Below are 144,179 nucleotides of genomic sequence, written 5' to 3'. Positions count from 1 at the left end.
AAATGAATTAAAAATTTATGTAAAAAATCTTGTGATTCATGATAAAATTTCCACCTTCATATGTAAATTAAATTTTTCTTTTAAGAATCTCTTAAATTTCACATTAATCTTTTAGCTACATGATTTTTTGGATGGTATTTTCTAGACTTGAAATTAGCTTTCTCAAGGATGATTCACCATTAAACATACTATTTATAACAAAATACCATTTAATAAAAGTGTTTCTGTATGTAATCCTATATATTAATTGCAACACCTATATCATAAAAGCATTTTTGTGAATGGAAAATGCTTCTTGTCCTGTTACCTATTGAAGATTTTGTGTGAGTAACAAGAGAGACATTGTGTTAAATAGCAAAGAAATAAATTGTCCACTTCGAAATGTTTGTATAATGGAAGATTCTTTGGGTTGAAGCATCCTAATATCTAAGTGACTTTTGAGGAGGTTAAAAGTGAGAAACTTATATGTTTAACCCTTTAGTGTTCAGATTATTCAATCAAACAATGCCTATTGATTCCCATTGATTTGAATTAATCATGCATTATCTCATATCTTCAAGATCTTGATGGTGTAATTACTTAATGTAGAATAACATTGTAGGGTAGGTGTGAGGGCCTGGATCTGGTCAGTTTGAACATAAAACAGGTTAGCTATTATGGCCGGTTTAAATACTAAAGGGTTAAGGATGTAACAAGATAGATAAGCTTTTAGGGAACAACTTCAGTTGGTTATTATTTGGTTTGTAACACTGATCGAGGTACCGGGTTTGAGAAAATACAGAACTGATCATTTCCATGTCAATAGAAAATATGTGAGTTAGCATTAATATAAACATTTACTTACAACCATGCTGCAATAATTTACTATAATGGTTCCTGTTTCTCTCAACAAGACACACTCTGTACAACTCTCACCTGCTACATCTATATTTGTTCATTTGTACCAAAAGTTGAAGTCTTTACAACCTGCTAGAAGTAGCAGCTAAATCTCTCACACACTCAAAACAGAAATTTTATTCCTATTTGTGTTGATATTTTCTGGTTTTAGCCACTACAATAGTTTCTGTATTTATACACTACTTGAAAAAAAAAGAAACACTTTACAAGCTTACTGTACATAGCTTCCACATTGTGTGACACATATGGTGTCTCACAATATGGATGCTATCTTCCTGGTGAAGCAACTGCAGGAGAAATACTTGGCCAAAAAAAACAAACATGTTTCTGGCTTTTGTTGACATGGAGACACGTCCCTACTCGCTTATCTAGTGAGCAATGTGGAAGCTAGGGATAGATGAGTGGTTTGTGAGAGCTGTACAAGCCATGTACAGATGAGAGTCACCAATGAGTATAGCAAGGAGGTTAGTGTACAAGTAGGAGTCCATCAGGGATTAGTTCTTAGCCCCCTCTTGTTTATCATCATCCTCCAAGCTATAACAGAGCAACTTAAGACTGGCTGCCCTTGAGAGCTCCTCTATGCCAAAGACCTTGTTCTCATTACTGAATCACTATCAGAACTACTATAAGAAATTTCAGGTATGGAGGCAAGGTCTGGAATTAAAGGGCCTTAGAGTTAATTTAGCAAAGACCAAAATATTGATGAATAGGAAAACACACAAATCACAGAACCCTTCAGAGAGATGGCTCTACTTGATATGTAGAAAAATGTTGGGAGAGAAACGCCATAAAATGTACCCAGTGCAAGCTATGGACACAAGAGTTGCAGTGGTATCACTGGACGATTAGCATAGAAAGTGGTGTTTGTGTGTGTGGCAGGTGGGTAGGTACATTAAACACCAAGAATGTACAAAAAATAGACTCCTTCATATATCAGGAGGTACCCCTAGAAGTAGTAGACAGTTTCTGTAACTTAGGTGACCAAGTTAGCAGTGATGAAGGTTGTTCCAAAAGCATAGCTGCTAGAATAAGAATAGGCTGGGCAAAGCTCAAAGAACTTTTACCTCTATAACAAAGGGCCTCTCCCTCAGAATAAAAGGCAGATTGTATGATGCTTGTGTAAGAACAGCTATGCTACATGGCAGTGAGATATGAGTTGCGACTGAGAATATGCGGGGACTTGAAAAAAATGAAGCCAGTATGCTCTGTTGGATGGAAAATGTCAGTGTGTATATATGATAGTGTGATTTCAAAGAGTATATGTAGCATGATATATTGTGTGCAAGAGAGAAAACCACTGGTATGGCCATGTAATGCATTTGAATGAAGACAGTTGCATCAAGAGATGCCAATCTCTAATATGTAGAGGGAACATATGAAAGAAGTAGACCCAGGTAGACTTGGGACGAAGTGAGCAAAGATCTACAGATGTTGTGAGTCACAGAGTGGATAACGGGACTAAGGCTCCGGGTGGTTTGCTGTGCTTGAAAGGACACGTCAAGCTAAGTAAAAGCATGGTCGTCCTTGCATACTGGTTCATTGTCTGCAACCCTCTGCAGCTGAGCATTCCTAATCTCACGAGTTGTAAGTGCTGGTGCCGTGTAAAAAAAATCCTATGCTGGTATTGCATAGAAGTACCCAATACACTCTGTAAAATGGTTGGAGTTTGGAAGGGGATCCAGCCGTAAAAATCATGCCAAAACAGACATGGAGCTTGAACAGCCCTTCAGCTTGTCAGCTCCTGTCAAACTGTCCACCCCATGCCAGCATGGAAAATGGACATTAAATGATGATGATTATGGTGATTAGATTGTTATAATATTTCAGTAACTTCTGCTTTTAAGACGTAGACACATGGCTTCTTGGATTGTCTGGTTCAGGATCTCAGTGTTCCACTGCTTGTTTGACTTTGAACTTACCGTTTTCCATGATCTCCGGAATAATAGATGTCTTTGTTTGAAGTCTTGTTATTCGTTTAGAAGCTGAAATGTAAACCATCTCTATGAGAAGTGCTATATTTATAGTGTAAATGATGAAAGTTGTGTTGATAATGGAAAGATGCTAGAAAGAGAAATTAGCTGAAAGGGAAGAAACTGAAGGATTCTGATAAATGCAGTGGTTAGGATTAACTAAGCAACTTTCTCTGATTGCTTATCCCAAATAGGTGGAAGATGTGTTTTAATGACATCATCATTTAACGTCCACTTTCCATGCTAGCATGGGTTGGACGGTTTTGACTGAGCGCTGGCGAACCAGATGGCTGCACCAGGCTCCAATCTTGATCTGGCAGAGTTTCTACAGCTGGATGCCCTTCCTAACACCAACCACTCTGAGAGTGTAGTGGGTGCTTTTTACATGCTACCGGCACGGGGCCAGTCTGGCAGTACTGGCAATGACCTAGCTTGAATCTTTTTACACATGCCACCAGCACAGGTGCCAGTAAGGCGACATTGGTAATGATCATGCTCGAATGGTGCCCTTTTATGTGCCTACAGCACGGAGCCAGTTAGCTGATCTGGCAACGATCACGTTTAGATGGTGCTCTTGGCACCCTACTAGCACAGGTACAAGTGCCAGTAAGGCGATGCTGGTAATGATCACACTCAAATGGTGCCCTTTTATTTGCTACTGGCATGAAAGCCGGTTAGCTGATGTGAAAGTATAATAGTAATTGTTAAAAGAACAAGATTTATGTTTGTCAGGACTCATCTAAACTGCGGACATCAATTTCATGATTGACATACTGAACAAGTCTCAACTGAGATGAGACTTATTGAAGTTATGTCCCAAAGGTCAAGTACAAGCTGTATCCACTTGCAAGTGCAGTAAAATAAAAAAAAATCTTAAGTGTGAGCAGGCATGGCTGTGTGGTAAGAAGTTTACTTCCCAACTACATAGTTCTGGGTTCAGTTCCACTGTATGGCACCTTGGGCAAGTGTCTACTTTAGCCTCAGGGTTTGGTAGATAATGATAATATAATAATGAAATTATTCAGGTGTACTAGAACTCATCAAAGGTGCGTGTACAGTACATAGAATTATGTACAAAAGTCAAGAAAGTGAATAGTGTATGAGTGTGCATGCGTATGGAGCGGGGGGCAGATATCAGGTGTAGTGTTGGCGAATTTCAGGAAGCATGGAGGTTCTAAGGGATGCAATGTCTCAGCAACTAACAACTGAGGCAGGTAGTTTGTTCCACGCTTCAGTAACTCTGAGTGTGAAAAAAATGTTTCCGAAAGTCATGGGAGCTGTGCTGTTTTCTGACTTTGTAGGCGTGCCCACGTGTGTTAGACACATAGATTTCAAAAAGGTGCTCAAGAAGGTTGATGGCACGATGGTTAATAATTTTGTGGGTGTTTACCAAATTAGTTGCCAGACGTCAGAGCTTCAATACATCTATGCCCAGGGAAGCAAGGCATTTAAAGTATGGTAGATGCCTCATGGAGGGTATTCGCTTCGTTATACATCTCTGAACTATTACCAAGAAGTCAATGTCTTGAACAAGCTGGGGGTTCCAGACTGGTGATGCAAATTCCAAGTGTGGCTGCACCATTGCCATATATGGCCTTAAACAGATAGCTGGAGAGTGGCTGCCAAAGGTCTTGCTGAGGGATGTCAAGACGCCCTCAGCCTTCTTGACAATTTTAGAGATGTGCTTTGTCCAGTGCAAATCGCTGCTGACAGTAATGCCCAGGTCACGTTCCCAAGAAGACTTCTTGATATTAGATATATCTATGTGTGTGCCTTTGAGTTGATGTGTTTACATCCCTTGTAACATGGTGGTTCAGTAAAAGAGAATCAAATATATACCAGGTTTAAGAAAGCATAAGTATTAGGGTTGATTCATTTTAAGGTGGTGCCCCCAGCATGACTGCAATCAAATTACTTATGAATTAAAAGATAAAAGATATAAAAAAAAAAGGGTCCTCTTCTGCCCAGCCAGGCTGTTTTGGAGATACAAAATTTGAAGCCTGACGGATGTAGATTTTCTAGTTTTATAAATTTGAAGTGTTACTGTGTAATAAACATCAGACACAATGGACTTATTTAGTCCCAGGCAATTAAGTTTATTGTACATTGATCCCAATCTCACTCTGAACACAATTCATTACAACTGTCGGTATAATTTCAATTTGAGGGTTTGTTTATGCACATTTGATTTGGCACTTGTGCCGGTGGCATGTAAAAGGGCACCATTCAAGCGTGATCGTTACCAACGTTGCCTTACTGGCACCTGTGCCAGTGACATGTGTAAAAAGATTCAAGCGAGGTCATTGCCAGTACCCACTGACTGGCCCCCATGCCGTGGCACATAAAAGGGCACCATTCAAGCATGATCGTTACCAACGACGCCTTACTGGCACCTGTGCCGGTAGCATGTGTAAAATGATTTGAGCAAGGTCATTGTCAGTACTGCCTGACTGGCCCGCATGCCAGTGGCGCGTAAAAGGCACCCACTACACTCACGGAGCAGTTGGCATTAGGAAGGGCATCCAGCTTGTAGAAACTCTGCCAGATCAAGATTGGAGCCTGGTGCAGCCATCTGGTTTGCCAACCCTCAGTCAAAACCGTCCGACCCCTGCTAGCATGGAAAGCGGACGTTAAACGATGATGATGATTAGCTGTAAAGTTGCAAAAACTAATTGCACAGCACATATGGTCTTCCTCATTGTAAACAGCATCACTATTGTTGTTCATGAATCAGAAACATATTTGCATATACGTGGTGATTATAATTATATTCCTATGACTTGTCACATGCAATTTCCTTCCAATATGGTAACAGCTCTTTACCTGTTAGATAGAATTTACTTTGATAATTTTGATTTTCAAGCAGAGATTTAAAGAGATATTAAAGCATTTAACAAAACGGGGGCAGGAGGAGAGAGAGATATATAAAATAGGGGGAAAGTTGGAACCTATGCAACCTAGACACAACATTGGTTACTTAAATGGAAATCTTGAAACATACTCCAGTGACACCATGCTGGTCTTTTCTGTTTTTAACATAAAAATAATTCAAGCACAACTCATATCTAAAAAGCACTACTGTATTCCAACAGCCCTAATCATGAGGGACAGACAACTAAAGCCCTCGTAGTCACCCCAAATGCTAGCTTCACTACTACTGAAGACAAAGGCACATCTTGATATAGCTAGAACTACAACTGAAAGACCAGTCCTTCCATTTGGGGCTAGAAGATATTTCAGCCCATAACAGATACTAACGATTTTCAAGTGAAACCCATCGTGGGATAGTGCTGCTGCTACCCACACTGACATTCTGGACTGCATCCAGAGAAGGGCTACTTGGCAACTCCATCACTAACAGACATACTCCAGCTTCTAGTTCATAAGCATACGATCTCTATCTCTATCTATTCTACCATTACTATCTTGGCCTCTGTTCTTCAGAGCTGACTGTCTTCATAACTCCATTACTTATAATACATCTGTCCCACTTATCTCTCCTCCTCTTGACACATTTGGTGCACCCAACCACTCTTTCCCCTCATGCTAACCACTCCTTCAACCACAGAACATCATTTCTCTGGAAGCTTCTCTCTGTTCATGTTAATCTGCAGCAGTTTAAACTGAACATTAACAACGTGAATCTTACCTGTCTAGGATGGCTTGTAAGAGCTGCAATAGGCGTTTGGTGAAGGCCGTAATTGTTTTCACGAGTTTGTGCGATGATGTGCGGTGTAACGGATATAGAACATGTAGAATCACATCAGTATGATGTAGCTCACCACCAAATGTAGTGTGTAGATGTAACGCTTGAAGGAACTCAACCAGTTTGTCTCCGTGAGGCCCAACGCTCATTATTATGTTCAAGGTAAACGTGTCTAAGGAATACTCAGCCAATTAAAAGTTCATTCAGGCCACGCAATTCAATGAACCGAACAACTGAATCCTTATCATCGAACGACGGAGAACACCACCACCACCACCACAGATACAATTGAAGGTGTTTCTGGTTGTCTTAAATTATGTCGGGGACTTGTAAGTTATGACGCCGGTATCATTCTCACAAGGGAATCATTTTCGGTAGCACCGCTGGTTCAGATAATAATTAGTCCAGTTCATTAAGGATGCCTCATGTCTAGTAATTATCTCGTGTTAAGGTGAATATTTAATGTTTGTGGATAACATCTTTGAGATCCGCTTTTCTGACATCTGAACACCTGCCAGATTGAATATTTTATTTCGTTACAAACTAAGTCCAACCTCAAATTATTTGCAGGGAACAAAGGAATCCAGAAACCCCTGAAAACACTCACTTGCTCAGCAAAACCAACACCACGGATTATTTTGTGCTGCCATCACACAACATTTTCTCTACTTTTTCACTATTCGCGAATACTGATTTATTGACTCTACACACACACACACACACACACATATACACAAACATCCTTTACTGAACACACACACACCCACGTCAGGTTTTTGCTTTCCTTGTTTAATCAAAAACCGTTCCGTTACAAACTATTGTAGAAAAACATTATTTTCACCATAATCTCTGCTATCACTTCTTAACGGATTCTCGTTCTCTTTTTATTATTATTTTAATTTATTTCCCCCCACTTATTATCCATTAACCCTCTTCACATTTTTTAACATAGAGAAAGAAGTATTTTGTCTACAACAGCAGATGCGTGTCACTTGGAGAGAACTTCTTTTGCCACAAGTATTCAAGTGGTAAGTAGAAAATATATCTGCTTTGCCTATTTTCTTCCAAGCAATCCTGAGATGAGAAACAAGAAGCTGTACCTTATCATATATTGGTTGGCATTTCTCAGTTTTAAAGACTTCTCAAATTCTTTAATATGGAAGACGTTAATCCCTTGGACACTTTAAACCCAACCGTTTTCAATAATATCGATTCAGTAACAGAAACACACAGTGGTGAGACCTCTTTATCTTGTGAGACATTTACTAAACAAACATCACCAGAGAGAAATATTCCTGAATATTGCTGTGAGGTTTGTAAGAAAACATTTTCTTCAGAACGGGAATTTTTCGCACACAAAGAAATACACGATGGGGAAAAACTCTTTAACTGTGAAATCTGTGGGAAGTATTTTGTAAATTGCAATAAGTTAAAACGTCACAAAATAATCCACGCTGGAGAAAAACCGTTTCACTGTGAAGTATGTGGAAGTCTTATGTGTCGAACAGTAAGTTAAGAAGACACAAGAGAATCCACAGTGAAGAAAAATCCTACCATTGTGATGTTTGTGGGAAATGTTTTGTTTCACTCAGTAAAATAACAAGACACAAACGGATTCATACTGGCGAGAAACCTTATCACTGTGACGTGTGTGGGAAATGTTTTGTGGACAATAGCAGTTTGTCAAGGCATAGTCGAATCCACACGGGAGAAAGGCCGTACGGTTGTGAAATCTGTGGGAAATGTTTTATTAATAAATCAAATCTTGTTATCCATATACGCAGTCACACTGGAGAAAAACCTTATCACTGTGATGTGTGTGGGAAATCGTTTTTTGATAATAGTTATTTAACAAGTCACAAAAGGATCCACAGCGGAGAGAAACCATTCCAGTGTGAAACGTGTGGGAAATCTTTTATCTGCAAAAGTGATTTAACAAAACACAAACGAATCCACACTGGCGAGAGACCCTATCACTGTGGGTTGTGTGAGAAATCCTTTATTGATAATAGCAGTTTGGCAAAACACAGAAGGGTCCACACCGGAGAGAAGACCTACCACTGTCAGATATGTGGGAAGTCATTGATGAGTAATTCAAAACTTGTTATACACATCCGTAGTCATACTGGAGAGAAACCATATCATTGTGATATATGTGGAAAGTATTTTGTGGATAATAGCTATTTAACAACACACAAAAGATTACACAGTGGAGAGAAACCTTACCACTGTGAAATCTGTGGAAAATCCTTCATGAATAATTCAAAATTAATTATCCATATCCGAAGTCACACTGGAGAAAAACCATTTCACTGTGACATTTGTGGGAAGTATTTAGTGTCTGACAGTAATTTAGCCAGACACAAAGAAATACATAGTGGAATAAAACCTTTCCACTGTGATATCTGTGGGAAATTTTTCGTTTATAACAGCGATTTAAGGAAACACAAGAGAATCCACACTGGTGAAAAGTCGTTCTATTGTGATATATGTGGCAAATCTTTCATTCAAAATTCAAGTCTTGTTATTCACATACGAAGTCACACTGGAGAGAAACCTTATCACTGTGGCTCATGTGGCAAGTGTTTTGTCTCTAACAGTAAATTGAAAAGACATACACGGATCCACACTGGAGAACAACCCTATCACTGTGATGTGTGTGGTAAATCTTTTGTTGACAATAGCTATTTAACCAGTCACAAAAGGATCCATAGTGGAGAGAAATTGTTTCATTGTGGGATCTGTGGGAAATATTTCATTAATAATTCAAGTCTTGTTATCCACATCCGTAGCCACACGGGAGAGAAACCATTTCACTGTGACATTTGTGGCAAATCTTTCTCTGTCAATTGCAGTCTTTTAGTTCATAAAAGGATCCACACTGGGGAAAGACCTTATTATTGTGATGCGTGTGGGAAATCTTTCATCACCAACAGTCTCTTAAAAGCACACAAACAAACCCACACTGGAGTGAAACTTTTTAAATGTGAAACATAACAAAATTATCGTTTTGCAAATGTAAACTGAAATAACATCAATGAGTAAACAATAGACTTTGTGATTTAGCTTTTATTTTTTACTTGTTTCAGTCATTAGCATGTGGCCATGCTGGGGTACCACCTTGAAGGATTTTTTAGCTAAATGAATCCAACCCAGTACTTCTGTTTTTTTTTTGTTTTTTTTTACTCTGATATTTATTCCATCAGTCTCTTTTCCTGAACTGCTAAGTTATAGGAATGTAAACACCAACATTGGCTGGCACACACACATGACAGGGTTCTTTCAGTTTCTGTCTTCCAAATCCACTCACAAGTCTTTGGTCAGCTCTAGACTATAGTAGAAGACACTTGCTTATGGTACCACACAGTGTAACTGAACCCATGACCATGTGGTTGGGAAACAAATTCTTTGCCCCCTAGCCATGCCTGTGTCTTTATATTCTATGTTTATATCCTGCGATGGTCTGGTAAAATACCAGTCATGTACTTGGATTGATATAATCGCTTATCCCACTTGACCCCATCCACAAATGTGGGGCCTTTTGCTCATCATAGAAACTATTGTGTTTTGAAGCATACGGACTGCTTCATGAAAATTGGATTACTACCAATTTTATTTCATGTAAAAAAATTTTTTTAATATAATTATTGGATTATTTTGTTGAGAAAAGGCTTTGGAACATTTGTATGTCTACCACTTGGGCTGAAAAGAATGTTTTTTTTAATTGAGCATTTTTATATTTTTTTATCATGGCTTCTTCATATAAACGCACAGTAAAAAAGTAGTTGCTAGTGTAGTAGTAACAACAATGTATTTAAAAATTTGAAAATTAAACCGGCAGAATATTTCAGACATCTTACATATGTGTTATTGTACAACACACAAAGAATAGTATGACTAAACACTGACAATCTAGATGCAAATACATGCACAGTGCTGATCGATTCAAATAAAAAGCTTAATGGCAGAAACGTTAGCACACTGGGCGAAATGCTTAGCGGTATTTCGTCTGCCGTTACGTTCTGAGTTCAAATTCCGCTGAGGTCGACTTTGCCTTTCATCCTTTCGGGGTTGATGAATTAAGTACCAGTTACGCACTGGGGTCGATGTAATCGACTTAATACCTATGTCTGTCCTTGTTTGTCCCCTCTGTCTTTAGCCCCTTGTGGGTAATAAAAAAATAGGTATTAATAACAGCAACTATTTTGGTTAATATCATGAACCCAAAAGAACTCCTTGGTTTAGGTTAAATCTTGGAAAGGTATATTGCAAAGTACAATGCTGCCTTACTTTGGAATGCATCAAGGAACTGGGAAAGCGTGTCATACCCCTATCTTGCCAGAAATGGAAGGGGCTGCCATACAGTTACAAAAGAATAGTTGATAGAAGCCCTGGCTTCTGTTTTTGTATTGCTGTTTCCGATGACAAAAGGAGAGTATCTGAAATATGATGTGGTCTTTGAGACAAGGGAGAAGATACAGGCTGAGTTACTGCTCCACATAACTCTAAAATATGTGGAGGCAGAACACAAGGTCCACTGCCGGGGACCTTGGTCTTTGCATTGCAGGTTGTGAGTGCTGAGATGATCTAAATTATCTGCAGAGGAATGTAGAGCCATCCGGAAGCTGTGCCTCACCATCAGTGCAGAAAGCCCAACTGGTCGTGTGTGCCAGTAAGAACCATTAAGTGCTTTCTGTCTTGCAAACTGAAAAACCAAAGGAAAGTGGCTGGCAATAGCAACAGTATGCTTCAGAACCTCCTGTTTTCAAAATACTACCAGTTAGGGTTTCAATGATGGTGAGACTAATTCAGTGTTTATATATATCTGTGTGAGTGTACACACATACATGATGGGCATTTAGTTTCCATCTACATAAGGCTTTGATCAGACTGCACACACACACACACACACACGTATGTATTTCAGTCAAATCCCCAACATTTTTAACACAGGATTTCCTAATGACTTAATAATAATTTCTTATATTGGCACAAAATCACAAATTGTAAGAGAGAAGTGATGATGATAAAGTATAACCAATGTTGATATATGATTGGCTCTTTGTTTTGATCTGAAAAGAATTGAAAAATTCAGTGAGTTATGGGGAGTCAAAATGTGAGCACGTTTTTTGGGGACACCCTGTATAACAAATAGACCGAATCTGAACTTGGTGTGGTGATAAAAATTCGAATTGTGATGGAACTGTGGCTGCAACGTTGTGCCTGGACTCAACCTGCAATTGGAACTATAAATCAGTTTATCATAGAACTTAACCAAGTCTTTTATAGCTTCAGTGCATTTCTGAAGTTGAGAGTAAGGCTTGAAAGTATGTTTGGTCTTGTGAGAAAAACCAGAACCATAGCAAGACTAGCTGAGCCTCATTTAATTTGTTATCTATTGGTTGGTGTTAGGAAGGGCTTCCAGCTGTAGAAACTCTGCCAGATCAGATTGGAGCCTGGTGCAGACATCTGGCTCACCAGTCCTCAGTCAAACCATCCAACCCATGCCAACATGGAAAGCAGACGTTAAATGATGATGATGCATTATCAGTAATAATTTTAAAAAACTGTTTTACAACAAATGCAAAATTATTCAAAACTTCAAACTGAAACTGAGAGGCAGAAAGAATGTGATACAGGAATATGTGAACTACAGAAACCAATACAGAAACAGTTATCATAGATACCAAAACTAACAAGCAAACATGTTCTTTTTCTCTTTCAAATTAGCCACTTCTCTAGTGTTAGTAGCATGGAAAAATTACTTTGTACACACTGTGACGTGGTTGGTATTAAGAAGGGCATCGTATCAAAACTGACACTGGAACACATGCAGTGCTGTGGCTTGCCAGAACCTGTCAAACTCTCCTACCCTTTTCAGCATGGAAAACATGTTAAATGATGATGATATGAATATATATATATATATAAAGTACACAGCATATATAAAACAGTAAAAGCTAGAATCTTTGTAACTCACTTAACAATGGCTTTAAACTAATGAAAAATAAATGTAAAACAGTCAAAATATAGAAATGTTCATGTTATATTTCTCAGCACAACCTTGGTTGTTTTTTTTTTGTTTTATTAATGCAATCTCCGAAAAAATACTTGAAAAGTTTATTTGTCAAAATATTAGAATTCCTTTTGAAGTTTCTGTTTCTTTCCATTTCTTTCTGAGCTTCATCCTTCTAATAGGACAGGTTCGATACTCTGTTTGATATTGAAATAGTCATCTTTTAAGGCTCTCCTAGAATTATATCTCAAGTGCTGTTAACTTTATATTCAAATTAAGACAATTGCACAGAAGTTCAAACATCTTGCTCAGAACATTGACCTCCTGGAATCTGTCCAGAGACGTGCAACCAAACGCATACCCTCCATCAGACACCTACCATATTCTGAGCGCCTTGTTTCCCTGAGCATGGATTCACTGAAGCTCCGGCATCTGGCAACGGACTTGGTAAACACCACAAAGTTATCAACCACCTCACCAACAACAACAACACTGAACACCTTTTTGATCTCCATGTGTCTAACACACGTGGACATGCCTACAAAGTCAGAAAACTACACAGCTCCCATGACTTTCGGAAACATTTTTTCACGCTCAGAGTTGCTGAAGCATGGAATAAACTGCCTGCGTCAGTTGTTGACTGCCATGACACTGCATCCTTTAAGGCCCTCATGCTTTCCGAAATCCACCGAAACTACACCTGATTATATATACACTTTAGATGAGTTGTAGTGCACCTGAGCACTGTACACAATTATTATTATTATTATTATTATTATTATTGTAAAGCAGTGTTATTTCCATCATTATGAACAGGTCATCAGTTGTACTGTCCTCATTGAATGTGACCACCATGGTTGATTAAACATCCTTTTATATAATATGATGCTAAAGTTGTCTCTTTAACTGATTTTTCTCCCTCAATAAAGATATATTAAAAATTTCAGTCAATTGCAGCACCCTTCTTTCTTTATCATAATAATATGCTTTCCAGGCAGAAATTTGTTATTCGATTTATATTTTTGTTATTGCCAATAGCAATTTCCAATATGTATTTGTCCAATAAATACAGAAATTGCTAAATTATTTCATTTTGATATTGATTTATTATTGAGTTTTACATTTATTCTCTACTTTTTTTTTTACTGTTATTCTATAAAATGAAGACATCTGTATATACTGATCTATTTATGTTAACCTCTCGAAACAAGGTAAAGTTTATATTTTAATTATTTAATGTCTGTTCATTGTTCTGTAGTAGATTGCAAGAAAATGTGTCTATTTCTTTGCTTTCTTCACCTTTAACCTTCTATCTTAATTTTTTTTACTGTAATCAAAATGTGTCCTGAGTAAAGTTGGGCATAAGAAGCATCAAATGTGGTGTGCAAGAGAGGTGCTTGTGCTGGTATGGCCATTCATAATGTATGAATGAGGACATCTGTGTGAGGGAGTGCCACTCCCTAACTGTTGAAGGAACCTGTGGAAGAGGCAGACCCAGGAAGACATGGGATGACGTGGTGAAGCATGACCTTCGAACATTGGGCCTCACAGAGGCAATGACAGGAGACCGGAACCTTTGGAGAAATGTTGTGATTGAGAAGACCAGGTAACTAAAGTGAGATTGCAGCCACACATGTCCAGCCCTGTTAAGAATATTCCTGATGCATCAGGTGATATGATATACTTGAGAAGACCTGTTGAGTCAAGTAAAATCAATATCGTAACTGGCGCAGGTGTCTGCTGGCTGGCTCTCATGCTGATGGCATGTAAAAAGCACTATCCAAACGTGGTCGATGCTAGTACTGCCTGACTGGTTCCTGTGCTGGTGGCATGTAAAAAGCACCCACTACACTCTCAGAGTGGTTGGTGTTCGGAAGGGCATTCAGCTGTAGAAACACTGCCAGATCAGACTGGAGCCTGGTGCAGCCTCCTGGCTTCCCAGACCCCGGTCAAACCGTCCAACCTGTGCTAGCACAAAAAAACGGACGTTAAACAATGATGATGATGATGATGACAATGTACTTACAATAGCATGTTCTAGATGCTGCTTGTGGATCGTTATGTTTAATTTGTCCAGCTGGTTACAGCACACATCTGAATTGAAACTTCCTATTTGTGGGGGAAGACAACACCCTTCTAATCCCACAAACCTTTGAGTGAAGTCCTGTCTTGGAGGTTGTTTGTGGTGATTCACCGCTCTTCCCCACGGATTGTTTATTCCCTTGTTTTACACCAGCATATGTATTTTCCACTTGTTTCATGTGGGGACCTTCTTTGGAGTTAATAAACTCAAAGCTGTCAGTCCTTGCTCTATGTTGAAAATTATAACCACCAATTTCAGGAATATGAAAGTAGGCCCTCCACAAGTCATTGAAAATTGTGGTTCCTGGAAGAACAAACTGATGTATGCATTCCTCTCATGTCATGATACTAATATAGCATTGTATAAAGAAAAACATATCTGGTCTTGTGACACACTCCTCCAAAAGCCCATTGTTCTGGTAGCACCCTTCCTCAGTTTTATTTACATCTTGAGAAGACTGTTTTTTCTATCTCAATAGTCTTTCCAGGAACTGGATTGTGGAGCAGGTCCTCCACACACATTTCACAAACGTAGCTGTTGTAATCAACAGCTGTGCAGTGGCCCATCTCCTGTTCTTCAACTCAAAACTGAAGTCAATTCTTTTACCATGAGTAAAGGAAAAGCAGTCCAGTCCTAATAGAAAGCATCTTCCAACCTTGTAGCTTTTCTAACAGACACTTACTTGTTGCATTCTTTTCAGGAGGATTGCCAATAAATTTTCTTGCAAAGCATCTTCTTCACATAGGGTCTCTTTGTACATAATTTTTCACTTTTAGGGAAAACACCCTTCTCTTGCAAGTGAGAAACTACATCCTCCTTGATTTTCAGTTTCGTATTCAAAAAGTTAAATGAGTAGGTTGCAGTCATACTTGTATTTAGGTTGGAAAGATCCAGGAAAACAGTTCAAAATGATGGAAGTGAGGTACTGACAGGACAGCAACCAAAATTATCTTTTTCTCAAAAAGACAGGTGAAAACAATAAAATTGATATTGTACAAACATTCAGAAAATAGACGTTTTAATCACCTTGGCTTTGTTACAATGGAAACAGGCACCAATGTGTCTGGCTTTTGATTGGCTAAAATTACCCAAAATTGGCAAACTTTAAAATCTATTAATTTTTATTTATAAATTTATGACAAAAGTAAATTTCATTTCCATAGTTAGCATACAAAACTACATCAGTACACCAAATTAGAAAACAATTAATATAGAATTTTAAAAAAATTAAAATCAGTTACAGCAACAGAAAAGATCCTTTTCGTACCACTGGCACTAGTGATATTGTTGAGTAATTTACAAGACAGAAACAGAGAACAAAAATAAAAGGGGGGTGGACTCGTCCTACTTAATGAGGAGGAGTGTTAAAGGCAGTGAGGAGGTGGGTTTATGCCAAGACTAAAGTATGATAGAGGGACAAGCATAAGGGAGATATGTGGCTAGCACATTATACAGGAGTGTCAGAGTAGTTGGAAGGGGATAGTGACGCAGTGTCAGAGCAAACTCTGAGGATGCAAGAAGGTGAGTATAAGAAAGGATAGAAACAATAGGTGAGGGGAGAGGAGAAGGTTCTTTCATGTGTGTGGGGTGAGAGTAACGGGTGATTAGAGATGAAGGTAAAAGTTAATGGGAAATATCTGTGTAGTGAGGGGTATAGTGGGAGATAGAAGTGGCTCAGTAGGGATAGAACAGAAGGTTGGGGGGAAGATTGTGATGTGCAAGGTGTAGAAGTGGAATAAGAGATGTAGAGGGGCTATAATGTGTAGGGTGTGGTGACGTATATGCAAGGGTGCTGAGAATGAAAGCAGGTATGAGATGTTGAATGGAATAGAGCAGAGAGAGATAAATGAAGGCAGAGAAAGATGATTAGTGAAATAGCATGGGTGGAGAAGTGTGTGTGAGGGTAATGGGAAGGTATTATGAGTGTCCATACAGCTCTGAAGTGGTTACAGCCTTCAGGTAGTGCCTTAGGTAATGGAGTGATGAAGGGCTGGGTGTGAGGGGAATGATGTGTGAAGAATGCTTGGTGGGGTAAAATGGGTTAGAAACATAATCAGAATGCTCTTAGAATCTTATTTTTGCTGTGTTGGACAGGTTTTCTTGAGTACAGTGAATCAGGAATCATCTTTTTTTGTCATTTCCTTGATGTCTTTCAGTTTCCATTAAACAAATGTAATCACAAGGCTTTGGTTGACCCAGGGATATAGTGGAAGACACTTGCCAGAGATGCCATGCAGCGAGACTGGACCCAGAAACATGGGTTGGGAAGCAAAATGTTTAACCCACGGTCATGCCCTGCACTGTATCAACATCAGTTAGAAGTTGTGCAATAATTAATATTTCACAGTTCTGCCATGTTAATTTCTATAATCTTACAATCTCTTTACATTTCAGCCTGCTTTCTGTTTTACTTCTAAATGTTGAAAAACTGTTTTCTTATTTATAATAATAATCTTTTCTACTATAGGTACAAGACCTGAAATTTTTTTTGCCGAGGGGGGGGACTAATTAGTAACATTAATCCCAGTGATAAGCTGGTTCTTATTTTATCAACTCCAAACTGATGAAAGGCAAGGTCAACCTCAGCAGAATTTGAACTCGCGACAGGTGAAATGTCATGAAGCATTGTGTCCAGGTGCACTAACGATTCTGCCAGCTTGTTAGCTTATTTATAAGTGATAATTATGCTAATAATAAGGTGCAAGTGGATGAAACTCATGGAAAAAGGAGACTCAGGAAGATACGGGATGCAGTATTGAAGGCTGATCTCAAGATGTTGGGTCTTACAAAGGACTGAGATGATTGGCATTTTGCTGTGCTTGAGAGGATCTGCGTATTACAGCAAAAGCAATATCCTAAAGCCTTTCAATTGGGCTTCTATGAGTACTTTTTGTAGTGAGCCAAAACAGATGCTTTTTATATGGCACCAGCACCAGTGGAGTCACCAAATAGCTTGCAAGGCAAAAACCTCTGAGCGGAGAGAAGGAGTGGAACTGAGCCAAGTGATTGTGTGTCAGATGAGAGTTTGGAATATGATAAAGAGACAAAGATAGTTGTCTTATTATAAAGGAGATACTTGACTACCCTGGCAGGACAAGGTGGGAGAGAGAAAGACAGAAAGAGTTCGAGTTAGCAGGTCTACCCATAGGGAAGTGTGTGTGTGTGTGAGGTGGGGTATAAGTAGTAGAAGTGATAGAGGGGGATGTTCTATAAAAGTGTGAAGAGGTCTGGTTTGGCATGATTTCTACAGCTGGATGACCTTCCTAATGCCAACCACTTTACAGAGTGGATTGGATACTTTTTATGTGGCACCAGCAAGACCACCAAAGATATTGAAGGAGGTGGCTTTTTGTCAGGTGATAAGGGGTTGGAGAGAGAGAAACAGATGCCTGACTGTAGAGGGGACACGTGGTTATTCCAGTGAGAGGGAGAGAGAGAGGGAAAGCAAGTGAAAGTGAAAGAGACGAAGAGGGGTGGTGGCAATGTGCTGGAGCATACTCTCAAGGTACAAGGATGAGAATATTGATGGCATTGTAGAGTACTGCTCAGTTGCATGAGTACAGAGTTCACATAAAAGTAGGGAGAAGAGGAGTGGGGTGGGAGAGATACTGGTAATGCATGAAGAAGTGGAGAGGTGAGGAAGAGATGTAATTTAGGTTTATTGGAGTAGGACATGTGAAAAATTTAATGTTGCATGTGGATGGAACACACAGCAGTTCCAGAACTCGGTTTTGCCGAGCTGTGTTGATCCTCTCAAGAACTTCACACCACCAGACATCTTAGACCATTGTCATCTCCTCTGTGAAGCCCAACATCTTCAAATCAGCTCTCATTACGTGTGACTCCATATTTTCCTGGCTTTCCATCTTTCACAGGTACGCTCCACTTTCAGTGATTGACCCTTTATGCACCTGTCTTCATTCATACGCATCACATGTCCAAACCAACCTAGTCTTCTCTCTTGCAAACTGTATCTGATTCTTCTTATGCCCAACTTTTCTCTCAGCACATTTGCGCTTTGTCATACATGCACACTGATATGTGTATATCTATATCTATGTATATACCTATTTCTTTACTACCCACAAGGGGATAAACACAGAGAGGACAGACAAACGGATTAAGTCGATTATATCAACCCCAGTGAGTAACTGATACTTATTTAATCGACCCCAAAAGGATGAAAGACAAAGTCGACCTTGGCGGAATTTGAACTCAGAACGTAGCGGCAGACGAAATACCGCTAAGCATTTCGCCCCGCATGCTAACATTTCTGCCAGCTCGCCGCCTATGTATATACCATCATCATCATCATCATTCAATGTCTGCTCTCCATGCTGGCATGGATTAAATGGTTTTAGAGCTGATGAGCCAGAGAGCTGCACCAGGTTCCGGTCTGATCTGGCAATGTTTCTACAGCTGGATGCCCTTCCTAATGCCAACCACTCCAGGAGTGAAATGAGTGCTTTTACATGCCACTTATATATATATATATATATATATATATGTATAACATGAGGGATCAGTTTCTGACTGAAGAATGAAGGCTTGAATGACCCGTTTGTCTTTTTGTTCGTCCCTTCGTGTATTTCACGTTATTTATTTATATAAAGGTCTATTATATATATGTATATATATATATATATATATGTATATATATATATATATAAGGCACAGGCATATCTGTGTGGTAAGAAGCTTGCTTCCTAACTACATGGTTCCAGGTTCAGTCCCACTGCATGGCACTTTGGGCAAGTGTTCTCTACAATAGCATTGGGCTGACCAAAGCCTTGTGAGTGGATTTGGTTGGCGGAAACTGAAATAAGCCCATCATGTGTGTGTGTGTGTGTGTCTGTGTTTGTCCGTCCCCCCACCGTCGCTTGACAACCGATGTTGATGTGTTTACGTCCCTGTAACTTACTGGTTCGGCAAAAGAGACCGACAGAATAAGTACTAGGCTTACAAAGAATAAGTCCTGGGGTCAATTTCTTTGAATAAAGGCAGTGATCAGTCAAATGACTGAAACAAATAAAAGAATATATATATATATATTATATATATATATATATATATATAGCGTGTGATGGGCAAATTGTTGCCATTTTATATTTTTATTTTGTGCATTGTTTGTTTTTAATTTTGTTAACTATAGTAGGGTCAGATGGGCACCATCTGTGAGAAAAACAGCACCATGACGCAATTCACTCTGCCAGAAATTTGAAAATGATTATTTGGCATTTGCACCATAAGCTCCAATACAAACATTTCAGAGTGTTTGGGTGTCAATTTGAAGACAATGCCATCTGAGGAAATGTACTGAGAGTGATAAAAATCAAACATCCAGTCGACATCATGGTGTTTGGAGTAATCATTAGTGATGGTGACGTTATGTGTCCATTGTTTTCCCACATGGCTTCGGACTCAACACGGAGGTTGTATCAAGTGCTTGGAGGAGGTAGTACTGCCCTGGGTCAAGAGGGTGGCTGCTGGAAGATCCTATGTCTGGCAATTAGACTCTCCACCATGCTACACAAGCTAGAGAACCCAGTTATGACTATCAGACAATTTCTGTGATCCCATCATCCCTAACATCTGGCCACCTAACTCCTAGCAAGGATTATGGCAGCATTCACCATCTTATACAAGAAGACAAGAAGAGTTGCAGGAGATTCAGAAGTCATCTGGATGCTGTGGTTGAAGCCAATGGCAATTTTGTTGAATAAATTTACTCTTTAATTTTTCAAGATATTTTTATGCAATTCTGCTAAATATATCTGTTAAAATGAGATACCAGTGTTGTTTTCATTTTTGTGTAATTAAGGTGACAGTTTATTCACCACACCCTATATATGCGTATGTATGTATCATCATCATCATTTAGCATCATTTTTCTAAGCTGGCTTGGGTTAGATAGTTTGGCTAGAACTGTGAAGCCGGAGAGCTGTACAAGACTCCGGTCTGGTTTGGCTTGGTTTCTATGGCTGGATGCCCTTTCTAACACCAACCACTCCAAGAATGTGATGGGTGCCTTTACTTGTCACTGGCACAAGTGCCTTTTATGGGTTATAAGCACCTGCTATGACTATAATTTCACTTGGCTTGATGTATCTTCTCAAGCACAGCCAATCTCTTATTGCCTCTGTGAGACTCAACATCTGAAGGTCATGCTTCACCACCTCATCCCGTGTCTACCTCTTCACTTCACAGCTCAAGATGGGCACTTCTTTATGCAGCTGTTCTCATCTATATGCATGACATGATTACAGCAACATAGTCTTCTCTCTTGCACACCACATCTGATGCCTCTTATGCCCAATTTTTCTCTCAAGACATTTACACTCAGTCATACATGCACACTGGCATTGCAAATCCAGTGAAGCAGACTGGCTTCATTTCTTTCATACCTTTGCACGTTCTCTGCAGTCACAGCCCATGTTCCACTGCCTGTTTGCATGGCTGTTTGTACTCAGGGATATGATGTGCAACATCACATCCCTGGCAGCTACATGTGGTGCTTAAAATAGGTAAGAACCTCATACATAAATGGAAGCTCTTCCAAAAACCAGGGACTTATATAGATGGGAGAAAACAATGTAAGCTTGGCTTAGCAGCGAGATAGCAAGAATCCTAAAAAACTTGCTCAACCTGGGGACCTTTCTAAAAGTCTTCAAGAAAGAAGTTTTTAGTCAATGTCCTCATCTAAAACGTTTTCTTCTACAGGCTTGGAATTTGCAATTCATTGAATAGGCCTGCTGCAGCTTCTTCGAATATCACCATGAATATAACCAGAGCTGATGCAAGAGAACCGCATCCCACCTGCAGCATCCATGCACAGTCAAATATTTTTTGTTTACAAAACTGACATATTTATTCCTCCAGTTGTAGAGAGGTTATGCACCTTTGGTCAATTGAGCCTGATGAATTACCTGTATTGTTAAGCACTTCATAGGTGCAAAACCAATGGTCACTCTATGGCCGGCCACAACATCTAACTTCCTAAAAAAATATATCACTGCTCTACTGCTTTAGAGTATACTTCTTTTTGGGATATATGAACTACTGACGATATATGTGTGTATATATATATATATATAACCAAGAAAAAAGCAACAAGAAATGATCGGTAGTTTAGTACAATTGTTTCATACTAAGAACATTTTATTTAAAGCTGCAAATATTACAGCAAATATAATGTCAAGTATTCATCAGCTAAATCACATATATGTGATTTAGCTGATTTAGCCTGTTTCTTTGCTCTGATGGCTTTGTCTACCATATTAGTCCACCACCACGTTACTCTAGGTCAGGGACTTTATATATATTATATATATATATTATATATATTATATATAATATATATTATATATATATAATATATATTATATATATATGATATAATATATATATATATATATATATATATATATATATATATGTTGCCAGCACCGCCCCGACTGGCCTCCATGTCGGTGTCACGTAAAAAGCACCATCCGTCTGTGGCCGTTTGCCAGCCCCGTCTGGCACCTGTGCGGGTGGCACGTAAAAAGCACCATCCGTCCGTGGCCAGTCGGGGCGGCGCTGGCAACGGCCACGAACGGATGGTGCCTTTTACGTGCCACCGGCACGGGGGCCAAGCAAGGCTGGCAAACGCCACAGACGGATGGTGCTTTGTACGTGCCACTGGCACGAGGCCAGTCTGGGCGGCGCTGGCAACGGCCATGAACGGATGGTGCTTTTTATGTGCCACCGGCACGAGGCCAGTCAGGGCGGCACTGGCAACGGCCACATTCGGATGGTTCTCTTACGTGCCACCGGCACTGGTAACTCAGCTGCAATTTCCATTGATCGATTTCGATTCTCACTTGCCTCAACAGGTCTTCACATGTAGAGTTTTGTGTCCCAAGAAGGAAAGGTATGCATAAGTGGGCTGTCTACATCCCATGTAGAAGGCCACGGGTTATGGTTTCACTTGTCCTGCCGGGTCTTCTCGCGCACAGCATACTTCCAGAGGTCTCGGTCTCTAGTCATTTCCTCAGTGAGACCTAAAGTTCGAAGGTCGTGCTTCACCACCTCATACCAGGTTTTCCTGGGTCTGCCTCTTCCACAGGTTCCCTCAACTGCTAGGGTGTGGCACTTTTTCACACAACTATCTACATCCATTCTCGCCACATGACCATACCAGCGCAAACATCTCTCTTGCACACCACAACTGATGCTTCTTAGGTCCAGCTTTTCTCTCAAGGTACTTACACTCTGTCGAGTATGAGTACTGACATTACACATCCATCGGAGCATACTGGCTTCATTTCTTGTGAGCTTATGCATATCCTCAGCAGTCACAGCCCATGTTTCACTGCCATGTAGCATGGCTGTTCGTACACACGTGTCATACAGTCTGCCTTTTACTCTGAGCAAGAGGCCTTTTGTCACCAGCAGAGGTAAGAGCTCTCTGAACTTTGCCCAAGCTATTCTTACTCTAGCAGTTACACTTTCAGCACACCCGCCCCCGCTACTGACTTGGTCACCTAGGTAACGGAAGCTATCAACTATTTCTAGTTTTTCTTCCTGGAAAGTAACAGAAGTTGGTCTCAGAGCATTTTCAGTGTTTATTGTTCCTGAGCATCTGCCACATACAAAAACCATCTTCCTAGTTAGCCTTCCTTCAACATTGCTGCACCTCTTATGTGTCCATAGCTTACACTTGGTGCATCTTATAGAGTTTCTACCTACACCTTTTCTACAGATCGAGCAGGGCCATCTACCTGAAGGCGTTTGTGATTTGTCTACCTTCCTACTTATTATGACTTTGGTTTTAGCTAGATTGACTCTAAGGCCCTTCGATTCTATATTTGTTCCACGTCCTCGTGTTGTTGTTTTTTTGTGCTTTCATGTTTGGATTAACTTTATATATATATATATGGCCTAGTGGTTAGGGCAGCGGACTTGCGGTCGCAGGATTGCGGTTTCGATTCCCAGACCGGGCATTGTGTGTGTTTATTGAGCGAAAACACCTAAAATCCCCACGAGGCTCCGGCAGGGGGTGGTGATCCCTGCTGTACTCTTTCACCACTCTTTCTTCTGTTAGCCTGCTCGCTTAGCCAGCGGGGTGGCGTCATTCGAAGGCTAAAACAATGCGAACGCATTGTGACCAGCGATGTGTAACATCTGATGGTCTGGTCGGTCATGTGATATATACAAATATATATATATATATATACAAATATATATGTATATATATATATATGTATATATATATATATATATATATATATACAAATATATATATATATATATATATTATTTTTTTTCTTGCTTATAATCACCTCACATTATCTTATGGTTAATACCATATAGATTTCTGGTGCATCTAAGTTAAGTACCTCATTCATGTGAATTCAACAGAACTCACTGAATCTTAATTACTTTTACTATATATATATACATATACAAATATATATATATATATATATATATATTATATATATATATACATACAAATATATATATATATATATATATATATATATACACACACACATACACAAATATGTATGTATTATTTAATAAACACAGTATATGCTTTTATGTGTTACTTACTATTAGTTTCATATGCTGAGAACATGGCAAACATTTTTATAACATGTCTGGTATCCTAGCACAATCATCAGAAACTGACCCCATGGCATAACGAAAGAAAAAGGGAGAAAAGGCAAGAAGGAAGTAGATATAAAAAGTACCAAGAAATGAAAAAGCAATCAGAAACAAAAGAGTTATTTCCCTTCGACCGTAAAATATAAGGCTGAAAAGCCAGTGGCTTAGAGCTTCTACTACAATTATTTAATCTAGTGGGGGAGGTACTTCCCAATTCTCCAACAGGGACTTAAGGCATATGCTTACAGCTGTTGAACATTTTGACTCTAAAGTTCAGAAGTGACTCAGCAGTTCTCGGATCTGAAAAGGATCTGAGTTCTTTCAGCTACACATAGCTTACGTTTTTTGATCAGTTACTCTCTTTTACTCTTTTACTTGTTTCAGTCATTTGACTGCGGCCATGCTGGAGCACCGCCTTTAGTCGAGCAACTCGACCCCGGGACTTATTCTTTGTAAGCCCAGTACTTATTCTATCGGTCTCTTTTTGCCGAACCGCTAAGTGACGGGGATATAAACACACCAGCATCGGTTGTCAAGCAATGCTAGGGAGACAAACACACACACATATATATATACATATATACGACAGGCTTCTTTCAGTTTCCGTCTACCAAATCCACTCACAAGGCATTGGTCGGTCCGGGGCTATAGCAGAAGACACTTGCCCAAGATGCCACGCAGTGGGACTGAACCCGGAACCATGTGGTTGGTTAGCAAGCTACTTACCACACGGCCACTCTGATTTCTTTCACATTCATTTTTTTTTTTACGATGATAGATTTAGATGTAATACATTAGTTTCTATCCAGTGATTAAAATTATTAGCTAAATGAGATTGTAGCCTAAAATTTATTTTAAAGAATACATCAGCATAAAGAAGTGTGTTTCCTTAACAAATGTAAAATCAAAGGTGAATGCTGTCAGCTGTATTCTTGAAGAAATGTTTAGAAATTCCTTGTTTAGATTTAAAATGAATTCAAGAAGACAAAGTTTAGATGTGAGCAAGAGTTTACTTCCAAGTTAAAAAATGACAGTTTGTAGCCCAAACAGTTGCTAAGGCTTCACTGAACTGAGATTGAGTACTAGCTAGAATCTGTGGTCAAAATGATATTGTTGCTGGTATCAAAAAATATGATATACAACACATTTCTCAGCAAGAACATTTTCTAAAATTATGAAATATAATAAGATTTTTTTTTTTGGTCAAATTTGCAAATAGTTCAATAATTTGTGAATATTTTGGCAAATAGCAAATTATGAAACTTCAACTAATTCTAAGAAAGGACCAACTGCCAATGGGCCATAAGACTGCTGCTGGATCAGAGCTGACTTAAAGCTAATCAATAACAACTGGTTTAGATAATTAAGTATCGAAACAGCTGGTTATTTTATTGTTACCATTTTACATCAAAAGTGAAAAATATATACATCAATTCCAGAAACTCTAGAAATCCAAATCCATTTAAAACCATTGTGAAAAGACCGGGAGTAATCTTAATGTAACTAAATTTGGACACAAGAACTGAGCCATGGTTTACCTTTTGTGTGTGTGTGAGTAAATATATCTGATGGAAGCACTCCGTCGGTTACGACGACGAGGGTTCCGGTTGATCCGAATCAACGGAACAGCCTGCTTGTGAAATTAACGTGTAAGTGGCTGAGCACTCCACAGACACATGTACCCTTAACGTAGTTCTCGGGGATATTCAGCGTGACACAGAGAGTGACAAGGCCGGCCCTTTGAAATACAGGTACAACAGAAACAGGAAGTAAGAGTGAGAGAAAGTTGTGGTGAAAGAGTACAGCAGGGATCACCACCATCCCCTGCCGGAGCCTCATGGAGCTTTAGGTGTTTTCGCTCAATAAACACTCACAACGCCCGGTCTGGGAATCGAAAATGCGATCCTATGACCGCGAGTCCGCTGCCATTGGGCCATTGCGCCTCTACAGAATATATCTGATAATACTTAGATAATAGGTTAATAAGACAATGTTTTAGCACAAATATTACAAGTAATAATAATAATAATGAAATTATTGTATAGTGCTCAGGTGCACCACAACTTGTCAGAAAGTGCGTATAGAGTATATGCAGTAATGTACAAATGTCTGGAAAGTGAACAGTGTATGAGTCAGATACATGCTTGTGTGTGTATGGAGGGGAGAAAGATCAGGTGTAGTGTTGGCGAATCTCAGGAAGCATGGAAGTTTTGAAGGATGCAATGCTCCGACAACTAACAACTGCGATAGTTGACAGGTGATGTGCGTTCGCCTTTTTTGAGCAGAGGGATAACACTGGCAGTTTTCCACTGTTCTGGAGTAACACCATTGTCAAGACAGAATTGGAAGAATAGAGAAAGTTGGCTTAGAAGAAAGTACCCACCGCATTTGAGAAGTAGGTATGTAACACCATCGAGACCAGGAGAGGCATAGTTGCGTTTATTCTTAAGGTGTTGTTGTAGCATTGCTGGTGTAAATTGCATAGTAGATATGTATGGTTCTGTTAATTATAAATGCTTACAGGTTAATAAATTACGGAGATGTACTTGCATAGCGAGTGACTTGATCTGAGATCGTGTGCTGGAACGAAAACAATTGCAGCGTGGAAGGTGTTTATAAGCCATTTAAGAAACACACAAAACCGTTAGATTCACTTCAACATTTAAATTTAAGTGTTTTCCTGTTATTTTTAGTCTCTCTGGTTGTTATCACGACAAGGAAACAATATTGAAGGAAGGGGTAATATCTATTAGTGTTGTCCAGTTGGTGTAAGAGTTCCTCCATCCACCAGTAAAACACACAAGACTGGAACTGTAACTGAATTTGTGTGGATTAATTTATGTTGGATTAAATATCTTAAAAGACTTCCCACAGATGTCACACAGGTATATCTTCCCTGTATGACCCTTATCAGGCTCCCTTTCATTATGAATGCAACCCTCATGATATGGTTTCTCTCCTGTGTAAATACGTCGATGGGTTAGAAAATTAATATTCTGAGAGAATGATTTACTGAGATGCAGTACGAAGTTTTGTCAGTGAACAGGTCTTGGACTCAAAGCGCCGAAAATATTTTGACAAATTAAATTTAAATGTTGAAGTGAATCTAACGGTTTTGTGTGTTTCTTAAATGGCTTATAAACACCTTCCACGCTGCAATGGTTAATAAATTACCTTGTTGAAAGTATTATCTGGCATGTATATCACAGTGGAATGTCTCCTAACCTGTATGAATACGTTTGTGATTAGATAAATGGCAATTTAGAGAGAATGCTTTGCCACAGATATCACAATGATATGGTTTCTCTCCCGTGTGAATACGTCGATGGGTTAGTAAATTAATATTCTGAGAGAATGATTTACCACAGATATCACAGTGATGTGGTTTCTCGCCTGTGTGAATACGTTTGTGTTTAGATAAATGGCTACCATCAGAAAATGATTTACCACAGATATCACAGTGATATGGTTTCTCACCTGTATGAATACGTCTATGAGTCAATAAGTGACTATTCCCAGAGAATGCTTTACCACAAATGTCACAGCGGTATGGTTTCTCTCCCGTGTGAATACGTTTGTGGTTAGATAAATATTCATTAGTAGAGAACTTTTTGCTACATATATCACAGTGGTATGGTTTTTCTCCTGTATGAATACGTTTATGAGATATTAAACGACCTTTCTGTGATAGTGATTTACCACAGATATCACAGTGATATTGTTTCTTCCCTGTATGAATACGCTTGTGGTTAGATAAATTGCCATTAGCATTGAAAGTTTTACCACAGATATCACAATGATATGGCTTTTCTCCTGTATGAATACGTTTATGGGTTAATAAATTAGAACTTTGAGAGAATGTCATACCACAGATAGCACACAGGTATGGTTTCTCACCTGTGTGAATACGTTTGTGCTTAGACACATGACTGTTTACGGAGAATGCTTTGCCACAGATATCACAATGATATGGTTTCTCACCTGTATGCATGCGCTTATGTTTCAATAAATTACTATTTTCAGAGAATGATTTACCACAAATATCACAGTGATATGGTTTTTCTCCTGTGTGAATACGTTTGTGATTCAGTAAATTGCCGTTTTCAGAAAATGCTTTACCACAAATATCACAGTGGAATGGCTTTTCTCCTGTATGAGTATGTTTGTGTTTCAATAAGCTACATTTTACAGAGAATGCTTTGCCACAGATATCACAATGATATGGTTTCTCACCTGTATGCATACGTACATGTTTCAGTAAATTACTATTTATAGAAAATGATTTACCACAAATATCACAGTGATATGGCTTTTCCCCTGTATGAATACGTTTGTGGTTTAACAAGTTGCTATTTTGAGAGAATGTTTTGCCACAAATATCACAATGATATGGTTTTTCTCCTGTATGAATGCGTTTGTGGTTAGACAAACATTGATTTGTAGAGAACCTTTTACCACATGTATCACAATTATAGAGTTTTGAATTTGTGTGGATTAATTTATGTTGGATTAAATATCTTCCTATCTTAAAAGACTTCCCACAGATGTCACACAGGTATATCTTCCCTGTATGACCCTTATCAGGCTCCCTTTCATTATGAATGCAACTCTCATTCAATTTCTTCTCCATAATTTCAAATCTTCTTTGCAAAAGTACTTTTCTTCTGTAATTTTCATCAGAGAAATATTTTTCTAAATATTTTCAATGAAGACTTTTCTCAGTCATAAGGGAACTGGGTAAGATGGAATCTTGAACTTAGACATCAGTCATTTAAAGTTATGAAAGACATTTCGCAAGAGGAAAGCCTCAATAAATGTTGTTGATACATCACCAGAAAAATATTATGGGATCTCTATAATTATGTGCTGCCAATGAAGGAAATATATTGGAATCCATGAGAAATGTTTCACAGAGACAGAACTGAAGAGATACAAATAAAGTCTCTTGTTTCCTTGATAACATCTTTAGTTTTCAAATACCCTGAAATATAGAAAAATAACTAATGATATTTCAATGCTGACATATTAGAAAGTGTGATAACAACCAGAGAGACTGAAAATAACAGGAAAACAAACATCAGAAATACATAGATGAAGGAGAGAGACAGTTGTGTGGCTGTGGAGGTTGAAGTAGATGATGTTGACTGGATTGGCAGCAATAGTTGGGGCAACTTGTGAGACAAGATGGAGGTGGTAATGACAAGGAAACAATATTGGAAGGGGTGATATCTATTAGTGTTGTCCAGTTGGCGTAAGAGTTCCTCCATCCACCTATAAAACACACAAGACTGGAACTGAAACCAGTCACTAAATTAGAGGGGAAAGTAGTGACTTTGCTGAGAGGAGGCGCACAGCAATCCTTTTCTTGAATGCTATCATAGATATAATAATCATCATTATCATCGTTTAGTGTCTGCTTTCCATGCTAGCATGGGTTGGACGGTTCAACTGGGGTCTGGGAAGCCAGATTGGCTGCACCAGGCCCAGTCTGATCTGGCAATGTTTCTACGGCTGGATGCCTTTCCTAACACCAACCACTCCGTGAGTATAGTGGGTGCTTTTTACATGCCAGGCGAGGCTGGCAATGGCCACGATTGAATGGTGCTTTTTATGTGCCACCGGTATGGAGGCCAGTCGGGGCAGCGCTGGCAACAGCCACGTTCGGATGGTTCTCTTACGTGCCACCGGTGCTGGTATCACAGCTACAATTTCCATTGATGTTGATCGATTTCGATTCTGATTCTCACTTGCCTCAACAGGTCTTCACAAGTAGAGTTTTGTCTCCCAAGAAGGAAAGGTATGCATAAGTGGACTGGCTACATCCCAGGTAAAGGCCACGGGTTATAGTCTCACTTGTCCTGCCGGGTCTTCTCACGCACAGCATACTTCCAAAGGTCTCGGTCTCTAGTCATTTCCTCAGTGAGACCTAAAGTTCGAAGGTCGTGCTTCACCACCTCGTCCCAGGTTTTCCTGGGTCTACCTCTTCCACAGGTGCCCTCAATCGCTAGGGTGTGGCACTTTTTCATACAACTATCTTCATCTATTCTCACCACATGACCATACCAGTGCAAACGTCTCTCTTGCACACAACATCTGATGCTTCTTAGGTCCAGCTTTTCTCTCAAGGTATTTACACTCTGTTGAGTATGTACACTGACATTACACATCCATCGGAACATACTGGTTTCCTTTCTTGCGAGCTTACGCATATCCTCAGCAGTCACAGCCCATGTTTCACTACCATGTAGCATGGCTGTTCGTACACATGCATCATACAGTCTGCCTTTTACTCTGAGCGAGTGGCCCTTTGTCACCAGCAGAGGTAAGAGCTGTCTGAACTTTGCCCAGGCTATTCTTATAGCCTCCCCCACTACTGACTTGGTCACCTAGGTAACGGAAGCTATTAACTACTTCTAGTTTTTCTCCCTGGAATGTGGCGGATGTTGGTCTCTGCGCATTTTCAGTGTTTATTGCTCCTGAGCATCTGCCACATACAAAAACTATTTTCCTAGTTAGCCTTCCTTTGACATTGCTGCATCTCTTATGTGTCCATAGCTTACACTTGGTGCATTTTATAGAGTTTCTACCTACACCTTTTCTACAGATCGAGCAGGGCCATCTACCTGAAGGCATTTGTGATTTGTCTACCTTCCTACTTACAATAATAATAATGAAATTATTGTATACAGTGCTCAGGTGCACCACAACTTGTCAAAAGTGCGTATAGAGTATATGCAGTAATGTACAAATGTCTGGAAAGCGAACAGTGTATGAGTTAGATACATGCTTGCATGTGTATGGAGGGGAGAAAATCAGGTGTAGTGTTGGCGAATCTCAGGAAGCATGGAAGTTTTGAAGGATGCAGTGCTCCGACAACTAACAACTGATGCCGGCAGTTTGTTCCATGCTTCAGCAACTCTTAGCATGAAAAAATGTTTCTGAAAGTCATGGAAGGAGCTGTGCTGTTTTCTGACTTTGTAAACATGTCCACGGGTGTTAGACAGGTGGAGTTTGAAAAGGTGCCCAGAGTTATTGTTTGTAAAGGAAATAATATACAGGAAATAAGGGCTCAAATATTGTTGCTTTATTTGCAGGTATTGTAGTAGCCCTTGTATTCAAACAGATTTTTTTAATGATTATTTTAAATGTTTTTATAAACCCGGAGTGTTCTCAATGTATTTTTTTTAGGATAGAGCAAACAAACAGAAGTGATGACTCGGAAAAAACTTTTCAAAATTCCACAACAATCTAATAAAAACAAACAAATGTTCATTTGTTTTATTGAGATCTGTGAATGATGTCCAGGTTGATAATGTTTCCATGTCATGAAAGGAAAACCTTAGACGAAGTTGTCATGCCAGTGTATCCTCAAAGATTGTGTGCAATCCTTTAAAAAAGGATTTTTTTATGGATGCTAGCAGTGATGGTAATGTATAAATGGTGAGCGAGCAGAGGTTGGTGTTAGTGAAGTGTTGAAATTGGGTTTGTTTGATATTGGTGGAAAGTGGGGAGTGCAGGTGACGGTTATAGAGGAACAACATCAGAAAAGCGTGTGTGTGACGGGAGAGACAGAATATCGATTCCAAGGTGTGGAGGGGAGGGAGGTACAGAACAAGCATTGGCACAAGAACTGACACTGACACATGCATATATATACATATACATATTTATGTATACACACACACATAGGAAAATACATCCACTTGAGTTGAATGAAAAGAAAAATGAATCTGTGAAGCAAGCTAAAGCAGAAGAAGAATGATATAGAGAGAAAGAGATGGAAAGAAAGAAGAGAAAGAAAAAGAAATGAAGATAATCGTGGCTGACATTGAAGGGACCTTGGGTAAGGTTTCCTGCTGTGTAGTCTATCGTAAAACTGGGTGCAGATGAATAACTGTGAGAACCATGCAAGCAAGATACGGAGATGCTGTCAGTTCAATGAAGAATTTAGGTTGCAGGGAGATGCGCTCATTGGGTAAAAAAATAAAGCCAAGGGATAAAAGTGAAAGGAAATTGAGGAAGTGAAAGATTAGGGAGCAGAAGAATCTGGGTGCATAGCTTGGAAACCAGGGAGCCTCTCCAGGTTAAACCACTACTTCTCCACTTTGAGATTTCACAGCTCAGACATATGATCAGGATGTGGCAAGAATCACAAGATTCTTCAAGCTGAGCCAATCAGTACTAGACTTATAGGTAGACGAAGAACGAGATGGTTTGATAATGTCCATAGTTTCAGTTGATTATGCTTGGAAATCCAGCCAGAAAGTCTAATGACAGATGCTTCCAATAGGACTCTATGGAGATACCAGGACTCTACCCCCGTGTCCCTCCCAGTAATAGTGGGTGGATGAACAAAAGTTGTGAAAGACAATTTCAGAATTTTGGGCCTTACAAAAGGTGGTTGGTGAATAGGGACAACTGGAAAGATAGTGTTGGTGAAGATCCATGTAACCCATGGAAGAACATGTAATGTTGATGATGATTGTGATGGTAGTACTATCATATCAGGTATATCATCATCATCATTTGACAAGCATTTTTCACGCTAGCATAGATTGAACAGATCACAATCTAAGTCCATACTCAGAGTTACTGTCCTCCAAGACAGATCAGAGGACATTAGATTTGTGACTTGGTCTTGACTACTCTTACAGAGAAACAGAGCCATTAGGGCAGGATTGGGGAGTGAGAGATAGGCATAGTACATAGAAATGTGAGGAAGAGAAGAGATGTCGGGGTAAGGTGCATGAGAAGTTTTCTTGTTACGTGTGGGTGGAACACACAGATCAAGGGCTTGTGGATAGCAGCGAGACATGTTCTCTAGGTTTAGAACCCAAATAATAATAAGTAAAAGAGTGGAGGCTGAGAATTGCGACGTTAAAAAAATAAAAGAGGATGGAATTTTGTTTTGTAAACACTGTGGTTTACTTGAAATGCCGAAACGAAAAAAGAATAACAAATATTTTCTTTTTAAAAACGCATTACAAGGAGACAGAAAAAAAATCTTTTAACTTATAAGTATTTATTAATTTAATACTTATAAGGTATCTAATTAGAATGGACTCCTTGTTTTGCAACCAGTACAGTGCCACCTCAGCAACCAATATTTCGTTTTCCATTTATTTCGATCATGTTTTTACATATTCCCCAAACCTTCGAAATTACTCTGCAAAATAAATAAAAATAAAAGAGAGGAGGAACAAGATGCAAAAAATCTGCCAATTCTCGAATCTTATTTCTGTTTTACAAATGAATTTTATATTTTCTGTTAAATATACCATTATATTCTTTGTTCATTTTCTCTTTACGGTTTAAAGTTGCAATTTTTGTATTTCCAGTTTTTTTACTTTCATTTCTTTCCCATTCAAATTTTATTATTATTTTAATGCATTAAAATAGGATTCAACTTTTATGCCTTGTAATTTATGAAAATCAACAATCCATGCAAAACTCTTTACCTCCAGTATTTTCTAATGATGGTCTTTGTTTTTAGTATTTGCCCGTCTCTAATCCAAGATGTACCGTGAGCAGCAACTAATATCTGTAAATATATAAACATCCAAAGACAGTGGATGAGTGTCAGTAGGTTCGGTCGCTGTAAGGAGTGAAAATGTTTGATGTGTTCACCAAAATATTCGGTCGGAGTTATTAACGAAGAGGAGAGGAAGCAGATGAAGAGGAGACCGCAGTGAATGAGAGACTGAAGAAGGTGCGAGGTGGTGAGATGGGGAGCTAAGGACGGGAATGGGATCGCTTCGGATAAGGTCAGGACAGGGAATTCGAGATACCAGGAACGTTATTAGAGCACATAGTAGGTGCATATAGAAACGATCGTCCGAACGTTGGGAGGTCTGAGCTATGTGGTACTATAGTGCCAGTATGCAATGTAAAACAATCAAATTAAAAGATTAGAATTCGCTTAGAGTTGTATTGGGGATGAAAAACCAAAGTTTGCATCAGGTTGTTGCTTCTCTTGGGTCCAAATGTTTCGTCGTTACTAAGGATCTGGCACTGTATTGTATGACTGCTATATCAACAAGTGTCTAACTGATCTCATCAGAAACAAAACTCGCCTTAATCGCATTCGGGAACGTTTTCCAATCCCCTCTGGAATTCAGTTTCAACATTTCTAATAATTTCTTGCATATCCATTTCTAGCAGTTATGAAGGAGTAAATAGTAGTGGCCTTGTTATAGGTGTGAGTGACGGCAAGGGTGACAAAAGGAAGGTCAATAATCAAGGAACCCTATTAGCACACATATTGGAGTGATCTTATAGGAATCTTCTAAATGCAGACGGGGATTCCATAGGCAGAGTGCTTGGCAAGGTGATTCTCATTCCAGACTTGCGGCAATAGATCTGTTTCTCTGGAAGCTATAGTATTGGCCTCTGACGGGTAGGGAAATGGATAGGGTGTGCTGTTAATTATCGTATCCAGCATTTGGGGTTGCATTTCTCACCTGATATGTGTTAAGTGTGGTGGTGAGTCTGGTGATGTGATAATGAAGGAAGATTTTGAGTTTTGCTGAATGTGTACAATATGAAGTTGGCCGCAAATGAATAGAAAGGCAGAAGTTTTCTCCTGTTTATGGAGCCATCATGATTGAAAAGTGTTGATTTGAAGAATTCTTTTATAGTTCAGGGGAAATTGACTGGCAAACGACAAAAGAATTGCCAACCATTAGGTTAGTGGAAGAACTTTGCAGGATGTTCAACTGCACAATGGCATATTTTGCTTTGCCATTCTGAATTGTGTACAGCAGTCAGTACCATTATATTCTTACATCTCTGATTAGCACACAGTCACTCCAAAAGCCCAAGATCGTACACCAAATTATCACAGCAGATATCAAAGCGACTGACCACTTACCATGTCTACAATATCTGGTAAATTCATTACAAAGGAATTTCATCATGAATCAACATATTGTTGGTAAATTTATTATCTTAAATGGGGTAGACATTGTTAGCAGAGTCAGGGTATGCATTTTGGCAATTCAGTTTAGACTTGTCTTGGACACACAACAGCAACAAGTATGAGATCATCAGCATGTAGGTGTCCATAGGAGCTCCTATAAGCTAATGATCTAGTACTTATAACCGAATCTCTAATGGAATTAGAAGGACTCCAGACATAGGAGCTAAACCTAGAGTTGAGGGGCTTCAAGGTAAACTTAGCAAAGACTAAGGTGTAAGTAAGTAGGAAAGAAACTTCACTCTGGTGTCAAAGCTTTGTTTGATATGCAGAAAAAGGGGTGGGGATAAACTCTATATGGTGTATCCAATGTAAGCTGTGGTCACACAGGTGTAGTGGAATGATAGACAGGGAAGATAAGCTTTGTATGTAGCAGATGCATTGGAGCAGTAGGAACTATGAGCACACTGGAAATAGTTGCTCTTAAATGTGCAGATGGCCCATTAGAATAGTTCATAGCTTCTCTTTCCTTGGAAATATAAGAAAGCAGGGTAGATAGTTGCTCTGAAAGTATAGTAGCTGAGGTAAGAAGGGGTTGGAAAAAGTTCAAGGAAGTGTAAAGACTAGCAAGAAATGAAGTTTGCATGCTCTGATGGATGTGTATTGTTAGCATGCGTGAATACCAGAGTGCAAATGAGTTAAGAGAAAAAGTGTATACAAGAGGAATCAGGTGGAGTGTGCAAGAGAGGTAGTTACACAGCACAGACAGATACATATGGAGGATGGCTGCTGGTCAGTGGAAGAGGGATGGCAAAGAACAATACTGACTGGTGATATGCTATGCTATGGACACACACACACACACGAATTTAGAGTACAGGTAGGTGTTCACCTGGTTTATATATAGAAAGTGTGTTGGCAGAAATTCCATTTCGTGTACCATGGATATAAGAGGTGCAGTGGGATAGTAAGAAGGTTAACAGAAAATAGTGTTTGTGTGTGCAAGATGTACAGGTGTCACAAAGACCACAGACAGATGCATGAGAAACTGATTTCTTCAAATATCGCAGAGCCTCTGCTACCTGGGTGAGCTAATTAGCAGTGAAGGAGGTTGTACAGAAAGTGTCATTACTGGAAGAAAAATAGGATGGAGAAAGTTGAGAGAGTTTTTACTTCTGTTGGTAACCAAAGATCTCCCACCAAGTGAAAGGATGGTTGTATGATGCATGTGTATGAACTACAATGCTACATGGTAGTGAGACATGGACCCTAGATGTAGAGGACATACAAAGATTAGAGAGGAATGGAACTGGCATGCTCTGCTAGATGTGCATTGTCAGTGTACAGGTGCAATGGAGCACTAGTGTATTAAGAAAAAAGTTAGGCATGAGAGGAATTATATGCAAGAGAGGAGATGGCATTGGTTTGGCTGTGATGTGGATGGATGAGGACAGTTGCATGAAGAAGGGCTGATCACTGAAAGTAGAAGGATGTTGTGGAAGAGGGAGAAACAGGAAGACATGAAATACTGAAGGCGAATCTCAAAATGCTGAAACTTATGAAATATGTGGCATATCACTGTACTCAGAAAGACTTGCCTACCACAACAGAATTCATCATCATCATCATCGAATATTCACTTTTCATGCTGGCATAGGTTGGACAGTTTGACTGAAAAATGATAAGCCAGGGGACTGCACCAGGATCCAATCTGATTTGGCAAGGTTTCTATGGTTGGATGCCCTTCTTAATGTCAACCACTCCAAGAGTAAAGTGGGTGTTTTTACATGCCACCGACATGGGTGCCATTGACCTGACACTGACATCAGCCACAACTATGGTCTCACTTGGTTTGGGAGGTCTACACGAGTATGGTATATCACCAAGTGTCTTAGTCGTCTGTCACTGCCGCCATGAGGCCCAACATTCAAACAGCGCGTTTTATGTGCCACCGGCATGGGTGTCTGTTAGACAGCACTGGCATCAGCCACAACTACAAGTTCACTCGGTTCGATAGGTCTTCACAAGCATGGCATATTGCCCAACGATTGAAGGGTGCTTTTAAGGGGCCAGTTACACAACACTAGCATCAGCCATGACTATGGTCTCACTTGGCTTCTCAAGCACAGCATATCTCCATAGGTCCCAGTTGCTTGTCATTGTCTCTGTGAGGCCCAACATTCGAAGAGTGTGCTTCACCACCATCCAAAAACCAAAATGCCATTAAGTCAAATGTGGTTCCAGTGAATTACAATTAAAGGAAATTGCAAATGACAGCTAAAATTAGCGAAGTTTGTCACACTTTCACACATAATCTTAGCAATCAAAGAAAAATTTGTGATAGAATTCCTTCAGTGATTAACTAGCCCCGACATTTCACTGGCATTTCAATAGTGTTACATGAAAGTTACCAGCATATTGAAAGTAAACTTCCTCATTTGAAACAAATATTCCCTCAGTTGCCTATTGTAGCTTTTAGACACCAGAAAGATATAAGAGAAGTATTAACCCCTACCTCTAACTCCAAGAAAACTACCAATGGAGTTTCTGAATGCTGCACCTTGGAAAACAGCTGAAGAGAGGTAAACCTTGTTCATTGTGCAACAACATGAGTCAAGTGAATTCTATCTCAACTCATAACAGAAATGTTATGATTCGTACAGAAGGTGGGAGGTGTAGAGATTCCCATTTGGTGTATGCAGCAGAATGGATGAAACACGATTTATGTACAACAGAACAATTAGGCAAAAGATTCAGTGGGTGCCAGGTATGACATGAGGCACAATAGCAATAGTTTGACAGGACTTGCTGAACATTTTACATGAAACACCTGCAATTTTGAGGAACACCTGAAAGTGTACTTTCTCAGAAAATATTCTGAATCTACTACACTCTCAGCCCTTAAATTACACGAGGACAAATATATTTGTGAATTGCTGACAACATGCTCTGGAGGAATGAATAGAATGACTGGTGAATTTCATTGCATCTTCACAAAACAGTTCAACTAAATATAAACAAAACCGAAAACATAATAAATAAAATACACAGATAAATAAACAAATAGAAATAAATAACTATATAAGTTTTTTTTTTGTTTAATTTAAAAGATTTTGTTTTTATTTATTATTATTATTATTATTATTATTATTATTATTACTAGTATTGTTATTATACATACATACATATATGCATACAAGCATACATAATGATAATAATAATATGCGGATGTAAACACATGAACAAAATAAGAATAAATAAAAACAACAACAACAAAAACAAATTACAGAAGATACAAATATTACAGGCATCCCCCCCACACACACACACTAAATATACATAGACGCAAATGAAGACATACAATAGAAATACAAAATGGCTGACGGTTAGTAAAGAGAGACACAAATAAGAAAGAAGAAAACAAAGGACCACTGATGCGGTCACAGGAGTGTGATGAAAAAACTCTGGGCGAAATAAGATTAAGATTAATGTAAAAAATAAATAACAATGAAGCAAAATAACACCAAATATATAGTGCGTGTGTTTTTATTGGCTAAACTGGCAATATGACTATTCCGAAATATAACAATATCTGTTTCAACACACGACTTCACATAAAAAATCTTGCACAACAAATATATAAACGTACCAACTAAATGTTCTTTTTCCTTTCATCAATTTGACCTTTAATGCTGTCACCTTTTGCATTAATTCTTCATGTACTGTTTGTTTTTCCTTTCTTCTAACCTCTACTGTTCATTCAATTTCCTGATTACTACCTTACATCTTGAGCTCTCCTCTCATTATCCTACATGTCTTCTCCAGCTTCATTCTTATTCTCTTCTTCCAGTTTGGTTCTTTCTCTTTTCATTTGCTTTTATATCTTCAGTTTTTCGCTTGTACCCTACTATGTTAGCAGCACCTATGATTACCTGCTTTGTTTCACTGATGTCTTTTTTGTGGTTCTAATCAAGCTTAAAACGTCTTTTACTTTGCCTGTGGCTTTCCTCACTTGTTTTCTGTCCACATATCTTTCATTCCACGATACTTCATTGTTTCCATCAGACATATTTTACCTCGCAACATTTCTAAAATCTCCTTCTCTTCACCATTCAAGTCTTGTGCACTACTTACTGTCACTTGTCCCTCTTGATCATCTTTATTAGTTGATTTAATTATTTATTCTCTGGTACTCTTAACAGTTCCAGTTCTGTTCGCGCGGCTGTGGTTATTATTTAATTTTAAGGTTGTGCAATCACCAGTATTTTTATCGTGACACCATCACCAGGTGGGTTGCTAGCCAAGGCTCTGAGAGTCCACACCTACCCTCATTTGCTTTTAGTGCCAGTCTTGTTCAATCCTTTGTTTTATATCTTTGTATTTGACATTTTCACTTCTGAGAATTTTGGTGTTGAGGTGGCACAACCATTGGTGTTTTTATTGAGTCATCTGCTCTAGAGTGGCTGCCGACCAAGGCTGAAGGAACCCCTCCTCCCACAAGAAAGGCTTAACCCTGCCACATGCCAACCTGGTATTTCTAGGTTTTGGGGTGGGCTTACAGGTACTACACTTTGCTCAATGGTGACCTAAAGGTAGTTGTGCTTTAGTGTAACCTTGTTCTTCCCGCATTCTGACACTGCAACTGGATGCAGTTTCATGCCATACCCAGGGTATGTCAACATTAGTATTATTATCATTTGCTTGTATTGTTGTTGGTGGTGGTGGTAGCACTGTTGTAAGCTCTTGTTCTCTTTGACTATATGTTGTAGTCACAGTGACTTTGTTGTCATCATTGCTCTTCTATCTCTGATCGTTTCCATTGCTTTTGTTTTGGTCTCCATTCTTTATTATTATTATTTATTGTCTTTGCCCAGCTTCTAACACTGGAGATGTACTACTGTGCCAGTTGGTCACAACCAGTGAACTAAGGTAACACCCCTTGTTTTTCGAGCACCTTCCAGAGTATTTGAGCAGTTCCAAGCAGTGCTTCTTTCTGCAAATGCTCCACCCTTATTGCAGCCCCTATTTGTTCCATGTACTTCTCAAGATTTTTACTCAGTTTCTAAGGCTCCAACAATTATTGGTACTACTACCACCTTTTTAAGCAACCACACCTGCTTAACCTCCCAAGCTAACCTGTCTATCTACTTTTCTTTCTTCCTTATCACATACCTTGTTGTTAGCAGGGCATGCTGTATCTATGATCCATCATCGTTTGCTTTCCTTCTCAATTAACACAATGTCTGCTTTCCTATTCCATATCTCATGGTCACACTGAATCATAAAATCCTACAGGATCTTTGCATTATCATTGCCGATAATGTCTTTGGGTTTATGTTCGTACCACTTGTTTGCTCTGTCAAGTCCATACTTGCTGCAAAGACTCCAATGGACAATCCTTGCTATATTGCCATGACAGCTCTTAAATTCTTTCTGAGCTAGTGGCTTACATTGGCTGGTAATATGTCATACGGTTTCACTGTTTTGTCCACAAATTCTGCACTTATCACTTTCTGATGTGCTGACGTGCTATAATTTATGCAGTTTGTTCTTAGTGCTTGCTCTTGGGCAGCACAGTTTAGAGCCTCAGTTTCTGGTTTTAAATCACTTTTAGTCATCCACAGCCATCTTTTTCCTCTGTCTGTCGTATCTTCAACATCCCTATGAATTTGTCCATGCATTCTTTTCTTTACCCACCTATTTTCAGTTTCATTCGTTTTCAATTTCTTGTACAGTGCTTTATCTTTGCCATCTTTCATCCTACACAAGCCTGACCTTCTTACTTCTAATAATAGTGGTTCTGTGGCATTTTTCACATACCATGCTATGTTGTTTTCTTCTGCTCTAATGCTGTGTTCACATCCAGTCATTCCTTTTCCCCCTCTTTTTCTTGGTACATACAGTCTGTCTGTGTCATTTTATGGGTAGAGTATCCTATATCAAAGGCGGCGAGCTGGCAGAAACGTTAGCATGTCGGGCGAAATGTGTAGCCGTATTTCGTCTGCCGTTACGTTCTGAGTTCAAATTCTGCCGAGGTCGACTTTGCCTTTCATCCTTTCGGGGTCGATAAATTAAGTACCAGTTACGCACTAGGGTCGATGTAATCGACTTAATCCGTTTTTCTGTCCTTGTTTATCCCCTCTATGTTTAGCCCCTTGTGGGTAGTAAAGAAATATATATCTAATCAGCAACTTCTTTGTCTTTCTCTCTAAGCTGTTTAGTTCATTTACTGTCTGCTCTGTATCTAAGGAGTGAAACTACCCAGATGTTGATAGCTTCAATCTTATTCTGTCCATTTAATTTCGACTTAAGGATCAGTCTCAGTCTGCACAAGTAATTCACCTTAATCTTTTCTGTCATTTTTTTCTTCATCAATTTATCCATTTTCAATATCACTAAATGCTTATAACCCGTCTCTTCTATTTGCTTCATAACCTCCCCCGATGGTATCACTAGCCCATCCATACATTTGATTTTGCCTATCTTCAAGAATAATATATTACATTTTCTCAGTCTGAATTCCATTCTGATATCAGCACTGAAAGTATTCACCATATAAAAGAGGGAACTGACTTGAGATCCATCTTTACCAAAAAGTTTGAGGTCATCCATGAATAACAAATGGTTGACTTTTTGCTGGCAGCTCTTGAACACATACCCAGCCTTTGCTTTCCTCAGAATCAGTGTTAGTGGTATCAATCACAGTACAAAGATCAGTGGGGACAGGCAGTCCCCTTAGAAGATGCCTTTCCTTATTTCTATTGTCCCTAATCTTCTTCCATATGCTGTCAGTTCTATTCCTCCACTTTGCCATATTTTTTCCAAGCACTCATTCGACATTCGAGGCAATAACAAATAGGTTCATTCATTCCATAATCCAAGAATGTGGGATCATATCATACACCTTACGATAATCAATCCATGTCATGGCTAAGTTAGTTTTCCTCCTCTTGCAGTCTCTAAGTACAGTTTTGTCTACCAGGAGTTGATCCTTGGTACCTCTGCACTTATGCTTGCAACCCTTCTGCTCATGTGGCAGGAGTCTATTTTTCCCCAGATGTCCATATATGGACTCTGCAACTATTCCAGTCAATAATTTCCACATAAGTGGCAAGCAGGATATCAGCCTGTAATTGTGTACTGTATTTTCTGTCATTTCTTTCTCCATCAATTTATCCATTTCCCAAATCCCCAAGTACATATAGCCTGTTTCTTCTATCTGCTTCATAACCTCCCCTGACAGTATCACTAACCCATCCATATATTTGATGTTTTCCAAGCACAGCACTGTCCTACCCAGTCAGAGTATACGACAGAATACTTAAGATTAGATTAGTGCTTCACCATGGGTTAGCAACCATTATATCAGCCTATGGACAGAAAGACCGATTCTATGACACCCTCTTGCAGACTACCTCATTGACAAATGACAGGGACCTTCTCTTTGTGGCTGGTGACTTCAATGGATGTGTTGGACAACATACAGGGGGCTTCCATGTAGGCTACGGGTCGACATACCAGCCAAATTGACTACATCTTTGCCAGAAAAAGGGAAACATGGCTGCTTATAAATGCCAAAACCTTTCCAGGCGAAGAATGTACCCCACAACATAGACTGGTAGTTAGTGACTTCAGGATCAGGGCCAAGTGGATGCTGAGAAGACAATCAACATGGAGAAGAAGGGTCTGGAAGCTTAAAGATCCTGCGAATGGATAGAGATTTAGAGACATATTACTCGAAGCCTTTGATGAAATAGAAGGGGATATAGCTTCACATGGTGTAGAATACAACTGGAGGTTTCTAAAGGACAACCTGCTGAGAGCCACTGACCAGATCTGTGGCTGGTACAAAGTCCTCTCTCGACCCAAAATAACATGGTGGTTGAACAATGTTGTAAATAGGGCTATTAGAGAAAAGAAACAGGCTTGGAAGGACTGAAAGAACGGTGGTAGCAGGGAATTGTATCAGACTGCCAGAAGGGAAGCTAGGAGACAGGTTTATTTAGCCAGAGGAGAAGCAGATAAGAAAAAATTTGCCAATGTTCTGTGCCGTGAGGACCAAAGACTTGAGGTATTTCGTGTTGCAAGACAGTGTGTGAGAGAGAATCGTGATGTGATAGGAGAGAAATGTGTCTGCATGGATGATGGTTCACTTGTGCTAAATGAGGATGCAAAGAGAGAGGTTTGGAGATGCCACTATGAAAGGTTGCTGAATAAAGACAATGAATGGGAGAAAGAGAGTCTGACAAATGTCAACCCAACAGAGGGACCAGCTATCCGAGTTGACAGTTCATTGGTAATTAAGGGAATTAGAAGCATGAAGACAGGGAAAGCCCCAGGCTCATCAGGAATTACTGCAGAGATGCTCAAAATATCTGGCAGTGTCAACATTAGCCTTGTCACCCGTATAGTTAACCAGGTGATACACGAAGGAGTCATACCCAATAACTGGTGTAGCAGCATACTAGTCAACTGCTACAAAGGTAAAGGTGACGCGTTAGATACAAATAATTACAGAGGTATCAAGCTGTTGGATCAGGTAATGAAGGTCATGGAGAGGGTCATAGCCCAATTAATTAGGGAGACAGTCAGTTGGATGAGATGCAGTTTGGTTTCGTGCCAGGGAAAAGCATCACCAATGCCATATTTCTGGTAAGACAGCTCCAGGAGAAATACCTAGCCAAAGATAAGCCACTGTACTTGGCTTTCATTAACATGGAGAAAGCCTTTGACAGGGTCCCCTGATCCCTTAGCTGGTGGTCAAAGAGGAAACGAGGGATAGATAAATGGTTAGTGAGAGAGCCATGCAAGCCATGTATAGGGACGCTGTCAGTAAGGTGAGGGTTGGCAATGAGTACAGTGAAAAATTCCGGGTAGAGGTAGGGGTCCACCAAGGTTCAGTCCTCAGCCCCTTCCTATTTATCATAGTCCTCCAGGCAATAAGGGAGGAATTCAAGACAGGATGCCCCTGAGAGCTCCTCTATGCTAATGACCTTGCTCTAATTGCTGAGTCACTGTCAGAACTAGAGAAGTTTCAAGTATGGAAACAAGGATTAGAATTGAAGGGCCTTAGAGTCAACCTAGCTAAAACCAAAGTCCTAATAAGTAGGAAGGCAGGCAAACCACAAATCCCTTCAGCTAGATGGCCCTGCTCGATCTGTAGAAAAGGTGTAGGTAGAAACTCTATAAGATGTACCCAATGTAAGCTATGGACACATAAGAGGTGCAGCAATATCAAAGGAAGGCTAACTGGGAAGATAGGTTTTGTATGTGGCAGATGCTCAGGAGCAATAAATAACACTGAAAATGTGCAGAGAACAACTTCCGCCATAATCCAGGGAGAAAAACTAGAAGTAGTTGATAGCTTCCGTTACCTAGGTGACCAAGTCAGTAGTGAGGGAGGGTGCACTGAAAGTGTAGCTGCTAGAATAAGAATAGCCTGCGTTAAGTTCAGAGAGCTCCTATGTCTGCTGGTGACAAAGGGCCTCTCGCGCAGAGTAAAAGGCAGACTGTACGCTGCATGTGTATGAACAGCCATACTACATGGCAGTGAAACATGGGCTGTAACTGCTGAGGACATGCATAAGCTCGCAAGGAATGAAGCCAGCATACTTCGATAGATGTGTAATGTCAGTGTTCATACTCGACAGAGTGTAAGTACCTTGAGAGAAAAGCTGTAAGAAGCATCAGATGTGGTGTGCAAGAGACGACTGTGCTGGTATGGTCATGTAGTGAGAATGAATGTGGATAGCTGTGTGAAAAAGTACCACATCCTAGCAGTTGAGGGAACCTGTGGAAGAGGTAGACCCAGGAAGACCTGGGATGAGGTGGTGAAGCACGACCTTCGAACATCGGGCCTCACCAAGGCAATGACTAGAGACCGAGACCTTTGGAAATATGCTCTGCACGAGAAGACTCGGCAAGCGCAATTGAGACCATAACGTTGTGGCCTATGCCAGGGGTGTAACCAGCCCACTTATGTGTGCCTTTCCTTCATTGGACACTAAACTCTGCTTGCGAAGACCTGTTGAGGCAAGTGAAATTGAAATCAAATTCGATGACTGGTATCCGTGCCGATGGCATGTTGAAAACACCATTCTAGCATGATCGTTACCTGCGTCGCCTTACTAGCCCTTGTGCTGGTTGCTTGTGAAAAAACATTCGAGCAAGGTTGTTGCCAGTGCCGCTGGACTTGCTTGATCACATAATTTAAGAAATTAGGGGGTGGTGAAGAGTGGGGGAAATTAAAAGTTTGAAATGCAGATTCGGAATCTCCGCACTCGATATACTAGGTTCCTGTAAAAAAAAAAAGGAGTACCGAAGTGAGTGCACTCCATTGTCGGTACTACTTAAGAACAGTGGTCTCTGTGTGCGCACTCGCGTACACGCGCTAGCTAGTCGTGACTAGTCGAACCTACAACGACTGCCTAGCAAAATAAATACAAACACAATAATAATTTTTGTTAAACAAAGTAAATAAAACACAAGGTTAAACTAAAGCGTTTGACCCGGTCATAAAAACAAAAAATAAAATAGTGTAAAACAACTTGCTCTCAACGAATATGACAAGAAAAATGCGCGCTCGCGAAAGGGCAGGAGGCCTCGGAAAATTCACATCTTCAGTCCATGGCCTTTAAACTATACTGTTTGGCCCGGGCCGGAAAAAAAAAATAGTGTAATTGGTGTATAACTACTTGTTCTAAATGATTATCAAGAACATACACACATAACTCCATAATAATAATAATAACAACAACAGAAACTAAACATGGTTCTATGGCCTTTTCTTTCTTGCTTATTTAATTTCAGTTCAATGCACACTTGCCTTGATCCAACCATTTGGTTCATAAGTTTCTGTGGTCTGACATTTCCACCTACTTTTTGAGCAATTTTCTTGTAGCATGTCATCTTTGTTAGACCTACCTCGTTATTTTTTGTCTCTCTGCTACCTTTGCATAACTTTCTCTTCTTTCCAGTTCCTCACCCATCCTTCCAACCGCTCTAACAAGCTCTCCCTCCGACCAAGACAATTCCGACCCGCTGAGGTCGGAATAAAACTTATTTTTAGCCATAGCTGATTCTCCTATACTTGGAGAAACAGCACCACCATCAACAGCCGCTGCGAACAGCAAAAATCCAAACGATTCCCAAATACAACCTTGAACGCAAAAATTCAACTCCCCGCAAGATGGGGAAAGATTTAACGATTGTCGTGCAATTCTAGGACAATCTGTCTTTAACTCGGCCCAGCTCGGCATCATGGGAAGAAGGAGTTTTAAAAACTCGACGGGAAGAGATTGGTGTCGTTCCATAATGAGTGCGAGTTCAATTTCTGGGTCAGTCACATTGAATACAAAAATAGTGGGACTAAACTCTGTGAGAAAAAGTTAGGTTTATGACTCTTAATTTTCACTTACCATTGTCGTACGGGTCACTACCTGGCTCAATCACGAAAAAATAGTGATTGGGCAGGCGATTGAGCCCCCCCCCTGTACCCCCAACAACGTTTCTATTCTAGGAGGAGGAAGCACTCCGTCGGTTACGACGACGAGGGTTCCGGTTGATCCGATCAACAGAACAGCCTGCTCGTGAAATTAACGTGTAAGTGGCTGAGCACTCCACAGACACGTGTACCCTTAACGTAGTTCTCGGGGATATTCAGCGTGACACAGAGAGTGACAAGGCCGGCTCATTGAAATACAGATACAACAGAAACAGGAAGTAAGAGTGAGAGAAAGTTGTGGTGAAAGAGTACAGCAGGGATCACCACCATCCCCTGCCGGAGCCTCGTAGAACTTTAAGTGTTTTCGCTCAATAAACACTCACAACGCCCGGTCTGGGAATCGAAACCGCGATCCTACGACCGCGAGTCCGCTGCCCTAACCACTTGGCCATTGCGCCTCCACTACGTTTCTATTCACCCATCCATTAACACGTATGAAAATAAAGACTTAAATCTAACTTTTCTCATTTACTTAATTAATTCAATTTGTTAAAACTTATTCCTTCCCGTCGTGCAATCGTTCAATCTCTGTCGTCCATCTCTTCTGGCAACACTTAATTAGCCACGATATAATATATCACAGCTGGTTTACTGACTCTAATAGCACCGAAAACGGTGTCTTTAGCACCACAGCGAAATGTCACCACTTTTGATTCTCATTAAAACATTCCGTTGCCTTTGTTTAACTTTAGCTAGCGCGAGTGCGCGCACCGGGACCACTGTTCTTAAGTAGTACCTCATTGTCTTTACCTCCGCCACGGACGACAAAATTGTTGATAAACCGGTGCATCGAAAAGGCATAATTACAGGTACTTGTCTGCGCGAGTTAGAGCGACACTCCCTTTTCACCATTTATCTCAAGAACAGTGAATCTTTTGGATAATTCATTAGAAACTCGTAACCAAGAACAACATTGCACATAGACTACATGTTCTAAAATTATAGACACCGCCTACCCGGGCGATTATTCGGAGCGGTCGCATTTTCCTCTGACACCATTGTTTATCTCTGCAGGTCATTTGCCTTCGTTACACATTGATTGCGCACCTGCCTGGAGCTTCTTAGATTCGAAATGTTTTACTTACTGCCGAATATTCTGTCTAATTGCAATTTAAAAAATTGTTTTAATTTAACGATAGAAACGAACCATCACACGCGTATTTTTATATGAAGATGTGAGTATATGTTTTATGTCCAGTTTATATAATTGTTTTTGATATTGACGCCAGAGTAAAAGGTAAGAGTTGTTTCGTTCGATCTTGAGCACAGGTGTGAAAGACAGAGGCGACTTTCAGTGCGATATGAACTCATTACGTAAAGGGGAACAACACACACGCACACACAACATAATACAGGGCCAATATGAGGTGTTCTTATTGCATTTTTAACTTTGAGACAAAATATATTTGTTTTACAAATGTTCACGACCTTGCAAAGGTACTTGTAATAATTTACGGCAAAAACTATATCAGCTAAGCGAATGGCCATCCCTAAATGCATTAAAAGCATTGTAACATAATCTGAATATCTGTTTAAAAAAAAAACTATCGCTGTTCTCTTTGGGTATATCAAAGACTAATTTGGCTGGGGCAAAATGAGTAAGCCAGGATGATGTAAATTTACAGCTTCATTCCTTCAGGAATGAAAGATTCGTAGATACACATCAATATCCACCTCGAGACACCAGAAAGATTAAAAATAGAAAACAAGAAAATTTAAATATATCAAATGAAAGAGGGTCAGGGGAAAATGGCACGTGATATGAAATTAACAAAAGTCGACTAAATGATAAAAAAAACTCAACATAAATATTCTCTATAGCTTCTTTATGATTTGCCGGAGTGTCTCTATTGGCAATATATTTACATACTATGCAATTAAAGAGGAAAAATTGTAGAAATTATACATTACTCATTTTACCCCATTTTGGACACCATTTTTTAAAAAACTTATATAAAACTAGACATTAAGTGTAGGAAAAAAATTGACTTGGAATACCACAGAGAAACGAATATTGATTGTTTAGCATGAAAAATTATCCAGATGTTTTATTAGCAACCTCAATTGCAATTGGATCAAAGTTGAGGAAAAGTTTCTTGAAAAAGGAGGACTTGTCTCCTGACTATATTTCAGACTCTCTCAACAACTTGGCTGACCAATTTTTGCTCCTAAAGATGATTCAATATTTGTAAATGTAATGATTTCAAACAGGTAGGGAGAAAATAACAGGAAATCAGAAATTACTAATTTTGCCCCACCTCCTATGTATATTCATTACAGTCATTAGACTGTGGCCATACTGGGGTACCACCTTGAAGAATATGAATGAATCAACCCCAGTACTTATTCTAGTAGTTTCTTAAGTTACAGGGATCAAGGTGCCATGCAGTGGAGCTGAACCCAGAACTATGTGGTTGGGGTGCAAACTTCTTACCAAAAGCCATGCTTATATAATTTTAGTATCGAACTGTATGGCCATGTACATGTTATCATCTGCTTAATTTTTGCATGTTTTTGGTTCATTTTTAAAGGCAGTATTCTGGTTTAAGGGCCCCATATAACCCCTCTTAGCTTCTTTCACTTTTTGGAATTTTCAGAAAAGTTTTGCAAATTTGAGTTCTGCTCATGGGAATTCATATGAAAAAGTTTTTATTTTTAATTTTAAACCCCTCCCCACCATAAATCCTAGAAGTTCCACTCTTTTCCAAATTTTTTTATTTTAAATCAAGTGTTTAATAAACGGACAGTCCAAATTTTAGCTTAAATCCCAGCAATGAATCACTCCTGGGTTCATCATTATTCCGTTAAACGCGTTTATGAGGAGAAAACTATTGGTTTCAAATTTTGGGAAAGGAGTTAAATTGGATACATTGACCTCTGTCCTTATCTGGTACTTACGTTATTGACCTTGAAAGGATGAAAGGCAAAGTTGACCTTGGCTGAATTTGAACTCAGAACATAAAGACAGACGAAATGCTACTAACATTTTGCCTGGCATGCTAACGATTCTGCCAGCTTAACCCCTTCATTGGAAATGAAATGTTGACCAGCTAAATAACTATGGCATATCAACTGGAGAGCCAAGTACCTGGCAGGTCAGGGATTCTGCCAGTTTGCTACCTGTGGAGAGAAAAATATTGAAAAACAGCAATATATGTCTGAGTGACAAAGAAATGAGGAAGGCATAAGGTGGTTGTGAGACGAACTAAAAATAACAGGTAAATCACCCTTAAATTGCACGATTTTTTTGCATAATCGTATGAATTTGTGTAGAACACAAATTTGTAAAGATTTTCTGAAAAAAAAAAAAATAAATAAAATCGACCCCGGGACTTATTCTTTGAAGCCCAGTACTTATTCTATCGGTCTCTTTTGCCGAACCGCTAAGTGACGGGGACGTAAACACACCAGCATCGGTTGTCAAGCAATGCTAGGAGGGCAAACACAGACACACAAACATATACACACACACTTATATATATATACATATATACGACAGGCTTCTATCAGTTTCCGTCTACCAAATCCACTCACAAGGCATTGGTCGGCCCGGGGCTATAGCAGAAGACACTTGCCCAAGATGCCACACAGTGGGACTTAACCCGGAACCATGTGGTTGGTTAGCAAGCTACTTACCACACAGCCACTCCTGCACCTATTTAGTTGAGTTTCATTAATTTTATGTGCCATTTCTCCCTGATCCTCTCATATTTGACTGAGATGGTTAAATTTTTTCACCATCCGTTCGTGTCCGTTGCCAGCCTCGCCTGGCCCCGTGCCGTTGGCACGTAAAAGCACCATCCGCTCGTGTCCGTTGCCAGCCTCGCCTGGCCCCCGTGCCGGTAGCACGTAAAAGCACCATCCGTTCGTGTCTGTTGCCAGCCTCGCCTGGCCCCCGTGCCGGTGGCACGTAAGAACACCATCCGTTCGTGGCCGTTTGCCAGCTCTGTCTGGCACCTGTGCAGATGGCACGTAAAAAGCACCCACTACACTCACGGAGTGGTTGGTGTTAGGAAGGGCATCCAGCCGTAGAAACACTGCCAGATCTGACTGGGCCTGATGAAGCCTTCCGGCTTCACAGACCCCAGTTAAACCGTCCAACCCATGCTAGCATGGAAAACGGACGCTAAATGATGATAATGATGATGATGTCAAGGGATGGATATTGATATGCATGCTTCAGTTCTGGAGATCTGAAGCTACAAGTTGACCTTATCTTGGTTTACTCATTTTGCCCCAACCAAATTTGTCTTTTATTTACTCAAAGAGAATGGTGAGAATTTTCTGAAGTAGCGATCAGGTCATGTTATAATGCTTTTAATGCATTTAGAGAAGGTACTTTTCTGAGCTGATTTAGTTTTTGTAAGGTAGAGAAGAACATTTGTAAAAAAATATATTGTGTCTCAAAGTCAAAAATGCAGTAAAACCTCCTCACTGTGCCCCGGCCCTCTATATATTTATGACAGGTTTTAGTTCAGTGTTTAAGGTGCTGCATTATGAGATTGAACTATGCCCGTTAGCTTTATTTACTTGACAAAATGAGAACAAAGGCTTTTGCAGTGGATATCAAATCAAATGTACAAACGTTATCAAATCTACGAAGCAAGTCCGGTTTTGTTGTACTTTTATAATTACCTTTTTGTGTTACTTAGTAACGTTATTTAACATGCTGAAGATTAATGGTGTTATGAGATATAAAAATAACATGTAAAATTAATATATATGCTTCGTATCTGATTCAAGTTTATCTTAAAATTAGTCTTTCAAATTGGCATTGTGACTCACTCAACCTAAATTAAAATTTCCCCGTCATCTTATCATAAAAGCTTGTAATAAAGTGTTTCAGAAAATTAACACAAGTTTCCTCATAACTTTCAGAAAAATGGGTATTATCAAATGAAATTTTCTAAAAATACATTTCAGAGTGTGTAAATTAACAATATCAGAATTTTATGTAAAAAGGAAAATGGTGAACATGCACACCTACATACTGACACACATCCAATATTTTGTTGAAATTTCAAGTTTCGTTTTGTAGTAGATATGTGGTGCATGTCTGCATGTGCATGCGAGCCCACCAGTTTGTTTTCATATTCTGATATGATCTCCACACACTGAAAGGTATTTATAGAAAATTGCATTAAAATATATTCATTTTTCTGAAAGTTATAAAGAAACAAAACCAACTTGTGTTAATTTTTTGAAATTCCATTCTTTCACCAATGAAAACTTTTTTTCACAGCAAATTTCTATATAATAAGAATCTACCACCATCTGAAGTGTATTTGTAGAAAATTTCATTAAAAAAATATCCATTTTCCAGGAAGTTATCAAGCAACAAAGTCGGTGTGTACACATGCATAGGTATGCCATAAGTGTTAACATATTTTTATTTACAAAATTCTTTTTAGGCCCATCTTGGAATGGACACACTATGCCTAGAAGTGAAAGAATTCACAATAGAATAGAATGAACGTAACCTGTAAAACAAGAAGTGGGATCTCATAATACTGTTGGAAAAAAAGCACTTCGTTCATCACCTGTATGATGGAATGCTAAATAGCAACCAAACAGTAATTAAGATTCCTCCCCACCCATTACATAAAGGTGCAATCAACCAAGCACTAGTTTAAGGTAGTACATAACTAAAATAGGCCTTCCTAACACGTCTGAATATGATCTCTCTCAGAAAGATCTGACATGCAGAGTTTTGTTGTTTACTTCTGATTGAACAAAGCCAAGATCACAGGCTTTTCAACCATGGCCACCTCACCTTGTTTCCAAGAATAATGGATCTAAAACTTCATTATTCAATGTGTTCATTTTTTAGTATATTTAGGTGTGATTTATATTAAATTTGGTTGCTATTTTTAGCAAGTTGAGCATCCACATAAAGCAGTGTTTTGTAACTTGGGGTAATTGCATCACCAGGAAATGCTAACATTAATTTCAGCAGGAATTGCAATTAAACTTCAACCAATTTAAGGAGGGAAGCTGTCTGATTCAACGGGTCATCAAAAAGGGATTAGCAAAAAATTAGGAAACATTGGTACAGAAGCTTCTTCTTTGGTACCCACCAAAAATAGGGGCTTGAAGGCTAGTGCATTCTTAGAAGCAAATGGAATCACAATAGAAAAAAAGCAAGCCATTGTCCTTGAAGTGTTTGGAATACTTCATCTTTTCTTGAAAACAAATTAGGAATTATTAGCATTTGTAAATTTACTGTTGTTTTTTAAGATATGTTTAATAATAATAATAATAATAATGAAATTATTGTATACAGTGCTCAGGTGCACCACAACTTGTCAGAAAGTGCATATAAAGTACATGCAGTAATGTAGAAATGTCTGGAAAGTGAACATGCTTGTGTGTGTATGGAGGGGAGAAAATCAAGTGTAGTGTTGGCGAATCTCAGGAAGCATGGAAGTCTTGAAGGATGCAGTGCTCCGACAACTAACAACCGATGCCGGCAACCGATGCTTCAGCAACTCTCAACGTGAAAAAATGTTTCCTGAAGTCATGGGAGCTGTGCTGTTTTCTTACTTTGTAAATATGTCCACGGGTGTTAGATGGGTGGAGTTTGAAGAGGTGCTCAGAGTTATTGTTTGTGCGATGGTTGATAATTTTATGGGTGTCTGCCAAGTCAGCTGCCAGACGTCAGAGTTTCAATGTGTCCATGCCCAGGGAAGTAAGGCGTTCAGGATATGGCAAATGCCTGATGGAGGGTATTCTTTTGGTTGCACGTCGCTGAACAGCTTCCAGACGATTGATGTCCTGGGCAAGATAGGGGTTCCGGACCGGTGATGCAAATTCCAGGTGAGGTCTTACCATAGCTATATAAAGCCGCAGATAGATAGCCGGTGAGTGATGCCAAGACACCCTCAGCCTTCTTGACAATTTTAGCGATGTGTTTTGTCCAACGCAAATCACTGTCGACAATAACACCCAGGTCACATTCACTTGAAGACTTTTTGAGACTAGTGTTGTGGAGGGAGTAGGTGGACGCTGGGTTTCTCCTCCCAAAATGCATGGTGGTACATTTGTCCACAGCCAGCTTGAGTTGCCAGTCCATGATCCACTGCTGCATTGTGTCCAGGTCTGCTTGCAATAGAGATCCATAGTGTACAGGATTTGACCTCTTTATTTCGAGGTACAGCTTGATGTCATCTGCATATTTCAGCACTGTGGCATTCTTTAAGTTGGCATCTATGTCATTAACATATGCAACAAATAAAAGGGGGCCAAGAACAGATCCCTGTGGCACACCAGATGTCATCTCATAGGGCGAAGAGTGCTGTCCTAGAACTGTGACAACCTCTTTTCGGCCAAAAATGAAGGACTTTAATCAGTTATAGAGTTCGTCTCTTACACCCAACGCAGAGAGCTTCACCATAAGTCTTTTGTGTGGCACAAAGTTAAAAGCCTTAGCAAAGTCCAGGTAAACAACATCCACCCAGGATCCGCGATCAGTGATTTGGGTAACGTTCTCAAGAAACTCGATGAGTTGATTACAGCAGCTGGAGTTAGGAATAAATCCGAATTGTGACGGCTGGATGAGGCTGTGAGACTTCCAGAAGTTCCAGAGGGTTTCTCTGATACAGGATTCCATCAGTTTGGCGATGCAGCTGGTAAGACTGACGGGGCGATAGTTTAACTCCACTTGATCAGAAAACCTGTAATTAAAGATACCCCAGCAGTGAACAACCCATATTTATAGGACTATGTTAAATCATGTTCTTCCTACTTACTTTTAAGATGTGGAGAATGTGATCTGTGGGAGATGTGGCTATTATTTCTATCTGGTAGATCCACTTCTTCCTCATTGACTCATGTGACCAGATATAAAATGTAGGAAATTGAACGATGATTATTCTTATGTGTAATATTTTGGAGGATAAGAGATTTACAATTAAAAAAATCAAACTCTCTTCAAATGTTGAAAAGTGCGAAGGGTATTAAAAAGTACTACAGAGTGGTGGTGGTGGTGGTAGTGGCTGATAGACAGTAGGATAGAGTACATTTTTGAGAGTGTATTTGTTGTAGTTGTTGGTAAATGTTAATTAACACTTTAGTCGTATTATTTTGTGCTGTTTTTATGTAGTTAATTTCTGGATTGTTGAATTGAAATTTGGTTATGAGTAGAATTACTCTATAATTTACGAATGTTGTTAGAAGATGAGGGTTTGTGGCCATTTTGTTGTCCCTTACAAACACTCAAGTTCCCTCTATCTATGAATATAAAATCTACTTATCAGATAAATAGCAGATAATACTCAACAAAGTTATTATCTGCTGTTATAAGGATTTCTGAAGAATTAAGAAACCATTATTCTGGGTGGGAGAATGAGACACACCAGCATATTTCAAAAGATTGAAATAAATACTTAGAGAGAGAGAGAAATTGCAAATTGAAGTTGAGAGCTCTGGGACATATTGTTTGAGGGTAATTGGAGGGCCAGTTATATTATTGATTTAAATTGGCCAAAGCTTCTTTAGTACTTGGTACGTGTGTACACATTAATGAGCCCAGTGAAGAGAAAGAGTTTCTGGAGAAGTTTTACTTGTGTGTGCTGAGTTAGATGCAAAAGGAGGCAGCAAATGTGCAGGCTTTCTTCACTGGAGTCCTGCTTGTGGTTTCACGTTAATTAGGGAGGAGATAGTCCGAAGTTGGTAGAGATTCTTTAGACAAGGAAGTCAAGGATCAGTTGCATTTTGTGAAGCAGAATGTGCAAGCTCTCCATTATATGAAGGCATCTTTAGTGTTTTGAATGAAAATGTTATGGAAGTTGGGGTGGTGGATATAAAGGTTTTCATTTTGTAGAGGTGGGTGATATGTTTTTTATTCCCAAGTAATGTGGGCCATTGTGTTAGCTTGTGCTGTTGCAGAGCAGATACAATTGAGTTATTCGGGGAATTTCATTTTGTTTTTTGTTTTGTATAGAATGTGTTTGAACATGCCTCAGAGGATTATTTCTGCCACTTCCTCAACTACTTCTGATGAGGTTGAGTTGAACTGCATGTTTTGTCATACATAGCAGAAACTATGGATCGTCAGCTACTAAAGTCAGAGAACAAGGAGTTATGTCTGAGTTAAAAACTACTTCAATTTCAGTATGCAAACCAGCAAGAAGTCTCACTGGAGCTATGATTGCTAATGAAGATTAGTATTCAGTTACCCAAATACCTGCTTTATAATCAATGGGAAGAAATGTACGTTGATGGAGACAAAAAGTACAACCGATTCCAAAGTAAAGGAATAATTTTGAGATACTGGAATCCTACTGTTTTCTTGTAAATGGAGAGAAGTTCCTTGCATTTGATTCTAGCATCTATGATGAGAACAGAATACTAATATTTGGATGGAAGATGTCTTAAAAGATATGAATTTTCCTCACTGGGCAGCTGATGGTACTTTTAAAATCAGCCCATCAATATATTATCAGCTGTATTGTATCCATTTAGCATTCCCAGAGTTTTTGCCCTTCTTCCAAGTAAGACAAAGGAACACATGTTTGTCTATTCACATATTTGATGCAACTTAATGCAAAATCTTTGTTGACAGACTTTGAAATACACATACATCTCTCCCTTACATTTCCGCTTCATGCACTATGTTACCTCCCACAAAGCGGCGAGCTGGCAGAAACGTTAGCACGCCGGGCGAAATGCGTAGTCGTATTTCGTCTGTCGTTACTTTCCGAGTTCAAATTCCGCCGAGGTCGACTTTGCCTTTCATCCTTTCGGGGTCGATAAATTAAGTACCAGTTACGTACTGGGGTCGATATAATCGACTTAATCCCTTCGTCTGTCCTTGTTTGTCCCTTCTGTGTTTAGCCCCTTGTGGGTAGTAAATAAATATATGTTACCTCCCACTCCCCAATCCTGTTCTCTTGGCCCCGTCTCACTCTACCATTGCTCTCTGCTACTTCCCAACTTGTGTTCCACCCACACACCCTACCCCAACAAACCAGTCTACATCTCTACATCTCACATTCACATTTCCTCCTTCATACAGTATGCCTACCTCTCACTCCCCAATCCTGTTTCTCTGTATCATCTGGTAGCCCCCCCCCACTCTATATATACTCAGGTTTTTGCCACTCATTTCCCCTCCTGCACTCTCTAATCACGCTTCTTTGGCAATATCCTGCTACATATGACATTTGAACCTCAGGGGTATGCCTTTGCACTGATGTCATTTATATCCCACTTCCTTTACTCAACCATCCTATTCATATTCTGGTCCCCGTCCCTTGCGAGTATTCCTGGCACTTTGCCACCATCTCTACACTGCTGTCTCCTGCTCTCCCTCTCCTCCTGCACTTCCCTCAAGTTGGGTAACCATGCATCTCCTTTGTGGAGATTTTGTCTTCATTCCTGATCTCTCCCTCCGGCTGAGTAACCTTATACTTCCTCCACAGCAAGACACCTGTTTCTGCCGCATAACTTCCCTCATCTGACACAAGATCCCCTCCTCCACTGCCTACTCCCCTCTCAAATTTTTTTTCATCTTGCAAGTACTTGGTGACCCTGTCAGTGCAGGTGGCACTTAAAAAGCACCCAGTCCACACTGTAAAGTGGTTGGTAAAACTTGTAAAAAACTGACCTTACCTGTGCTTGTGCTGTGTAAAAAGCACTCAGTCCATTCTGCTGAGTGGTTGGTTTAGGAAGGGCATCCAGCTGTAAAGATCCTGCCAGTACAGACACAGAAGTCTGGTACAGGCTTCTGCTTGGCTGGCTCCATCTATGCCAGCATGGAAGTCAGACATTAAACGATGATGATGATATATATATATAATATGTAAATATGAGGGGGTACCCAAAAGAAACTGGAATTTTGCAATATTATTTTATTCACTTAGTTTTACATGTTCTCACTTTTATCATCATCAAAGTATTCTTTATTTGAAGCAATGCATTGGTCCAGACGTGTTTTCCACTGTTTGAAGCAGTGCTGGAGCTCTGCCAGTTGGCAGACTGATGTCTGAGGGTTGCATCAAGTGGCTTCTACCACTAGAAGCCTGAACTACAATGGGCTTGTCCCATAGAAAACATTTCCAGTTACTTTTGGGTACCCCCTCCTACATATAATATGTAGCTGAAAAAGAGGTCATTTCTACTCTTCTCCTCTGGAAGCCATCTACTCACAATACCAGAGGGCGCACACTCTCCTACGCTGATGTAATCTCCAGGGATACAGGCATCCAGCAACAGGACCTCCGTAATGCCATGATGGACCGTGAAGTCTGGCGTAGCATGGTAAATTCCATTGTCTCGACCACGATCGAACAATGATGATGATGATGATGATGACATATAATATATAAGTGTCTGTATGTATACAAGGGGGTATCAAAAAGTTCCCAGACTAGTAATGTTTAATAAAAATAACTTATTTACCTAAGTTTTAACATCATCTCCTTTGAAATAGTCACCTGTACAACAGTACACTGGTTCCAGCATTCCAGCAACTTTTGGAATCTGGCCTGGAAGAAGTTTTCCAGAATTGAGTTGAAAACCTTCTGCAATTCACTCTTGACCTTTGAACTGTATTTTCATTTTGAGGCAGAGATAGAAGTCTGCGGGTGCTAAATCTGGCGAATAAGATGGGTGCGAAGAGGTTGGTGATGGTACATTGTTGTTGTGAAGAATCCAGTTTTTCACACGTCACATAACTGGTCACTTTTGGCAAATGTCTCCCTCAAATGCTTAGAAGCATTGTTGCCTGTTCTCCAACAATCTTCATGTGTAAGCTGATGAATTTCCCCCACATTTTCAATGGTCATGCTTTTGGCAGGTCTGCTGGATTGCTTGTTGTCATCTGAAGATGTTCTTCAGCCTTTGAAGTGCCTGTGCCACTCACAACATTGCATACAACCCATTGCCTCATCACTGTAAGCTGCCAAAGAAATGCTCAATGTCTTTGTAGCAGACTTCCTAAGTTTAAAGCAAAATTTCACGTTGACTCTTTGTTCCAACTTCCTGACCATGGCAAAAATTGCACACTACAGCACACACACATGATCACAAATTTCACAACTTATAAAGTATATCTATATAGGGAAATATATACACAGACAAAAACTAAATATATTTCGACTATAAACACATGTACGTTTGTGTTTATCGTCTAAATAAATTTAGTTTTTGTCTCTACTTATATCCCTTTATATGTATCTGTTTGTATGTGTGAGTGTGTGTGTATATAAATATATATATATATCATCATCATCATCATCATGCGTCCGCTTTCCATGCTAGCATGGGCTGGACGGTTCAACTGGGATCTGTGAAGCCAGAAGGCTGCATCAGGCCCAGTCTGATCTGGCAGTGTTTCTACGGCTGGATGCCCTTCCTAACGCCAACCACTCTGTGAGTGTAGTGGGTGCTTTTTACGTGCCACCCGCACAGGTGCCAGACGGAGCTGGAAAATGGCCACGGATGGATGATGCTTTTTACGTGCCACCGGCACAGGGCCAGGCGAGGCTGCCAACGGCCACGAATGGGTGGTGCTTTTTACATGCCACCGGCATGAGGCCCGTCGGGGCGGCGCTGGCAACGGTCACGAACGGATGGTGGTGCCAGACGAGTCTGGCAAACGGCCACGAACGGATGGTGTTTTTTTTACGTGCCACCAGCACGGGGGCCAGGCGAGGCTGGAAACGGCCACGAACGGATGGTGATTTTTATGTGCCACCGGCATGAGGCCAGTCTGGGCGGCGCTGGCAACGGCCACATTCGGATGGTTCTCTTACGTGCCACCGGCACTGGTAACTCAGCTGCAATTTCCATTGATCGATTTCGATTCTATGTATGTATAAAGTAAATTTCCAAACATGGTTAAGAGAGATATATAATCCTAGTGGGTATCATGCTTACTCTTATCCGTTAACGATGCTGGCTAACCTCAGTGAATGTACATGAACTCCAGTTAGTTGAATTTACTATACTTGCTAAATCCTCACTTTGGTGAATCCAAATAACTTTATAAAGACTGCATTGTGTCGGTAGAGAAGAAATGATAAACTAATAAATATCAGGAGAACAAAGATTTACATCTCCAGGCTTTATTATACAGTTAATTACAGTTTTGTAAGTAACTACATGTGTTTTGGATGCAAGCCAATGCACACTGCAGAATATGCATTTCGGTGTTAATTACTAATGTTGTTTCATCAGGATAAAATTTAACTGTATTTCAGATAGCATCTGAACAGAGTATTAGCCCAACCAGAATTATTCATGTACATGGTGTGAGTGTTACTAAAAACAGCCCCATATTTTGGACTTTCGACCTGCCTGGTGAGGAATAAAGTCACTTGCTGTCTGAAATTAGGTCAATACTCGCTAATGTGTTTATGTTTCTATACCTATACTATCTTACCATTCCTTCAGTGGTCTTGCTAGCACCAATATAGTAGTATACCTATCCATTTGAAATTACCTTACACCTGTACACTGTTTCTTTAATTTTACACTTAAATTGTAATGGGCATAATTTATTTGTTACACAATCACATTTCTTATATCTAACTCTACTTTCTTTATCTACCTGATTATTTATATTGCTGTTTGTTCCTTTTATTTTCTAATTTATATACTCCATTTTGATTTTTAAAATTTTGAGTATCACGTTCTATTATAGTGTTTGAGTTAGTACTCACTATATCTCTATTACTAATTTCTCTGTATTTACTGTTCTCTCTGTCTAGTCCCTCATTGAGAGCTGCATGACATAGAAGGCAATCAGCTCTATAATGTCCTGACAATGGATGGAAGCCAAAAGAATCCACAGTGAATCTGTAGCAGCATTTGTGAGGTTCACAGATCTGAAGGCCCAGTGCCAGGGAAACACCTATGCACAAACAGTCACTATCCCTCTGAGTGACAGTCAAGGGTTATGGCGCTGCATTGAGCCAGGCAGGTTGAGCGGAAACATGCCAGACTGTGCTGGTTAAGATGGTGCATTATCCCAACTGAGATCACACGGTGCTGAATGGTATCCCATTTTTTTCTTTGGTGGTGGGGGACTTGTCCACAAAAGGGAGAGGTAGATGGACATCTACAGAGTGGAGGCCAAGTTGGCTCCATATCAAGTAGGCCACCTCACAATCCCTGATCACTATAAGTTTGGTTGCATTGTGGAGAACCCTGTTGATGAGGACATGGCCAGAGGTGACTAATGAGAGAAATGTTGGCAAGCCCTGTGAGACCAGAGACTGGAGGCTGCCATATCTGATGGGTAAGGTGGTCTGTTACCACCCAGTGTTGTCAAATCAGACAGTGCGTATCTTCTCAGTGGCCCATTGGATACAGGCATTAAGATCTGTGAGGAATGATGTGTGACTAGCAAGGGGCACTACAGAAGATATATAGAAGCTCCAGCATGGCAGAACAGTTTAAGAGGAAGAATGCCGGATGGGCGTTGATCCAGTTCAGTCTGTTGGTCAGGGTTTTGAACTGGTGAAGACTGGAACCGAAGGTGAAGTGAATGGTAGGCAGGAGGATTGATGAACCAAGGATAAGGATATCCTCTCTTGCGGTCACCTGCACTTGGTGGAGCAATGATTGTACATGTGAGGTGGAGGCTGAGAAGCCCTCTGCATTGTAATTGATGTTCATGGCCTCTGACTTGGACGAGTTATTCTTGCCAGAGTGGGAACCCCTGATCAGAGATCATGGCAGACACTCTCTGCAGGTTCACCTATCATCACGCCATCCAGGTACTCTGAGAGTAAAGAGGAGGCATGATGGATCACCCTGTTGGACACCAGTCATAGATGGTATTATAAGCAATGAGGAGCATGCTCAGGGACCCATATAACAGGTAAGCCAATGGGTAGTCAGATGGGGTACTGTGGGTGCAGACCTTGAGAATGTGGTCATGGTGCAGACAATTGAAAGCGTTTTTCATGTCAGCCTTAACACTGAGGGGCCTGGGATCACTCAGTGCTGACTTGGGAGCATAGTCATTGAAGAATTGTCTGGCAGCATAGGTAACCCCTAGCTGCATTGGGCTGAGTTCCTTGCCTTTTTCAGATGTGACAGACCTGCAGATAACCTTGGCCATGAGCCTGTAGGAGATATTACCCCACAGCAATGGGGCATATGCCACAGTCCTTCTTCCCAAGAGTGATTAAGCAGGCCAAAAAGAAGAGATGTTGGGAATAAGAGTCCAGGGCACCATGAATGAACTTGTTGGTGAGAGTTGTAATTGCACTCAGCAGGTGGTACCTGGCTTCAGCAGTAAGAGGATATAGTAAGTCTTTGAGGTTAGGGTTAGGTTAGAGACCATTGACACCTTCACTGCTGACAGGGAAATACTTCAGAACAGAGAGGATATCTGTTTTGGAAGCCATGTATAGCAGGTGGGGATATTGGTCTGAGGTCTGCTGGTGATTCAGCTTGTCTGAGTTGGAGGGTGGCCAAGACCCCCTCGGTAGGGTAGAAGATGATGTCATTAGGGGCGATTACCCTGACAGTCAGTGAGACCCTTGATAAGTTTAGCAACATTGTCAAGCAACAATCATAGCTGATGTTGAATATATTAGGAAATTACTTCAGGTATTGGGATACAAAGACACAATAAAGAAATAATGCAGGTAGTTTCTTACGATAAAGAAGGGAGACTTGGCTGAAATGTCCATCAGCAGAGGAAGAACAGTTAATGGCTTTTTAAGAGACTAAAGATAGCCATGGATTTTTTGTTAGTGGGAGCAATAGCAGCAGCACTAGAGTCATGAGTGGTGGTTTTGGTAGTGTAGTAATAGTGGTAGCTGTGCTGAGCAGTGGTGAAGGTTTGTACTTGCCTCAGCAGTCCCAATAATGATAATAATAAAAGCATTGTTAGTGGCCGTGGGGTGCCACCAGGACTTGCTGCTAGTACTCCCACACACTCACTTCTCCTATCACTCTTTCCCATGCCAATTCAGGTGCTCCTACTTTCTGCTTGCTGGTCTGGTTTCTAATCACTGTTTTTCCTTTATATGTTGAACCCAAAATACATCAGGAATTAATAAATAAATAAATTAATAAATCAAAGGCGAGCTGGCAGAAACGTTAGCATGCCGGGCGAAATGCTTAGTGGTATTTTGTCTGCCGTTACGTTCTGAGTTCAAATTCCGCCGAGGTCGACTTTGCCTTTCATCCTTTCAGGGTCGATTAAATAAGTACCAGTTATGCACTGGGGTCGATATAATCGACTTAATCCATTTGTCTGTCCTTGTTTGTCCCCTCTATGATTAGCCCCTTGTGGTTAGTAGAGAAATAGGAATTACTAAATCATCCCTTCGCATTGTATGAACCTCTCTACATTATTTCTTTATCAGGAATGCCAAGATAATATTGATAAGCTAAATAAATGACGGGGCAATTTGCTGATTTGTTCTGTGCTGTTAATTTGTCATTCCTCATCATGAAAGTCCTAAGTGACTTCATGTTTATACATGTCATGTTAAATGGTGAACAGTTCTGAATAACTTGACAATACGGATGCAATTGTTTTAGATAACATTACATATTTACATACAAAATTGGAGAAAATATTCTGCTCTGTCACTCTTTCTTCCTCCCACACTCTTTTACCCTTAACATATTTTGATATAGTTTGATTTTTCTATACTTTTTGAACTTTACTGGTTCTTGTTTTGTTTTCATGGGATTGTTTTATAGGCTTTGACACTCGTGACTTACATCAAAGAACAACAGAGTTGTCTGCTAAATATTAAACAGGCATTTATCATTGTGTTAACGCACTTAAAATTGTTGTCTAACAAACCTCATGGTTGTCTCTATCGTTCAACGTTGCTGACTACAAACTGCATACATTTTCCAATACGCAGACAAGGAGCAGGTAGGAACTCTGTACTATGTAAACCTAATCTAAATTATAAGTGCACAAGAGATGCAATAACATCAACGGTAGACTGACAGTGAAGAAAAGCTTTTTTTGTAGCAGATGTACTGGAGTAGTTAGCCATATGTGGACCCATGAAATGAATTCTTTCAAATACTCTCTAGATGTAATTGACAGCTTCTTTTACCAAAGTAACACAATAACAGTGTTGGTGTTCTGAAAACAGTAGCCTAAGACTGGTTCAAAAAATTACATGGAGTAAATACTGGCAAAAAAAGGAGTCTCTCTGTAAGTGAAACACATTGTATGATGTTTGTCTATGAAATGTAGTGTTGGTTAGGAGTGAAACTTGGGCATTGAATGCAGTTGATGTGTGCAGTGAAGAAAGAAATGAGACACAGCCACTCGATTGGATGTGTATTGTTTATGTATATGAACAACAGAACACAAATGAACTGAGAACAAAACTGGTTGTAAAAGAAATCTATATATATAAAACTGTAGTTGTGTGAGTGTCTGTCCCCTTCGATTTAGATTCCTAACTCCTCCCACATTTTGCGGTGCAGTTTAACCAAATTCGGGTATCTTATAGTCGTGATTCATATCGAGCCCATCTGAGTATTAGCGCGCGTCTACGATGAGTCTACGATTTTAAAAATAATTTAACATCATTTTTTATTCCATTTTAATGCATAGTTTTTCGTGTGTCGATGGCGGCGGAGTTGGTGTCCACGCTCACAGCTGCACCTGTTTGCTTCTCCCCCTTCTTCCCTCTCTCGTGAAGCTGTGGGGAAGGGAGTTTAAGGAAATCAACGTCGTAATGCGTTGTGAAGGAAACCAGCGTTCTTTTAGAACAATGACTTCATGGCTTGAAGACACCAAAACAGAAATGGCTAAGAAAGCCCGAATTTATAAGGGAAGTAACTCTCTAAAAATGCTTATATAGTTATTTCCCTTACAAACCCGAGCAACGCCGGGCGATACTGCTAGTAGGATATATATTATGCACTGGTGTGAGTGATGCGTATGGAGAATGAGAGATGTTTAAAGAAGAGCCCAGCATGGAACATGTGAAGAGGAAAACTAAGGAAGAAACGGTGGGAGCTAATCTCATGGGACTGAACCTTACAAAGGAAATGACAAAGTATTGCGACAAGGGGTGATCCCCTTTCTCATTTAACTTATACATGCCTGGAAAAGAGATGAGGGCGATTATGAAATCAGTTAAAATGGTTTAGGAAATGTCCAACAAACAATACTCTTACACATACTCAGTGAATGTTATTTTTAATTCTATTTTCTCCCAGTGCTTCTGTTAAAGTTATTTATTCTTTATTCTAATTTTAGGTAATCTTCAGATCCAGTGATACTGAGGCAAACAGCAATACTTACCAAGAATACCATCAAAAGCTGGAATCAAAATGAAATTTACTTGTGAAAAAAATTCTGTGATTGTCCATTCCTTACTTTGTGTCTTTGGAATTGGCTCTTGGATTGCCATTAATGGTATTTGGGTTGAGTTACCAATTCTTGTACAGAATTTACCTGAGAAATGGGATCTTCCTTCATACCTGTCTGTTGTCATCCAACTTGCAAATATTGGTCCAATAACCTACACCCTTATCAGTGTGTTTCTGCCAAATATCCTGAATGAAAAGAAAGTCATATTGACTCTTCTTATTATTGGCTCTTCAGCATGTATGCTGTTATCATTCTTTTGGGATAAGGTTACGCTCATTGCTGGAAGACAACACAGCTCTGCTTTGCTCATCCTAGAATTTTTTCTTGCCCTCGTTGACTGTACTTCATCAGTTGCTTTTTTCCCATTTGTTGCCAACTTTCAAGAAAAATATTTGATTAGTTATTTCATTGGCGAAGGCTTAAGTGGCCTTTTACCCAGCTTTGTTGCTTTGGGGCAGGGTGCTAAAAATGTAGAATGTATGAACATTTCCATAACTGATGTCGAGAACATTACAACATACAAATTATATCCTCAATTGATGCCACCTCACTTTCCTGTTCGGGATTTCTTTCTCTTTCTCTTCACCATGATGCTGTTGTCTGGAATCTCGTTCACATTACTAAATACTCTTTCAATTTGTAAGAACGAAATGGTAATTAACGAGAAGACCTTCATACGCAAAGACACTACAATGACCCCATCTCAAAGTCAACAGACCACAACTGTAGAGCTGAATGACAGGGATGCCTTTGTTTCCCCTTGTGACTGCAGTGAAGTTGGTGCTTCTGGGGAATCAGTGGACCATCTTTATAGAGGCTCCAATGACAGAAGTGAAAATTCTGATGATGGAAATAATGACTTAGTTTATGGCCGCACCAGGCATATTTCTCTGTCACTCTTCATCTATCTTATATTTCTAACAACATTACTGAATGCCCTATCAAATGGTGTTCTTCCTGCCATACAGTCGTATGCTTGCCTGCCCTATGGTAACTATCCCTATTTTTTGTCTGTGTTACTGAACATTATGGCAAACCCAGTTACTTGTTTTGTGGCATTTTTCTTACCCAGCACCAACGTAATTGCTTTCTCCATTACGACCTTATTGGGTTTGATCTTTGCTTCATATGAACTAACTTTGGCTGTTTTAAGTCCAAATCCATTTTTTAAGAATGAAAGCTCTGGACCTGTTATATTGGTAAGTTTCAACTATTTTTCTTGCTGAATTCCATTTCTGTTGAATAACCATCTTGTACTATTTACCTGTGCAGCATTCAATGCTTATTTATTTACATTGTTTTGATTAATCATGCATTATCTTGTAGTGTTGAGATTTCGTTGATGTCATCATTATCATCATTTAACGTCTGTTTTCCATGCTAGCATGGGTTGGACGGTTCAACTGGGGTCTGGGAAGCCAGGAGGCTGCGCTAGGCCTCAATCTGATCTGGCAGTGTTTCTACAGCTCTATGCCCTTCCTAACGCCAACCACTCCATGAGTGTAGTGGGTGCTTTTTACGTGCCACCTACACAGGTGCCAGACGAGGCTGGCAAACGACCACGATCGGATGGTGGTTTTTACGTGCCACCGGCACGGGGGCCAAATGAGGCTGGCAACTTCCACAATTGGATGGTGCTTTTTACGTGCCACCGGGGTGGATGTGATTGCTTATTTCTAAAATGACATTCTAGGGTGTGTATGAAAGACCAATTCTAGCAGGTTTGAACATAAAATGGGTAGAATATTTAGGCTGGGTTATGGACAGTTTAACTGCTAAAGGGTTAAGTCATATCAAGTTAATTCTAGTGCAGTGTATTTGTGTGTGTGCAGGTTTAAGTGTATTTTCTTCAAATCTATAAAATGTAAATGCTAATGAAATACTTCTAAATACATCTCGTCAGCATCATTGTCATCACTATTCAATGTCTGTTTTCCATGCTGGCAGAGGACCTGGCAAGCCAGAAAGCTGCACCAGGATCCAGTTGTTACTCTTGGCATGGTTTCTACAGTTGGTCCAGCTTTCTAATGCCAGCCATTTTACAGACTGTACTGGGTGCCTTTTGTGGGACACCAACATGGGTGCTTTTATGTGGCACAAGCACGGGGGCCTTTTACCTGGTTACAGTAATAATAATAGTAAAAATAACATAATGACAACTGAATGCTTATGGCATGAGACAGGGAACAATGTTACCATTGGAGTGTGAATGTTTGTGGACAGAACAGTCTGCAACATCTCGTTTCACCTATCTGGACTCGGTATTAGATGATCAGAGAATATTACCTATAATAGACTACGGAGAGATTTCTCTCAATCATGGCACCAACCTATCGTGGCCGCTGCCAGTCTCTCCTGGCACATAAAAAGCACTCACTACACTCACGGAGTGGTTGGCATTAGGAAGGGCATCCAGCTGTAGAAACACTGCCAGATTAGACTGGAGCCTGGTGCAGCTTCCTGACTTCCCAGACCCCGGTTGAACTGTCCAACCTGTGCTAGCATGGAAAACGGACGTTAAATGATGATGATTTCATGTGATAAAGCCAAAGCTAATGTTAATCTAGCAGTCATTATACAATGTTCAAAATGACCTCCACTTTTAATGCATCCCTCTTCTCATTTTGATGCTTCTTTTCTCCTTACTCTTACCATTCATTCAGGTTTCTGCGACTAACATTTGTTTTGTTAGACTTTTCAGAAAGCCTTTTATGGATGATTAGAATTTTCCCTCTGACATCTGATTGTCCTGGATATGTTATTGACTCTGCCATTGGTACGATAACATAATTAAATGTTTCTACTCTGAGTTTAGAAATGAAGTCTCCTTGTTCAAATACCTCCTGGTGCTGTATATGCATCAAGGAATAAATCACCTGATAGTGATCAAAGACTAAATTGATGGAAACTATTGATGTAAATGTAAAAATGTGTGACAAGGTTAATTCATTTGAAACATATTTAGATGGTTGTGTTCTCAAGTTGTGAAGCCATCTGCTGATGACTCTGTTCTGAAAGCTGTAATATCATTTGATAAAGGAACATGGTGCAATGAATTCAAAGAAGAAAGATGTAACTTTAAGTACTTTTACTCTTGCTCTCAAATATATACAAGTTCAATGATAATGGAAAGAGTTTGATGAACATAGCCCTTCACTTATGAACCCTTCTGTGTATTACCTCATGTTTGCATGTGTACAAGAGGTTGCTAGGTCATGTCTTTGCTCTCTGACGTCTCGATGCAAAAAGGGGGAGCGCCAGGGTTTCGTGTCAGAACCTAAACGCTACTTGCACCATCTAGTTGTGAGCTTATTTAAACAGCCGCGGTCAAAGGAGGTAACTGTACCTATACATAATTTAATTAAGAATAAATCATTTCAAATGTTGTGTTGTTAAGTATTTTATGTCGATCTTGGTTCTTTCAGCTAATGACCTTCATCTAAGATTTTCTTGTATTTGTAGTAATTGTTAATTTCCTTTGAACACTATTACTGCTTCTACCATTTTCGTTGGTCTATTTCCATATAAAACATCACAAAGCCTGTTGTCGAATCATTCTATAAATCTGCAATCACTCTGACTGATGCTTAGCATTGCCCAGCATCTCAGCATTATTTGTTCGTATGGACGGTGAAGGGGGTGGACATAATTAGTACAAATTGAAGCAGAAGTCTTACAGTGTCATGAGATAATTTGTCTTTTATCTAGCTGCCATCATTATCATTTGATAGCTGCTTTCCATGCTGGCATGGGTTTCAACAGGAAACTGGTAAGTCAGAGAACTGCACTAGGCTTCAGCCGTCTGTTTTAGCATGGTTTCTATGGCCTTCCTAATGCCTACCCCTTAGCAGAGTGTGCCGGGTGCTTTTTACATGGCAATAGCACAGGTCTTTTTATGTTGCACCATCACCAACTGTTCACTAGGTAAGTGTGTGGTTAGTTGAGTCTATAGGATACTACACAGCCATTATTGGGGACCACTGGTTCATATCTTATTACTTGCACTGACAAGAGCTGGGGTTATATTTCTATATGTAGGTACCAAAAGTCTATAATTCACTCTTGTGTAAGTAGTGACTGTGCAACAGGATTATTTCATTGGTTTGCAAAGGTAAGATCACTCCCTGCCACAGAAAGTTAGTGAGAGATGAATGCCCTGTCCAGTGAGCGATCAATTCCCATTCATTTAATAACACAGAGATCAGAGAAAACTGTCAAAAGGCCCCTAAGCTAAATATATCGAATGAGGTCACTTTGCTGTTGCCCTTTTTCCTTAATCAATCATTTTTGTTTCTGCAAAAGTGACTATTATTATTATTGGTTTTTTACATTGTATCTATCTTTGACATTTAACATTATGAATCTTATGGAAAATCTTGTCTGCTGTAATACCTGCATTTATGGCATTGCATATATAATGGTTATTCTCTATTCCACAGCAGCAGTCATTTCTTTACTTTAAAGGATTCATTGCCTTTATAACATTTGAAATAATTATAAAGGTATCAAGCTGTTAGATCAGGTGATGAAAGTTATGGAGAGGGTCATAGCCCGACTAACTAGGAAGAGAGTTAAGCTAGATGAGATGCAGTTATGTGCCAGGGAAAGGCACCACTGATGCTATATTCCTGGTAAGACACTTGCAGAAGCACCTAGCCAAAAGTAAACCTCTGTACTTGGCTTATGTTGACACAGAGAAAGCCTTTGACATGGTTCTCTGCTCCCTTATCTGGTGGTCATTGCAAAAACTGGGGATAGAGGAGTGGCTGGTGAGAGCTGTACAAGCCAAGTAGGGGTCCACCAAGGATCAGTCCTCAGTCCCCTTCTTGTTCATCATAAACCTCCAAGCAATAGCAGAGGAATTTAAGATAGGCTGCCCCTGGGAGCTCCTTTATGCTGATGACCTATAATGGTCAAATCACTACCTGAACTAGAGAAGAAATTTCAGGAGTGGAGGCAAAGCCTGGCATGCAAGGGCCTCAGAGTTAATTTAGCAAAAACTAAAGTGTTAGTAGGCAAGCTAACAAATTACAAATCCCTTCAGGTAGATGGCTCTGCTCAGTATGTAGAAACTCTATAATGTGTACCCAGTGCAAGCTACGGATACATAAGAGGTGCTGCAATATCAGAGGAAAGTTAACAGTCTTTGTCTGCAGCAGATGCACAGGTGCAGTAAACATTTGAAATATACAGAAAATAGACTATTAAATGCCAGTGGGGACTCCTAGAAGCAGTAAATAGCTTTCATTTTCTTGGTGACCAAGTCAGCAGTGGAGGGGGATGCTGTGAAAGCATAGCTACTAGAATAAGAATGGCTGGGCAAAGTTTAGAGAGCTTCTTACCTTTGTTGGCAACAAAGGGTCTCTTCCTCAGAATGAAAAGAAGAATGTATGATGCCTGTGTGCAATCAGCCATGCTACATGGCAGTGAAACATAGGCTGCAACCATAGGGGACATGTGAAAGCTTGAAAGAAATGAAGCTAGTATGCCCCATTGGATGTGCAATGTCTGTGTGCATGTATGACTTAGTGTAAGCATCTTGAGAGAAAAATTGGGCAAAAGAGGCATCAGATGTGGTGTGCAAGAGAGGTGTCTGTGCTGGTATGGTCATGTGATGCAGATAGATGAGGACAGCTGCATAAAGAAGTGCCGATCTCTAACTCTTGGAGTGGTTGGCATTAGGAAGGTCATCCGATTGTAGAAGTTAAGCTAGATTCAAACTGGAACCAGAAGCAGCTCTCCAGTCTACGAGTTCCAGCTGAGCAATCTAATCCATGCCGGCATGGAAAGTGGATGTTACATGGTGATGATTATGGTGAAGTTTTTTTATGAAAAGTAATAAAAATTGACCATAGTATTTCACGCCAAACTGGTTTATATCATATCAGTATGGATTTGTTTGGGCAAGACACTGTGCCTCAGATTTGTCTGGTAAGGGATATGGATGTTGTGATGGTCCCATGTTTGCAATGGTATGAGTAAAGAAAATATAGTTTTAACTGCCTGTTGAAAGAGGAGGTTCTGTAGCTTACCTCTTCTCTATGTCACTTGTCATAACAAGTTGTAAATACTGTGAGAACTGTGTGACTGGGGATTATTATCATGCAGTGATGAGTTTTAAGTACTGTTATGAGCCGACAAGAACTGTTCACCTCTAGATGAGAGTTTATAATTCTCTTGTTTAAAACTGCCATTAGATTCTGCACGTCCTTTGATTGTAGCTCAATGTCACAAGAGTGTGATGTGTGGTGTATGACAGTGTAGACTGTGAAGTTTAGTGTGTAGCACAGTGATGTGTGGAGTACAACTGTGTGTATTTGGATGTGGTGTATAGCAGTGTATAACTGATTAACAACAGTGCATACTCTGATCTGTGCTGTACAACAGTGTGAAGTATGGTGTACAACATTGCACACCGTGATATGTGGTGCACAACAATGTGTGGTTTGTCACAGTGTATGCTGTGTTGTGTGTACAATGCTGTATACAGCAGTATGTGTTGTGATGTGGAGTGTATGATAATTTTTGCTGTGAATTGAGGTGTACAACTGTACACACCATAATTGTTTGGTGTATGACATTGTATATTTTGATGTGTGCTATAAACCAGTTTACACTGTGATGTGTAAGTGTATAAGTGTAGAGTGAGAGGTCTGATGATTAATGGTGTGGACAGTGAATGCAATATACTGAGCACTTGGCTGTTATGGTTTGTGTATTGTTGTTGTTTTTAAAGCCTGATTTAAAAAAAGCTTTTGGTCAGATGCAATCAAACTCTTGATTATTCCATCTATTGATTTTCAGGAATAGTGTACCAAGGACCAATTTATTTAATGTGTCCTTCATCATCATCGTTTAACGTCTGCTTCCCGTGCTAGCATGGGTTGGACGGTTCAACCAGGGTCTGGGAAGCCAGAAGGCTGCACCAGGCTCCAGTCTGATCTAGCAGTGTTTCTATTGCTGAATGCCCTTCCTAACGCCAACCACTCCGTGAGTGTAGTGGGTGCTTTTTACGTGCCAGGGGAGGCTGGCAGTGACCACGATCGGTTGGTGGTTTTTATGTGCCACCGGCACAGAAGCCAGTCAAGGCAGCGCTGGCATCGGCCATGTCCGGATGGTGCTTTTTACGTGCCACCGGCACAGGTATCACAACTGCAATTTCCATTTGATATTCATTTTGATGTTTATGTACTTGACTCAGTAGGTCTCCTCAAGCAAAGCACAGCAGGTCATGTGCCACTGGCACATGGCTAATGTGATTTGAGAGAGATTAGGTTGCTGTTTCTTGTACATTGTGTGATTATGCAGTTGCTCCTTTGTAGGTTTGTTTGTGTTGCTGTTATGCTGAGTGTTGAAATATCAGATGGGCTGCATGTTATGGTAGTGTCCCAGCATCAACGATTATTTATGCAGTTTAAACTGAGTCAAAATGCTGAAGAATTATATAGAGCATGAGGTTTTCAAACCACGTGTTTCTCTCCCTCACACACACACACACACACACACACGTGTATACACATCACAGTTCAAGAACTAACAATTAAAGATTGGTAAAATACTATTGAACTTTTTTGTTACCATATTTCTGTTGAAAAATGCTATTGTTTCCAGTAATTTTTAAAATAATGAATTTAGCAAAATAACTTCAATGAATTTGTTATTTACCGTATAGAACACAGATTAAAATGAAATTTTGTTGGAAGTTTCAATTCAGATCACTTTGAAACAGGAATCGTAAAACTAGGATCAATCTGGGGAGGGTTCAGCTTCCAAAGTTGGTTAAATATTCTTAAAAAATCTGAACATCCACAATAGAACTTTATGTCTGGCTAAAATGGGTGAAATTGGTAAAGGAGCAAAAATGGTAAGATGCTGAGTTTTGCTGTGGTATGTAGTTATGTCTTGGTCTAGAGTTCAAATACTACTGAGGTTAATTTCGTTTTCTAGTTGTATGTGGTTGTAGAAATAAAAATACCAGTAATATATGAGGGAGTGATTCAATCATCTTATAACCTTTCGTATATGGACAAGATGGATTTGTAAATTCATTATTTTCTAACATTTTTGGGGTGGATTTTAAAGCTATATATTATTGTCAGTGCCTACCCCTAAGGGCATTGAACAAAATGCCTTACCTGGTGATCCTGTTGGTTCTGGTGCCATGATAAAGCACCCAGTGCACTCTGTCAACTAGTTGGTGTTAGGAAGGGCATTCAGTTGTAGAAATGATACCAAAACAGATTGGAAATTGGTGGTAGCTCCTGTCCAACTCATGCCAGCATGGAAAATGGATGTTAAATGATGATGATATATTTGTTCTACCTGTTTGCATTTTGAGTTTATTTCCTGACAACATCAACTTTACCTTTCAGCTTTCCAAAGTTGATTTAACAAAGTACCTGTCATATACTAGGCTCAATACAATCGACTCTTTCTCCTAAATTTCTGGTCAATTCTATGAAATCACTCCAAATTCTTGATTATTTTGAAAATTAAGTGAAACACATGATGAGTGTATTGTTTGGAGTAGGATCAGGGAAAGTTGACTGCAATTTGATATTGGTTTCAACTTTTGGCACAAGGCCAGCAACTTCAAGGAAGAGTTAAATCAATTATATCGACCCCAGTGCTCAACTGGGACCTATTTATTGACCCCAAAAGGATGAAAGGCAAAGTCTGCCTTTGTTGAATTTGAACTCTGAACATAAAGATGAACGGAATGCTGCGAACAATTCTGCCAACTTGGATGCGAATTTCCTATTAGGATTGATACTGTTTCTAAAATAATCCACACTGTAAGGTGATATTGAGTGCAATATTCTTGTTTGATGGTACTCTCATCGAATCATTTCCACATCTGATGAGATGGCAGTTTTGAACATCAATATAAACATTATCTCATATCAGCTGATATTTGCTTTAAAGTTCACCAAAGTGGTGCTTCAGCATAACGTTGGCCTTGTTCACTACTGTGACAAATTGGTGGGTTGAAAAGTGTAGCTAGATGTGCCATTGAAATCACCATCATCATCATTTAGCGTCCGTTTTCCATGCTAGCATGGGTTGGATGGTTCAACTGGGGTCTGGGAAGCCAGAAGGCTGCATCAGGCCCAGTCTGATCTGGCAGTGTTTCTACGGCTGGATGCCCTTCCTAACGCCAACCACTCCGCGAGTGTAATGGGTGCTTTTTACGTGCCAGACGGTGCTGGCAAACGTCCACGAACGGATGGTGCTTTTACGTGCCACCGGCACGGGGGCCAGGCGAGGCTGGCAACAGCCACGAACGGATGGTGCTTTTACATGCCACCGGCATGGAGGCCAGTCGGGGCAGCGCTAGCAACGGCCACGAACGAATAATAGAATATAATGACAAACAGCTTAATCTAACTAAACCTCTGAGTAGGAGATGAAGGAGTTACCTCGGAAGTAGCAGATGTAAGAGGATTTACCTTCAGAGGAGTATGTGAAGGAGTTAGCATTGTTAAATACTTTTAATTAGATGTTGGCAAAAAATCCTTCAAGCTGTTTCTCATCAATAATGCTTTGTTTCTACAACAACAAAATTTCCTCAACTTTAAATTATATTTATAGGTGAAAATATATTTCTTTAATACATTTTAAAGTGCACCTAAACATTTTTATTTCTCCTAAAATGTGAGCCACAGCTCTCTGCAATCTAACTACTATGCTAGAAAGAGGAGCTAAATCTCCCTCAGTTCACAATTTACTGCCTTAAAAAAATCTCATTGGATTGTTGTCCAAGGCATGTTATTTCTTCAAAATAGATTAATAATCAAGGCTTGAGCCTCCTTTGATCATAGGTCTGTCTCATCTAGCTTGTCCCATGGAGAACATGGTATTGTTCCTTTCCTCATAATATTAAAATATGTTTTTACTTTCTGTTACAGGTTATATCATGGTGCCTTGTTGCAATATTTATAACCTACTCCAAACTCTCCATTGCAACAATCTTCCGCAGACAAGGCAGGAAAGGTATGTATTGGTATGGTGCTGTGTCCCAAGCAGGTTCAGCCGTAGGTTCCATAATAATGTTTATTTTAGTGAATGTCTTACATCTGTTTACCTCTGCTGATGCTTGTGCTAATAACTAGTTCAATGTTTTCTGTGAAATTAGTCATGCTCCATTCACACTCTTATATAAATATATACTGAAGTATTTTTCCAACAATCAGTTGAAATTGTTAATACTATTTTTTTTTAATTTGGTGAAAATGTTTTCTGAATCAGCCTTCTAAATATAAAGATTAAAAAGAATTAAGGACTGTGCACCAATTTTATAAAAATTGGAATCACAGACATGAAGCTAATGATTGTTATATTTTTACCAATTGCAACTGGTATTTTTTTAGTATTTTTCCATCAATTCATATCATATTTATTTTTTTTCATTTTTAAAAATAATACTTCATTGTTTCAGAAAACATTTTTAAAGCCCTGAACAGCAAAAAACATATCTTATATTGAAGAACAGCTTTCCTATAGTATCGTATAGACATAAATTACCATTTTATCATGCAACAACCCATAATAGAATATTTACAGCTGTGATTGTGTCATACTTTGTTTTGTTTCTCCTCCATATAGACAATAACATAATTAAGACTGGCCATAATGAAATTGTAGCTGAGGTTGAAAATGATAAATTTGATTGGGGGGGGGGACTATACATTCAAGTCCATTGAGGGGCTGTTGTGTCCAGTGTTTTATTATGGTTTTAGTCTAGAAAAGTGGTTCTCAACTAGGGTCCATGTAAATTTTACTAAACTTTATCTGCAATAAATTGGTTTTACTTAAAGAAATATTTCAATGAATTTTTTTTTTATACATTTCATTCTAAAAATATAATAGGATTTTTAAAGGATCGAATGGCTTTGAGGGTCCACCCAAGTAAAATAGAAATCAAAGAGGTCCATGGTAAAAAAAAAAATTGGATGAGAACCACTGGTCTAGAAGGTGGGGATGGGTTGTCCTTGACTTTCACCAGTCAAATTGGTACTTGGAGGGGGTGATGACATTATGGGTGGATAGGACTAAGATATGGTTGGAGTTGAATATTGACGATATGAATTGAATTGCTGTAGTAAGAACAATAGAAGCAGAGTGAGGATGGTGTATGCCTGTGACACAGCAGTTGGAGTTTGTTATCAATCAGGCATGTGATAATATAGAATTTGTGTCTAGAAGCTGTGTCATCTCAAATATGGAAAGTTTATTCTATTGTAGCTTCTGCTTGTGCTTTGTAGAGAATCAGCAGCTGTTTTAGGGCTGAAATATTTTCCAATAGAGAGGAAGGTTATTTTTTGGGGGCTATGAATATGAGACCAATAATTGCAAGATGCATAGATGACATTTGTATATTACGGATTAAGGAGAAGTGAAGAGTTTTATGCTTTACATGAACTTTGAGGTACCAAGTAGGTTACAGGTGGAAAGGAGAAAGAATATGGTTGATATAACTGGAATATATCACAGTTGATGGTGTGTGGATGAGAGAGAGCTCTGCCTACAAAGAAAACTGCCATTTCCTCAAATATCTCAACGTCCCAATTCCTTTTAAAAGCAGATTTAATGAAAAAAAATCTTTTGCTCATATAATTTTAGTTGACTATATTTTAAATATATTAACAAAGTGGACAACAAACTAAACTGACTCTACAAATGGAGATGGTATCATAAATCTTCAGTTATTGGTTAAATTGTAGAATCTTTTTTTTTTTGTTTTTTTTTTCAAAGAAGAATATATTTTTAGGTTTGCTGTTAAATTTGTTCTCATTTTATTTCATTTGATCATTTTTATTGCTGTTATATATTTTAGGGTTGAATGTTGTTTTTAAAAAATTGTGGTTATTTTTTGAAAAACTACAAGATCTGATGAATGAATGACTTGAAATTATTTTTGTAATTAATTTTATCAATTTTGTTTTAATTTAATTTTTTCATTTGACTAATAAATAAGTATGGAAAATTAAAAGTTTTCATAAGTTAATTTATTTGTCTAAATTTTACAATGACTAGGAGGCAAAAATAACATCATACATTCTGTTAATATACAGTGTCCTGTAAATAAATTATTTTTAATAAAAATGGTCCAAAACTAATTTTCCTCTTTTTCACCAGTGTTTTTTTTTTCTTTCAAATATATCACAATTAATCAAGAAATATTCTTAATTTTGTGATTATTGAAGAAGGATTAAAGAATAAGATCTAATGAAGGATTAGCTCACAGGACTATGTTCCTCAAGGATGTAATTTGTCCAGTGGATGAGATGAAGAGAATCGGAAATACTTGGAATTTGTTCAAGGTCAATTCAAAGAATTTTTACAAAGGTAAATCTTAAATTGTTTTTTAACAATAATTAAAACTGGAAAGAAAATGCAAAGAAACAGACTATTCATCTTTGAATATCTTCATTCTTTGATACCATCAACCATTCCACCTCTTGAAAAAATGTTAATGTGGAGAGGCTCAGAGATGACTTGACCTGTTAGAAATAACAGTCAAATCTCTGTTAAACTTCTGCCACTGGCTTGAAAAAAAATTACACCTGGAATATTTAAAATTCCAAAATAAAAAACAAAAGGACAAACGTGTGTAGTCTGAAACTAGGATCAAAGATCTGTTCATTTATTAGTTTACAATGTTCAATATGGTTGAAAAAAAACCCCCACTGATTACTATTTTACTGAGATATTTTAATTAATGTATTTATTCAATGAATAATTTGTTGAGCAACTGTAGGACACAAATGAAAATATGACCCCTCCCATCAAGAAAAATTAAATAAATAGATAAAAGATTTCTAATTACCTCATTGCATGAAATAACCAAAAGAAGCTGGAGCAGAATTACCAAAATTATTGTGCTGCAGGAAATGTTAACACTTTAAAACTGCAAACAATTCAATATGACCGGAAATACATTCTAAAATTTATTTTTTTATTCTCTAATTATAATAGTGGCAGCAGGAGGAGGAGGAGGAATTGATTAGATCCTCACCACCATAACCTGCTACTTATTTTATTGGCCCCTATTCCCCCCCCCCCTCCTCACTTCTGGAAGTCAATTAACTTTGGTAGGATCTGAATTTAAAAATATAATTAAATACTGCAATGTGCTATACGTCACCATTTTTTATACAGTAATAATGGATTCGTATTTTAGCACAAGGCCGGCAATTTTGGGAAGTGGGTAGCTGATTACATTGACCCCGAAAAGGATGAAAGTCAACCATGTTGGGATCTGATCTCAATGCAAAGATGGACGAAACGGCTGCTAAGCACAAAAAACAATTCTGCCACCTTCATAATTATCCTTTCTACTAATAAGCAGAAGGCCTGGAACATTGTGGGAGGGGGGCTAGTCGATTACAACCCCAGTGTGTAACTGGTACTTCTTTCATCCACCCTAAAAAAAAAAAAAAAAAAGGGGGGAAAGGCAAAGTTGACCTTGGTGGAATTTGAATTCAGAACATGAGGGACAAAATGCCGCTAAGGATTCTGCCATCTTAAAAATAATAAAACGACCAATAACTGGAGTTGGACGTGAAAGTACAACAGCGTGTGGTTTGTGGGTTGGCTACTCACATGCTACAGTAAACCATAAGCTATTGGTGTTTTGTTTGTGTGGTGTCAGTACATATGTTAAAGTTTGGAATCCGATGTACAGCACCAATAGAACAGGAATCTGTTGCCTCACAATGAGGTAAATACAAAACACTGATTGTACTGAAACCCAAAAAAAAACCAACTGCAATTCATATAAACCATAAATTGATTCATAAAAGTATGAAAAAAAACAGAAGCTTTAGAATCTGATAAAAAGAGGAGTTCATGTGATTTAGCTTTGTATTTTCAAAGTAAATGATTTTATTTTCCAGCAAAATGTGAAAGCAGGTAGCACAGTATTTTGACTTGGTCTGATAAACAATAAATGGAACAAACTGTTGCATGTGTGACTAAACTTGTTCCACTTTCACCACTGAAATGAATGTGATCTGAAAGAAGACAAAAATAGCAATTTGTTAATTGAAAGCTAATTACATTTACTGTTTGCCAAAAAAGGATTTCAAATTGGAATATTTTCAGTGTTGCTTTAAAAAAAAAAAATTTCTCAATGAAGTACACCAATAAAGTCTATAAACTCTTGAAAATTGGAAACTGAAAGAAATCAATGAAATAAGATGAAGCTTATTAAAAATACTGACAAACTTCAGCAGAATTTTAAAAAAAATTTTGTATTTTCTATTTTAGCTTTGAGTAATAATTAGAAGAAATTTGCCTTTCAAGTTTGTAAAATAAATCAATTTACCTTTTGATTTATAACACAAATAAGGGCAGCTTCATTCATGGCCTTCAACACACTTAAAAGGGCCTTGTTTGAAATATCAAAACTCCCTTCTTATAGTAAGGCTTAATACCAGATACCATAATTAGGGGCCAGATATTGCCAGCTTAAATGCTAAAGGGATATTAGGAGCATCTGGTATTAAGCCTTAATACCAGATGCACCTAATATCCCATTAACCCTTTAGCATTTAAGCTGGCAATATCTGGCCCCAAATTTTCTGTTCAAACCAGGCAGATCTAGACTCACATCTACCTAAGAACACCATTGTACTATTACATCTTTGAAGTCTCAGAGCTACAAGATAATGCATGATTAATTTAAATCAATATGCAAATATATAAGCATTGTATTTGACAAAACAATGTGAATTCTAAAGGGTTTCCATCACTACACCTTTCAAAATTAATTTTGGCAAAGACTAGAAATTTCAGGAGAATGTGGACTAAGCCAATTATGTTTGATCCCAAAGCTTAACTGATACTTATGAAAGGTAAAGTTGAACTCAAAGAGAAAGTTTGTCTGTCTTTATGTTCTGAACTCAAATTCCACCAAGTGTTTTGCTAGCTCACTGCCTTCCTTTCAAAAGCAACACTCAGCTTTAGTCAATTGCCTGAAGAAACTCTGGAGACTACAGAATCAGTTCTTTATTGATGCAGTCAAACTTCCATTCTTACAATGCCCTGGCTTTCTTCCACCACATGTATAGATATCTACTTTCTGTTTACCGTCACCAGCTCCTTTGCCTGCATTGCTTACACTCCACATCCTAACTAAACACGACACACAAACTTAGTGGATGAAGGTTTTTAACATCCTTTTGAATATATTCTAACAATTGGCAGATACCAGTGTGTCTGCCATTTAATATGGCAGACACTGATGTCATACAAATTGGCTCCTGTGCCAGTAGTACACATAAAAAAAAAACCTGGTGTCATGCAAATGGCATGTATAAACACCCATTACACTCTTGGAGTGGTTGGTGGATAAGATGAAAGGCAAAGGTGACCTCAGCAAGATTTGAATTCAGTATTTAAAGAACCACTAGAAATATGTCAATGTTTAATTTCATGCTCAGATACCTACTACACACTTCCAAATTGGAACAGAAGAGGTCATGAGATTTGCAGAAGTCATAGCTTACATTGCTGGACTTAATCTTCCATGTAATGTTGAATAAGCACCAGATAAACACCATTCTTAATATTATTCAGAGTTGTTTATAAACGCAGCCACCCGTAGAAAACCATGTCAAATCAGAGTGGAGTCTGGTGCAGCCTTCCAAATCATGCAATCCATGCCAGCATGGACATTAAATGATGATGAATTGAAATATACTTACATGAAATATATATATATAAATAGGGAGATTTTTCTATTTGCTTTTATTTAGAGGCACGAAGTTCTGATAAAAACCTTTGGTTACATCAAACATCATTTCAAGTGTACACTCTGGTAGTTCTCCGCAAAATCGACCTGTAAATAAAATGATCAAAATAAAGTTAAATGGAAATTACATGAAATATCAATTATGGATGTGAAAGGAATTTAAAGGTTTCTAATGTACCACGGTGTGGAGATGGAATCATTTAGTGAAATAATATTTCTTTGCTTTCTCTTAAAAACATTAAATTTTGGTAATTTTATTGCTCTCAATCTTCTGAAGGCATTCTTTTGCTTCATATATTTTTTTAACATCACCAGCACAAACAAGAATATCTGCTCGTGCAACCAGCATCACTTAGTGTCCCCTTTTTTTTCCAAGCTGGTAGGGGTCAGATGGATTTGTTGAGGTAGATTGTCTACATTTAACAATGAATGGCATTGCTTATTATGATGGGGATCTTGTTTACAACCATCACATGATATGAAGACAAGAATGCATGTACACACACACAACAGGCTTCTTTCAGTTTCTGCCTACCACATCCACTTGCAAGGCGTTGGTCAGCTCAAGACACTTGCCTAAAGTACTGCTGCACAGTGGGACTGAACCCAAGACCACACAGATGAGAAGTAAGCTTCTTAATCACACAATCACACCTGCATCTTGTTTCAAATGAAATATATTCTTGAAACAGAAATAAATAACATAAGAAACCTGTGGAGTACTCAGCCAAAAGATTAGAGTTATTTAAAAAGTATTTATGGGTAAAATAATATCGAGGAATTAGTGGAGCATAAAGCACATACCAGGTGAACCGGAAAATAGAGTAAAGGGGGGCACAACTGTTTCTGGAGGCAAGACAGTATTGTCAGCAATAGCACAACAGTCTTTCAAGATGCATCGGCGTCCCTGATGGATGAGAGGCAAAAGGGAAGATAGAAAACATTTATAGTGAATGATTGTTACATTTTATAAAAATGATTTTTCAATTAACACATACAAGAAAGAAGTACATAAAAATAGAACAGTTGGGTAGAAATATAGACTGAAAGCTATAAATTTAGGAAATAAAATGTCACACTGTTATATTTTATTATCTGTAACAGAGAAAATGATTTCTCTGTCAATGTAATACATAAGGGGAAGTAAGGAGTTTGATTAAATGTTTTCTGATTTAGTTGAATGACAAGGTCAGTTAAATAGCTTGACACCCATTACTTGACTGGGGCATTATTTTATTGACCCTGGATAAGATGAAAGGCAAAGGTGATCTCAGCAAGATTGGAATTCAGTATTTAAAGAACCACTAGAAATATGTCAACGTTTAGTTTAATGCTCAGATACCTACTACACACTTCCAAGTTGGAACAGAAGAGGTCATGAGATTTGCAGAAGTCATAGCTTACAGTGGTGGACTTAATCTTCCATGTAATATTGTATAAGCACCAGATAAACACCATTCTTAATATTATTCAGAGTTGTAAGGAGGCAAGCTCGCAGAATCATCAGCTGGTTGGGCAAAATGCTTAGCAACAGCATTTCATCCATCTCTGTGTTCTGAGTTCAAATGCAACCAGAGTTGACTTTGCCTTTCACCCTTTTGGGATTGTTGAAATAAGTACCAGTTGAGTACTGGGGGTTGATGTAATCGATTTCCTTCCTCCTCAAAATTTGAAAGCAATATTATTTGGTGTTGTACAACTGACCAGCTGCCATCTTTTACAGGTATTTCCTGTTCCAGCTCAATTAGCGTGTGGAGACGGGTGTTTTGGCACGAGGGGTATTCAAGATCTACTGTGGAGTTCTCAAAATAGAGAAAATCAATGAACTAGGCCATGGCCGGATGCTCACAACCTTCAGCTTGTTAAGGCAGCTGGTAGATCACTGATGCTTGTGTTATACTGACGATATGAGAGATGACACTCTGAGCTGGACAATCCTTATAGACTGGGAGTCTAACTCTGTTGTGAGCCTCACGCAACTCTTCTCAATGTGGTGCTGGGATGTGTATATGACATTTAAGACCAGTTTTACTTTTTTTTAGGATGGTCAAATTACAATTTAGTGCCTCTTTATCTTTCATTTCTTACAACTCAAAGAAATAAGGAATATGGTATACGAGTATTGAGGAATTATGTCTTACCCATGCACAGCAAATGATCTCAAACAGATGTATATCAATCTAACATTCACACCAATGTATGTATACGGACTTATAAGAAATCTATATACTACCAGAACTAGAGATGAAGTTTCAGGTATGGAAGCAAAGTCTAGAATCAAAGGGCCTTAAGAGTTAACCTAGCAAAAACCAAAGTCTTAGTAAGTAGGAAGGCAGACAAATCTCAAATCCCTTCAGGTAGATGACCCTGCTCGATCTGTAGAAAAGGCATAGGTAGAAACTCTATAAAATGAACCCAGTGTAAGCTATGGACACATAAGAGGTGCAGCAATATCAGAGGAAGGTTAAAAGGGAAAATAGCTTTTGTGTGTGGAAGATGCATAGGTAGAATAAACACAGAAAATAGACTCCAACTGGCAGTGGGGGTAAGCTAGAAGTAGATAGCTTCAGTTATTTAGGTGACTAAGTCAGTAGCAGAAGTGAAGGCTTTGAGAGTATAGCTCCAAGAATAAGATTAGGCTGGGCAAAGTTCAGAGAGCTCCCACCTCTGCTGGCAACAAAGGGCCTCTCTCTCTCTCAGAGTGAAAGGCAGATTGTACGACGCCTGAGTGCGAACAGCTAGGCTACACGGAAGTGAAACATGGGCAGTGACAGCTGAGGACATGCATACACTTGAAAGAAATGAAGCTAGTATGCTTCACTGGATGTGCAATGTCAGTGTGCATGCTCAACAGTGTAAGCATCTTGAGAGAAAGGTTTGGCATTAGAGGCATTGGATGTGGTGTGCAAGAGAGATGACTGTGGTTGAGAATGGATGTGGATGGCTGTGTGAAAAAGTGTCACACCCTAGCCAGCATGGACATTAAATGATGATGGCCGTTGCCAGCCTTGCCTGGCACCTGTGCAGGTGGCACGTAAAAAGCACCCACTACACTCACGGAGTGGTTGGCGTTAGGAAGGGCATCCAGCCGTAGAAACACTGCCAGATAAGACTGGAGTCTGGTGCAGCCTTCTGGCTTCCCAGATCCCCGGTCGAACCGTCCAACCCATGCTAGCATGGAGAACGGACGCTAGATGATGATGATGATGATGATACAGAAATAAATGTTTACAACTCATACCTTTCACAAAATCTACACCATACACAAACAGATGTTCTCTCCCACATACTTAAAGAATCGACTATGTCACACAAATGTGCATCCACACATTCAAAGATGTGCACTTACACACACACACACTCTTTCTTTTGCTCTCCCGCAAACATTCTCACTGACGTCCATATAAATAAAGAAAGTGCAAACTAGAAGACAGACCCAGAGTAGAGAAAGAGTTGCAAATAGCAATGGAACAACTTCGACAAATTGGTTAAATATTAACAAAGCCGGAAGTGAAACACGGGCTGTGACTGCAAAGGACATGAAAGCTTGAAAGAAATGAAGCCAGCATGTGTGACAGAGTGTAAACATCTTGAGAAAAAATTGGGTATGGTCATATGATACATATGGATGAGCATGACTGCATAAAGAAGTGTGAACCTCTAGGATGAAGTGGTGAGATATAATTAACAAATAACAATAAAAGAAATGAAATAGAACCAGTGTGTGTAGTTATTATTGGCATAATGACCCATCCCAAGATACAACAGAAGGTGTTTCAACACATGGTTTAACATCTTGCAAAACAAACAAATAAATAAAGTGATGACTTGTTGCCAACTTAATGTGACAGTCCCAGGAAAGGGAAGAATGTTACTGTTATTTAGCCCCAAGAAACACCATTTGAAAATTTAAGGACACAGAATGCTTGTGTCACATAACCAACTAGAAACGGTGTTTCCTGGGGCTAAATAACAGTAACATTCTTCCCTTTCATGGGACTGTCACATTAAGTTGGCAACAAGCCATCACTCTATCGTGCATAACTCTCTCTCTTAGAAATAAGATGTACCCAGTGTAAGCTAGAAACTCTATAAGATGTACCCAGTGTAAGCTATGGACACATAAGAGGTGCAGCAATGTCAAAGGTAGGCTAACTGGGAAGATAGTTTTTGTATGTGGCAGATGCTCGGGAGCATTAACCTCCGAAAATCTGCAGAAAACAACTTCCGTCACTTTCCAGGGGGAAAAACTAGAAGTAGTTGATAGCTTCCGTTATCTAGGTGACCAAGTCAGTAGTGGGGGTGGGTGCGCTGAAAGTGTAACTGCTAGAATAAGAATAGCCTGGGCAAAGTTTAGGGAGCTCTTACCTCTGCTGGTGACTAAAGGCCTCTCGCTCAGAGTAAAAGGCAGACTGTATGATGCATGTGTACGAACAGCCATGCTACATGGCAGCGAAACATGGGCTGTGACTGCTGAGGACATGCGTAAGCTCGTGAGGAATGAAGCCAGTATGCTCCGATGGATGTGTAATGTCAGTGTACATACTCGACAGAGCGTTAGCACCTTGAGAGAAATGTTGTACCTAAGAAGCATCAGTTGTGGTGTGCAAGAGAGACGATTGCGCTGGTATGGTCATGTGGCGAGAATGGATGAAGATAGGTGTGTGAGAAAGTGCCAATCCCTAGCAGTTGAGGGAACCCGTGGAAGAGGTAGACCCAGGAAAACCTGGGACGAGGTGGTGAAGCACGACCTTCGAACTTTAGGCCTCACTGAGGAAATGACCAGAGACCGAGACCTTTGGAAATATTCTGTACGTGAGAAGACCAGGCAGGACAAGTGAGCCCAGCCCACTTATGAATGCCTTTCCTCCCTTGGACACAAAGACCGGTTGAGGCAAGCGAAGTCGATATAGAACCTCATCCGACGACAGACACCCATCCCAACCCCCCATGCTTGCGAAGACATGTTGGGGCAAGCGAAATCGAAACCGAATTGAACCAGCCAGGATCCCTGGCCTGGTGTTACGTAAAAAGCACTATCCGACTCGGGGCCGTGGCACGTAAAATACTCCAATGCGACCGTACGACAGGCACCCATGCCAACCCCCTTTGCTTGTGAAGACATGTTGGGGCAAGCGAAATCGAAATCGAATTGAACCAGCCAGGATCCCTGGTCTGGTGGTACGTAAAAAGCACTATCCGACTCGTGGCTGTGGCACGTAAAATACTCCAATGCGACCGTACGACAGGCACCCTTGCCAACCCCCTTTGCTTGTGAAGACATGTTGGGGCAAGCGAAATCGAAATCGAATTGAACCAGCCAGGATCCCTGGTCTGGTGGTACGTAAAAAGCACTATCCGACTCGTGGCCGATGCCAGCACCGCCTCGACTGGCTTCCGTGCCGGTGGCACATAAAATACACCAATCTGACCGTGGCCGTTGCCAGCCCCGCCTGGCACCTGTGCAGGTGGCACGTAAAAAGCACCCACTACACTCACGGAGTGGTTGGCGTTAGGAAGGGCATCCAGCTGTAGAAACATTGCCAAATTAGACTGGAGCCTGGTGCAGCCTTCTGGCTTCCCAGAACCCCGGTCGAACCGTCCAACCCATGCTAGCATGGAGAACGGACGTTAAACGACGATGATGATGATGATGAATATTTCTATTTTTGTAAACAAACAAAGAAATCATTATTGAAAATAATATCCAAAATGGCAATTCCTTGATTCTTCTAAGAATATTCCTTTTCTGAAAGCATCTGAAGTTTTACTCACGATGACACAGTTTTTGCCGACTTGAACGAAAGATCCAACTTGTGCTGCGTTGATAACAGAATCTTCACCTATGAAGACATGGTCCCCTATATGGAGAGGGAAAAATGCTACACTGGAAAGAGAAAAAATATTTAACACATATTTAGAACTTGATAAATAATAATCTATAATATCAGGTCAAAGTCATAAATTTATAGGGGAGGAGGAGGAGATTCGGCTCAGCTCAGTGTTTCCTACCCCAGGATATGACTGGTGTATTTGTTCTCTCAGCCAGAGTGAAAGGTAGACTGTATGGCCATGCTACACAACAGTGAAACATGGCTGTTGAGGACATGCGTAGGCTTGAAAGAAATGAAACTAGTATGATCTGCTGGATGTGTAATGTCAGTGTGCACACACAACAGAGTGTAAGCGCCCTGAGAGACGATTGTGCTGGTATGATCATGTGCTGCGTATGGATGAGGAGAACTGTGTGAAGAAGTGTCACTCCCTAACAGTGGAAGAGGGAGACCCAGGAAGACATGGGATGAGGTGATGAAGCATGACCTTCACAGAGGCAATGTCAAGAGACTGAGACCTCTGGAGATATGTGGTGATTGAGAAGACCCGGCAAGCAAAGTGGGATCACAGCTGTAGCCTATACCAGTGTTGTTTAAGCAGCCCATTTAAAAAGTGCCTTTGAATCGTTGGGCAACATGCAGTGCTTGAGAAGACTTATTGAGTCAAGTAAAATGAAAATCTCAATCAAAATCAAAATGGAAATTGTAGTTGTGGCTGATGCCAGTGCTGCTTGACTGGCACCCGTGCTGGTGGCATGCAATAAGCACCATTCATGCGCGGGTCAATGCCAGTGTTGCCTGACTGGCACCCGTGCTGGTGGCATGCAATAAGCACCATTCATGCGCGGGTCAATGCCCAGTGTTGCCTGACTGGCACCCGTGCTGGTGGCATGCAATAAGCACCATTCATGCGCGGGTCAATGCCAGTGTTGCCTGACTGGCACCCGTGCTGGTGGCATGCAATAAGCACCATTCATGCGCGGGTCAATGCCAGTGTTGCCTGACTGGCACCCGTGCTGGTGGCATGCAATAAGCACCATTCATGCGCGGGTCAATGCCAGTGTTGCCTGACTGGCACCCGTGCTGGTGGTATGCAATAAGCACCATTCATGCGCGGGTCAATGCCAGTGTTGCCTGACTGGCACCCGTGCTGGTGGTATGCAATAAGCACCATTCATGCGCGGGTCAATGCCAGTGTTGCCTGACTGGCACCCGTGCTGGTGGTATGCAATAAGCACCATTCATGCACGGGTCAATGCCCAGTGTTGCCTGACTGGCTTCCTGTGCCAGTGGCATGTAAAAAATACTCACAACACTCTTGGAGTGGTTGGCGTTAGGAAGGGCATCCAGCTGTAGAAACTCTGCCAGATCAAATTGGAGCCTGGTGCAGCCCCGTCTCCCCAGTCAAACCATTAAACCCATGCCAGCCTGGAGAACGGATGATGATGATGATGGTAGGTGCAGGTATGGTCGTGTGGTAAGGGGTTTGCTTCCCAACTGCGTGGTTCTGGGTTCATTCTCACTGCATAGCACCTTGGGCAAGTGTCTTCTACTGTAGGCTCAGGCCAACCAAAGCCTTATGAGTGGATTTGGTTGATAGAAACTGAAAGAAGCCCCTAATGTGTGTGTGTCTCAGTTTGTATCCCCACCACCACTTGATAACCATTGTTGGTGTGTTTATGTCCCCATAACTTAGTGGTTCAGTAAAAGAGACTGATAGAATACCCGGATTAAAAAAGTACTGGGGTTGATTTGCTTGACTAAAACACTTGGGGGCAGTGCCCCAGCATGGCCACAGTAAAAAATATCGATGCTGGGGATGAATGAAAGTGTTTCCCAAAAGGATCCCACCTCGGAACACCCGAATGGAATGCGATGCTGCAAGCCTAACTGGACGCTAGCATGTCTTCCACTGAACAATTATTATTGGAAAATATTGTTTCATTTAACACAGCTTTAGGTCTTCAAGAAACAGACAAATCCAAATTCTAGGACAAATAACTGAGTTTTATAAAGATTATGAATGCTTGGCTAACATTTATTAGGTGCCACGTAAAGAGCAGCCAATACATTCTATAAAGTGATTGGTGTTAGGAAAGGCATCCAGCCCTAGAAACTATGCCAAAATAGACAATTGGAGCCTGGTGCAGCTCTCCAGCTCCTGACAAACCGTCCAACCCATGCCAGCATGGAAAATGGACTTCACCTGGTATCAAAAAGTTCCTGGACTAGATATGTTAATTAATAAAAAGTAACTTATTTACCCAAGTTTTAACCTCATCTCCTTTGAAATAGTCACCTTGTGCAGCAATAGACTGGCCCCAGCATTCCTGCCTGGAAGTCGTTTTTGGTAAGCGAGTCGAGGACCTTCTGCAATTTGTTCTGGATCGGGACAATGGTGTTAAAATGGTTACCTTTTTCTCCTAGGGAAGAGATGGAAGTCTGCAGGTACTAAATCTGGGGAATAGGGTGGGTGCAGAAGCATGTTGTTTTTAGTGAGAAGAGCTTGGTGACAGGGTGGATTTCTTGTTGTGAAGAATCCAGTTTTCTGTGCTCCATAGATCTGGTTACTTTCGTTGAATGTCCTCCCTCAAATGCTTTGCAGTAGAGCTCTAGATTGGTGATCTGGGTCTGGAGTATAAATTCTCGATACCATGGACGTTGAATAATCTACATCATGCATGCTGCAATGAAATGATGTGCATGCTCTCGATTGAGCTGTGGGTCTGTTGTACCTTCTTCGGTTGTGGAGACGAAGAGCTCTTCCATGGTGACAACTGCTGCTGCATCTCTGGGTTGCACCCACAGACCCAACTCTTGTCACTGGTGGTGATTAGCGACACGATGAAGGAGTCATCAGTGGCATGTCGATGGAGATCCTGACTGACTTTGATGCTATGTTCTTTCTGCTCAGAGGTAACGGGACAAACTTGGCAGAGACATGCCGTATGTTCAATTCAGATGTTAGGATTACCTGCATGGACCCACAGGACAGGCAAACTACATCAGCAATGTCGTTGACTGTCCTCCAATGATCCTCATCCACATGATGATGAACATTCTCCACATTTTCGGGGGTGGGCACTCATGGCAGGTCTTCCAAGGACATTCTTCCACTTTTGAAGCGCCTGTGCCACTCAAAATATTGCGCATGGCCCATTGTCTTGTTGCCAAAGAAATGCTCAATGTCTCTGTAGCAGACTTCCCAAGTTTAGTGCAAAATTTCATGTTGGCTCATTGTTCCAACTTCCTGTCAATGTCACAACTTGTGAAATAAACACAGCAATGTCAATCAATACACTGCCCCAGGAAGGTCACTGCACACACAACCATGTGCTGCTCGCATGCTATAGACTAGTCAAAATGATTCCCAACAAATATTTCAACCAAATTTTGGATTAGATCACTGAGAATAACTTAACTATGGAATTTGTGAAACAGGTTAAGAAAATAAGGATTTTTAGAGGGGAGTTGTTCAGGTTATCATTTCTCAAATATTATTGTATACAAATATATCTACAATATAGCTGGCTGTGCAGGTGGCACGTAAAAAGCACTCACTACACTCACGGAGTGGTTGGCGTTAGGAAGGGCATCCAGCCGTAGAAACACTGCCAGATTTGACTGGGCCTGATGAAGCCTTCTGGCTTTACAGACCCCAGTAGAACCGTCCAAGCCATGCTAGCATGGAAAACGGACGCTAAACGATGATGATGATGATGATTTACACTATGTTGCCACCAGGTAGATATACACACACAACCAAATTAGCACTTGATATATATATGTGCTAAAGGTTTAGTGGATAATGACATGGCTAGAAGTTTAGAGATAATTGTTTCTAGTTTAAATCTTGTCCAGGCCTTGTACACATTCAAATATCAGACATCTGATGACAACTGGAGATTCAATCAATGAGAATATAGAATAAGTATAAATGCTAAATAGCTTGGAGTAATAATAGTTGAGAACAGAGAAATTTCTCTTACCCTTTGCTAAACTTCTTAAAAGGTGGTCTAATCACAGCTTTGGCACTGATTATACAATGTCTGCCGATTCTGACATTGGCCAGATCCCCACGAATGATACAATCCGACATGATGATGGTCTGTAAGACAAGAAAGAAGACTCAATGACATGGAGTAATTTTAAATGTGCTCTCAACTTTATACAAAAAAGAAAGAAAATCTTAGAAAGAAGATGTCCCCACCTTTAAATAAGACAGCCATTTAAGTTTATTTCATAAATGGAAAATCTAATTATAGAAAATCATTTTAAGGAAAGGGATAAAATAGTTCAGGAGTGGAAGGCTATTTCAGTTCCAGCTGTTCACTTAATAAATGCATAAATATTAATTCATTAATTAATGTGGTTTTCTAAGGAAAATTCAAAAACAAAATGAGTTTACAAGTTTTACTTATATAAAAAAAATGGATCACAATTTAATTACAAAGAAAAAAAATGGCATGTTCAGATGTGCCCCGCAGACATGATTGCAATGGCATTGCTGTGGAGAATAGCCAGCAACCACCTCACCTTGTGGGGCTCATTTCCAAGAGAGGCCACAGTTGTCCCAATTTTGCAGAGGAAACGAAACGAAAGTGTTTATCAGCAGATTTACAGATGCAATGCTTGGCTGCATTGTCCAAACAAACGTGTTTGAGAATATCAAAATAAAGCAATTTAAAATCAGTGAAATTGTTGAAGAGTCTTCCTTATAATAGAAATAATGAAATGATTTAGTGATTGGTTATTGATCTAATGAAGTAATATCAGTCTTTAGACCGTCCTAAATATACTTTTATGCATTGGCTGACATCCTCTATTCCATATGACAACACTGAAGTAACAGGAGAGCTGACTAAAATGTGGAATCCTGTTAAGAGATCCTTATTTTTCTAATCAAGCGTATGTTGTAGGGTTCGGGTGGAATCAATCTTACAGTGAAACCACTTCCCTTTCAAGTGTAGTATCTTGAAAGAGGACTGATTCCTTAACTGGCTTTCACTAAATTAAGTTTCATTCTAGTAGTAGTACTCAAAATACCAAGTTAGCAAGTATGTAGTACATTAACAGAATATCTCAATAAATCAATATAAACATATAACAAAAGATATATATATTATATATATATATATATATATATATATATATATGAATCGGTATATATACTACAGAGGTATCAAACAACTGGACCAGGTCGTGAAAGTTATAGGGAGGATCATGGCTCAACTGATTAGAAATAGAATTAAACTAGATGAGATGCAGTTTGTTTTTGTACCTGGGAAGAGTACCAAAGATGCCATCTTCCTAGGGAGACAGCCACAGGAAAAGTATTTGGCCAATATACTGAGCTTTCAGTGACTTGGAGAAAGCTTTTGACAGAGTTGCATGTTCTGTTATATGGTGGTCTCTAAGGAAGTTAGGAGTAGAGGAGTGGCTTGTTAGAGCTGTACAAGTCATGTACAGTGGGGCTGTCACTAAGGTGAGAGTCAGCCATGAATATAGTGATGAATTTAGTGCTTAGGTAGGGGTTCATCATGGCTCAGTTGTTAGTCCACTCTTGTTCATCATAGTCCTGCAGGCCATGACAGAGCAATTCAAGACTGAATGCTCATGGGAATTATTATATGTTGATGACCTTGTTCTTATTGCAGAATCTATAACAGAATTGGAGAAGGAACTTCAGGTATGGAAGCAAAGCCTGGAATTGAAGGGCCTTGAAGTTAACCTAGCTAAGACCAAAGTTGTTAATAAGAAAGCAGGTAAGACTCTAGTTCCATCAGGTAAATGGCCCCTGCTCAATCTGTAGGAAAGGAGTTGGAAGTAATTCCATTCACTGCACATAAGAGATGCATTGGAATCACAGGAAGATTAACAGATAAGGTCACCTTTGTGTGTGGCAGTAATTCCATTCACTGCACATAAGAGATGCATTGGAATCACAGGAAGATTAACAGATAAGGTCACCTTTGTGTGTGGCAGAAGTGCAGGAACAATAAGCACTAAGAGCATATGGGAATTAGATACTCTCAAATGCCCAGGAGGCTCTCTTGAGGTTGTAGACAGTTTCTGTTACCTAGGTGACCAAATAACAATGAGGGTGGATGCTCTGAAAGTATTGTTTCTAGAAAAGGATGGAGAAAATTCAGAGACCTACTATCTCTGTTGGCAACTAAAGGACTCTCTCTCAGAGTGAAAGGTAGATTGTATGACGCTTGTGTATGAACAGCCATACTCCATGGTAGTAAAACTTGAGCTCTGAATGCAGAGGACATGTGTAGACTAGAGAGAAATGCTCTGCTGGATGTGTGGCATGAATGACAAAGCACAAATGTGCTGAGAAAAAAGTTGGACATAAGAGGAATCAAATGCAGTGTGCAAGAGAGAAGACTTTGTTGGTTTGGACATGTGATGTGTATGAATGAAGACAGGTGCATAAAGAAGAGCCTGTCACTGAAAGTGGATGGCACCTGTGTAAAAGGAAGACCCAGGAAGACAAGGGATGAAGTGGTGAGGACTGATCTTAGGATGTTGGAACTCACACAAGAAATGACACTGGACTGAGATGCCTGGCAATATGAAGTTCTTGAGAAGACCCACCCCCCACACTAGTGAACCTGAGTTGTGTCTCATAATAAAACTAGCACACACCCTACCCCCCCCCAACAAACCAAACACCACCCCCACTTCCCTTTCCTTTCTCTTCCTCACATTTCCTCTTCATACACTACAATTATCTTACACTCCCCAATCTAGTCCTTGCTACTCTGCTCACTGCATCTCCCCCACACCCAGATTCTCACCACTTACAGTATTCCCCACTCCCAGTCCTCACTACATTGCTGCTTCCCCCTTTTCTCTCCCCACTCTATACACCTAGATTCTCTTATATGGGTGAATTTCATTTTTTGTAGAGAAATCATCATCATCATCATCGTTTAACGTCCGTTCTCCATGCTAGCATGGGTTGGACGGTTCGACCGGGGATCTGGGAAGCCAAAAGGCTGCACCAGGCTCCGGTCTTATCTGGCAGTGTTTCTACAGCTGGATGCCCTTCCTAATGCCAACCACTCCGTGAGTGTAGTGGGTGCTTTTTACGTGCCACCTGCACAGGTGCCAGGCGAGGCTGGCAATGGCCACGGTCGGATTGGTGCATTTTACATGCCACTGGCACTGAAGCCAGTCGCGGCGGCACTGGCATCGGCCTGGTCTATTTTCATCAATAAAAATTATATTATGCAATGAATATTATTTTGTGGGCTATTGAAGTCTGATGTGATGTTTTTTTAATTTTCCTCTACATGAGTGTATGATTTTCATTACATCTAACACTCAAGCTCACTGAACTAGGTTCAGGGCTACCATTCAGCAGTCACCAAAAAATATGAGATAAACTTTGTGAATGGGTGGGAATACCAGGGTGTTTGAGGGACCCTGACATCTTAGGCAAGTGTCAGATTGTGGTTAAAACTATGAGAACAAAGTTCACATCCAGAACTTTCAAATGATCATTTTCCAAGGAAAATAAGTAATTTGTCATGAAAATGATGTACCAAAAAATGGGTTTTCGTATGGCCAAATTGTGTCATCCCTTCCCCAGAGCTCCCCAAGGTTACTTATTGAATTTATTGTAATGCTCCAAACTTAGAGAAGATTCAGTTTTTATATCCCATAGTAGTGTATCAAAACTGAGACCCCTAAATATAAAGGATCACAATATAATCATGTCTGAATATACATGTTTGTGATGACTGTAGTTTCATTTAATTATTTGTAGGGCTGAGTTTTGGATGAGGATATCCCCATCAGTTGGATCTTCATTTTGACAGAATTTTTTCCCATTTTTGTTTTTCATTGCAGCCTTGGAAATGAAGAGAAGAAGCTTTTTATGAAATAAATTTTTTTTAAATTCACAATCCCCCAACCCCTGAACCAATTTAGGCCAATTTTTTTTTGCACTAGGCACTTAAAAAGCAACAGAAGATTTATGGTAGGAAAAAATATTTATGAAAATATATGTGATTTAAAAGAGATTTAGCAGCTGTTTCTAGTACATTGAACTAGAATTGAACTATACACATAGGATAATGTAGAGTTCAATCCACTTTTTTTCTCCATTGGAATAAACCAATTTATCTCTTTACTCTTTTCTCTCTCTTTTACTTTGTAAGCCCAGTACTTATTCTATCAGTCTCTTTTGCCGAACCGCTAAGTGACGGGGACGTAAACACACCAGCATCGATTGTCAAACAATGCTAGGGGGACAAACACAGACACACAAATACACACACATACACATATATATATACATATATACGACGGGCTTCTTTCAGTTTCCGTCTACCAAATCCACTCACAAGGCATTGCTCGGCCCGGGGCTATAGCAGAAGACAGTTGCCCAAGATGCCACGCAGTGGGACTGAACCCGGGACCATGTTGCTGGTTAGCAAGCTACTTACCACACAGCCACTCCTGTATGTTATACTGAAATTCTTTGTTTATTTCTCTCTTTTTCTCAATAAGTCAGTGTGTGTGTGTGTGTGGGGGGGGATAATGATCTCTGATGAGGAGGAGGTAACATGGCTTTGACCGTTGCAGGATTTCTTAAATTAGTGAGCCAAATAGTAATCAGAATGTTTGTCAGAGCTGCATTGAGTAAAGAAATCATTGGAAATGACTTACCTTTCCATTAAGGACAATATTTTGACTGCCGCACAGAACGGATTGACGACTGACTTTATTCCCAGAAGCCTGAAGATGCAAGAAATATCATTACTGGAAAGAACAACACACACATATACACACACACACACACATACATATATATATACACTTATTAATCCAAGGGGAGGCAATGTGAGCAGCAACTAAAGGAACATTACAAAATCCACAGAAAGATCAAACGCATACATATATTCATTTATATCTACAGAACAGATATTAAGTTCGACGTTTAAAAATATAGTAATATATAAATATATAAACATCATATAAAATATATAAATATATAAACATCATATAAAATATATAAATATATAAACATCATATAAAATATATAAATATATAAACATCATATAAAATATATAAATATATAACAATCAGTGTTGCAATTATAACACATTGAATTTACGTTTAAAATCATAAAACATTTGGTAAAAATTTGTTAAATTAAAAATTTGGGGTAATAAAACATACAATGACATATTAAAATTTCAGAGAAAATACAGAAAAGGTAAAGACACAATTTAAAAAAATACATAAATGTTCATCTACGGGACGTTTCGGAGACACGCTAATTAATATGAAACATATCATATATTTGAAACTGACACTCCCGTCGACCAGTCTGTTATATATTTTGAGTGTTGTTGTCACTAGCGATCTCAAGATATAACTTTGTATTTTGTAATTTATATATATAAAAAACACCCACTACACTCGTGGAGTGGTTGGCGTTAGGAAGGGCATCCAGCCGTAGAAACACTGCCAAATCTGACTGGGCCTGATGAAGCCTTCCGGCTTCACAGACCCCAGTTAAACCGTCCAACCCATGCTAGCATGGAAAACGGATGATGATGATGATGATGATACATAAATATAATTGTTGACAGATAAAGTAATTAAGAAAGTCCCTGGTAAATCAGGAATTACTACTGAGATGCTTAAAATACCTGGCAGAGTAGGATATGATCTAGTCACCTGTATAGTTAATCAGATTATTCAGGAAGGTGTTATCTCCAGTGGGGTAGCATCATTATAGTCAGCTGTTATAAGAGTAAAGGAGACACCCTAGACAGAAGTATCAAACAAATCATGAAACTAATTAGAGTCCCATTAATTAGAGACACTATCTTCTTAAGACTACTGCAGGAAGGATTTAGCTAAGAGTAAAACCATTATACTTGGGCCTCACTGAGGCAATGACTAGTGACCGAGACCTTTGGAAATATGCTGTGCTTGAGAAGACTCGGCAAGCTCAAGTGAGATCATAACCTTGTGGCCTATGCCAGGGGTGTAACCAGTCCACTTAAGTATACCTTCCCGTCATTGGACACTAAACTCTGCTTGCGAAGACTTGTTGAGGTAAGTGAAATCGAAATCAAACTCAGTGGCTGGCATCCGTTGCTAGTGGAGCGCTAAAAGTACCATCTGAGCATGATAATTGCCAGAGCAACAAGCTGGCCTCCATGCCAGTGGCACATAAAAAACACCATCCGAGTGTGATCATTACCTGTGTTGCCTTACTGGCACATGAAAAAACATTCGAGTGAGGTCGTTGCCAGTGCCGCTGGACTGGCTCCTGTGCAGGTGGCACATAAAAAGTACCATTTGAGTGTGGCTGTTGCCAGTACTGCCTGACTGGCCCTTGTGCCGGTGGTACATAAAAGCACCCACTACTCTCTTGGAGTCGTTGGTGTTAGGAAGGGCATCCAGCAGTAGAAACTCTGCCTGATCAGATTGGAGCCTGGTGCAGCCATCTGGTTCGCCAGACCTCAGTCAAATTGTCCAACCCATGCTAAAATGGAAAGCTGACGTTAAACAATGATGATAATATGCAAATGAGCTGCTGACCATGAACTACTTGATCCATGTAAACTGATACATATTATATCATCGTCATCATCATCCTTTAACACCTGTCTTCAATGCTGGCATGGGTTGGACAGTTTGACAGGAACTAGCCAGGTAGAAGACTACACCAGGCACAGCATTATCATTCCAAGCTGAGCCCATGGAAATTCCACAGTTGTTGTTAAGGGTGATATTCCATTTACACCAAAAACGCAGCAGTAATTTTATTCCTCATTTGAAAGTTCTACTTTTTTGAATAGGACCAGCATCTGAGGTTGCATGTGCTTCTTCTAACTCTGCTGAACATAAGAACAATGGCCATTGGTGTCTGTTTAGATACAACTGGCCATATTGTGACTTTTTGATTTTCAGGGGGGACAGTACAGGGGGGACAGTAAAAGGAACTCTGAAACAATGAGGTCCCCGTTCTTCAAATGTAATTACTTTCACTCCAAATGAAGTAAAAGAAAATACACAATTGTAGCTTCTAAAATTTCAATGGAGAAAGATTGATTCTACATTTGCCATCATTTTGTGTCCACTTTCCATGCAGGCAAGGATTAAACAATTTGACAGGATCCGATACTGGTCAGTGGACAATGTCTTGCCTTCTTATCCTTTACAAAGAGGACTGGGTGCTTTTTCTCTTGCCACCAGCACTAGTGAGGTCACCTTGTTAGTCACAAGAAGAGCCTCCACCACTGAAATAGAATATAGCAGAGTGATGACTGTAGGCAAGATGTAAGAGGGGGTGGGGAGAAAAATTCAGTTGTTTTGGACAAAGCTATAATTGAGGAATTATAACTATTCTGTTAGAAAATCTCTGTAAGAGACGAAAGCAGGATTTATACTGAGAAGTAATGTTCATTACATCTATTGGACCCTAATTGATTTCATTCTGCTTTTTATCTCACTGCATGAGGTGATTCTAGTTTTCTTCTAGCAGACATTAGACCGACATCTTCACAGCATCCTAACCACCATTCTTTCAGTGTCGACTAATTGCTTGTCACCACTGGGCCAGAATCTACATATTCTCTTTTACTTGTTTCAGTCATTTGACTGTGGCCATGCTGGAGCACCGCCTTTAGTTGAGCAAATTGATCCCAGGACTTATTCTTTGTAAACCTAGTACTTATTCTATTGGTCTCTTTTGCTGAACCACTAAGTTACGGGGATGTAAACACACCAGCATTGGTTGTCAAGTGATGTTGGGGGGACAAACACAGACACACAAATATATATATATACATATATGCGATGGGCTTCTTTCAGTTTCTGTCTACCAAATTCACTCACAAGGCTTTGGTTGGCCTGAGGCTATAGTAGAAGACACTTGCCCAAGGCGCCATGCAGTGGAACATAAGTATGGTATGCACAGTTTTTATCGCCAATGTTCTCAAAATAGGTTGATACAACCATTATTAATTCTCCAATACACAAGATACCATCTTCAACTGTTTTTCAATTACTTGAATAATCTTTCAACAACCAAACAACTGTTTCAATTACTATCAAAAATAATTAAGATATCAATTAAATTATAGTCACTGGCTGTTTTCAACACCAGTTTCTACAAGATGGGTAAAACTATTACCGTTGCCACTAAAATTATCACCATTACCGCCACCGCCACTATTATGTTCAATCAAACCAACATCATTAAATAGAGATTCCACTTATACAGCATCATCATCATCGTTTAACGTCCGCTTTCCATGCTAGCATGGGTTGGACGATTTTGACTGAGGGCTGGCAAACCAGATGGCTGCACCAGGCTCCAATCTTGATTTGGCAGAGTTTCTACAGCTGGATGCCCTTCCTAATGCCAACCACTCCGAGAGTGTAGTGGGTGCTTTTTACGTACCACCGGCACGGGGGCCAGTCAGGCAGTACTGGCAATGACCTCGCTTGAATCTTTTTACACATGCCACTGGCACAGGTGCCAGTAAGGCGACGTTGGTAACGATCATACAGTAAAATTCCTTTATATATCAGTTACATTTGTAAAGTCTGTCTTAAATCATATGCAAATCTTATACTAACCCTAACCCAATTTTTGTTAAAAGTAAATTCTAGCAGCCTGTAAATTCTGCCAGCACCGCCCCGACTGGCCTCCGTGCCGGTGGCACGTAAAAAGCACCGTCCGTTTGTGGCCGTTGCCAGCTTCGCCTGGCCCCCGTGCCGGTGGCACATAGCACCATCCGTTCGTGGCCGTTGCCAGCCTCGCCTGGCCCCCGTGCCGGTGGCACGTAAAAAGCACCCACTACACTCACGGAGTGGTTGGTTTTAGGAAGGGCATCCAGCCGTAGAAACACTGCCAGATCAGTTGTACCGTCCAACCCATGCTAGCATGGAAAACGGACGCTAAATGATGATGATGGTGTGATGACGAAGGCTTCTCTTTCAATATTTACCTTGCATCATTTGTTATTAATGTTCTTGATGAATAGAAGAGAGTTGTGCTGTGAAAATATTCTACAACTGGCATTCTTTTTAACAAAACAATCATCTGGGGATAAATCTTCCTTTGTCAGGGGTGGGCATGGCTGTGTAGTTAAGCAATCTGCTCCCTAACTACATGGGTTTGGGTTCAGTCCCCCTGTGTGACACGTTGGGCAAACATCTTCTAACAGAGTCCAGGGTTGACCAAAGTCTTGTGAGTGGATTTGGTAGAAAGAAACAGGATGAAGCCTGTATCATCATCATCATCATCATCAAATGCCCATTTTCCATGCTGCTATGGGTTGGACAGTTTGTCAGAGACTGGCAAGCTGGAGGGCACTACCAGGCTCCAGTTGACTATTTTGGCATAGTTTCTATGAGTGGGCACCCTTCCTAATAGCAATCACTTTACAGAGTGTACTGGGTGCCTTCTATGTGGCACCAGCACTGGTTTGTTTTAATTCTATGTGACACCAGCACAGGTGCTTTTTATGTGGCACCAGCACAGGAAGTGTAGGCTTGTAAGAAATGAAGCTAGTATGCTTTGCTGGATGTGTAATGTCAGTGTGCATGCACAACAGAGTTTAAGCCTCCTGAGAGATAAGTTGGGCATAAGAAGTATCAGATGTGGTGTGCAAGAGAGATGACTGTGCTGGTATGGTCATGTGATGCAGATGGATGAGGACAGCTGTGTGAAGGAGGACCAATCTCTAACTGTGGAGGAACCTGTGGGAGAGGTTGACCCAGGGAGACCTGGGATGAGGTGGTGAAACATAATCTTCGAATGTTGGGCTTCACTGAGGTAATGATAAGTGACCGAGACATTTAGCGGTATGCTGTGCTTGAGAAGATCTGTCAAGCCAAGTGAGGTTGTAGTTGTGGCCAAAATCAGTGTCACGTAAGTGGCATGTAAAAAGCTTCCTTCAAACGCTGGAGGATATGCTGTGCTTGAGAAGATTTATCAAGCCAAGTGAGATTGTACATGTGGCTGATGCCAGTGTCATGTCAATGGCACCTGTGCTGGTGGCACATAAAAAAACCACTCTTGGATTGGTTGGTGTTAGGAAGGGCATCCAGCCATAGAAATCTTGCCAAATCAGATTGGAACCTGGTGCAGCCCCCAGATTACCAGTTTCCAGTCAAAACATTCAACCCATGCCAGCATGGAAACAGATGTTAAATGATGATGATGATATATATCACAACAAGAAAGAGAGAAGTTTCAGGTGTGGAAGCAAAGTCTAGAATTGAAGGGCCTAAAATCGAGCTAACCTAGCAAAAATTGAAGTCTTAGTAAGTAGGAAAACAGAAAATCACAAATCCCTTCAGGTAGATGGCCCTGCTTGATCTGTAGAAAGGAGTAGGAAGAAATTTCATAAGATGTACTCGGTGTAAGCTATGGACACATAAGAGGTGCAGCAATATCGGAAGAAGGTTAACAGGGAAAATAGCTTTTTGTGTGTGGTAGGTACAATCAACACTATAAATGTACAGAAAATAGATTCCATCAAATGCCAGTGGGTAAAAACTAGAAGTAGTTGATAGCTTCCGTTACCTAGGCGACCAAGTCAGTAGCAGGGATGGATGTTATCAGCTGCTAGAATAAGAATAGGTTGGACAAAGTTCAGAGATCTCCCACCTCTGTTGGTAACAAAGGGCCTCTTCCTCAGAGTGAAAGGCAGACTGTATGATGCCTGTATGTGCACAGCTGTGCTTCATGGCATTGAAACATGAGCTGTGACTGTGAGGACATGCGTAGGCTTGAAAGAAATGAAACTGGTATGCTTCGCTGGATGTGTAATGTCAGTGTGCATGTAAGACTGAGTGTAAGCGTCTTGAGAGAAAAGTTGGGCATAAGAGGCATCGGATGTGGTGTGCAAGAGAGATGAATGCACTGGTATGGTCATGTTATGCATATGGATGAGGACAGCTGTGTAAAGAAGTGCTGATCTCTAACTGTGGTAGAGGTAGACCCAAGAAGATATGGGATGAAGTGGTGAAGCCTGATCTTCAAATGTTGGGCCTCACAGAGGCGATGACAAGTGACAGACCTTGCCAATATGCCGTGCTTGAGAAAACCTGTTGAGCCAAATGAAATCATAGCTGTGGCTGTTGTTGTTGGTGCCATGGAATTGGCACCTGTGCTGGTGGCATGTAAACAGCACCTTTCAAGTGTTGGGCCTGACGGAGGCTATGTGGCTGATGCTGGTCTCATGTAACTAGCACCCATGCTGGTGGCACATAAAAAGCACCTTCTGCATGCTGAGCTTCACAGAGGCAATGACAAATGATGTGCTGGAGAAGGAGACCCATCATGCCAAGTGAAATCATGGTCATGGCAGATATTGGTGCCATGCAAACTGACACCCATTACATTCTTGGGGTGGTTGGTGTCAGAAAAGGTATCCAGTTGTAGAAACCATACCAAATCAAACTAGAGTCTGGTGCTGCCCCTCAGCTTACCAGCCCTGGTCAAACTGTTCAACCCATGCTGGCATGGACATCATCGTTTAACATCCGTTCTCCATGCTAGCACGGGTTGGATGGTTCGACCGGGGATCTGGGAAGCCAGAAGGCTGCACCAGGCTCCGGTCTTATCTGGCAATGTTTCTACAGCTGGATGCCCTTCCTATGCCAACCACTCCGTGAGTGTAGTGGGTGCTTTTTACGTGCCACCTGCACTGGTGCCAGGCGAGGCTGGCATTGGCCACGGTCGGATTGGTGCATTTTACGTGCCACCTGCACGGAAGCCAGTCGAGGCGGCACTGGCTTCGGCCACGATTCGGATGGTGCTTTTTATGTGCCACCGGCACAGAAGCCAGTCGAGGCGGCACTGGCTTCGGCCACGATTCGGATGGTGCTTTTTACGTGCCACTGATACGGAAGCCAGTCGAGGCGGCGCTGGCATTGGCCACAATTCGGATACAATGGACGTTAAACAATGATGGTGATGATATATACACACACACATATATATATCCCAATAATATTAAAAGTTTGGAATGTGTTTGTAAGTTCAAATCAAAAACAGGAAGAGAGGAAAAAAAGAAAAAAAAAAGAAAAGTGGGGAGAGAGATAATAAAGAAATGAAGAGCGGGAAAGTGTACTGGCCAGTGGTCAGTCAGGATAAATTGATAGAAGGAATGGGCAGGTTATTCTCTAGAATAACCATTTTCTCGCACCGTCTCTGATGAAGGGATATATAAAATATCCCCGAAACAGCTGTAAGACCTTCTCTTTATAAATGTTCTGAAATCTTTCACAGCCTTGGATTTTTATCTCATTCTGTTAATTTATATATATGTTGAGACCCACTTTATGGAGTGCACCTACAAAGTTACCCACCCAGGCACAAGTCCGGGCAGGGTTGTTTATGGAAGACCAGCAGTCGCCCATGCATACCAGCTTCCCCTCTCCACGCCACCAGTGTTATCCAAGGGAAAGGCAAAGGGGCCGATACAGCTTGGCACCCGTGATGTCGCAACTCATTTCTACAGTTGAGTGAACTGGAGCAATGTGAAATAAAGTGCCTTGCTCAAGAACACAACATGCAGCCCAGTCCGGAATTCGAACTCACAACCTCACAATCGTAAGCTCAATGCTCTAACCACTGAGCCATGCACCTTCACATTTATATATATATATATATATATAACCTCTCGAAAGAGCTGTTCTTCACTCCTGCTCCAGAGCGTCGGCTGCGGGGTCATTCCGAAAAGCTCTACCTGCGACGATTTCATCTCAATCGAAGGAGAGGAGCTTTCTCCGTCCAGGTTGCGGATCCGTGGAACAAGCTGCCAGACGAGATGGTGAAGATGCCGACGACCGCTTTGTTCAAAGCCTTCCTGGACCTCAAGTGGCCTAAACTCTTTACATGAACACCACCCTGTACTTAACTCCATGTCCCCCTACATAGCCTTGCTATTTGCTTTTGAGCCAAATTAACTAACTAACTAACATATAGATAGATATATATATTTATCACCGTGACCGACCAGGCTATCAGATGTTGTTACACATTGCTGGTCACAATGCACTTCGCAGTGTTTTAGCTTTCAAATGACACCACCCCGCTGGCTAAGCAAGCAGGCCAACCGAAGAAAGAGTGAGAGAAAGTTGTGGCGAAAGAGTACAGCAGGGATCACCACCATCCCTTGCCAGAGTCACGTGGAGTTTTAGGTGTTTTTGCTCAATGAACACTCACAATGCTCGGTCTGGGAATCATAACCGCGAGTCCGCTGCTCTAACCACTGGGCCATTGCGCCTCCACATATATATATATATGATAAATTATGAAAAACACAAGCCATTTGTTCCTGCATACAATTCACCATTGTGGTTATTTGAACACCTAAATTGGATATTTAACCACAGCAGATTATCATGGGAACACTTTATCGCATTACGTTACAGAGACCTAATATATATTTACATAATCCTCATTTAGCATCTGTATTCCATCTGGCTTGAATGTTGTGGCAGGTCAGAGGACTGCACTGAGCTTCAATGTCTGTTTCAGCATGGTTTCCATGGTTGGATGCCCATCCTTTCACCAACTGTCACCTGCTTCTAGGCAAAGTAACATTGCCCCGTGACCAGACATGCTTTTCACAGAAGACTGGAAGCAAGCAGTATGCTTGTTTACAACCACCAAGTAATGTCGAGACAAGGGTACACACACACGTGTGTGTGTGTGTGTGTGTGTGTATGACAAAGTGCAGATTTATTGAACGCAAAAAAATAAGACATAAAAGGAATCTGAAGTTATATGCGAGAGAGAGAGAGAGGAGTGTGTTGGTTTAGTTGAGGGATGAGTATGGAAAAAGAACAGTTGCATAAAGAAAGTGGATGGAACATATGGAAACCCCCGGAAGACAAGAGATGAAGTATTGGAGCCTGATCATCATCATCATCGTTTAACGTCTGTTTTCCATGCTAGCATGGGTTGGACGGTTCGACCAGGGGATCTGGGAAGCCAGGAGGCTGCACCAGGCTCCAGTCTTATCTGGCAATGTTTCTACAGCTGGATGCCCTTCCTAACGCCAACCACTCTGTGAGTGTAGTGGGTGCTTTTTACGTGCCACCTGCACAGGTGCCAGGCGAGGCTGGCAACGGCCACGGTCGGATTGGTGCATTTTACGTGCCACCGGCACTGGCATCGACCACGATTCGGATGGTGCTTTTTACGTGCCACCGGCACAGAAGCCAGTCGAGGCTGCACTGGCATCGGCCACGATTCGGATGGTGCTTTTTACGTGCCACCGGCACAGAAGCCAGTCGAGGCGGCGCTGGCATCGGCCACGATTCGGATAGTGCTTTTTACGTACCACCAGCACAGAAGCCAGTCGAGGCGGCACTGGCATCGGCCACGATTCGGATGGTGCTTTTTACGTGCCACCAGCACAGAAGCCAGTCGAGGCGGCACTGGCATCGGCCACGATTCGGATGGTGCTTTTTACGTGCCACCAGCACAGAAGCCAGTCGAGGCGGCGCTGGCATCGGCCACGATTCGGATAGTGCTTTTTACGTACCACCAGCACAGAAGCCAGTCGAGGCGGCACTGGCATCGGCCACGATTCGGATGGTGCTTTTTACGTGCCACCGGCACAGAAGCCAGTCGAGGCGGCACTGGCATCGGCCACGATTCGGATGGTGCTTTTTACGTGCCACCAGCACAGAAGCCAGTCGAGGCGGCGCTGGCATCGGCCACGATTCGGATAGTGCTTTTTACGTACCACCAGTCCAGGGATAAGGACCGAGAAGATTCATGACTTGCTATGCTCAAGAAGACCCACCCATTACAGTAAAAAGGAAACCCTATAACCATTTAGATATGCCTGTTCATGTGTGGCAATATCTGCATCCACCCGTCCTTCCACCCTGTCACATCTAGCATTTGCTGTACTCACCTATAATATATTGCATATATTACATACCATATCCTTCCAAAAGGTGCCCCTCCCCAGACTACTTCCTTAACTCATCCACTCTACCAATACCATTTCAACCAATCACCTTGTTGTGCTTTCAGCCACTGTCCCCTTTTTTGACTTCTGCTATACTTCCATTCTAAACACCTTCTTTTATCTGCTTCTCAATATCCTCCCAATTCTACCACCATAATCCACCTCCTATAACAACTCCTTATCCATTCCTCTGTCTCTCCCCTCCGCAACTCCTACACATTACACACCATTCACTACTTTCTGTAATATTTTCCCCCCTAAGCTACTCCTGTCTCCTATTTCACCCTTCTGCAAACTTGTATTCCCTCTACTCAAGAGGACTCGTCAACCACGACAGAGTTGACATCTTAAAACCATGCTGGTAATGTTTATCTCCATCCTGTCTACCCCATCAACCTTCTCCCCCCAACCTCATTTCATCCCCCAATACCCATCACTTCCTCTATCACCTGTGAACGGAATAGGCTCATATTACATACTTGCCATCTTCTCCCCACCACCCACTGCCTCCAACAATCACCCCTTTTCTGCACCTTCTCTCTCCTCCCACTGCTACTCTCCGCCATCAGCTTCTCACTCTCAATGCCTTCACATATCTACTGCAACCCTGAGTCTCTCCTATATTTCTCCCCATCATTTGCTACAGTTACTTCAACCTGTTCACTCACCCATATACCACCTAATCTATTTTCATCACCCCCAATGTCCTGACACGTCGTCACCATCACCTCTCTTTATTTTACTCTTTAACACTCTTTCCTTTTCCAAATGGAGTATTCATGTATCTCTTCTTCAGCGAGACATCTATATCTATCCCTTCCATTTCTTGAACCTCTAAACTGGCACAAATTCACACCCCCACCTCCCGGTTGAGGTGGGATTTTGTCTTGAAAAGTACTTGGTGACCCTGTCAGTGTTGGTACCACATAAAAAGCACTGGTGATGGTACCATGTAAAAGGCACACAGTACACTCTGTAAAGTGGTTGGTGTTCGGAAGGGCATCCAGTTGTAGAAACCATGCCCAAACAGACAACTGAACTTGATGTGACTGAGAAAACCTGGCAAATAAATTGAGTCCACAGCTGTAACCTACACCAGTGTCACATAACCAGCCCACTCAAAAGTACCTTGGATCGTAGGGCGACATCTCGTGCTTGAGGAGACCTATGGAGTCAAGTACATCAACAATATCAAAATCAAATCAAACGCAAGTTGTAGTTGTGAGCTCTGTGCCGGTTGCACATAAAAAGTACCACTCGAACGTGGCCAATGCCAGTGCCACTTTGACTGGCTTCTGTGCCGGTGACATATAAAAAGCACCATCCAATCATGGTTGATGCCAGCTCCTCTGGCCCCTGTGCCAGTAGCACTTAAAAAGCACCCACTACACTCTTGGAGTGGTTGGCGTTAGAAAGGGCACCCAGCTGTAGAAACATTGCCAGATCAGAGTGGGGACTGGTGCAGCCTCCTAGCTTTCTAGACCCCAGTCGAACCGTCCAACCCATGCCAGCATGGAAAATGGAGTTAGACGATGATGATGATTCAGAAACAATTATATTCAAACTTTCAATTTTTTAAACAGTTTCTATTAATGTGTCAAACTTTTGATCGAGTGATCCATTAAATTGTTTTACTTTGAAACCACATTTTCTTATATTTAGTTTTATTTAAATCTGTCCAGAAGTTCTGAGATATCATAGTCATTAGAGTGCATTGGATTTCATATTGATCATTCAAGTAGTTTTCTGCCAACTTCATAAATACAGATTCTTCCTTTTTGATTTCGATTTTTCCTGACTGACTTCGGTTGCAGTGAAGAAGGGCATCCAGCCGTAGAAACCATGCGAAAAACAAGACAATGGAGTGTGGTGCAACTCCTGTCAAACCATCCGACCCATGCCAGCATGGAAAACGGATGCTAAATGATGATGATGCCAAATGCAGGACATCTCGATGGTGCACCCTTAACACCTTCTTTCGGGAGTTTATAGGGCTCAATCACTTAGTGTGTCCTTTCCTTATTTATGACGAGCAACGAAATAGAGAACCACACGTTCGCTTTATGTGTTACATATAAAACGAATATAATGGTACTACATTAGAGTATTCTAACGATAAGTGACAACGAAGACTCTATATATAATATTTTTGGACTAATGGGTATTTGTTGAAGTGTGTGTGTGCGTGCGCGCACGTGTGTGTGTGTGTATATATATATATACACACACACACAAAACAGTTGACAGTTATCATTGTACAGAATACTAATTCAAATTAAGTGTAGGTGGCAGCAATGGAAATTCTGAAGAAGGAAATCTAAAAGAAACAATCGATCCTCTTTATATAAAAACACAATATATACCTTAATTAACGTCAATATTTACACGTTAGTCACATTATCATTAAAGTTTGCTAACGAAAAAAAAAAGCTAAATTAAATGCTGGCGTTGTTTAGCCTTTGCCAGGATTAGTAAAGAAAATCTACAGGTGAAGCCTTGCCATCCGTGACCATCTCATCTTTCCTCACTCATACATTCTGCCCTTAAATTATATTTCCATCTCATCTCCACACCCCCACTACAGGGGAATGTTCCCCTTACTTTAAAGGACGGTTGGGTGTGGTTTAAGATACATTTCACTGCTATTTCGAGTAAGTCTAACAACCATGCAGCACCTTCCTCGCTGGTTAGAAAATAAAGAAATCCCGAAAAGGGGCCGAGATAAAGAACCTAATGTTTCGAGCAGTTCCTTAGACAAAAACCTTAAGAAGTCTCTTTGGATTTCAATTTTTACCCAGACAAAATCCTGATGTCAACTGTGACATGTCATGCGTCGTCGACATTTGCCGCAGAATTTAGCGAAACCCTCGTCGTCAATTCCAAAACCAATTTGCTTACCGTTTCGATGTATTCCGTCACGTCATATTTCACTTCGGGAAGTTCCATGGTTCCCAGATTTCACAGCAAAGGGTCAACGTCACCAGGTTGTCTGCCCTTGGTCAGACGGTGTCAACTGAGAATATGTTCCGTTCAAGGATTTGGGTTTAAAGGGAAAAAAAACAAAAAAACACTCAGAATTAACAGAAATACTTTTTAATTGTATAAACTTAATACAACTTCTTCAACAGCATTTATAGCATCTATATTACTTTATTTAACATCTATATTACTTTATTTAACATCTATATTACTTTATTTAACATCTATATTACTTTATTTAAATATATTTATTGATTTTCTTAACGGTAATATTTTCTCTATGTTTACTACGTATGTTATTTTTCAATAACTTATTATTATTATTATTATTATTACGTGATGAAAACTCACAGCTTATTTTGCTAGGTACGATGCAAAGTGTCAGCTGTCCACAGCTAAGTGTCACCTTAGCCAGCAGGGATCAGGCTAAGGTCACACTTGTTTACTTGTCATCCTTCAAGAACCCTGCGAACAATTCTAGGGGTTCTTAAAGTATGACAAGTAAACAAGTATCTGTTTCTTTACTACCCACAAGAGGCTAAACATGGAGGGGACAAACAAGGACAGACAAATGGATTAAGTCGATTACATCGACCCCAGTGCGTAACTGGTACTAAATTTATTGACCCCGAAAGGATGAAAGGCAAAGTCGACCTCGGCGGAATTTGAACTCACAACGTAACGGGAGACGAAATACCGCAAAGCATTTCGCCCGGCGTGCTAACTGTTCTGCTAGCTCCACCCTAGCCTGCTGCCTGTCGACAGCTGACACTTTCCGCCATACCCAGCAAAATAAGCTTTGAGTTAGTTTTCAATAATTTATCATCATCATCATTAGTTTACTTTTAATGTGAATGTTTAATGCAATCACTTCTAGGGACACACCCAGCACCTCAGGGCAAGTGGAGGGTAACAGATGCTGAAGTATAATTGAAAATTTGGCGAGGGCAGAAGAGAAACACATCAAGGGTTTTTCTAGTGACGTGGACAGTACTTATTATTATTATTATTATTATTATTATTATTATTATTACTACTTTTTTTTTCTTCTTTCAAATTTGCTTCCATTTCTTGCCGAGTATCTTCCCGACTCCTAGGGCAAAGAAACTCATAGTATACATTGGTAGGCCATTAAACCAAACTCAATAGTTCGTTCATTTATTATTATTATTATTATTATTATTATTATTATTATTATTATTATTATTATTTTTATTATTATTATTAGTATTATTTTTATTATTATTATTCAGACCCGTCTTACGGTATTTCTTATGGTTCTTTATATTCTGAGTTCATATATCGCCAGAACCAACTTTGCCTTTCCTCTCTCTGGGGTCAATATAATAAAGTATTAGTCAAGCACTGGAGTCGATGTAATCACCTAGTTCCCTACCTCAAATTGCAAGTTTTGTGCATATAGCACACAAAAATTCATTATTATTTTTCATTTATTTGCGTTGTGGTGCACCTGAGCACTGTATACAATAATTTCATTATTATCATTATTTAGAAGGGATAAGTGGAAGTTATGAGATAAATATAGAAGGAGCTCTCTGATTGGACTTGTATATTGCAGTCAAATATCAAAATGCGAAAGTGGAAATAAAAACGTTATGACAGTAATTCTCTTTTAAAGAATATAAACTTATATCAACCATTTAATTTTTGCCAATTCTTCACTAAAAAAGAAAAATTGTTAATGATATAAGGGAGATTACTCTTTATAATGTTTTAACAATTACTTCCCTTGAAAAGCCTCTCCACCTTCCTTTCACTCTAACCCTCCCTGTTTCTCTCTCTCTCTCTCTCTGTCCTTGTTTCTTTCTCTCTCTCTCCTTTTTCTTTTATCCTTTACTTATTTCAGTCATTAGACTGTGGCCAAGATGGGGAATTCTAGTCGAACGAATCGATCCCACTGTTTTGGTATTTGGTTTGCAAGATTCTTTATGTGAGTTCGTGTGTTGAAGCATATTCTGTTGTGTCTGGGGAGAGAGTCATTTTCTTTCTGTGCCTTATAATATAACACACTCACCGGTAAAGTCAAGACTATTGAATAAGAAATAAGTGGAAATTTTACCAGTGAGTGTGTTACATTGTAAGACACAAAAAGAAAATGACTCTCCCCAGACACTACTTATTCTATCGGTTTCCTTCTATCGGTCTACTAAGTTACAAACCAGCCATGCTTAAACCTCTCTGTCTGTCTCTCTCTCTCTCTCTCATACTCTTGCTTTCTCTGTCTCTCCCTCATTTTCTCTCATCCTCTCTCTTTTTTTCACACTCCTTTTCTCTCTCTCCATCTCTTTCTACTCCCTGGGCATGGATTCACTGAAACTCCGGCGTCTGGCGACGGACTTGGTAAACACCCACAAAGTTATCAACCACCTCACCAACAACAACACTGAACACCTTTTTGATCTCCATGTGTCTAACACACGTGGACATGCCTACAAAGTCAGAAAACAACACAGCTCCCATGACTTTCGGAAACATTTTTTCACGCTCAGAGTTGCTAAAGCATGGAATAAACTGCCTGCGTCAGTTGTTGACTGCCATGACACTGCATCCTTTAAGGCCCTCATGCTTTCTGAAATCCGCCGAAACTACACCTGATTATATATACACTTTAGATGAGTTGTAGTGCACCTGAGCACTGTACACAATTATTATTATTATTATTATTATTATTATTATTAATCATAACTATAAACTTATGTTTCGGTCAGTATTTTCCCGGACCATGTCAACCTAAAAGATCAACTGATAAATTGTTCTAAGTTATTTCAGCACAATCGAACGCGGATCTGTTTTGATAGATATATGACCTAGATTGGTTTCAGCCAATCTAAGTTATGACGAGCTTAAAACACCAGCTGCAGAGATCTTTTAAGCCATGTTTTCGGACATCATCGACCATTCAAGCAAAGAGTTGTTGGCTGAGATGAATCCACGTTTTGGTGGTTTGTCTGGTACTTCTTGGAGAAGTTTATCTGGGTACCATTTGAAGGTTGTGGGGGTCTTTTTCTACTTTAATTTCTTTTGGGATAACATTGAATAAAATAGGATCATAAGAGGTTAAAAAAAAAGTTCTCATGTGATGTGAACTTGACTTTTGTTGGAGCGTAAGGCACAGGGGCTTAGTCTTGGGCAACTCGTAAACTCCTTACTCTTTTACTCTTTTACTTGTTTCAGTCATTTGACTGTGGCCATGCTGGAGCACCGCCTTTAGTCGAGCAAATCGACCCCGGGACTTATTCTTTGTAAGCCCAGTACTTATTCTATCGGTCTCTTTTGCCGAACTGCTAAGTGACGGGGACGTAAACACACCAGCATTGGTTGTCAAGCAATGCTAGGGGGACAAACACAGACACACAAACCCACAAACACACACACTTATATATATATACATATATACGACAGGCTTCTTTCAGTTTCCGTCTACCAAATCCACTCACAAGGCATTGGTCGGCCCGGGGCTATAGCAGAAGACACTTGCTCAAGATGCCACGCAGTGGGACTGAACCCGGAACCATGTGGTTGGTTAGCAAGCTACTTACCACACAGCCACTCCTGCGCCAATTGATATTATTTAGATAAAGTTGGTATAAATACCATAGTGCTCATGGCGGCATCGGACTGAACAGAGTTTCAGGTTTTTGAGGTGACCCAATAATCAAGTACCATCATACCACTTGCTCATTTATTTCTTTTGTGTGTGTGATTGATCTCTGCAGTGCTTCAATCCTCATTATATCTCGTTTTGTGTAGGGGGACCACAAATGTCTGGCAAACATGGAGAAGAAAAGAATGATGATTTCATGACCTCTAGACTGAAAAGTTCTGAAGATCCATGAGCACATTCCGCCGGCCATATCAGCCATTTTGTTGATATGTGTACTCCAGCTAAGGCTGTCGACAGTTACACCAAAGTCTCTGATATTATTCAATAGCACCAGTTGATATTCCAATGGTAGTGAACACAGTTTTTCAGAATATGTTCCCTTTTTTTGAGGCTCAGTTTATTCTCGTTCCGTTGCAATACCTTTTTGGCATCCACTGAGAATAGATCCCATTAAAATTTTGCTGGATCATGCACTACTTGATGACTTTCTGAAGCCTAGAGTTCTCTGCAAAGATTTTTATGGTGCTATGTTTAATGAAATCTGCAAGGTCATTTATAGAATAAAAAGAAATTCTAAACACAGCAGTCAATAGGATTCCACTGATGACTTGGTCATGACTGGACTCCATCAGACACAATGTATTAGGTTTTGCTTCTCAGGAAACACTCAATCCATTGTAACAGCTTTCCACAGACTCCAGTGCTAGATTTTCTCGAGGTACTCTGGGAAACAGTGTAAGGGTGTTTGTGGTAGTCTGCAAAGCCTGGTGACAGACAGGACATTACTCTTATTGTTCACTGAAACTGATTTGCAGCAGCCACTGGAGAAAAGGTCCTTGGTATCTGCAGTGAATGAATCATCATCATCATTTAGCATCCGTTTTCCATGCTAGCATGGGTTGGACGGTTCAACTGGGGTCTGTGAAGCCGGAAGGCTTCATCAGGCCCAGTCAGATTTGGCAGTGTTTCTACGGCTGGATGCCCTTCCTAACGCCAACCACTCCGTGAGTGTAGTGGGTGCTTTTTACGTGCCACCTGCACAGGTGCCAGACGGAGCTGGCAAACGGCCATGAACAGATGGTGCTTTTACGTGCCACCGGCACGGGGGCCAGGTGAGGCTGGCAACAGACACGAACGGATGGTGCGTGTCCATTGCCATGTGTGTGTATATATATATGGATATGTGTGTGTATTTGTAGAAAACAAACCCAATGAAGAATCACACTCTAAGATGTAGAGCAGTATATATCAAATATAGGGAGGATTTTCCCCCTCCATATTTTGAAGAGGTCATACGCCAACAGGTTTTGGGGTCTGATGATACACCATAAAGCTAAAACCTTTATGGACAGAGAACCTAAGGCAATCTCATGAACTGGCCTTCCCCATTTTTAATATATATATATAGGATAGGATAGGACAGGACCACTCCGTCAGTTATGACGACAAGGGTCCCAGCTGATACAATCAACAGAACAGCATGCTCTTGAAATTAACATACAAGTGGTTGAGCACTCCACAGACACATGTACCCTTAATGTAGTTCTCAGGGAGATTCAGCTTGACACAGAATGTGACAAGTCTGGTCCTTTGAAATACAGTACAACTCATTTTTGCCAGGTGAGTGGACTGGAGTGGCAAGAAATAAAGTGTCTTGCTCAAGGACACAAAGCATCACCAGAATTGAACTCATGACCTTACGATTGTGATCCAAATGCCCAAACCACTAAGCCATGTGCTTTCGTTTGACTCTGTTTATTTCAGCCTCACGCCTCGTTTTTAATATATATAATTCTATAGTTCCTTCATGGCTGCTAGTTTTCGCAGTGCAACCACCCTCCCACCCCCTCCACCTCTACAGGAAGTCTCAAATTTTCTCATCCTTGGTTGTCTCCCATGTACACTTCAAAAGTCTTACGCCACCCCCACCCCTGCTATATAAGGTAGTGATCATACATTGCAAAATATGATAGTGTAGTGTACGCGGTTTGAACTTAAGTCTATTGTTTGTCTATGAATCGTGCCAAATGCGAGTTTTCTTTTCAGGTACATGAAGCTACTGTCCCCCATCCCAAGGTGCCTAGGTCCTATACCTCCAACACTCTCAGGGTTGGCACCCTCAACGTTGGTACACTGAAAGGTAGGTTTGGCAGGATTGTTGAGTTGCTTGAACGGAGGTGTGTTGATATATGCTGCATTCAAGAAGTGAGGTGGAGAGGAGGTTCTGCTAGGTTCCTCACAGGCAAGGAACACAGGTACAAGATTTTCTGGGCAGGGAACACTGACGGGGTTGGAGGCGTGGGTATACTTATCGCTAAAAAATGGGTAGATAAGGTAATCGAGGTAGTCAGAGTATGTGATAGAGTACTTAAGATTAGATTAGTGCTTCATCATGGATTAGCAACCATTATATCGGCCTATGCCCCTCAGCCAGGGCTACCTGATGGACAGAAAGACCGATTCTATGGCACCCTACTGCAGACTACCTCATCGACGAATGACAGGGACCTTCTCTTTGTGGTTGGTGACTTCAATGGATATGTTGGACAACATGTTGGGGGCTTCCATGGTGTACACGGAGGCTACGGCTATGGTTCCCGCAACAAGGAGGGAACCAGGCTGCTGGAGTTCTGTGATGCGAATGATCTTATGGTCTGCAACACTAACTTCAGGAAACCTACCAGTCACCTAGTCACCTATCGATCGGGCTGACATACCAGCCAAATTGACTACATCCTTGCCAGGAAAAGGGAAAGATGGCTGCGTATAAATGCCAAAACCTTCCCAGGCAAAGAATGTACCCTGCAACATAGACTGGTAGTTAGTGACTTTAGGATCAGGACTAAGAGGACGACCAGAAGACGACCAATATGGAGAAGAAGGGTCTGGAAGTTTAAAGATCCTGAGAGTGGACAGAGATTTAAGGACATATTACTCGAAGCCTTTGACAAAATAGAAAGGGATATAGCTTCACATGAGGTAGAAGACAACTGGAGGTTTCTAAGGGACAACCTGCTGAGAGCCACTGACCAGATCTGTGGCTGGTGCAAAGTCCCCTCTCGACCTAGAATAACATGGTGGTGGAACAATGTAGTTGACAGGGCTATTAGACAAAAGAAACAGGCTTGGAAGGACTGGAAGAATGGTGGTAGCAGGGAAGTGTATCAGACTGCCAGAAGGGATGCTAGGAGGCAGGTTTATTTAGACAGAGGGGAAGCAGATAAGAAAAAATTTGCCAATGTTCTGCCCCGTGAGGATGAAAGACTTGAGGTATTTCGTGTTGCAAGACAGTGTGTGAGAGAGAATTGTGATGTGGTAGGAGAGAAATGTGTTCGCATGGATGATGGTTCACTTGCGCTAAATGAGGATGCAAAGAGAGAGGTTTGGAGACTCCACTATGAAAGGTTGCTGGATAAAGAAAATGAATGGGATAAAGAGAGTCTGCCGAATGTTGACCCCACAGAGGGACCAGCTATCCGAATTGACAGTTCATTGGTATTTAAGGTAATTAGAAACATGAAGACAGGGAAAGCCCCAGGCACATCAGGAATTACTGCAGAGATGCTCAGAATATCTGGTAGTGTCGGCTATAGCCTAGTCACCCGTATAGTTAACCAGGTAATACATAAATGAGTCATACCCAATGACTGGTGTAGCAGCATAATAGTCAACTGCTACAAAGGTAAAGGTGACGCCCTAGATACAAATAACTACAGGGGTATCAAGCTGTTGGATCAGGTAATGAAGGTTATGGAGAGGGTCATAGCCCAACTAATTAGAGAGAGATTTAGTTTAGATGAGATGCAGTTTGGGTTCGTGCCAGGGAAAAGTACCACTGATGCTATATTCCTGGTAAGGCAGCTGCAGGAGAAATACCTAGCCAAAGATAAGCCCCTGTACCTGGCTTTTGTTGACATGGAGAAAGCCTTCGACAGATTCCCCTGATCCCTTATCTGGTGGTCAATGAGGAAACTAGGGATAGATGAATGGTTAGTGAGAGTTGTACGAGCCATGTACAGGGACGCTGCTAGTAAGGTGAGGGTTGGCAATGAGTACAGTGAAGAATTCTGGGTAGAGGTCAGGGTCCACCAAGGTTCAGTCTTCAGCCCCCTCCTATTTATCATAGTCCTCCAGGCAATAACGGAGGATTTCAAGACAGGATGCCCTTGGGAGCTCCTCTATGCTGATGACCTTGCTCTAATTGTTGAGTCACTATCAGAACTGGAGGAGAAGTTTCAGGTGTGGAAGCAAGGATTAGAATCGAAGGGCCTTAGAGTCAACCTTCTAAAACCAAAGTCCTAATAAGTAGGAAGGTTGACAAATCACAAACGTCTTCAGGTAGATGGGCCTGCTCAATCTGTAGGAAAGGCGTAGGTAGAAACTCTATAAGATGCACCAAGTGTAAGCTATGGACACATAAGAGGTACAGCAATGTCAAAGGAAGGCTAACTAGGAAAATAGCAATAAATAACACTGAAAATGCGCAGAGACCAACCTCCGTCACATTTTAGGGAGAAAAACTAGAAATAGTTGATAGCTTCCATTACCTAGGTGACTAAGTCAGTAGCAGGGGCAGGTGTGCTGAAAGTGTAACTGCTAGAGTGAGAATAGCCTGGGCAAAGTTCAGAGAGCTCTCACCTCTGCTGGTGACAAAAGGCCTCTCACTCAGAGTAAAAGGCAGACTGTATGACGTGTGTGTATGAACAGCCATGCTACATGGAAGAAAGGAAAACCCACTACACTCACGGTTGGCGTTAGGAAGGGCATCCAGCCGTAGAAACATTGCCAGATCAGACTGGGCCTGGTGCAGCCTTCTGGCTTCCCAGACCCCAATTGAACTGTCCAACCCATGCTAGCATGGAAAGCAGATGCTAAACGATGATGATATATATATACACACACATGTACATATATATGTGTGTGTGTGTATGTATGTGTGTGTATATATATATATATATACATATATGTAGATAGATATGCACATACACTTGTTGATGTAGAAGTCGCATCCCAGTAGTAGGGGGGGTGCTCATTGATTGTTACCACCAGAATAAGAATAGCCTGGGCAAAGTTTAGAAAGCACCCACCCCTACTGGTGACAAAGGGTCTCCCGCTCGGAGTGAAAGGTAGATTGTACGATGCATGTGTGCGAACTGCCATGCTTCAGTAGTGAAACATGGGCTGTGACTGCAGAGGACATGCGCAGGCTTGAAAGAAATGAATCTAGCATGATCCGCTGGATGTGTAATGTCAGTGTCCATGCATGACAGAGTGTAAGTGCCCTGAGAGAAATGCTGGACATAAGAAGCATCGGATGTGGCATGCAAGAGAAACGTCTGCGCTGATATGGTCATGTACTATGGATGGATGAGGAGAGATGCGTGAAGAAGTGCCACTCCCAAACACTTGAAGGAATCCGGGGTAGAGGTAGACCCAGGAAGACATGGGATGAGGTGGTCAAGCATGACCTTCGAATGTTGGGTCTCACAGAGGCAATGACGAAAGACCGAGATCTCTGGAGATACGCTGTGACTGCGAAGACCCAACAAATAACGTGAGTTCATGGTTGTTTCCTGCACCAGCTTCACATAGAAGCCCCAGCCCATCCAAAGTGTCTTGGGTCGCAGGATGGCCTGCTGTGCTTGAGGAGACTTATTGAGTCAAGTACATCAACATCAAAAACTCAAATGAAAATTGTAGCTGTGATACCTGTGCCGGTGGAACGTAAAAAGCACCATCCGAACGTGGCCGATGCCAGCGCCGCCTTTACTGACTTCCGCGCCGGTGGTACGTAAAAAGCACCAACCAATCGTGCCGCTGCTAGCCTTGCCTGGCACTTGTCTTCAGCCCTTTCAATCTGGTCCACCTCACAACCTCTTTCGCTAAGGCCACCCACTACACTCACTGAGTGGTTGGCATTAGGAAGGGCATCCAGCTGTAGAAACACTGCCAGATCAGACTGGAGCCTGGTGCAGCCTCCTGGCTTCCCAGACCCCAGTCAAACCGTCCAACCTATGCCAGCATGGAAAACGGACGTTAAACGATGATGATGATGATTTTGTGGGAGAACAAATTTAGTGTGTTTCACCTTACATTTATTGAAAAATATTTTAAAGTGATGTGTGCAAGTGAATAGACACCATACTGGAATAATATATGAAACAATGAATTTATCACAAATAAACTCCGTTACATAATTACTGTATTCCAATTTCATCTTGTTTCAGATCACCCGTGTAGTTCTGTCTATTTTGATCAAGAAAATTGCCATGCAAGACTTGTACTTTTGATGCTTTGTATTACTGTGATCGACCACCAAAATGATCTTCCTTATTTGGTAGCTGTTTACTGAAGCTGGAAGCGCTCCCAGTTGAGTGATCCAAGGATTTACACTGTGGAGGAAGAATCTGGACAAAAGGGGTGTTACAGAAAACTTCAGATTCATAACTCTGTTCAGCATAGGGTTAAAGACTTTGGTAAGGTGCTCACTAAGTGGTTGGTACTTTAGTTAGAAAAGCACAAACTTGCGCGATCGTTGGCAGACCATTTAATAACATCTATCTGATGTGATACATTACAGCGTAGGTCAGGAATACATCTAACATTGGTGGAACGCTAGTCAATTTGAACCCAAAGGATTTGGCAGGGAGGACCATCACTACTTGATGGCTGTTTTAAGAACTGCCAGATTTGGTTCCATCTTGAGAAGCTGGTTCTTCACAATGTACAGGAGTATTTAATTGGTGATTAAATTAAACATGCACCTCTCAGAACTGTTTAGCATTGAATGTTCAGTTCGTTAAGGGTGCTTCCTCTTGTTTCTGTATGTTTTAGCTCTGGAGTAGAGGATGAAGAATTTGTGAGGTCTCCTGCTCAAACTGAGCTACAATAAAATTGTGTCAGCATATACAGTCAATATCATGGTGTCTGTCACTTCAAATATCTTTGTTTCTGTTCTCAGATTGGGGTATGTGAAGAATGTGAGTACCCTGGAGTCAGTTCAGAAGCAAGGTCACTTGCTCAACTATCTTATGTCATCTGACATAATGTGGTAGTCATTAGCAGGATGAGAAATCTTGGAGCGCACACTAGAATTTACGACATCTATGAGAAATTCTCATCTTGTGGTCTTTCAGGATGGTTGGTGGGTAATGGTGTTAGTCTGGAAATACTTAGATCTCAAAATATAGGCAGTCTTATGGATCCGAATGGTAAGTTGATGGTCCTAGAAGTGAACCGTAACCTTTAGACTGACGGCTGTTTGTGTCGTAGCAGGGGATGGAAGGCTAGATTTCTTCAGTTGTCAAGAAACATTCCTGGGGACGTCTTGCTCTTTAGTATTAGTGGAGTACTGGAATAGTATTTTGGATGCACAGAAGGACTGTGTGATGCTAATGCATAGGAAACCTGCCCAGAAACAACTTCTAGCTGCTTAACAGGTTCTGACTGGATTTCCCTGATACCAGTGTGGGCATGGAGCAACCACAGTGGGTCATCCAGATCAAATCTATTGTTTGTTAGGTCAGTGGATAGGGGTAGCATAGCATGTCCACAGTTAAAACTGATCAGCTATACTGACCACAAATTTGTAATTTGCTCACTTGATATAGATAGGACCTGAAGACAGGAGTATGGTTACTGGAAGCTGAACACATCCTTACTGTTACACATTCATATATATGCGTATACGTGGGCGTGCGTGTGTGGAATGCGTGTTTTGAAGTACTACTACGCTGTGTCTAAAGTTATATAGGTGTCGCTGCGCTGAATGTGGTTCAGTTCGTGTAGCATGAAAAAGTAAATAAACACGTAAAACGATACCAATGGTTTCATATTGATTGTCTATCCCATTAGAATGAAATAACACATAACACTTACCGGCACTCAAAGATTACAATGGTCGGATTTCTGAACTAGTTGAGCAGCAGTTGATGGAGAAAATCGTGGAAGCTATCCCTGAAAGGTCAAGGAGAGGTGGCGAATGCATACATCACACCCATCATATATTATCACCTGACTGTTGTACCTTGCCCGAGTTTACATCTGACCAAACTGGAGCATGTACTCTTCTGCTTTCTGTGGAAAGGGTGCGTTCCACTAGTGAGGGGCTCCATTTGCTGTCAACACCCACTGAATGGAGGACTGGGCATACTCTGGCTGCTGATGCGCAAACATGTGCTGAGGCTGCAACATCTCTAGTGTTTTCTAGATGGTGAGCCGGTGTGGTCACCATTTGTCAAACATGATTTTCCACAGCTCGTCTCTTTGTTTGAGCTACAGCCCTGAATCAAGCACAGACCGAGGAAGGGCACCTTGCACCTAAAGTGTTGTTAGGTGCTCTCAGTCACTGTCAGTTGGGCAATGCGGTTGGTGGAAATTCCACTCAGGCATTCCATAGAGGGACAGTGATGGGTAAGTGCAACAATGTTCTTGGGGAGACTCTAGGCATCGATGAAAATGAGTTGGCTGGTCTGTTCCGAAGAACTTTCAGGCAAGGGCCCATGGATAATCCCTGGTCTGGCATTGCTAAGGGAGTGGGACTATTACCAGTTTCGGATAAATTCTACACACATGGAAATGCCATCAGCCAGATTTTCCTGAGGTGCACGCAGAGCGACAAAACTGTTCTGCAGGCATTCATCCAGTGCCCAAGCATTGCTAACTTGTGGGTTTATGTTGAACACCTGCTGTCACATGTAGGATGGATTCAGTTATCAGTTGAATCCATCATGAAGACCACCCTGCTACCTTCCTTTGGCTAGGAAGGGCAGGCAGTGTTTCTTTGCCTGGTGGCCTTAGCGAAAGAGGTTGTGAGGTGGACCAGATTGAAAGGGCTGAAGACAGACGCTTTCTTCTTTGGTCAACCCCTCATCAACTTCTCAAGTTTCACTTAAAATGGAAAGTGCTGGTCTCTCATTTTAGGTTTCTGTCCATCAACCAGATCCAGCATTTTTTTCTTTCTATGATCCTGGTTTGTTGCTCGAACTGGCCACGTAATTCTGCTTCTTTCTATTCGCATGCTCTGTTCTTCTTCATTCTCTTCTTGAGTTCCTCTACTCTTTCAGTAACTTTTTGCCATTTCTAGCTTCTGAAAGTGTTCTTTCTTCACTCTGTGCAGCATAATTTTTCAACCTGAATATCATAGTCCTAATGATGTCTTCTGAGTTTTCTAATCCTCTGTCTCCCTCCCTCCCTTGTGTGGTAGGGTCTGTCAATAGTACTTTTAGGGTGGTGTACATTGTATATAGTGAGCAGCTTTCTAGTTCTCTCCAAATCCTGAAACTCAACCTTTGCCCATTTCAGAAAGCAAGCAGACTATCTCAGTACACACGTAGCCCATGTATTTATTGCTTTTATGATATTCCCTCCATTTGATTCTTTCCTTTCTAATTCTCCTCTTGTACTGTTTAGAGATTTTACTCTCTCATTTCTCATCCTTTCCTCCTCTTGTCTTGCAGGACTCCAAAGTATTTGCATCTTCATTATTCTGTCTTGTGGTAATTTTATGCCACCAGAGTTTATCTTCTGGCTTCTCTTCATAATTAGTATTGTACACTTATTTGCTCCAAACTGGATTACAAATTTCCTTGCTGAATGCTTTTACTGCTTGCATTAGTGAAATCCAGGACTTTCTCCTTTTTTGTATATACGTTGGGGTTTTTCATATGAAGAAGGTAATTTATTCTCACCTTGGTTTTGATAAACTCCATTGGCAGGCCTGGATTTTCTCGGTATACATATCAGAGGCATTACGAAGAGTAACAAAGAGATCAAGTCTCTTTGAAAGATGCTCCGGTGTTTTTTCCTGTTTCCTAGCGATTCATTTGCTCAGGTCACTTCTGCATCCAGCATCCTCACTACTGTCTTCAAAAAGCTCTTTATATTCTCATTGACTCTGAGCATCTTCAGGAATTTCAAGAGCTGGCAATGTGGAACATTATCATAATCCTTCCTGTAATCTATCCAGCCAACAGCTAAATCCTTCTTCCTCAAACCTCATTTAATACCCTACTATCTACATACCGCAGATCGGCACTCCTGTTTAACTTCTTTCTGCATCCTTTTTGCTTCTCTGGCAATAAATCCTCCTCGTTAAAAATCAATCTGCTCATAGCAGGCCAGTTAATAAGTTCCAGAGAGACAAATCTATAATTGAGGGCTTCCCTCTCTTTTCCCAACAAGTCGTTATTCACAGTATGGGTTCTATACTGTCTTGTGTGCTGTATTGCTGAATACAAAACATGGCTCACAAGACTTGCATCCAGGTGATTTTCCCGAGTCACCATCTCACTCTTTTACAGCTGAGTGGACTGAAGCAATGCAAAATGAAGAGTTTTTCTCAAGAGCACAAAACACAACCAGTCTGGCAATCGAAACCATGGTTTCATGATCATCAACACAACACCTTAACCACTGGACCATGATGATTACACTGACCAATTTAAATACGAATTAGTCTGTCGTTCATGTTTAGACTGAGCAATCTCTTCATAGTATGATTGCAGTGATGGCCAAGGCTTGGGGAGATGCTTCACCTTTCCAGGCAAATATTTCATCTTTTATCTTCTACCTTTTACTTGTTTCAGTCATTAGACTGCGGCCATGATGGAGCACCATCTTCAACGATTTGTTTTAGATGAATGAATCCACTTCCGTACTTATAATTTCTGTTAAGCCTGGGACTTATTTTATCAGTCTCTCTTACCAAACCACTAAGTTATGGGGATGTAAACACAGACGCAAAGACGCACACAAACATAGACATAGATATATACATACATATATGTATATATATGTAATGTTCCTTATGTTGGTTGTCTTGTACTCTGTTTTTTTTGTTGTTAAAAAAAGTCCGTTTCCTTGTTTGGTTTTATGTTTTCGTTTCTCGTTGTGTTCTATGTTTATTTGTGGTGTCCTGTACTCATATATGCATGTATATATACATATAGATGTAGGTATGTACATATATGTATGTATGTATGCATATGTTTTATTTATTATATTGTTATTATATGATCGAACGCACGCATCGTTTTTCTTCTTCTTCTTCTTCCAAGTAAGTTTTATTTCAATAATTATGACGCGCACTCTTATCTCTTTACTTGACCTTTCCTCCCTGCCTGTCTGTCTTCCTCTCTACCTATCTCTCTCCTTATTTTTCACCCTTTCTGGTTTCTTTTCCTCTCTCTCTGTCACTCCTCCTCCTCCTCTCTCTCACTCCTCCTCCTCTCTCTGGCCGCTGACCGGAGGGCTACTAACTTTCTTTCTGCACACTGCTTTCAATGAGTCAACATCGGCTTTCTTCTGTCTTCCGCAAGCCGATCTTCAGAATGTGTTCTAACGAATTTTTCCACCGTCTAGGCTTAAAAAAAGCCCTTATTGTTGGTTTCCTTGTCCTGTCTTTTACTGTTTTTATTCTTTATTTGTACTGTTTTTTTTTCGTCCTGTTTTTATTCTTTATTTGTACTGTTTTTTTTACGTCCTGTTCTTGTCACTTTTTTTACCCCTCCGCAAAAGAATTTTATTTAATTCATTTTGCGGGAAGGACTGCTTTGGTGTGGTCATGTTCTGCCCTTACCTTCGAAACATGCATTGAGTCAAAACAGGGGCAGCTAAAGAAGGGGAATGTTCCTTGTATTGTTGTCTTGTACTCTGTTTTTTCGTTGTTAAAAAAAGTCCGTTTCCTTGTTTGGTTTTATGTTTTCGTTTCTCGTTGTGTTCTACGTTTATTTGTGGTGTCCTGTACTCATATATGCATGTATATATACATATAGATGTAGGTATGTACATATATGTTTTATTTATTATATTGTTATTATATATATATGTATCATCATCATTGTTTAACATCTGCTTTCCGTGCTAGCATGGGTTGGACAGTTTGACCGGGGTCTGGGAAGCCAGAAGACTGCACCAGGCTCCAGTCTGATCTGGCAGTGTTTCTACAGTTGGATGCCCTTCCTAACGCCAACCACTCCGTGAGTGTAGTGGGGGCTTATTACATGCCACCAGCACGTTTTTACGTGCCACCAGCACATAGGATCTTCCAGCAGCCACCCTCTTGACCCAGGGTAGCCCTACCTCCTCCAAGCACTTGATACAGGCCTCCAGAGTCTGAGGCCATGTAGGAAAATAAATGTACGCATAACATCACCATCACTAATGATTACTCCAAACACCATGATGTCGACTGGATGTTTGATTTTTATCACTCTTGGTACATGTCCTCAGATGGCATTGTCCTCAGATTGACACCCAAACACTCTGAAATATTTCTGTTAGAAGTTTGCAAACAGCCGTGGCTGTTTCACTTTCATCTTTTCCACATTCCAGATGGAAGCCTGTAGCCAAGCTGGTTCACTGCCATTATATATTTATTTATTCTTTTTGAACTTTGGTTTTAATACTTATTGGTATTATGAGAATAGACAGATACAGGAGGGAATGCAGATATGATAGTTAATTAGCTAGTTAGCAAGCTAGCTTGACGGATAGGTAATTAGGTGAGTCTATAGATATAGCAATGGATATGCAGATAGAGAGATATATTAATAGATATACAAGTAGATATGTAACTGAACTGAACTGAAAAGAAATGAAAATAATCTCAAATGGTAAATAGCTTTGACTGAGTCTTGGTGGTGGTTCGACTGTGAAAAGCGTAGTTTTTTTAATGTATATATACATATAAGTTTTATCAGTTTGATTTATTTTTAGTTCCTTAAACTATAAAGCGCATCACATCTGTGAAACATATCAAAAGAAGGAAATTAAGCAATACTTTCTATCTTCATTTCAATTATATTTTTGATAAAATGGCAGGATTTCAAAAGAATTTTGGAAATTCCTCATTTGTGCTTAATGTAATAACATAAGGTTTTCAAATATGCGGACCTGCACATGTGAAATCTCCACAAGTCCTGCTAGTTATTATTATTATTATTATTATTGATGATTTAAGTCAGTTTAGTTCTTAATCCTGCTAGAATTTATGTGGGGTAGCATATTATTAGGGCAGTGAGCTGGCAGAACCGCTAGCATTTTTGTGGCATTTCGTCTGTCTTTACTTTCTGAGTTCAAATTCCACTGCAGTCGACTTTGCTTTTCATCCTTTCAGGGTTGATAAAATAAGTACCAATGGAGCACTGAGGTCAACGTAATTGACTAACCCGCTCCCGCAAAATTTCAGACCTTATGCCTTTAGTAGAAAGGATTATTATTATTATTATTATTATTATTATTATTATTATTATTATTATTATTTTTATCATCATCATTATTATCATTATTATTATTATTATTATTATTATTATTATTATTATTATCATCATTATTATTATTAATATTATTATTATTATTATTATTATTGTTATTATTATTATTATTATTATTATTATTATCATTATCATTAATATCATCATCATTATTATTATTATTATTATTATTATTATTATTATTATTATTATTATTATTGTTATTATTATTAATATTATTATTATTATTATTATTATTATTATTATTATTAATATTATCATCATTAATATCATTATTATTATTATTATTATCATTATTATTATTATTATTATTATTATTATTATTATTATTATTATTATTATTATTATCATCATCATCTTCTTTCAATTGTGTTTCCATTTCTTTTTGAATGTCTTCCTGACACCTAGAGCAGAGAAACTCACCATATACATTCATAGGCCTATAAATCAAACACACCAGATTGTTCCTTTACAGAGTTCATGTGTAAAGATGAAAAGGGGAAGAAAGACAAACAGAAAAATAAAAAAATAAAAAAGTAACAAAAGAAAGTAAAGAGGAAAAAATGGAAAGAAAAAATACTCAGCGACTTCGCTTTTCTCAGTATGTGTGACATACAAGTTGAGATGATCTTTTGCCCTTCCTGCATGGATGGTAAGCCAAGAATCATTCTTAAATAATTTTCAGTTCCTTTTTTGATCATTCCAAGTGCTCCTACAATCACTGGTATTGTAACCATCTTGAGATGCGACATCTTTTCGATTTCAATCAGCAGATCTTTATATTTTCTGAGTTTATCAAATTCTTTTGCTGAGACATCATAGTCACAAAGTACGCTCACATCAATCAATAAACAGACTTTATTGTTTTGGTCTTTCAAAACAATTTCTGGTTTATTTGCCTTGATGGTCACATCTGTACATACTGGGAAGTCCCAAAGAATCGTTACATTTTCTCCCTCTCTAACAGCCACAGGGTGGTGCTTGTACCATTTGTCAACAGTTTTGATTTTATAATGTTGACATATTAATCAGTGTAGATGCTGACCGATTCTGCCGTGTCTAGATTTATACTCTCTTCATCATCATTTAATGCTCATTGTCCATGCTGGTATAGGTTGGATGGTTTGATCAGGGCTGGTAAGCCGGAAGGCCGCACCAGACTCCAGTCTGATTTGCCATGGTTTCTATGGCTGGATGCCAATCACTCCAAGAGTTATTATTATTATTATTACTATTATTATTCAGGTCACTGCCTGGAATTGAACTTGGAATCTTGGGGTTAGTAGCCTGCGCTCTTAACCACTATGCTATATGCCCGTGGGTATATGGCATAGTGGTGTACCTTAGGAATGAGAACCCAGGTTCGAAATTTCCCCAAGATCCGTGATGAAGGCTGGAGAGTTTATCAGCCGAAACGTTGTTAACAACAAACAAGATGAGGACAAATATCCATTCATAGTTTATTGTGGACGTTCGTGGGTGAGTTATCAAATATTGTCTTTGTATGCATTTGTCATTTCTAAACGTTGGTCCAATGCATTTCTTGTGAACATTTCTAAATTGTCGTGGAAGAAAAGAGAATGGCGACAAAGTCTTAGTTACTGAGAAACTGTGAGTTGGCCTAGAATTTGTGTAAGCAGGGAATTAAGAAAGCACATAGTCTAGTAGCAAGAGTGTTAGATTCATGATTGTAAGACGGGTTCAATTCCTAGACCTGGTGGGATGTTGTATCCTAAAGAAAGGCACTTCATATTTCCACACTCCAAAAGGCTGAAAGTGGGTTGTAGCAGCTGAAGTTATCCTTGCAACGGATTGATGTCTGGTTCATAGAAGAGTCATCCACTCTCAGTTGTTTAATGTCACAGAAACTAGGGAAACATATAGATATAAATGCACAAATGCACACGTGTCAAATACACATACATGAATATACATATATACACATGTTTAAGCAGACATACATATGAACACACAAGAAATACATCATCATCATCATCATCATCGTTTAACGTCCGCTTTCCATGCTAGCATGGGTTGGACGGTTCAACTGGGGTCTGGGAAGCCCAAAGGCTGCACCAGGCCAGTCAGATCTGGCAGAGTTTCTACAGCTGCCAGATCTGACATACATACACAAAAGCACCATTTTGACACCAAAATGATTATTCAGTTACAGGTAGTACATTTTACCAATTTTATATTTTGTGAACGGTATCCTTTATTTAAGGCTTCATTAGTCTCACAACTATTTATTAGAATCTAAAATTAGGAATTTATTTGATTACTTCTTGATTAGATTCTAATCAGTGGTAAAATTCTTGGTAGCTTTCATCTTCTACCGATATTCTTCTGTAGTTTTAGCATTATATAATCTAAACAAGACACTTTTTCAAGATCAATGCCACATTTGTCTAGTTTTCTACAATACACATTAAGTAAGATACACAGAATGCTATTATAATTAACAATGTTTCTGATATTCATTTTAAAATATAAATATGGTCTGAATACTTCTGAACTAAGCACTGTTGGAGTAAGTGGTTTGATTTCTGGATTTTCTTTATACAAGGTCATTTCCAAAATGGATGGAGTAGCTATTTTTCAACAAGGACAAAAGCTATCTATTTGGATTACATCAAAGTCTCTAATTCTGTTGTTGCTGTTGAAGAGGCTTTGACAAGGAAATCAGGAAATCCCTTGATGTGATTTCGGTGGTTCCAGCTTAGTCTCAAAGCCTGTCAAAATAGCAAGTGGTTTTTTTCATTCACCTGTTTCTGTCATGTACATCAGAGACCGAGTGAAGAACTGGGTTGAAAGGTTTCAACACTTTATGAAATTTTCTACTTGCATTGATTCAATAAAACTCATCTGACATCTTTGACAAGCCATAGTAATGCTTACAACAAATCAGTTTTGTTTCAATAAAAATTGATGGGATATTTAGAATATTGGCAATAATAAGGTCACAAATATAATAAGTTACACAGTAACATCTTTAACCCTTTAGTGTTCACATTATTCTGCCAAAATTAATGCTTTTTCATCCACATTGTTTTGAACTAATCATGTCTTATCTTGTAGCTATGAAATTTTGATGAGGTAGCTGTTAATTTTTAAAATGATATTGTAGGGTTGGTCTGAGAGACCAGATCTGGCCAGTTTGAACATAAAACAGGCAGAATACTTTTGGCCGGATATGGCTGGTTTAAATGCTAAAGGGTTAAATGAATACTGGTTTAAAGTTATTGTTTAACCTATATTAGTTCTAACTGAACAGACATTCCAGCTATGACCATTCCATCTTTTTGTATATTTACATCTACATTGTTTAATGTGATTTTTCTTCTTGAAGGGTTTGCTGTAGGACTTCACTGTTGCTTTAGCAGGCAGTGTGACTGCATAAAGGCTCTTATGTTGGGTTACCTATCATTAGGTTTGTCGTATATGGACTGTTGGTTCAATGGTAAACTAATAGACTATCTACTAATTCTTTCATCTGGACATTCTCATGGTTTCTACTCAGTGAGTTACTCGTGTCTTTGCACAGTGAACTGCTGGAGATCTATTTCTCAGTTTAGCAGGCAACATGAGTAGGATTAAGAAAAATAAGGGGAATCATAAAAAGGAATAATTACATCATGGAAGAACCATTTGAACCATTTAAGAACACATAAAAACTGCTTTATTTATTATTTCAAGATATCAAAATCAAGGGGTCAAATACAACCCTGATATATTTAAGATGGCTGTTCCTTTATCTTGTTTTCTTTAGTGGTTTCAAACAGGGCTCCATATGGCCCTTCAGGGTCCACATAAGATTTTGTTGTTAAAGTTTATCAGCAATAAATTGGTTTTACCTTTATAATACACAAAATATTTTAACAGTTTATTTCTTTTATAAAACTCCTAATAATATTCAATTATAAAAATACAATAGAATTTTTTTAAACATTGAATGGCTTTGGAGATCCATCCAGGAGGAATTACAACCGTGTTTCGTGGTCTGCTACCACAACAGCTCCTTTATAGTATTCAGTTAGCTCAAGACATCATCAGGAGGAACCATGTCCAGTTTCAGCCCCTACTCCTCTACCGTTTTGACGTGGCGGGACCTCCGCTTTCAGAGGTGTCATCAGCTCTGGTGTTGGGTGCATGTCTTTCTTCTGTTCCTGGCCTCTTCAAGTGTCAGCTGGTGACTGACTGACTTGTCAAATTTTTCCCTTTAAATACCTGCCGCTAGGCTCCAGCAGGCAGCCCCAGCAAGTTGTCATGTGACACTGTGTCACCTTAACTGACCAGTGAAGGCGCATAGTCTTAGCCCGCACATTCTCTAAACGACCGTCACCTGTCAGTCAGCGAAGCTAATTCAGTGTCAGCTTGTCTCACCTAATGATGTTATTTCCTGTCGGCATGTTATGACTTTCAAGCCATTTTCGGTCTTCCCGCTTCAGCCATATATAGAAGATGGCTTTTTCGACCGCCTCCTGTACTCTCCTTATTAGTTTACACAGCTCGGGGCTAGAAAAAACAAATCTTCTTTTGAAAAGCGTTGTCATTTTCCTTTCAATGAAGCCTCTAGCCCCCACTGCCAGGTGGTAATACTCGACAGTCAATCCCTGTTCTCTGCATTCTTCGATTGCAGGAATGAAATGGGATCCATAAGCAAAAAATGGTTGAGAATCTCTGCCTTAGATTAAGATAAATATACTGTATTATCTTAAATCGAGACAAATACTCTTTGTGTCTGATATATTGTTATTTATAGTATCACTGTGTATCTTATTACAACCATTTTTACTGTGCAACAAAATAACAATCTTTGCCCAGAAACAGCAATATCCACAATGAAAATGTCGAGTGGGGAGCTGAGAGTCACAAACCAGGACTTTATACAAATGTAAGGAAATGAAGTAAAATTTTGAACAGACTTTTCTTGCATCCATTGCAAATGACTTCAATGCAAATGTAAAGAACACTTGCCAACTTTTACTAATGAATTTTTACACTTTAATTTGAACTAATTATAGACAGCAACTTGATGATACTTCAGAGATGGGATATGATACTACTTCATAAAAACAATTTTAGCTTTGTCACATTAATTGGAGATGAACTTTCATTAAAATAAATTATTGCAAATGACTCCAGCGAATGCAATGCGATATTTGTGGAAAGGCTCATGACTTTTGTCTTCCAATGCATCTTTATAGCAATCATCATCGTTGTCATCATCATCACCACCACTACCACCACCATCGTCATCATCAATGCCATTGTCATCGTCATCATCGTCATCATCATCATTGTCATCATCATCGTTGTCATCATCATCATCACCACCACCACCACCACCACCATCGTCATCATCATTGCCATTGTCATCGTCATCATCGTCATCGTCATCATCATCATCGTCATCGTCATCATCATCGTTGTCATCATCATCATCACCACCACCACCACCACCACCATCGTCATCATCATTGCCATTGTCATCGTCATCATCGTCATCGTCATCATCATCATCGTCATCGTCATCATCATCGTTGTCATCATCATCATCACCACCACCACCACCACCACCATCGTCATCATCATTGCCATTGTCATCGTCATCATCGTCATCGTCATCATCATCATCGTCATCGTCATCGTCATCGTCATCGTTGTCATCATCATCATCACCACCACCACCACCACCACCATCGTCATCATCATTGCCATTGTCATCGTCATCATCGTCATCGTCATCGTCATCATCATCATTGTCATCATCATCGTTGTCATCATCATCATCACCACCACACCACCACCACCACCATCGTCATCATCATTGCCATTGTCATCGTCATCATCGTCATCGTCATCATCATCATCGTCATCGTCATCATCATCGTTGTCATCATCATCATCATCACCACCACCCACCACCACCATCGTCATCATCATTGCCATTGTCATCGTCATCATCGTCATCGTCATCATCATCATCGTCATCGTCATCATCATCGTTGTCATCATCATCATCACCACCACCACCACCACCATCGTCATCATCATTGCCATTGTCATCGTCATCATCGTCATCGTCATCATCATCATCGTCATCGTCATCGTCATCGTTGTCATCATCATCATCACCACCACCACCACCACCACCATCGTCATCATCGTCATCGTCATCATCATCATTGTCATCATCATCGTTGTCATCATCATCATCACCACCACCACCACCACCATCGTCATCATCATTTCCATTGTCATCGTCATCATCATCATCGTCATCATCGTTGTCATCATCATCATTTCAACATCTGCTTTTCTAGGCTGACTCAGATCAAATAAAATTTTACTGGTTCAAAATGTTTACTGGTTTCGATGCTCTTCCTGACGCCAACCCTCACCTCTTTCCAAGTGAGGAAATAATTTTCCTGTCTGTCAGATAAAAAACAGCTTAGACATACTTTCAAAGAGGACTGCAAGCAAACAACATGGTTTCACAGGTGAAGTGCTGGGGCACTGCTCAAAGCGTTTTAGCTGAATGAATCAAACCCAGTTTTTGATCTTTTCTTTAAAGTTTCCTACTTATTCTATTATTTACATTATTTACAATTGACAGATATTTGTCCGCATCTTGTTTGTTGTTAACACGTTTCGGCTGATATACCCTCCAGCCTTCATCAGGTGTCTCGGGGAAATTTCGAACCTGGGTTCTCATTCCTAAGGTATTTTTCGGTTATTGTTGCTGTTGTTGTTCTCAAAATAAGGGTAGAGGAACATCGCAAAGCTGTGACACGAGGGGATATTGATAAATTGAGTATAGCTGATCATGTATGGAAAAATGGAGACCACTTCCTCCAGTGGGATGAAGTTAAAATAATAGACAGAGAACACCATTGGAAAATACGAAAACTAAAAGAAGCAGCACATATGCTAGGACACAACAACCTCCTAAGCAGACCGAGTGCAGATATGAGCAGCATATGGGAACCGGTGTTAAGGAAGGATAGGAGAATATTAGATTTATAGGCCCTAAAATTCACTTCATAATTGCCCAAGGGCATATGCTGTAGTGGTTAAGAGTGCTGGTTACTAACCCCATGATTCTGAGTTTGATTCCAGGCAGTGACCTGAACAACAACGATGACGATGCCACTGCTGCCGCCGATGACATTGAAAAATACCTTAGGAATGAGAACCCAGGTTTGAAATTTTCCCAAGACACCTGATGAAGGCTGGAGAGTATTTCAATCAAAACATTGTGTTAACAACAAACAAGATGAGGACAAATATCCGTCAAATGTAAATAATGTAAATAATTCCTCATCTCTTAAATATAGAACTGTATTCTATTAGTCTCTTGTGCTGAACTGCTATGCTATGGGAGACATAAACAAACAAACACTGGTCAGGTTGTGAAGCAGGGATGGGGGACAAACACAAACACACATATAAATGATGAGCTTCTTTCAGTTTCCATCTACCAAATCCACTTGCAAGGCTTTGGTTGGCCCAGGGTTACAGTAGATGGCACTTGCTCAAGGTGTTATACAACACAGCATGAAAGTTAGATGAACTGAAATGATTTCTATGCAAAATAAGCCATCCACTTTGTTAATAACTTATGGCCAGCTGCTTTATAAAGCAAATGGTTTGCTTTCTATAAAGAAATGGTTTGTCATAAAACTCCCCTTCATCAACTCTACTGCCGACAGAGAAAAAGTATTTTGTAAGTAACAACTGGACATGTGTGTTTTGTAGTCAGAGCAGAAGTCAACTAAATTCTTTCTAGTGTTTAGCAGATGTATTTAAAAGCTTTTGTTACCCAGGTAACTTAATCAGCTGGAGAGGAGGGACCGTAGTAGCCAAGATAAGAGGGAAAAAGTTGAAGCTAACAACAAATAGATTCTCTTTTGAGCAAAGAGGTGAATGTACAAAACTTTAGACCGAAATGCAATGCTGCATGGTAGTGAGAAATGGAAATTTGTTAGTTGAGAATTTGTAATGATTGGAGAGAAATGAGGCAATGATGTGCCACCGTGTGTGTAAGTGTAGCATGCATAAGGGATGAGGTAGAGATGAATTCAGAGAAAAAACTAGACATAAGGGGAACCAAGTGTGCAAGAGAGGAGAATAACTGTGTTTGGTACAGATATGAGATGTGTATGCATGGTAAAGAAGTGTCAGGAGATGCAGTGGAGGAGAGAAGACTAAGGAAAACATGGACAGAGATGTTAAAAGCTGATCTTTGGATGTTGAACCACACAAAGGAGATGACAAATTTAAACTGGAGAGGAATCACCCAATCCATGTAAACAAGCATAAAAAAAAAATGAACATGATGATGATGAGTGAATAAAATGTTAGCTTCCAACATTTATTCCTCATAGATGTGGTCACAAGCTCAAAACTGATGTACTTTTCTTTTTTCTTTGTAGTAAAGTTTACTTGAGAAAATACTGTTATTCTGTTTGAAGATGTTGACAATAAAACTAAAAGTTAAATGCATTTTTATTGTTTAAGATTCTGGTCTTCACTCAAACCTCTTTCTTTGTTTTTTAAAATTTTTTTAAAACTTGTTTAGTATTTATTGATTTTCGTGTCTTGGTGTTATTTAAAATGAAATATTGTCTGCTGCAAATATCATTAAGTCTTTTATTATCTTTCTTTCTTCTTTATATGTAAGAATCATACATTCAGAATATTTTCCATGGCTGTTTGAATTATTAACTCCAATTGACCTTTAACATGACTGATCTAAATATTGTATCATATTTCTGCAGGCAGAATCTCTACAGAAAACTGGCAAAGTTTCTTATTGATCTGAAGTGTCAACTAATACCTTTTGCAGAGCATAGCCATTTGTCCCATGTTTTGACCACAGAAAAACACCACATAATACACACAAATACTATATTCATCATTCACAAGTTAATGACAGAGCATCTATACTGCTGTTCAACCTATAGTAAATAGCAGCCAAATCACCCTTATATTACACCCCAACATTTAAAAATAACAAAGAGTGAATATATGTTGTTGCTATTATGTAAAAGTGTTGTAAGTCTAAAATGTTGCATTTTCAGAAAGTGAAAAAATAGTTTCACCATTTCATAGCAAAACGGTTGTACTACACTTTGGCAATTTGTGATATCTTGGCATTTAAAGCAGCTGCAGATAGGATAGTTTGACCAAAAGAACTGGCCATTACAAGCAAAAATAAATATTGAAAGAAACACATTTAGCCACATTTGGACATACAACAGTTTAACATAAGAGCAACGATATTTATAGGCATGGCTGTGTGGTAAGAAGCTTGCTTTGCAACCACATGGTTCTGAGTTCAGTCCCACTGTATAGCACCTTGGGCAAGTGTCTTCTTCGATGGCCTTGTAAGTGGATTTGGTAAGTGGAAACTGAAAGAAGCCCATCGTGTATATATATATATATACAGGGTGTCCCAAAAAAATGTATACACATAGTGGTTCGGCAAAAGAGAACGATAGAATAAGTACTAGGCTTACAAAGAATAACAAATTTACAACTATTTAAGGTGTGTATACATTTTTTTGGCACACCCTGTATATATACATATATATATATATATATATATATATATATCATCATCATTATTTAATGTCCGTTTTCTATGCTGGCATGGGCTGGATGGTTTTGACTGGGGACTGGCAAGCTAGGAAGCTGGACCAGGCTCCAATCTGATCTTTTTTCAGATGGATGCCCTTTCTAATGCCAACCAGTCTGAGAGTGTAGTGGGTGCTTTTACGTGCCACCGGCAGGGGAGCCAGTCAGGTGGTATTGGCATTGACCACACTTGAATGGTGCTTTTTATGTGCCACCGGCATGGGACCAGTCAGGTGGCACTGGCATCGACCATACTTGAGTGATGCTTTTTATGTGTCACTGGCACAGGTGCCAGTCAGGTAGTACTGTCATCGGCCATGACAAGGACGTTAAAATTCTTCTTTAGCAATTTTCACTTTGTCTGGAGCAAAACATCTGGGCCAACTAGAAACAGGTGTGTTACAGTATGTAATAGCTTTCTGTCCCTGGGTGAGTGATGTCTGGAAACTGACTAAGAACAGTATAACAACTGTGTGATGTAGAAGCAACAAAGAAAAGAAGACTGATAGCAGCAGACTTGGTGCTAATACCACATATCCAAAAATTAGTTGCAGAATCAATTAATTTTTGATTTTTATAGGTTGACTTGGAGATAAAGAATGATGAAGAAAATAGCCTTAAGAGCTGGATAGAAATGATCAACTATGATGAAAATCATCATCCTCATCGTTTAACGTCCGCTTTCCATGCTAGCATGGGTTGGACGATTTGTCTGAGGACTGGTGAACCAGAGGGTTGCACCAGGCTCCAATCTTGATCTGGCAGAGTTTCTACAGCTGGATGCCCTTCCTAATGCCAGCCACTCTGAGAGTGTAGTGGGTGGTGTTTACGTGCCACCGGCACGGGGCCACTCAGGCTGTACTGGCAATGACCTCACTCGAATCTTTTACACATGCCACCGGCACAGGTGCCAGTAAGGCGATGCTGGTAATGATCACGCTCGAATGGTGTCTTTTAAGTCCCACTGGCACGGAAGTTGGTTAGCTGCCCTGTCAATGATCAGCCGCTCTGTCACCATGCAAAAATTCTACATGAATTCATGTTCAATGCCATTGATTTTCCTCAATAAGTGGACATTTCTGAATAATTTACAGCTTGTAATGCAACCACTGCTAGCTACAAAATATCTTCAAAACCATGCAAGGCCAATTATTGCATTCGGCAGCAGTATCTGAATGAGAAAGTGAAATTTTAAAGAAGAATAAATTCAGCAACAAACTATAGGGTGTTAGTTGCCATTATTCCCTCTATCTATATTTGCCCATTTCTTAGAAGCAGATTAAAAGGGGAAAAGGTGATGGGTGTTTGAGCTGAATCTGTAGTAATACCAAGACTGTATGATTTCAATTTTGTGCCATGAGTGTCTGGATTTTGTTCTTGGAAAACTAATGGAATGTTGTCAACTCTGAAGATATTGAGGAAGTGAAAGAGACTGAGGAGACTGGAAATGAAATGTTGACAGGTGAATAATGAAGGTCTGGGTTGGCAGAATTTAAGAATGGCTAATGATAGTGTGGAGTCCAATATAATGAAAGCCAGGTTTAAATTCTTGATCATTTGCTAATAGCTGATCAACAGAACTACAATCTCCAATCGATGTGAAAATTGCTTGTACGTTTGACTGAAAACCTAAGAGGAACAAAGGTTTTATGAAAGATTCCTCGAGATATGTTTGTATGAGGTGGAATTGTAGATGTTAGTGAATACAGGGATTCCTTCAGGCTGACAATGTTTCAGGTGTATGATTCTTCAGTTTTTCAGGCACACTAACTGTGAAAGAGTTATGAACTACTAACCCCATGGTCAAGAATTTAAATCTGGCTTTCATTATATTGGACTCCAATGAAAGACAAGTAACTCAGTTTACATTCTCATGGTTAGACCATGTTGAAATTATTAGAAATCTCTTTTCATGTCACATTACCATTAGCCATTCTTAAATTCTGCCAACTCAGACCCTCATTATTCACCTGTAAATAATGGCAAAAAGAAATTCTCAACACTTTGCAAATGTCCAAATTTCTATGCCATTTATGCTGGCAAAGATTGGGAAAAACTGCACAAAAGGAACAAATATCAAAATATTGTGGATTCGAGCGTGATCGTTACCAATGTCACTTCACTGGCACCTGTGCCGGTGGCACATGTAAAAAGATTTGAGCGAGGTCATTGCCAATACTGCCTGACTGGCCCCCATACTGGTGGCACGTAAAAAGCACCCACTACACTCTTGGAGTGGTTGGCATTAGGAAGGGCATCCAGCTAGAGAAATACTGGCAGATCAAGATTGGAGCCTGGTGCAGCCATCTGGTTTGCCAGCCCTCAGTCAAAATCGTCCAACCCATGCTAGCATGGAAAGCAGACGTTAAACGATGATGATAATGATGATGTGGATGACGTATACTTTGTGATATTTCTGTTCAACATCTTTTATTAGTCATGTCCATTCACAGTGAGGGGATATTTTGATTTCCTGTGCTTCTTCTTGGCTAATGGAAAAAGGAGTTAATATTTCTTGGAAAAAAAAACTGGTTCCATTCCAGTTGAAAATCAACAAAAAAATTACTGTGAAGCCAAATAATAATAAGTTAAAAGCTTTGAAATAATTTAATTTCAGTTTTTCTTAAAACAGAAAAACCTACAACAAAAACTTAAAACTGTTTAAAGCAAGTTTTATAAAGGTTTTACACAGAAAAGAAAAATCTGAAAGTTTCCCAAGTGCAATTTTGAAATCAATAAAAGATCTCAGTGAAGTGGTCATTACGAGTTGTATCCCCCGCCTGACTGTAACTATGAAGTTTGGTTGAGTGCACAACAATTGCTATTTAATGGAAATCCAGAAAGTAAATAAGAACTAATTGCTTTCTTCTCAAACTTAGCAATGTTCTTTGAGAATTTTGGTCCATGTTTAAAGGCCTCAGTTATGTACAGAATCAACCGTAATTCCTCACAGAAATTTACTTCAATTGTTGTATTGTTGCATCACAGAAGTCTTTGTGAATCTTAAATGTTAATCATGAAAATCAACAGGAATTTGGTTCTCAGTAAAGAAATTGGAATAAATGTGAATGGCAGAGAGAAGGAGAAGAGATATTTTGGGCAAAAGATAGAGAGTTCTGTGTGTTGAGATCTTGGAGTCATGGCATTAAAATACGCTGGAAATAGATAGATTGGACATGGTTTCAGAGTCAAAAATAGTGGATGCGGGTGGAAGGATAAAATATCAGACAAGCATAACAAGGATGGTAAGCAGCAGAATGCTGTGTTTGTGTGTGTATATATGAATATGCACACACACATGCACACACACATTGACACATGCACATACACAGAGTCAAATTGAATAGTTGAACATTAATAATAATAGTAACTAAACAACAAGAGGACATGTACATGGGATGTGCACATCCTCTTGTTTGACACTCGGTGAAGGTGGGAAAAAGAGAGGATTTTTGGCATTTTGAACATAATATGTATGTATACGTATGTATATATATCTGTAGATGTGGTTGTATGGTTAAGAAGTTTCCCAATCCTGTAGACTCAGGGACAATCCCACAGCACAGCACCTTGAGCAAGTGCTTTTTACTATATCACTGGGCTGACCAAAGCCTTTGTGAGTGGATTTGATAGAAAGATAGATTGTCAAACCACCACCACCACCACCACCACCGTTTAACGTCCGTTTTCCATGCTGGCATGGGTTGGACGGTTGTGACTCAAAGAGGTGATATTGGAAAAAAAAACAAAATGTTATGCAACGAACTTCATTAGCTTACAGCTGTTTCTGCTATATGATGTGGTGGGCTCTTTGTTGAGTGCCAGGCTTACATCCTATTGCTTCATCAGAGTCTTGAATATGAAGTACACTTTATTTGGGAGTAACATTTTCAGATTATACAGGCATTATGAGTGAGAAAGTTTATGTTGATGGCTATAGACAATTATAACCCAAGGTAGAAAAAGGTAATCAAATCTATGCATGTGCTCTGGGTAAAATTAAAAGGGAGCTATGTGGGTTGATGTGTACACTCATTCATATACATGCATATATATATAATTCATAAATGAGGGCAAAGGAAAAATTTCTAATGCCAAATATGCCGAAAAATTGGACATATTGTCCATTTACCATATAATTTTTTCACAATACGCACGCTACTCGAACAAAGGTCAACAGAAATTTCTAAAAAATTCCATTATTATTATTATTATTTTTTTGCCACATGTATCACTGATGAAGAGAGGGCTCTTAGTAGCTAACTCTGAAATCGGTCCGACATGGTAATAATGGAATTTTTTAGAAATTTCTGTTGACCTTTGTTCGAGTAGCGTGTGTATTGTGAAAAAATTATATGGTTAATGGACAATATGTCCAATTTTTCGACATATTTGGCATTAGAAATTTTTCCTTTGCCCTCATTTATGAATTGTTTATAAATTTAACCATTAAAGGTATTTTTTAATATGCTGGCCATTGATAAAATTTTTTTCGAGAAAATATTTTTTTTCGAAAAGAATTTTATCCTTACATTTGATATATATATATATATATATATATATAGGCACACACACATGAATGTACACACACACACACTCACACATCAATCACACACACACACACACACACAGAGCAGATATGAGGTTATACCTCTATCTTTGTTCTGTCTGTGTGATTGTCTGTCCGATTACATTTATGTACAGGTGTTTGTGTGTATGTATATATGTATATAGATATATAGGTGTGTGTGCTTGTGTGTGTGTGTCTGTGAAACCTTGCAATTATGTGCACACATGTGCAAATATGAACAATTATGTGCAGACATCCAAAAACAAACAAAATGCATAATGTAGGGTGAGTGAGAGTGTGCCAGTGTATGCGTGAACATTTCGGTATGGATGTACTTGATCATATATGTATGTTTTTATATATATACATTTAAGGTCAGAGTTAATGCAAGTGAGATAACAGTTTGGAATTATTTGCCCTGATCTATATATTTATTTATTCCAAAATCCATCAGTCTTGTGTAGTTTCATTGTATTGTCCTTCAAGGTAGAGATGAATATCAGCATCCTATGCAACAGACTTGATAATTGCTGGGAATCTCGACAGGAAACCAATGGTAGCTTTGTTAACCAACAAGTAAAGAATAGTATTAATAAATCTATAGTCCGTATGTATCACTTAGGTTTTCGAGAGGGGATGACCTCCCTTTGCAAATATCAGAAGGGCACAGAAAGTGTGTCTAAAGCCAGCTGGAGACGACGATCTCCTGGGACTAAAAGCTTCAGTAACACCCACCCCCAGTGGCTAGCCACATTCAGATGGCTAGTACACTTTACGGAGTAAAGAATATTTATCCATCAATGCAGTGTTGAGCATTCTTAATGTTCGATATGCACATATATGTATATATATTTATATATAACATATAAACAAACTTAAATATACATTGTGAACATCACACATTCTTTTTAGATCTAAGAATTCCAATGCATAATCCAGATCCGAAATTTCCAGAAAATTCAAGCATATGGACAAATTTCTTTTGGTGAATAAGAGGACACCATCCTCTCCATATTGAGCAGCTGTCTCACAGACTTTGGACCCCTGACCGTTGAATTATAATACAACTAATTTAATTATGGCTTTTATGGTCTAATGGGATGTAACTTAATTTTCTTCCTTTTCTTTTTCCTTCTTTTTTCACCCTTCCACTTTTTGCATCACCTTTACATTTTTTTTCTTGTCCTGATATTCAAACAGAATAAGCATATACTCAGAGCCCGAAGACTGCTTGAAGACCCGAGGGGTGTTGACACGTCTTCAATGTAAAAATCTATTAGTAGCTCGTATCTTTATATTGTGTACCTTAAATGATATTTATCCCTCACTGGTTGAAGTACCTTTTTATTGATCTTATCTTAACAGAATGGTAAATTGTTTTATCATCATCATTGTTTAACGTCCGCTTTCCATGCTAGCATGGGTTGGACGGTTCAACTGGAGTCTGGGAAGCCTGAAGGCTGCACCAGGCTCCAGTCAGATCTGGCGGTGTTTCTACGGCTGGATGCCCTTCCTAACGCCAACCACTCCGTGAGTGTAGTGGGTGATTTTTATGTGCCACCGACACAGGTGCCAGACGAGGCTGGCGAATGGCCACGCTAGGATGGTGTTTTTTACATGCCACCGGCACGGAGGCCAGGCGAGGCTGGCACAGCCACAATCGGATGGTGTTTGTTATGTGCCACCAGCACGAAGGCCAGTCGATGCGGTGCTGGCTACGGCCACATTCGGAAGGTTCTCTTATGTGCCATTGGCACTGGTACCACAAGACTACAAATTGCATTGATGTGGATCGATTTTGATTTTGATTTGATTCTTTGATTTATGAGTCCCAAGAAGGAAGGTATGCACAGGTGGACTGACTACGTCCCAGGTAGGGGCCACGGGTTATGGCCTCACTTGTCCTGCCGGGTAAAATTGAAATAGTAGGGTGGGCTATTTTTGAACAAAATGAAATGGGTGCAAGAGTGTTAGTGTGAGGGAAATGAGGTGGAATAGGGAGAATGATTGATATCAGGGAAGGAGAGAACAGAGATGTGTAAGCGGCAAAATGGAGTGTTAGTGGGAGGAGGGTAACGTTAATACTACGGTCGTTCAGAGATATACACATGACGCTGCATACATACTTTCATGAATACATACACACACACACACACACACACACATACACATAAGTAACTTTTAAAATGCTGAGGAAGGGAAAGAAAGGTGGGTGTAAAGAATATGGAGATTTAAGGAGGGTGGGGGGGTTAGAAATTTTTCACAGGCAACGTTTGTGTTCATCATAAAAAATACTCACACACAGAGACACACATGCAAACACACATACATACATATATACACACACACACATATATCTACTATCATGTGATCATGTGACCAACCAGACCATCAGATGTTGTTACACATCGCTGGTCACAATGCGTTCGCATTGTTTTAGCCTTCGAATGACGCCACCCCGCTGGCTAAACGAGCAGGCCAACAGAAGAAAGAGTTGAGAGAAAGAGTGGTGAAAGATTACAGCAGGGATCACCACCCCCTGCTGGAGCCTCGTGGGGCTTTTAGGTGTTTTCGCTCAATAAACACTCACAACGCCTGGTCTGGAAATCGAAACCGCGATCCTGTGACCGCAAGTCCGCTGCCCTAACCACTAGGCCATTGCGCCTCATATCTACTATACACCATTTTAAACTCATGATTACCTGTGTGTACATTTGTGAATGTGTGTATGAGTGTTTCCCATCTTATAACTTTCTGTTTCTCTATTTCCCTATTTCTCTGTTGCTGTCACATATTGTCAAAATTTTCAAATTTGGCATATTGTTAGTTAGTTAGTTAGTTAGTTAATTTGGCTCAAAAGCAAATAGCAAGGCCATGTAGGGGGACATGGAGTTAAGTACAGGGTGGTGTTCATGTAAAGAGTTCAGGCCACTTGAGGTCAAGGGAGGCTTTGAACAAAGCCGTCGTCGGCATCTTCACCATCTCGTCTGGCAGCTTGTTCCACGGATCCGCAACCCGGACGGAGAAAGCTCCTCTCCTTCGATTGAGATGAAATCGTTGCAGGTAGAGCTTTTCGGAACGACTCCACAGCCGACGCTCTGGAGCAGGAGTGAAGAACAGCTCTTTCGAGAGGTTACATCCCATGTTAAATGCCATTTTGTTATTTACTTGTCTTATAAAAATTACAGAAAAATGTTACAGAAGTTTAAAGTTTAATCAATTTTAACTAATCAGAAAACAGGATTTCAAGGCTGGCATTTTCTGCATGATGGCTGTCTATCACAAAATGAATGCAAAACCATTATGAAGAGGAATTTTTATTAAACAAGATGAACGAAAAGCATTACGACAACCAAAGTTGTAAGAACTTCTGAAGTTTTAATGAATAAAGTCAGGTGAAACAGTCACGACGAGGGTCCCAGCTGATATGATTAATGGAACAGCTTGCTCATGAAATTGACATGCAAGTGGCTGAGTACTCCACAGACACATGTATACTCTTAATGTAGTTCTCAGGGAGATTCAGCATGATACAGAGTGTGACAAGGCTGGCCCTTTGAAACACATGTACTATTCACTTTTGCCAGCTGAGTGGACTAGAACAATGTGTCTTGCTCAAGGACACAATGCCTCACTGGGAATTGAACTCACGACCTTACGATCATGAGCTGAATGCCCTAACTACTAAGCCACCTGCGCCTTCACTGTATATATTTACATTGTGTACAGTTAAATTATTAATGTTAAGTTTAGAGCTCCATCTAGATTATCCTCAATCAGTCTGCTTCCAGGGTCGTGCTGTGGCTACTATTGCACTTAGCAGTGTTACTCATTACGATATGCAGAGCAAATGTAGGGGACATTATGAGAAACACAAGTTTAACCTACGTTTCACAATTGTGATTATGTGTTGACTCTTCCGAGTGCAATTGGATCCTGAAATATGAGAGATCATCAGAAGAACACTTTAGTGCATTATGTTACAGGAATGAAATGTGGGCACCACAGATGACCACCACCATTCTATAAAGTAAATAGTTATGTAGCTCCCCTACAGCAAGAAATATGTGTAGTTCTGGTCCCTTCTTTCATGCTTTATCCCTTTCATTACTGTATTTATTTTGAGATGCTCTGTGTTTCTTTCAGTTACTTTAAATATAACAAAGAATTTTGTAAAATAACTTCGTTATCATTAAGCTAGTGTTAGGAACATAAATTGTGACTAAGGTTTGATGGAAGATTTTCATTCAAAATTTATGTAAACAAGACATTTGTACTCAGAGCCAGAGCTGGTTTCAGCCGGGTTGGTAATGAAAGAGTTAATCTCACACCACCAAGAATAAAGCCTCCTTCCTCTAAAGTAGTCCCATTTCAGTTGAAGTAATCTTAGTCTTGTGAACTGTATGGGGCCAAAATCAAAGCACTGATTACAGTCTGTAAAAAGGGTTGACATTA

General features: G+C 40.0%; 4 protein-coding genes and 1 long non-coding RNA gene across 6 annotated transcripts; 3 read left to right on the top strand and 2 right to left on the bottom strand.

Moving 5' to 3' along the window:
* Window positions 1–7,549: 7,549 nt before the first annotated feature.
* On the top strand, window positions 7,550–9,754 carry LOC115213901 (zinc finger protein 665-like). The gene has a single exon (XM_029782880.2). The coding sequence runs from the start codon at window positions 8,056–8,058 to the stop codon at window positions 9,568–9,570; it is 1,515 nt and encodes a 504-aa protein (XP_029638740.1). The 5' UTR covers window positions 7,550–8,055; the 3' UTR covers window positions 9,571–9,754.
* A 16,517-nt stretch (window positions 9,755–26,271) lies between these two features.
* On the bottom strand, window positions 26,272–34,388 carry LOC118766110 (zinc finger protein 239-like). The gene is made up of 5 exons (XM_036509376.1): window positions 33,782–34,388; window positions 28,343–29,304; window positions 27,482–27,838; window positions 26,814–26,843; window positions 26,272–26,336 (listed from the first exon to the last, which is right to left on the bottom strand). Exons 2-3 carry the CDS (start codon window positions 28,951–28,953, stop codon window positions 27,544–27,546), a joined length of 906 nt encoding a protein of 301 aa, XP_036365269.1. The 5' UTR covers window positions 28,954–29,304; window positions 33,782–34,388; the 3' UTR covers window positions 26,272–26,336; window positions 26,814–26,843; window positions 27,482–27,543.
* Window positions 34,389–47,574: 13,186 nt separating this feature from the next.
* LOC115210614 (solute carrier family 52, riboflavin transporter, member 3-A) lies at window positions 47,575–77,176 on the top strand. 2 transcript variants are annotated; one of them, XM_029779218.2, is made up of 3 exons: window positions 47,575–47,916; window positions 64,944–66,256; window positions 74,966–77,176. In XM_029779218.2, the coding sequence occupies exons 2-3, from the start codon at window positions 65,018–65,020 to the stop codon at window positions 75,167–75,169; spliced, it is 1,443 nt and encodes a 480-aa protein (XP_029635078.1). In that variant the 5' UTR covers window positions 47,575–47,916; window positions 64,944–65,017; the 3' UTR covers window positions 75,170–77,176. The 2 variants fall into 2 exon arrangements, with proteins under 2 accessions (XP_029635078.1, XP_029635087.1); XM_029779227.2 differs by lacking the exon at window positions 47,575–47,916 and adding an exon at window positions 63,613–63,884.
* Window positions 77,177–77,222: 46 nt separating this feature from the next.
* Window positions 77,223–108,647, bottom strand: LOC115210627 (dynactin subunit 5). The gene is made up of 7 exons (XM_029779252.2): window positions 108,533–108,647; window positions 95,334–95,402; window positions 90,638–90,756; window positions 86,590–86,701; window positions 81,619–81,721; window positions 80,768–80,901; window positions 77,223–79,072 (listed from the first exon to the last, which is right to left on the bottom strand). Exons 1-6 carry the CDS (start codon window positions 108,578–108,580, stop codon window positions 80,801–80,803), a joined length of 552 nt encoding a protein of 183 aa, XP_029635112.1. The 5' UTR covers window positions 108,581–108,647; the 3' UTR covers window positions 77,223–79,072; window positions 80,768–80,800.
* On the top strand, window positions 102,741–115,998 carry LOC118766092. Its single transcript, XR_005002022.1, has 3 exons — window positions 102,741–102,819; window positions 114,535–114,540; window positions 115,986–115,998. It is a non-coding gene; the product is annotated as an uncharacterized LOC118766092 (long non-coding RNA).
* Window positions 115,999–144,179: the final 28,181 nt, after the last annotated feature.

This window comes from Octopus sinensis, linkage group LG1 (genome assembly GCF_006345805.1).
Source record: "Octopus sinensis linkage group LG1, ASM634580v1, whole genome shotgun sequence".
Classification (NCBI taxonomy): Eukaryota; Metazoa; Mollusca; class Cephalopoda; order Octopoda; family Octopodidae; genus Octopus; species Octopus sinensis.
This window is presented reverse-complemented; position numbering and strand designations above follow the sequence as displayed.

What these genes read in the sequence shown, in the direction of transcription:
- LOC115210627 (XM_029779252.2), bottom strand. Translation starts at nt 108,580, where the DNA reads ATGGAACTTCCCGAAGTGAAATATGACGTGACGGAATACATCGAAACG. An exon ending in TCGGCAAAAACTGTGTCATC is followed by an intron (nt 81,722 to 86,589) that starts GTGAGTAAAACT and finishes CTCATCCATCAG; the next exon opens with GGACGCCGATGCATCTTGAA. An exon ending in TCTATTTTCCGGTTCACCTG is followed by an intron (nt 80,902 to 81,618) that starts GTATGTGCTTTA and finishes TTTTATTTACAG; the next exon opens with GTCGATTTTGCGGAGAACTA.
- LOC115213901 (XM_029782880.2), top strand. Translation starts at nt 8,056, where the DNA reads ATGTGGAAGTCTTATGTGTCGAACAGTAAGTTAAGAAGACACAAGAGA.
- LOC118766110 (XM_036509376.1), bottom strand. Translation starts at nt 28,953, where the DNA reads ATGGAGAAGAAATTGAATGAGAGTTGCATTCATAATGAAAGGGAGCCT. An exon ending in TGTGGTAAATCATTCTCTGA is followed by an intron (nt 27,839 to 28,342) that starts AAATAGTAATTT and finishes AGCATTCTCTGG; the next exon opens with GAATAGTCACTTATTGACTC.
- LOC115210614 (XM_029779218.2), top strand. Translation starts at nt 65,018, where the DNA reads ATGAAATTTACTTGTGAAAAAAATTCTGTGATTGTCCATTCCTTACTT. An exon ending in GCTCTGGACCTGTTATATTG is followed by an intron (nt 66,257 to 74,965) that starts GTAAGTTTCAAC and finishes TTTCTGTTACAG; the next exon opens with GTTATATCATGGTGCCTTGT.